Genomic DNA, 136,798 nt, shown 5'->3' on the forward strand with positions numbered 1-136,798 from the left:
TAGTGTGGAGCCAATGGGTTGTTGGCAGGGCGGGGAGGGTGGGGTTAGTCTTTGTTTGTTCGTTGTTATCCTTTCTATTTAACACTTCATTTTTCCTCCCTATTTTTTTTCCTAATTTATTTACCCCTCTTACTGTCTGTCTGTCTCTCTCTCTCTCTTTTTTTTTTTTAATTAAAGAGCAAAACTTTTTATTACTTTGTAATTTAAAAAACGAAAAAAAACCTGAAGAACTTTGGGGGGGATTTTGTACTTTTTTCCTGTGTAAATATTGGACTTTTTTGAGCTTTATCGTGGTTGTTAATTTGAAGTAATAAAGTAGAAAATGATAAAGTGATGCCGGCATCTGTCGTTTCTTCCTTCTCTGGCATCTCGCTTGGAGTGACGTCCCGTCCCACAGGCTGGAAGCGCTGTCTTGTGGCCGAACCTGTTCCCACGTCCCAGGAACGAGTTTGATCGGAATTACCGGGCGGGAAAAAGGCATAGGGCTGGAGCACCTAGAAATAAGTCTGAGCTGATGTCCGAAGTTGTGCTCGGTCTGCACGGCCACCTTGGAGCCGTGAGAGCTATGTGAAATACGATTCAGGATCTCCCGATTCCTGGGTTTGAGCCGCTCGTGTCCTATGCGTCTGGCCTCGAGGAAGAGAGCAACGGGAAGGTTTCCGCACCGCTTGGTTTGCGTGCGCGCTGTGAGCTTGTCAAGAGTTCGATTCCTCTGTGCTGAAGAGGTAGAGGCGATGTTTTGTGGTCGCTTGATTTCTTCCTTTAGCCTCAAAATTGAGGAAAGGGGAGGAGAGGAGGGAGAGCTGCAGCCGTGAGGACCTAAGGGCAGCGCTGTGCCTGGTGCAAGTGGGAGAAGCTCCCTATAACGTGTTACCTGCTGCTCTGGTGTCTGTTTGCAGCCTCTGGAGTTGGGGTTTTTTGTTTGTGGTTGCCTGGCCTGTCTGGCAGTTTGTTTGTAAACTTTAATACTGATCTGTTACCTTTCTAAATCTCTGCTCCAGTAGTTATGCTCCCCTGCATAAACCAGATGAGAGGCTTATTTCTTGAAGGCTGTAAAACTCTTGAATTTTTTTTTTAAACACCTGCTGGGAATAAATGATGAACTCGGTGATTTCACAAATCCTTCCAAGCCTGTTCCTCTGTTAGCTGAGCAGGAAGAGCTACTCCTTCATTCGCTTCCTGAGCGGGGGCTTCCAGCTCTTCAGATGAGAGCAGTAACAGGGAAGGGAAGAAAAGGGCCGTTCATCCATGTGCTGCGTTTGGCAGCTATGAGGTATTGGTCTGTCCCCTCCATCCCGCGCTGCTCATAAGTCCATTTTGAGTACCCATTGCTGCCCATATATATAGTTTTTTGATTTTTTCGTTTTTTTTTAGAGGGAACAGAAATAAGTTAGATTGAGGAAAATCTGGTTTTTGAGGAAGAGGAGTTCCTGACAAGGCGAGTAGCAGTGTTGTAAGGTCTGCAAGCCAGCTGAGTTTGAAGACAAGCTTTTGATCCATCCAGTGAATGACCTCACTGAGATATAGTGGAGGCAGCAAGGCCTGGCTTTAGGAGATGGTGCCACGTTTTGGACAGGAGTCTCATTCCGGGATGGGAGAACAGTATACTAAGGTTTCAGGAGCTGCAGGGTAACAGGTCCACAGGGTGCACCTGTGTCACTCCAGAAGAGGTCAAGTCTCCCTCTAAGCAAGCAGCAGGCGGAAAGCTTTGTCCAAGGCACCTGGGGCTGGCTGACGGCTGCGCTCGCTAAACCTGCCCCAAGCCCAAGAAATTTGCTTGCATATAGTTGTTTTGGAGGCTTAGGGTGTGCGTTGTGGGGAGTGGGATTTTTTTTTTTTGTGTGCGTGTTTCTCTGTTTGTTTGTTTTTGACCGAAAAGCCACTGTTTTGGCTTGAGTGGAGACATTGATGCACGTTTCTTCCCTTGAAGTTGCTTTCTTCCCTCGGTCCCAGGCTGGGAAAGTGCAACCTGAAGCAGAAGTGGAAATCTGCCCACAGAGGCTCTTCCTGTTACACTGGGTGGAAAAAGTTGCTCAAGCGATGGAAACATCTCCCAGAGGAAACCACTTAGGACGATGTCGGTGCGGGCACCGTCCGGCCTCTCCGCGTGAGAGCGGAGGCTGGGCGCCTGCGTGCCGCTGCCAGGCCACAGAGTTTACGTGGGCACCGGCCATGGAGTGAGAAGGGGCTGGAAGCGGTTTGGTCTCTTGGGCCTTAAAAAAAATAAAATCCCCAAGGTAACTCAAAAGCGTTGTGTCAAAGAGGCCTCCTGCGTGGGAGCAAGGTGCTGGTCCCACTCCCGTCCCCCACGGCTGCGGCAGAGGAGGGGCGGTAGGGGTGGGGGTGGGATGTGAGCAGCCGCTTCCCCACGCGCGGGTGGGATGAAACCTTTGGAGCCGCCACGCCAGCAGGCCCTGGCGTGACGCTGCTCTTAGTCACAGAGACACCTCATCCTTTTCTGGAGTCCAGCCAAGCCATGGCTCTGCGACCTTTACTTGCTCAATGCAAGGCCCCGTGGGCAGGTGGGTTGCCGGCCCGTGGGACGCGGACGCGCGTGGGGGGCAGCCGCCCTCCTTCCCCCCCCCGCCCCGCGGTGGCCCTCGTTGGGGGGGGGGGGGGGGGAAAGCGCCGCGCGGCGCCTTTAAGAGACCGCCGGTTACGTCACCCCACTCCCGCCGCCCCGCCCCTCCGCGAGGCGGGGGCGGGGCGAGGGCGGCGCAGGCGCGCGGCAGCGGCGGGGGCAGGGCGGGCTGGGGGCGCGGCGTCGCCATGGGCTCCTGAGGGCCGCGCGCGCCGCCCGCCCCAGCGCCGGTCCCTGCAGGGCCCGCCGGGCCGGGCTGGGTCGGGCTGGGCTGGGCCGGGCCGGGTCGGGTCTTGTCCTGCCCCGCCCCGCCCCGTCCCGTCCCGTCCCGTCCCGCCCGCGGGGAGGCTGCGGGAGGTAAGACGTGGCGGCGGGAGCAGGGTGGCCGCGGGGCCGGGTGGGGGAGGGCTCAGGCTGGGCGCTGGGGTGCCTGCTCGCTTCCCCCCCAGCCCTGGTGAGGCCCCCAGCGCCCCATAGCGTGGCCCCCCACAACGACCGGCCCCCCACAACGACCCAGCCCCACATATCCTAGCCGCTAAGGCCCCCCCTCCCCCTCATAAGGCCCCCCTGCCCACACACCCATCTCCCCTAGTAAGGCGCCTCCCCCCCCCCACACATCCCCCCCTCGGTAAGGCCCTTGCAACCCGCTCCCCTGCACACATATTCCCCCCCTCCCCCCCCCCCCGTAAGGCCTCACTGCACACATTTCCCCCGGTAAGAGCCCCCCCAACTCCCTTGATAAGGCCACACACATCTCCCCCCACGTGCACACGCGTTCCCCCAGTAAGGCCCCCCCCCCCCCAGCTCCCTTGATAAGGCCCCCTGCAGTCACCACATCTCCCTCCACACACACGCATTCCCCTGGTAAGCTCCCCCACCTCACCTCCCACATTGCCCTTGATAAGGCTCCCACAACCCTCTGCATTCCCCCGGTGTGCCCCCCCCCCCCCACGACATTTCCCCTAGTTTGTCCCCTGCAGTCACCCCTACCAAATACACCTTCCCTCAGTGCGCCCCCGCCAACGCACACAAACACACGCTCCTTCCCCCAATGGTGGCCCCCACCACCCCAGGCATGCTGTGCTGCACCGCACAGTGCTGCACAGCAGTCGCTCACTTGCGGGTAGCAGGCTGAGCTGTGCCCTGTTGTGCCCGTCGGCAGTATTAGTTGTGTGTGGTTTTGTGCAAAGGTGGGTTTGGGCCTGGGCCCGGGCTGGGCTGGGGACACAGCTGGTGAGGAGAGCGCAGCGTGGCTCAGCATGGTGGTGGGCACAGAGCACTGCGTGCGCCTTGCCTTCCCTGGCTCAGGCTGCATGCTCTGCCCAGGGGCTGCTGGGCAGCGTGTGTATGTGCTCGTGTGGTGGTATGTAAGGAAAATACTACTAAGCCTGAGCGCTTCCTTACTGCAGGTGAGTTACGATCAGTCTTGTTTGGATGCTCACAGTGGTTTGAGGTTTCAGTTGCTCTGTGAGGGAAAATTCAGTCTTGGTGACTGCAACACGTAGTGGAAGGAGGAATTAGGAATAATGCATATGTTGCTGGGTTTTATGAATTGTAATCCAGGAAAGGGAGCTAAGTGATTTCAGGGACAGCTCTGTGAAAGCTTCTTGGAACACAGTGAAGCTGTCAAAAGAGTGGGAGGAGGAGAAGTGGGAAATCTAGAGGAAATACTGAAGATGGAACCTCCTTGTGCAAAGTCTGAAAATGTTCTCGCCATATAAAGGTCTTGAACAGGACTAATTGTTGAAGCCATAGACTAACTTCCCCAGAGGGAAGACCGTTTACCTCAGCTGAACGAGAAAATAAAAGGTATGCAATCAAGAGAGAGAGAGGGGGTTAACAGGAAGAATAGGCAATAAATAAACATTTCTATCTTATAACAAAAAGAGAGCAATCTGTGAAATTGTAATAAAGCATACATCCTGATAACGGGCTTGGCTTGTTTTAACACAGAATTTCACTGTTCCACAGAATTTGTGTTGCTAGAAATTACCCTTAAGTCCAAGTGCTTAGCAGTTTCTGTAACAGGCATCAGAGATGCCTGTAGGAAGGTTCATGTTATTCAGATTTGTTATGCTAAAGGCTTGTACTTGTGCAGTAGTTTTGGAAAAAAAACCAAAAAACTCCCACTTTTAGAATGTGGGCTAAGTACTAAACAATATGGTTTTAGAGAGAAGTTTTTGCATGGTCAAGATATTGCACAGTGGCCTACTTCAGGCTTTTTTGCCCCGTTGTCCACAAGAAAACGGGGTGCATGTCTGCTCTGGTCTAGTGGGGCAGTTTCTAAGTACTTAATACCATCATTGTGGTTGTGCTGTAAATCTTAAGGGGAGTGTATGCAGCAGGTGGCTATCTCTACATCCGAAGCAGAAGTCATTTGGTCTTGCTGTAAAAGATGGAGAAAGCACTGCTACCGAATTCAGCATTTCTAATCAGTTTGGTGGTGTGGGAAGATGTTGCTCTTTGTATTCTGCTCCGGTCCCTAAGGTCAGTTCAGGGTGCTGAACAGGTTATGTTTAGGAAATGTGGGGCAAGGGGAAGAAAGCACTTCAGTCACCCAGGTGTCTTTTGAATATTTGGATTTGTCGGTCTCTTTGGGACGTGTAAAAGGTGGAAGGGGAAGGTTCGTGGTTTGGCATAATAAAAGCATTCTGAGATGATTCGCTTCTAAAGATTTGATAGAATCCTGCTAGAAAACTGCCTTATTCTCTGTCAGCTTGCTCGCCTGTTAACTGGTAGCAGGCTGGGGGATGGACTTTTGGGGTGTGCAGTTTTGCGATTAGGACTTCCTTTCTTCTCATTGAATAGAGGAAGTTTTTTTTTTTTTGTTCCCCCCAGAATCATATTTAAAATCACTCTCAAAACATTCTTTTTGCCAAATGTCAGTCCCTTTCCATACCCAATTTTACTGCTAAAAGTTGACTAAAACTTTTAGTAATCATATTAAGACAACAGTCCTTTAAATTCTGTGTGATGGATCTTACCCTTCACCCCGCCTCCCTCCTGTTCTGGGGCTGTGTTTAATTGGCTTATGTTTGCAATGATGGAGATAGGCTTTTGCCTCCTCCTCCTCCTAGCAGAAGTGTCTGCTTCAGTTTCTGGCAGCTCAGATGATATATTTGAACTCTTCCAGCAATGGCTGATAGGAGCAGAAAATTGTTTGAGAGCTTTTTATTGTTTGGCCCTGGCTGCTTCGAGACCCCAGTGTTACACCGTACAAAGAGTTGAAGTAAAATGTTAAGTTGAAAATCAGATTTGTCAGTTCTGAAGGCAGCTGCTGTGGCTACTTTTCGCATGCTTTTCAGACAACTACGCTGATGACAAAGCGCTGGTGAATCGACAGGTTGGGCTGTCTCCAGAATGAAGATTGTAGCACTGCCTCAGAGAGAAATTGCACTTAACCTCTGTGCTACAGAGGTTTGTTAGTGCACGACTGCTGCTAGCTATCCTTGTAAAAAGCTGCTGCATATTGAATATCCAGGGCTAGGGCCAGAAGCTTTTCTGCCTTTTAGAGCTTGTAATGCATTACACTTTCTGAGTTCCTGGAAAATTCGGGTGTTTGAGAGAGCAGTGTTCTGTTTTGCTTGTGCATGCTGATTTGCCCACCTGTTTGTTTGAAGTGGTGTGTGTACTGTTCAGACTGCTTCCCAAACTCTTTGGGGTTTGCTTGCTTGTGGTAGAAAAGCAGCTTCCTGCCAAGGTGTTAAACCACACCTAAACACTCAGGTCTCTGACTTGAAACTGTGGTAAGATAGATTAAAATGTTCAGCTAAAGTAATGGGGCTTCCCGTCCAAACGTTATCATATTTTACCCTTTGCAAAAGCATTTTTTTTCTTGTGGACTACTTTTGGGATATATATTTTCAGAGCAGCAATCCCCTGGGAAGGTTTTGGAGGTGAAATTCTGCCAGCTAAAGCAGTCAGCTACCGCTGCCCCCTGGGAGTCTCGCCTCAGAGTGCCTTCCTTTCCTAGGAAGAGGCAGGAGACTGGCGTACAGGTTCTTTGTAGTAGTCTTTAAAATAATCAGCTCGGTGTCCACTGGGTTTTTGTTTGTTGCGGTACAAGTAAAATGGCGGGGAAGGCAACAGAGCAAACTGTGCCCGGGGACAATGCCGCGTATAGGCAAGCTGCCCAAGAACCTTGCTGTAGCTGGGTGTGACATTGGCCTTTATAGCCCCTGAGGGGCGTAATTTACAGGAGACTTGAAGAGGGAAATAACTGCGGTGCTCTACCCGCAGCAGAGTGTCCTTTAACCTGTACAGTGCCTGGATATTTGTCTCCCCACCCTTTCAAGTCTTTGGATATTGCTTTTATTGTTTTATAGTCACAGTGCCTGGGAATCTAATGATACTGAAAGGATCAGCCAATTGAGGGTGCTGTATCATAGGGAGTCACCAGGAGCACAGAGAGATGGTGTCAATGTCTCAGCTTTTTGTTTTCAAGCTAAAGCTGTTCCTCTGCCTGGATGTGTTGTACACCTGGCCTCTGATCAAACCTGTGGCAAAGGGGCGGGGAGAAAAGGTCTCTGTGGTTCAGCAAAGAAAATGACTGCAGGATGCTATCTAGTGCAGCAGTGAAGCTTTGAAAAGGGGATGAGATGAAATAATATCCTCAGAGCTGACTTTGCCTGCCCTTTCTTCCCTCCCAAGGTCTTAAAAACATGACATTGATGCTATTGGAGGTTGCTGAGTTGATTGCTTGGGAGCCTGCAGTTGTTCCTCTCCAGCACAGATAGAGCTCAAGCAGCAGCAATGTAAGCAGCTGCTCCTCTGTCTAGGTTACTTGAAAGGAACCTGGACAAACCAGTCACATAATGAGATTAGAAGAGAGTATATTTCTCTTTGTGGCTCACCACATCTTGCCTACCTGTTTGTGCCAGTTTTGCTAGGAGAGGGTGTTCGATGGTGGTTGAAACTATTTGCAGCTTATTGCCCTATGGGGGCTTGGAGTGACCTCTTTCCCTCTCCAGGCTCTCCTGACTGCAAGGCTTTCAGACAGGCTTTCCCCTGTCCCAGTGTCTTCAGTAGCCTTCAGAAGAGGAGACTGCATAAGGTTTTTCCCAGTGATGTCGTCTACAGTTGCTGTGCTGTAGCCAGCAAGGGTGAGAGTGGTTTCCTTCTCCCAGAGTCGCTTTCTGCCTCCGAGGTTTCAGAGGTAACCTTTATGTAAAGGAAGTGCTGTGCCTGGGTTCACTCTTTAACTAGCAAAAGCGTAATGCTGATGCATCTGAGGCTTGGCGTTTTTTTGTGGGAAGGAACTCTTCCCCTTCCAGGAGTCCAGTACTACAAAGCTCCTAATTCTGCTTCTAGAAGCCTGCATCTGTTAGATCTTTATTTTTCCTGCTGGCGTAACCAGGGACAAGAACAGTATTGGAGGAGGCAGTATTGAACAGGACTAATGAAATTAGGACCCAGTGATTTGGGGAATTAACAAGAGGATGCATGTGTCTTATGTCCTGAGCACAAAACAGGTCAGATATTACTTTAGCAATAACAGAATGGTTTCATGGTGAGTAATAGCTTTTTAGGCTTTGGGTGCTATGTTGCGAATCACTGTTTTTGCTTCTGTGGCGCTTATCCCTGCTGTATATTTGCATCAGAGAATCATTGCTGGGGAAGTCAGATGTGCCGTCTCCCTCGTATGTATCACTGCACGTTTGCCTAGGCTTGTGATGTCTGGCTTCTTCTGACATGTTTGCTTGCTAAATTTATATTTTGGATCTGATCTGATAGAGTCTGCGTGGTGTTGGGTGGAAACGTATGCTCCAATATGAAAAGAACCCAGTGACTGACTTCATGTGTGACCACCACAATCCAATGCCTTTCGATCTTGCTACATGCTTTGACTTCTGCTGCTTCTTAGAGTAACTTTATACCCGTGACAGCTTTTAAACTTTTGTCTCCTCTGTCTCTGCCCTCAGAAATAGGGAAGGATAAATGCGAGTGGTGATGGAATAAGTTCTGCCTTGACTTTGTTCCTGAGAATTTGGAAAGTTAAATACAAACTTCCTCTGTCATGCCTGACACAAGCGTTTACAAGACGCGGCCGCCTTCTTGTTGTCCCTTTCTCCTCTGCCCCTTGCAGAACGTCTTGGTAGCCTTCCTGTGTTTCTCCCCTGGGAGCAGAGGGCTCGCCTGGTTCGTGTGGGGAGGGGCTGCTGGGAATACGGGAAAGGGACACAGTGCATGGCCCAAGTGTGTTTGATCCTCTTCTCAAAGGAGAGGTTGGAAGGCTGGGGGGCATTCCTTCTCCTCTCCTCTCTCCCTTTTCTCTTTTTTTCCTGTCCCCTTCCAAAAAAGGGACTGGATGCTGGATGTTGACCTATTACAATGTGGGTCAGTCCACCAAAAAGAAAAAAGAGGTGGAGGATAGGAGGAGGAGGGCTATGTGAGTACAAAGAGACAACAGAAATTAATAGAGCAGAAAACAACTCTGGAAAGAGGAGTGCACGGCTCAGGGTAAAAGGGTTTTATTGTTGATCATGAGTTTTTAAAAGGATGTGGAAAACATCTCTCTTTTACTATGACTCTGTGTGTTGATTAGCAACAGGGGTGAGGAGAAGTCTGCTACAGGAGTTGGAAGTAGATAAGATTTTTGTGGTATTCTCAGAGTTTAATTTCCTTGAAATGAGAACAGAAGTTGAATGGCCTTGTTGAAGGTTAAATTGTTTGTGTGGACAGTACGCTGTTATGTGTGCGTAGGCGTCAGATCATCACTTGAATGTGGCTTAGTGGGTGTGTGCTTTTACCTGCGGTTTGGTCCTAGAAGCCTTACTCCTCTACATTTCCTCTTCTGAGCGAATAGTCTTCCTGCTCCTCTCATGCTCAAGTCATTGTTTTTATGTCCCAGTGATATTTTTCTCCTGTTTTACCGTGTGTGCTGACAGCTGTTTGGGAAATGTTAACTGGATGAAACCTCTTCAGTATTCAGACTATTTGCTCCTCTGGAGAAATAACATTGTGAAGAACTGCGTTTGGGTCTGAATTTGCTGTGCAGAGAGAAATTATGCAGTAAGTTGATATGAAGTGCAGTGGCTCCAGACAGCTGCTGTTCAGTTGCTTCATGTTTGTGTAAATCTTGTAGTTAAGTGCCCTTCTTCTAGCTGAGCGCAGTATTGCTCACATGTAAATACGCTCACTCATGTTGGTCTTCCATATGGGTGAATGTGTATGACATGTGTGATGTGGGGTGACTTTCACTGACTTGAGGTTAGAAAGGCTTTATCTGTTATGGATTGCAAAAGGTAAATGAGTTGCACTAATGAAAGTTGGGTGCCAGGTCATCCACTTAGCTCACAGATTGTTTTGGATATGTTTTTTTGGAGAGCTTAAAATACACTTTTGGGACCTTTTTATATTGCACAGCTAACTAAACTAGATGCCACCCCTGAGACCAAAGGCAATTTAAGAAGTAATAAATTTAAAAGCATTTGATTTTCTTGTATTGTTATCACTGATTTGAGCTGCACCAATGGCTCTCTTGCACTGTGGCATCCTGTTGTTATTTTGTCCTGACTCTCTTCATCCTTCCTTCCTACCTTTTTCTCGGATCAACTGGTTATGCTGTGTCTTTGGGGGGTTAAAAGAGCTTAAATCAATTATGAATTTGCACTGTATCTAGCACGATGGAGGGAGCTGACCCAGTTGGCAGTTTGAGGCGTTCTTATATTAAAACAGCAGTCTAAAATAAACCTCGAATCATTTTGTATTGTGTGTTTTTGTACTCCTTACAAGTTTAGGAGACATTCTGAAAATCATAAAACTCCTGTTTTCACTAATATGAAGCTCTTGCTTGTATCGTAATAGATGTTGAAGATTCAAACTGTTAATCATCCACCACATACCACTTCCGCATCGGTCCTTTTCAGTTTAGGACCAAGGTGATTTTGTGGAGAAATTCTTGGAGAGAGAAGAAAACTAAGAGGGGAGTGGAAAATGGTTTTGTGGTGTCTTAACTGAAACAAAGTTAAGCATGATGGAGATTTGAAACCAAGTGTGGAGTAGGCCCTAAGGAGGGGAAGTTTCTTGCCGCATAGCTTTCCACGAGAACTATATTGCCAGGTTGCGTGTACTTTCTTAGATCGTATCTTGTACAACAGAAGAGGCTTAGCTGCTAAGACTCTTTCACAGGATAGCTTTGTGTATCGTTCTTTGCTCTCTCAGCAGTTTAGAAATGAAATACTTTAGCCTCAGAGGAGATGATCTATTTTAAAAACACAGATCGCATTTGCAGATGGCAGAGAACTGTTTCAGAATTGTGTCAGTCACTGTTCCTTCCTCCTGACATCAAGGCAGAGTTAGCGCTCTGTCGTGAACAGCATGCAACTGCCTTGTAACAGAGTGAGGCTTCCTCGGAGCAGGCAGCCCACTCCTTTCTTACTGGCGTGGGGATATGACTAGGCTGTGCGATCAAATACGTGCCTCTGACTTCAGGAGTACCCCTAGGGATTGAAGGACCAAGCTTGAACGCTCCTTCCCTCCTCTAACGCTGCTTTTATGGCACCAGGAATGAGTATTATGTGTTTATGCTTGTTTATCTTAATGTAAAAATAACTTCTCCTCAGTGGTAACGTTTTCCATGCGTTCACACAGGCCAGAAATGAAGTTTCTCTTTTTGTTTTTGCTCATGTAGAATCCCTTCTGTTTACAGTTCTGAATGTATTTTTGGTGGAAGAAGCGGCCATGTTAATGTCGGAGACAGAAGGCCACTGTTTGCAAAAGATACGGGAATGACAGTCAGCTCCTGTTAGAGAATTACTGCACTGGTGTTTTCCTGTGATGTCGGCATGTCCCAGTTAGCTCCGCACTGGTATGATGTCTGTAACGGAACTGATCCCTGTGCAGGTAGCTACCCCTTCCCTGTCAAGGATCTCAGTGACAGTGTTATGCATCACTAGGTTTTTGTCAGGATAGCTGTCTTGATATAAATAGCACGTGCCTTTTTTTTTTCCCCCCCTCCTCCTTGCATTTAAAGCAGAGCCTAATACTCCTAAAGTGCATTCAGAAGATCCGTTAGATAATTTTAAGCTGGTACTAGGTTGATGTTTAAGCTAATGCCCTAGCAGCAGTACAATGTCTTGTCTTGCTCTAACGTGTATCCCTTGTAATGGTGTCTAGGCAGGAACGCCTTTACAACTTGTTGGAGGTGCGGGGGTCATCCCTGCCTTCTGCATTTAGAGTTGCCAGGTATATATCCCTAACGCAGACCTAAGCACTGTCTGAAATTTGTATAACCCACGAAGAGGAATTGTAACAGCTGATCCGAGTTTGCTGCAACCATGCTGAAGTACACCTAGGTCTGCGTCCGCAAGCCCGGTTTATTAACGTGGGTGTGCTTTTTTGTGTCTGCGTTCCGTTTCTAAAGCTTAGTGCCTGTGCGCTGGCTATGTACTCCCCGGTCCTGTTTGTGACATGCTATGTTGCAGGTTACCTCCGGGGGGAGCAAGGTAGTAAGTTGGAGATGGGAACGTTAGGAGTGAAATTTGGAAGTGTTGAAATGCTGGGAGACTGCAAGAGCTGGGCCTGTTCAGCCTGGAGAAGAGAAGATTGAGAGGCGATCTCATCAACGTGTACAAGTATCTGAAGGGGGAGTGTCAAGAGGATGAGGCCAGCCTCTTCTCCGTGGTGCCCAGCGACAGGACAAGAGGCAACGGGCAGAAACTGAACCACAGGAAGTTCCATCTGAACCTGAGGAAAAACTTCTTTCCTGGGAGGGTGACAGAGCCCTGGAACAGGTTGCCCAGAGAGGTAGTGGAGTCTCCTTCGCTGGAGATATTCAAAACCCACCTGAATGTGATCCTGGGCAATATGTTCTAGAGGACCCTGCTTGAGCAGGGAGGTTGGACTAGATCATCTCCAGAGGTCCCTTCCAACCTAAACGATTCTGTGATTCTGTGATTTCCTTTGAGACGTTTAGGAGAGCGTTCCAGAGAGCGAGAAGAAGTGCGCATGTAACTTTACTCTCCCTTGAAATGGAAGCAGTGAGGTAGAGGTGAAAGAGATGGACAGAGAAAATGGGATATGACCAGAAGAGTAAGGAGCTCTGCATTAAATTAGTTTATTTTGCATTGCATTAGTAATTTAGATTTCTAAATACCCCTAATTTGCCTTATTGTAATGTGAAATGCCTTCTTCATGGATTGGTATCCCACAGTAGTGGGAATTGTACAGGCAGGGAACAAAAAGATGATTGTCCCAAAGAGCTTAAAATGTGCAAGAAACAAGAGGTAAACATAGACGTCTGGGAGGAGTACATGCTAAGAGAGAGTACAGCCAGCAGCCTAACCGTTGGTAAGCTGTTGCGTAGCTGTAGTAGCAAAGGTGAGGAAAGGAAGATTCAGAGGAGGGCAGGAGATAACTTTTTGGATGTGGGTAAGGAGCTTTTCCCTGGATATGAGAGGAGGTAGGAAGGTATGTATTAGGGGCACTGGCCTGGTGTGATGGAGGTAGGTGGCCAGCTTCTCTTCAGTGCGTGAGTTGGTTAGGAGACCGTAGGTCATAAGGAGTCCTGAAAATGACAAACAGAAATCCCCCACATCTGCTGCATCACGTATGAGGGAAGCTGCTTACACCAGGCTATTCAATTTGTAGCCTCTCAAAGCAGCATGTTTGCTGTTACTTATTCGCAGGCACCACATTTTCTGGGAGCCTGTTTCTGATGGTGTGCTGGACTTGAGTCCCATTGTACAATGGGGAAGATGCATTTGGGAAACGTGGTCTATAAAGAGAGTTACCAAAGCCTATGTTCATGATGCTCTCTTTTTCCAAAGGAAAAAAGGGAGCCAACAGAGTCTGAGCTGGTCATAGTGAATAAGCTGAAATCCACTCGCTCAGTTAAGGCTCCACTGATCTATGCTATTATTTATTTCTTAATAGAAGTAAATATTTAAATAATTATTTCTCTAATATATTTATATTTAAATATTTATTTCTTAATGTATATACAGTGTAGACTTCTTGTTACAACTTCAGATTCTTGCATACAGTAGTCCCTCGTAATAATTTTGTGCACTGCTTGCACTCCTGTCATTTTACTAATGGTGTACGTGGCTTGGGAAATTAGAAGGGATAATTGGTCTGGAAGGTATATGTTAATTTTGAAGAATCGGGAGTACAGTATTCCTTCATGCTTCACTATGAAGGAGAATGAGCTGCAAGTTGATGCTTGCGACTGATAAATGAACTGTATGTTTTGGTGGCCTGTATATTTCTTAGTGTTTTACTGTTACTTAATTTATCATCAGTTTTGTTGGCGCATATTTGTTCCATGCTTTTCATGCAGTCTTTTCTTGACTATTCTGATGTGAAGAGCAGATATTCTCAAACTGGGGACCGGACTGCTCAGACTGTCTTTGTGTGGAAAGTAGCAAGATGGGAGGGTTGCGTGGAAAACCTGTGAAACCCCTGCTCTGACCATGGCTGCACTTTCACACAAGCTTTTCATGCAGGTGGCATTTTCAGAAGAAGCAATCCTGTTCTCCTGTAATCCCAGATCCCCCTCTCTCGAGAGAGATGGGATTGCAGAGTGAATTTGGCTGAAAACTAAACTGAATGTCTCTTCCTTGCTTCCCTCCCCTATTCTTAACCTTTATCCTTCCTAGCTCTGATTCACTCACTGCATGACGCTGCAGACCCTACACCGGCAGAAGGGGAGATTGTTCGGTGGTGAGGCCAAGTGACTAGGTGCGGGAGGGAAGGAAGATACCTGCCCCACCCTATGATACTTTGGCTGAGTGTTCATGCCTTTTGTCTCCCCAGCCTATGTTTCTGTCTGTCCTCCCCTACTCCCACCCCCCAACAAAAAACATTGTCTGCTCTCTAGTAGCAATGTGAGGACTGTAACCCTTACTTTGACCCAACAGGGAGGAGGGGAGCGAGCCTAAAGGCTGGGATATGTTCCATGCAGCCATCTCCTCGTCCCTTCAGCCTTTCCTGGGCCGTGCTGGGCTGGCTCAGGGTGGATGAGCTTGGTGGCTGCACTAGCAGCATGGGCAGGAGGAGGAGAGTCGCTGGAGGAGACCCTGGGGACACCTGGATTAGAAGCACACTGAGGGGGGCTTTGATGAGGGCACTGAAAGCTGGCTAGCCAGTAAGAGGTGCAGAGGGCGGTTAGACTGGATAGCTTAGGGCCAGCTTTGCCAGAGCGAGAGGTTACTGTGAAAGAAGCAGGTGGTGTAGTTGTTCTGGTGAGGAGTGAGGAGCAGAAAGTGGTAGTGCAGGGGCAACCCTGAGGAATATGGGATGCTCACGGGTGAGGTGAGTTGGGGTGATGGGAGACAAGACGACCCCCAGTCAAGAAAGGTTGAATATCTTGGTTCAGAACACAGTGCTGGAAAGAGTTATTAGTTTCAATGACTGTGAATTAAAGGGGATTAGCTGTGAAATGATACATAATCATTTAATTAAAGACAGTTCATGTATAATCACAAGGGGGCAGTATTAAGGTTATGTATACAGCTTGAACTTGTAAATGTCCTTGCTTCTGAATGCTTAACCCTTACCAAATCAAAATGCTTGTGGATTGTTTTTTGCTGTTTCAGTTTCTTCTAAAAGTGAGGGGTGCAGAAAAAAACAGAAGGTTTCACTTTCAGATCATCAATTCTGCTGACGTTATCAATGTTGCATTTGGGTCTGTGCTACTGGTACAGTTTGATTAGCTGGAGAGCAGAGCTCCAGGTCCCGTCCTTCCTGTTACTGGCTGTTGAGATCTGTTCCCCTGTAAACTAAGAAAGGGCTTAGCAGCTTCCTTTCCTGCATAGTTCCCAAAGTGCACTGGGATGTGCATTATCGCAGTTGGCTGGACTTTATTTAGAGCTAGGTTAACCACAGGTGCATCTGCTCTGATTTCATTTTAGATGTGCCCTTTCTGAGCTTAGTGGAAGCACTGTCAGCACTGTGTGTGAGCGTTCAGTCACTTCGGAACTCGCTTGGATAAAAATCCTTTTCTTCCTCAAAATGGCAAAAGTCTCTCACTGCCTTGTGGCATCTTCATCCAGCCTTCATCTCTCCAAACTTCTGTAGACATTACAGTATAGATGGCATCTAGGCTGTGCATGTGTGCTTTGAAACTCAAGACATAGTGGTTATATTTCCTTCACCAATCAGGACTGGAAAGGAATTGCCCTTCAGTACACTAGAAAACCTGTAACTCTCAGCAGGAATATTTTGGAAAGTGAGTGACTGGAAAGAAAAGGGGAAAAAAAGCTAAGTTTTACAATTATTTTTTAAATTAGTCCATAGCACTTGTGCAGCTCCCTCTGTGGTAAGAGAATATCTGCTTAAACAAACTCAGTTATTTCCCAGGACTTGCATTTGTTCTCCTTCCCTGTGGAAGAAAGGAGAAATGAGATGGAACGTGTCATAAGGAACATCAGGGTGCTGCCTGCCACTGGTGCAAGCGTGTGGTTTGGAACAGGGTGTACTGGAGAGAACATTTGCACACTTTACCTTAGCATGCACGTGGAAATGATTTGCTCCTGGTCTTTTGGTTTTACTAGGTGGCTCCTTCTCGTTTTGTGCTCTGACTTCAGGTGAAGCAAGGCTGGGACAGTTCATCTGCAGATTGACGTTCTGTTTCATGTTCTGCCATGACCTGGCAATAAATGACAGGTGTCCTTCCCTGCTGCAGTTATAAATTGAGGGTGATGGTTTGTTGGCCTTTGTAAAGCCCTTTCCATCTAGCGATCTAAAAGGTCTGTGTAAGAACTATGTATTGAGCTTTTACAAAAAGGATATGCCAGAAACTGAGGAGTTTATCAGAAAGGAGCAATATTATGCTGGTCCTCTTGATAGCTGTGTCTTTAGTGTGACCTCCTCAGAAGCAGCTCGTCTAGTTGGTAGAACCACTGAGCATCTGCTTGTGATCTTGAATCAAGTGCATCGTCTTCCTCCAATTCAGAGATCGCGTTGGAGCCTCTTTACAACCAAACTGAAAATAATAGTGGCTTTAAATCTTGGACCTTTAAGGTTTAGTTCCATAGCATGAAAATAGCTTTTCATCTAGGTAAGGACCAAGAGTCACTCTGTATTGAAATCTTGTGTATCTTTGTGTTCTGGGTGTGTTTTCATGGGTCAACTACCTTTTAAAAGCCAAACATGTTTGAATTTCATTAAATTCACCTCATGTAGAGAACAATGCTAAGCTAGTAGAATTAATGAGAGGCTGGCTAAGGGTACCATGTCTTGTGGTGTTTGGGGAAAGCATCGCTTTCCTGATCTCCTTTCTGTCATGCAGAGCTTTCAGCACATATGCTTCCAAAGAAAGCTGGGTACAGTTTTCAAAGTGGCACAAGAGGAGAGGGTAGGGATTGCTTGCTGGAGGAGTAAGAGTGCTTTGCTTTCTCCCTTGCTGCGCAATGGCACTTTGTGATGCATGTCTCTTTTGGTGCTGCCCTACTCTGGTCAGTGCTAACAGTGGGTACTTGGCTCTTGAAGGCTGGTGGATGCTTGGCTCCATGCTTGAACAGGATTTCCTGCTGTCTTTCAGATGAAACTGTAATACTAAGACTCTGGCTTTTCAGGACATAGAGGAGTAGCCAGTGCTTTTGTGGAGAGTTGAGTGGTTAGCTCAGGTGTGCTGGCCATCTTCCAGTATGGTTGATTTAGATACTTCCCCTGATCTCTGGTGCATGCAGTATTCTTCTTGTCCTTAAATGCTTCTATTGCAGAAGGATGGTGACAATGGTGGTGTCAATGTTTCATGATCTCACAGAGGCTATGTTATGAGCAGTGAAGAGGTTCCTGAATAGTGTATGATTAGTTGTACCACAGGGTGTGACAGTGGCAGACATATCCAGGTTCTGAACATAAAGCACTTGAACAGTCAGGTGAAAGGCATGTTAATGTTATGCACTTGAGTCCTTTCAGCTGATTTCTATCCCTTTTTGCTTCTCTTCCTTCACCAGGTCTTGGCTTTTGGGTATTTTTTTAGCAATCCCAGGTGGAATCTCACACCAAAAGGCACCATGATAGTGATGACTGACATCACAGCAGCCCCCAGGCTGGGGTCCACTGCCACCACTCCAGCTGTGGCTCCCAACTTCTCCTGGATGCCGGAGGATGGCAGACCCACAGCTGTGGAGCAGCCAATATTCCTCATGACCACCGCTGCTCAGGCCATCTCAGGTTTCTTCGTGTGGACAGCTTTGCTCATCACCTGCCATCAGGTAAAACCATGTAACTGTATTTCCCATCCTCCCCCTTTCCCCACATGGAAGAACATGTATGATACCCTGGCATATTTCTGCCAGACACAGCAGAGTGAGATGGTGGTTTGCAGACTCTGGAGTGGTACCACAACCTCCTCTCTGGGGTCTCAGATATAATCTCTGCTGATCAGAGTGGCAATGTTTCATTGAAGGCCTTTTTCTGTGTGGATTCAAACTAGTTGCTTAGTCTAACTGGAAAGGAAGCAAAATCTTTAAAGCTAGCAGGCGTAAAACATTTGGCCATCTCTTGAGTGTTTGTGGGAAGGTGCTTTATCTCAAGCCATTCTTTCTCAGGTCTTGCTGTATCGTGTTATTTTGTTATTGTGTCAGCTGTTAGCTAAATGATCCTGGTCATCTGTTGTTTGACATACCTCCTTTGATCTTTTGTGCCAGTGGATTCTACAGGCTGAACTCTGCTGCGGAAAGGAGTAGCAGGAAATGTTTTATTTTAATTTTTCTCCCCTCCCCTCTTTCTGGGGCAGGTGTCCTGGGAGCCAGAACAAGTCAAACCCTGCATCCTGTTCTGTGCCTCTCTCTCTCTCTCTCTCTCTCATGCAGTTGTCATGTGAACTGAAAAATACGGTGGAGAAATGCAAGCCCTGTTATTTATCAACCTGTGTTTTGTACCTGTGGATCAATAGATTCCAGAGTGGTGACTAGGACTGAGAAAACTACAACCTTTTGGTGGAGTACAGGGACCAGTGAAGTTCAAAAATGGATTAGTCACTGATGAGTAAGAGTAACACCTGCAGTTATACCGTCTTGGGTAACAATTACAGGTGTCGTCGATCCTCCGGTTTCAGAGCACAAATTGATCACCTACTGTGGATAGGAAGAAATCCTTCCTCCGCAGTATAGCATTGCACAGTTAGGCATTAATGCCCTTCTCTGAAGAAACCAAGGGGGGTCAGTGCCAGAGAGGCAGTGTCGGCTGAAACATGCTGTAGTCCTGTTAAAAGGCAACAGTTCCTGTCTAAAGTGCTCTCCTAGGCACATAGATTGCAGGGCTCATGTGACATCCTAAAAGCAAAACTTGGAGTCATCTGAACTCTGGTGTCAGCTATCCCTGTGCTGGGTGACGTATTGACTGGGATTGTCACAAGGAACAAATATTGTTAAGGTTTGTTAGTTTATTTTGGACCGTTTTCCTCATGAAATGAGGCTTTCGTGAGTCCCTCTTGTGTTAGGGAGAAGAGACAGAAATGTTTTGAGCCCTTTAGTTGATTTTGAACAGACCTGGCCAAGAGGCTGGGAGAGATGAAGAACAGGGACAGCCCCCTCCTTTAGGAGGAAAAAGCGAGATGCTGGTCTAACCAGCATGTGCTTTGTTAGACCCCAGAGAATCTGCACAGCACTCCAAATGCAGGGTGAAGCTTCAAACAGTGCTTCTGCCACTTCAGACATCAAAATCAGTCAGCCATGAGACACATATATAATACACTAGGTGTTATTAATTCCAGCTTTAATTCCAGGCAAAAGCCTTGATTAGGGTGCTCTCAGGAGGCTTTGCCCCTGAAGAATGTGCCCTCTGCTGGCTCAGTGGCCAATGGAGCGTACCTGCAACTCTAGTCAAAGCTGTCACAGCATCATTAGGCCATTACAGGACTGGTGCTCATCTTCAGGATATGCTTGTGGTAAAGAACTTTCCCAGGAGGTAGATATTCTGTTAAAAAGCATCTTAGGTGTGGGATTTAGTAATGGATAACAAACTCTGAATGGTGAGAGTGGGTAGGGTAGGGACATTGTGCTCCTCCCCTCAGCCAGTGACTTAGGGGAATTGGCATATGTGCGCAGACAGCTGGACAAAACACCCTTTGTGGTGCCATGTTTCCTTTGAGCACAGTCCAGTGCATGTGCCTGGTGCTCTCTGGATGGCTGATGCTTCGTGGCTGGGCTGTCACCAATGTGGAGCATGGCTGTTTCTGTTTTTTTAGCAGGCAGAAGCTTTGGCTTCTCAGCTCTTGGAAATATGGAGGATCTCTTCTAGGTTGTTTCAGGTGAAAGTCTAGAAAGTATCTAAAACTGCCTGGGGAGTGTTTACAGTGAACATGCACTTAAGTGCATGCTCCTTCACCATTAAGAGAAAAAGAGCCTGCAGTGTTGAGGATCTTAGGTACTTGAAACAGCATAGCAGAAATTTGGGACTGATGTTAGGAAAAAGAGTATGAACAAGAGAATATGAGGAAGGTGATGATAATGACAGTAAATTAACTACCTGTGAGAAGCTGGGTTAGAAATGCCTGCGCTTCTTTCTCCTCCACTTTCTCCCTCCCTGCAAACTAAGGAATGCTATATGGATGCCATAAGATAACAGTGGGATTTGATGCTTATCACCTTGAGGCTGTTGGAGGCAATCAAGAGATGATTTAGTGAGGCGTTTGTTTTTCCTAGTCCTGTTGACTTTCCAGTCCCTGGAAAGTCCCTGGTTGACTTTCCAGTCTCTGCTCAATATACCACTGATCTTGGTCTTTCTTTTTCATTCCCCTCAGATCTACATGCACCTCCGCTGCTATAGCTGCCCAAATGAACAGCGCTATATTGTTCGAATCCTCTTCATTGTGCCCATTTACGCCTTCGACTCGTGGCTCAGTCTCCTGTTCTTCACCAATGACCAGTACTATGTTTACTTTGGCACAGTCCGGGACTGCTATGAAGGTAAGAAGGGGTCGAACAGAAGATGGAGGAGGTGGGGAGCTCTCTATCATGAGAGAGAGAAATTTTGCTGCTGGTTGGGAACATGGAGCAAGCCTCTCTGTCATCCGCTGAAAGGAAGCGTTGCTGTGTGCCTGTCTGGTTGACTGTGGCTTTCTCAGTGACTGAAAAATGACCCCATCTCTCTTGCTGACCTCTGAGTACGACAGGATATGTCGAGCCTCCACTTCTGTGTTCTCTAGAAACAAAGCTTATGATTTCCTTGGGTCCTTTGCTTCAAGAAGGTATAAAGCCAAAAAATGGGATTCTACCTGCATGTTGAAAGCAAGGTATTGGTTAGCTCCTGGCTCTTGGAACGGCACTTACTTAGCAACCAGATGCTTGCTCTATCCCATGTTTTCCCAGTGCAGTTTATTAGCGAATAATTCTTCTGATCCCATCCTGTGGCCACTTGCGTGATGGCACAGCATAGCATGGCTGCCGTGTGTTAGTGTTGGTGACGTATAGAGTGCTTTGGAATCCTGCAGGATTGAGGATGCCATGTTCAGGATGAGTCCCCGATTGCTTCTTTTGGTCATCTGCCAGAGATGATACCACTAGCGTTTTGTGTGAGAGAAACAGTTACTCTCCAGTAAACACTATTGAAACTTCACTTCTGATCTCATCCAGAAAGGAGCTTTCGACCCGCTCAGCAGGAGAGATTGCACTCTGGCAAACTGAGGACGGTTTCTAACGCATCCTCGTTAAATTGCCTTGTTTGTGCAGTTGTTTTAGTGAGATCTGCATTGCGCAGAGGTGGCCCTAAGTATGTGAACAAGTTAATCTGCTCAAGGGAGCAGCAGGCCCTTCTTCACATCCATGACAATGCTTTGAGATGTAGCAGCAGATGGCAAGTGCGCGCGTGTGATTCAGAAGGCATCTTTGTTTGGGCCTGTTTTTTTTCCCTCCCTCCCCACCCTGCGCGTGTGTGTAGGTCTAGCAAGAAGCCTGCTGCTCTGTGAAACTCATCTCCTAGCAACAGCTATTATCCCTCTGCCTTGCTCAGGGAGTTGCAAACATCAGCACTTCTGCTCTGGAGGCAGCCCACACTCTGAAGTTCACCAGCTTCCTCGGCATGCATGCTGTGCAAAAAGACTACAGGTGGAGGTGAAAGTACCTTTGATTAGCAGATTGGCTCCTTTGCTTTTTCTGGGGATCATGTTGAAACAGCATCTTTGTTCTTTCCTCGCTTACCAGACAACCCGTTCTTTCTTTTTTGGGGAGGTTGTAGGTTGGGAGGTGGGGGGAGCTCCATTAGAGAGAATGGGGAGAACACCCTTCTGATAACTGGCCTGACACAACTTTCACATTTATGGGCTCTGCTTCATGGTGTGTATTAGGAGGTGCATGTTTGTGTGCTGCTCTTTCACATGACTTTGTTTCTGTACAAACCTGAGTCAGTAACTGACACAAGTAGGTTTTTTTTTTTCTTGTTACAGTGATGTCATGAGCACATCTGATGAATATGGATCAGGAATGGGAGGAGAAGAGCTGTTGTGCTGGTGCAGTTAGCTTTGATAATTTGCACTCTTTTATTTTGGAGAGGTAGGGGCAGATGTGTCCTTCCCCCCCTCCTTTCTTTTTTTTTTGTTTTGTTTGTTTGTTTTCTTCCTCTGATGTCATCTCTTTCCTAGTGCTTGTGGAATGGGCAGCTGGTATTGTAATGACCACATCAGAGGGCAAGGGTCACTGGAGGATAGTAGGAAAAGCTCAACTTTTCTGCCTCTGGGTGCTAGGAGTTGCCAGCTAAGTTAAGAGAGCTTGCAAGAAAACTGCAGGCAAAGGAGGTTACCGCAGTTATTTAAATAAGTTTTCCATGTCTGATGTTTCCTAATTAAAGCTTTCACAGAATCATGCAGTGTGAACATACTTAACTCTGTTCAATAACAAAGATTACAGACAGAAGAACAATATTCCAATTATATAAATAAAAGACTGTAGTATACCTGCTTCTATGTGCTGTAGCATTCTTGCCAGCGAGGCATGTCTAGAAGCCATTAATATGATGTTGCAAGACTGTGAATGTTTTGGGGAGTGTTGAGTACCTCTTTTCCAGGGCATAGTTTGGATGCTTGTGGAGCAAATTAAAGTTGGTGTCTGTCTCTGACTGTGGTGCTTCATCCACGTGGGAAAATTGAGCTCGGGTCTAATAACTAGCTCCTTGGTGAGGTCAGGTTCTCAGTTCTGTACATTAGGCTTTTTTCTTACTTCGAAGTTCCTTGAGACTTATGTTTCCATCCCAAGTTATCATGCCTTTGTATCATGACGATGCCAGGGAGCAAAACCAGGATTTGGGTAGTGACTTTCCAGGGAATGTCCAGCTATGGAATATCATGGAAAATAAAGTTGGAAGAGACCTCAGGGGGGTCACCTAGTCCATCATCTTGCCTCAAGGCTGTATGAGGAAACTTAGGAGTACAGTCCTTGCCCTAGAAACCTCACGGGCTGTATCAGGGTCCAACAGCAAGTTTAACAAGCCAAGAGTGTGGTAGACAAGGCGTATGCACACTAACTCCATGCACAATTACGGGGTTTGGGTCTCTTGAAAAGGAAATGTGTCTATAGTTGTGATAAGGGCCCTCCCCACAGTGTCTTCACCTTACTACATTTGTATCAGCAAAACTGGGCCTTGAATAGAATTGAAATAGGGGAGACTATTAGTGGTCAGTCTGTGAAGGCTCTTCCTCATCTGTACCAAGTTGCTGTGGAAGGCAGAACAGAGGTAGCCCAAGGAGAAGGCTATTCAGTATGCAGGAACTTTCATCTTTCTGAGGAAATGAAACACGGAGCCTTCCCCCCACCCCCCACCCCAAAATCACCACCACACATAAAAACAGAGCTTCCGTGATTTGCAATACCCCTCTGTTTCTCCAGATCTTAAGTCTGCAGACCTATCGCTTCAGAAAGATTCTGTGCTCATTGCCTCAAAGGGGTGCAGGAGGCACTAAGATATGGTTGACAGATCAAAGAGAACTTTTTCATCTAAGTTAGTACCAGTTTAAGGTCCTGGAATAATGTGCAGGAGCTCTATAAAGAATGGCATCTTACGGATGCCAAGTAAAACAGACACGGACCACAGTCATAAATGGTCCTGTGATACTTTTGGCGCGAATAGTGGAATTAGGCTGGGACCTTGGCCAAACTCCACTTCAGATAGTCTTGTAAATGCTGAGGTAGAAAGATAAATGCAGTGAAAACAATCTGGAGTGCTTTGGAAGGAAAGAAGCTGCATAAGCAGGCCCTGCTGATGTTTGGTCTGTTCCCTGCACTCTGGATCCTTCCACCTGTTTTGAAGTTGTTTGTCATTTTGCTCTGATGTCTTTGCAGCCTTTGTAATATACAACTTTCTCAGCCTCTGCTATGAGTACCTGGGAGGGGAGAGCTCCATCATGTCTGAGATCAGAGGGAAACCAATTGAGTGAGTACTTATCCTTCTTACAGCATGACTCTCATCCTTCCATGCCCATTTACCATGTCTCTATCCCTGCCTCTAAAAACTATGTCAGGTGGCAAATGTCTGCTGGAACTCGGCAAGATGGCTAGTGTTGATCTACCAATATCCTGCTCTGAGACAGATCAGACTGATCACATCCTCTTAGGCAAGATGGGCTTGATTCACAGCTTTTCTGGACACCTGCCTTCTCCTTTGTTTTTCTTCTTCCCTTCTCCTCCTCCTTTAAATCTTCTCTGTCTTCAGTGAATGTTAGTTGTGTGTGCTTCCTCCAGGATCAATGTTTCTCCCTATGCTAGTCAGTTTAAAAAAAAAAAAAAAAAAAGCTTGGAGTATGCAGTCCAGATGTTATTTTAAACATGTATCTGAAAATGACTGACTGTAATCATGGCTGGAAGAAGCAAGAATCCTGTGACTTGTTATGGAGGGGTAGGTGAGCTGGGGTAGGAGTCTTGCACTCTAGCCCAAATCTTGTCTCTGAATATGATCGTTTTGCCCTGGCTCTTTCAGGTCCAGCTGTGTATATGGGACTTGCTGCCTGTGGGGAAAGACCTATTCTATTGGATTCCTGAGATTCTGCAAACAGGTATGGGCTGAAGAAACTCTGCTATCCTCCAGAAATGAGGTGCATATGTGTGGGAGGTGGCAATGGTGTCTTTTCCTGCTGAACTCCTGAAAAGAGTGCTGCTTTGAGCAGGTTTATAGTATTGTTTTGATAGCAGCCTGTGGACTGGTGAGAGAAGACTTTTTTTTTTTTTTTTAATGGTCTTAAAATTTTCTACTCACTCCCAAAGCAGAACAGCCTAGCAGTAGGCCCAATTTCTCTCCTGGGTCTGACATTCGCCCTGGGAAGAGATTTTGATTTGCTCTTTCCTTTCAGGAATGTGGAGGTCCCAACTTTAAGAAATTGATGCCTGTATTTGTTGCAGACACCCTAGTTGTGTAACAGCCTCTTGAATTCCCAGTGCTGCTGTTGTGGTTAGGAGTTGAGGAGTGGGTGGAGGGTAAGCATGACACAATGTTTTGTAGGAGGAACCGAGTATTGCTCACCATGCATGTCTGTCTGTGCTTCATTGAGGGGGAGGGAAGGAGAGAGATCTAAACCTTTATGCAGCCCTCATCTTTTAGCCCCTGGAGTTGAGGTGGTTGTGACCTCTGGTTGCCATGAAATGGCAGTTATGAGGCTTTGCTCACTTGCTGAAATAAAAGGTGAGGTTTCTCTGGAGACAGCATGAAGCAGGTTTCGTCCTTTGAAAGGGCTCAGTTCATTGTATTTCCAGTCATTGGGACTACGTATCTGCTCTGGCTTCTCTTCCACATCATGCCCCATCTCCTGTTTTTTGGAATATGCAAGAACATCGAGGATACAGTGCAGCTTCATTGTAATATCCAATGCTAAACTGTGCAGAATAATTGGCCTTTCTCAAAGGACCACATCTTTCTTTCTCTCTTTTATTTGTCTCTGTCCCATGTTGTGGTACTCATGGCTTTCCATTTTTCTTCCCTGATACTTTATTTCTGAAGTGACTCCCAGAATGCTGCTTCTCCTGTTTCTTTTGGGCTTCGTTCATATGCCCTGTATTTGATTCCATTAGCATTAGCTATTCTTTAAGCTCCTAATTTTAATACTGACCTTTTAAACGCATCATAAGTAGACATAACACCCCATCAAGGTGAACAAGTGCTGGAGAAATAATTTGCCTTAGACGTTTTGTTCAGCTGTCCCAGAGCCTCTGGCAATTGTCTCCGTACTGGCTGTGCTTAGCTCTGTTTGCAAAAGTTTTCACAACAATGAGGACTAGAAACCCTTTTTCTAGGGGATTGCGCTGACTTCTGCGCTTCCTCAACTCATGTCGTAGCTCTGGCTTAGGTGGATATTCTGCTTTTGCTTTCCTGGGACCTGACAGCAGTTCTAGTCAGGCCTGCCCTTCACAAACCGCTAATTCTGCTGTGGAGGCTATGAGGGAGATGTTTTGCAAAGGGATGTGTAACTGCTTCTGTCCTTCTTGGCTCAAGATTTCGTGTTGCCTTAGTGAGATCTTTGACACCAGACTCGTTTTCTGGTACTTCTAGGCTTCCAGGATTGGCAAGTGAGAACTTCCAAGGCAAATTCCCAAGCAGTTAGGTGCAAAAGAACAGCAGAGTAGATTTCAGTGCTGATCTGTGCGGTGCCACCATCATGATGATCAGGAAGAGGAAGCTGCTGAAAAGAGCACCTTGCTTATTTCATTCCTGTTCTCAACGTTTCCAGTAGTGCAGCTGCCTTGCAGCACCACTGCCTCTCTCTTTTCTGTCCTTTCCATCCTGAAGGAGTCTGTGTTACAACCATTCCTTCTTTCCATCCTCGCCCCCTCTTCTCCCAACCCTGAGGCATTCTCGGGTAGGTGCCTGCTGTGGGTCAGTCAGTCTGCCTGTGTTGCCTGTGGTCCTCTGGCAGTCAGGTAGTGTGGTGGCTGCTGTGGTGTAAAATCAGGACCATTTGTTTTCTTAAAGATATCTCACTCTGAGGTTCCTTGCTGGGTCTGTGTCTGGTGACCATCACAGATGGGTCACACACCATCCATGTGCTTCCCTTATGCCTTAGCATCTTCTGGGGAAGAGGCTAAAAATAAAACATGGTGGTTTGGCTTGCAGGGAAATGGTTAAGCCATCCCCAGGTTGGAAGGAAAGGAAGCTCAGAGAACAGAGTTGTTTACCAATTAGCTTGACCTTTTCCAGTTCACATCTTTACAGTGACTCACTAACTGGCTTGTGCTGGGGTTTTTAATCTCCTCGAAGTCTTATGACCACTAACAAATTGCATCGTATCCAAAGCAATTACTCCTCTCTGGTTTTGCCTTCTTTCCATACTTGGCCCTCCCCTGTGCATGCAGGTCAGCACCTGGCCAGGCTCTTCCAGCCTACTTCAGGAAGACAAGGGTGACGTTTTGCTCTCTCACAACCTTTTGCTCTCTTAGGATGTTGAAATTTGGCTTTTCTTTTTCCAGGAAGATGGAGCCTGGTGTAGCTTTGAGAGAGAAGGAATCCTGATAGGAGCAGTGATTTATTACCCATAGTACCTACTGGCAGAATGGATAGAGCTGATCTCAAGTTCCGCAGAGCCTTTGGAGAGATTCAGTAAAGATTACACTGTGGACAACAGGATAGCTCTAACTTCTGTCTGGCAGCACACATCACAGTGTTCACGAAATGTCTTAATATGCTGACAGTGGCAGTTGTCAAAGTCCTCCTGAGAGAGCTGGGTTCCTCTCTTATCCAGGGAGCTTTCTTGCCTATCTTTATGGAAAGTATGGACTGGAGTTTGCTTCCCTTCCCTGGTATCGCTTTTGGTTGGGTACATCACAAATAAACTTACTATTTCTGTACCATAGCACAGCGTGGGACTTTTTCATGCAGTTACTAGGTACAAATGTGTTGCAGCACAGTCTGTGAAACAACTCTGGAAGAAAGCAGCTGAGCAGTTGCTTTATATATAGCAATACTACTATATAGCAACCTATAGGCTTTTCTTCCTATCCTGGACAGGTAGATAGCGCACGTGCTTCCTCTGAATCTCTATCTGCTCTTGGGAGCTGCAGTCCTCAAGGACAAATGAGTAGCAAGCGGCAGGGCTAGACTCCCTGGTGGGGCTGGATTACGTTGCGCCACTAAGCTGTCCCAGTGGACATCCTGCTGTGGTGCTTGTTTGGGAGCTTGGCCTTTGTACCGCTTGCCTTCTCATTCCGCCTCTCGTTCCTGTAGGCTACCCTGCAGTTTTGTGTGGTGAAGCCCCTCATGGCGATCAGCACAGTCATCCTTCAGGCCTTTGGCAAGTACCAGGATGGTGACTTTGAGTAAGTTTGTCTAGCATGCAGACCTCAGCTTCCTCTTCTCTGCCTAGCTGTGCTTATGGTCTGTGTGCATGCTGAGCCATGGGAAAAGGTGGGGGGACACACAGGCTGAATATGTATGTGAGAAAAGAGGGCAGGGTAAACCTATTGGTTTCATTTTTTCTCTACCTGAGTTTTGGGGAGGGAGTGGGACTGGGTGGGGGGCAGGTAGGAAGGAAGCGGAGTCTTGTTGCTCCCCAGTGGCAGAGGCAAGGGGAAAGACGGGATCACCCTGAGGTTCCAGGCATTCATCTATCCTCTTGCTTCAGTGTAACCAGCGGCTACCTCTACGTGACGATCATCTACAACATCTCTGTCAGCCTGGCGCTGTATGCCCTCTTCCTTTTCTACTTTGCCACGCGTGAGCTGCTCAGCCCCTATAGCCCAGTCCTCAAGTTCTTCATGGTGAAGTCTGTCATCTTCCTGTCCTTCTGGCAAGGTGAGCTGCTTTCCCCTTCCCCTTGTAGGCACAAAGATCTCTCTGCAGGGGCTCAGACATTAGAGTTGGTGGAGCAGCTGCTAATTAATAGCTAAGATGTCTTTCTGAATTTTTGTTAATTTGGTTGGTTTTATGGTCTTGGGTTGCTTTTCTCTGGGAAAGCTCTATTTTTGCTCATTTTTATCTTTGTTTCTCTGCTCCTCAGTATCCCTTTGCATGCACGTACGTGCACACATCTGCCTGGCAAAATCAGCTGTTTGGCTGAAGAGTCCTTTGCGTTCCTGAAACAATTGTAAAGCATTAAGGTGCCAAGATCTTATCTGCATGCTGCCATTTTATTGACTGAAGTGGCACATCTGAAATTTTTAGGACTTTTTATTTTTAGTGCTCCAAAAAACAAATTTTAATTGCACATCCGTGATTTCATGTGAAGTGTCACACGGGCTGAAAGCATCCTATGCTGTCACAGAACCATCACTGAGCCAAAGCACGTTCAGAGTATGTACATACCAGGGTGCATCCAGAGGCATATTCAGAAAGCCTAAGTTCCCTGTAAGCTTAGTGTTCCTTATTAATAGGCTCTGAGCATTTCCCTGTTCGATGCCCTACTTAGTCTTTGAAGTGCAACTCAGTAAGTCTAATCGAGTCAGAACTTAGGTGGAATTTAGGCTGTTGGAGTATGGCCTGTCCTCCTTACATAGAGGCAAACTAAGAAGCTATCTAGTTTATCATCTTGATCCGTCTGGTCACATGTTCTCTGCCTTCTCTGGAATTCCTCAGCCACCTAGTTATGCACACGGAGAAACATCTTGCAAGTGTATGTCGTAAACTTTATACTTAAAGTGAAAAGCTCCGTTACCTCAGTTTTTGCTCTAGCTCTAATGGAGGTGCTGAGATCGCTCACAGAAATATCTGGCTGCTTTTTACCCTTCTGGACTTGATTGCTTCCTGTAGCAGCTGGTTCCGTAGATCATAGAAAAGAGTCAATAATTGAACATTCTTTGCTTGAGCATACTTGTTTAGTTTATTCCTCCTTTCTCTGTAGTACAGGTTAGTGTGAATGAGAGTTAACACAGGAACTACAAAAAAGGTTTGGCTCGGTAAGTGATTTTGCAGTCAGGAATACTCAGACAGCTGTTTCCATTCCTAGCAGTTGATACGCAAATATGTTTTCTGCACGCTTACATGAACCTCTTGCTCCATTCAGGGATGCTCTTGGCCATCCTGGAAAAATGTGGTGCCATCCCCAAAATCCACTCTGCCAACGTGTCCGTGGGTGAAGGCACCGTAGCTGCTGGGTATCAGGACTTCATCATTTGTGTGGAGATGTTCTTTGCGGCCATCGCCCTGCGCCATGCCTTCACATACAAGGTGTATGCAGACAAGAGACTTGATGCACAAGGTAGGGAATACGCTAGCACAAGATGGCATGTCTGTGTGGTAGTGAGACTGGGTGGAGGTTGGTCCCTCTAGCAGCCAACAAGCTGATACGACTCTCGACCTGGATGCCTGGGAAAACATCTCATCGCCTCCTCCGTGATATCTGAACAGACACGTTGTGCAAGGGCTCTGCAAACCTTGACTGAATTGCATTGTTCCCTTTTCAGTTCCCTAGTATGCCACCCACGACAGCTTGTTGCAGACCTCAGGGCTGCAAGACGTCGCTTCCTTTTGGTAGAATGGGCTTGTCCTTCCTGTCTCCCCAAAGGGGAACTCCATCGCTCCAGATTGTGCAACAGACTGAAGGAAGGAGGGACAGGGCCTGAAGCAGGTCCTGTTTTGACTCCGGGTCAGGGAGATGAGGCTGTGCTTTAGCAATATGTTTGGCTTGGAGGAGAAGGAGGAGGATCTTCCTGTAATGACTGTGTGAGGGCAGAGAGGCCGGAAATCTTATTCTGGGGAAGACGGAGGTGGAAGTTACCTCTGAGAAAAGGAGGTTCTTGTGCCCACTCTGTGCCAATTCATTTGATGTTCTCCAGATAAAGGGTTTCCTTCCTGTTGGTGGGGTGGGGTGTGCTGTGGGAAGACTGCAGCCCCTGAGCAGTATTGTAGATGGTCCCTCCATCCCAGTGAGCCCCAGAGTTTCTGGAAGGACAGTGGCTGCAGCTAGGGGAGGTGACATCTGTATGTTATAGAAGTGTGAACTGCTGGCCAGCACAACTGGGGAACTTTTGGTGGTGGGTCTTGTTCAGTTCTTATTTTCCCCCTCTCTCTCCCTCTCTCTCTCTCTCTCTCTCTCTCAATTTCTCTCTCTCTGTCTCTGCCCTCCCCCTTTTTTCTCTCCTTTGCTTTGGCCACTGGTCCCTGATGCAGCCGTTCCATCATATGGGCCATACGGTAGGTGCAGCATGCTTTGTGTTTGTGTCAGTTGGTTTTAACAGGGATGCTGTTCTGTCCTGGTTCCCAGCCTGCCAACTACCTGCTCTGTCCCTTGTTCCCCCTTTCCATAGGTCTGTAACTTGACTGCTTCACACAGCTGCTTTAGGGTATCTGGATTATAAGTTGTAAAGCAGGCGCTTGGGTAGTGCCATAACCTAGTATTAGAGTGTTTGTGCATTGGGACTGTATGAAACCATCCTCTCTATCCAAAAAATTGCATGAAGTCTCAAAGTAGCCAGTTTGCTCTCTCACCTCACCTCTCCCCACCCCTTTCATAATTGACAAATAAGCAGCGTGCCTTGATGGTTTGGGGAGCTCGTCCTCAGGACTGAGAGCAGAGCCAGAAGTCCATGCTGGAAATGGGAAAAAGCCATAAGGAACAGCAGCTCCCAAAAAGATGCACAACCTTCCTCTGCATGCAACAATTCTGTGTGGGACTGTCTCCAACTGCTGCTTCCTTCACTGTGTCACTGTGATGTCCTCTGACCATTGAGAGGTTCTACCTCTTAATACTGCGTGTTCCCTTTCCCTCTTTTATGCTGCTTTCCCCTTTTGTGATCTCTTCCTGTGGATGCTTTGATACTGCCTGTCAACCTAATTTCCCGTGAGTGGAAATGGTAAATGCCATTTCTCCTGTATTTTTAGAATTTCCTTAGTTTTTGTCTTCTGAAACCCTTTACAGAAGCACTGCCCCTGTCTTCAGGGGCATACCTGTCTTCATTGCATCCCTAAGCCAGACAAGGCAGCGTATAGCGGAGGGTTTTTGCTGTGGGAATATCTCATTCGCGTGACATGTCTCCCATTTGCTGTTGAAGTGGATTCACTTGGCTAGCAGTGGCTGGACCTTAGGAGCATTCCTTGTAAAACTTTGCACCATTTTTGCGATGTTATTTCCTCAGCAACCTCTTAAGGAAGTCTGTGCAATAACTTCTGCAGGACCTAGGAGTGCATGTTCCCTGTTCTCCTTACCTCTACGTTAATGCATGTGGGACATGTCAGCAGTGTTCTTCACTTGTTCCTCCCCATCTTACCTCGGCAGGTCGCTGTGCTCCCATGAAGAGCATCTCCAGCAGCCTCAAGGAGACCATGAACCCTCATGACATTGTTCAAGATGCGATCCACAACTTCTCCCCAGCCTACCAGCAGTACACCCAGCAGTCAACACTGGAGCATGGCCCACCCTGGCGCAATGGTGGTCACGTCATCTCACGCTCCCACAGCTGCTCAGGTGCCCGTGACAATGAGAAGACCCTCCTGCTGAGCTCTGATGATGAGTTCTAGGAGGGGGAACTGCCAGTGCAGGCTGGAATTTTCCCTCTTTTGTTGTTGTTAGGTTTTTTTTTTTTTTTTAATTTATTGAAGCAGAAACACACAAGTCATATCACTTCCTAGAGAATGCAGATTGCAGAAGTGGGCACTTCCCATTAGCTTTTGTGGATATGGACACAATGAGCAGTGTGGAGGTGGGGGAATGGCCAGGAATCCTGTCTCACAGCCCATTTCCTACAGCAGTTGACTGGAATTGGTTGAAGCGAAGGGCTGTGGCCCCCCATACCCGCCCAGCTCAGTGCGGAGCGTGACTGGCCAGAGTCTAGAGTTGTGGCGAAACATTATTTTTTTTTCCAACTGGACATGACTGCTTTGTATTCCTCTTTTTGAATGGCTGATGTAGGCACAGTTTGCTCCCCCAGCTCCCTGGTACTAACTTCACTGTGATCCTTGGGATTAGGATGCAGTGAAAAGAATCCCTGAGGATCAGAGCAGACATTGGTCTCTCTGTAGCCAATGCCTTGAATGCTTACTAAGGAACATCTGTCACCCCTTAAGCACCTAATTGTGCAGTCCTGTACTTGAGTGAGTGAGGGGGCAAAGGACAGGAATTTCCTCCTCTTCCTTTCACCCACATTCCCTGTCTGAAGCTGGTGCTCATTGAAGCTCAGTGGGGGTGGAATTACTGTCTTAGGCTGTGGGGGTTTTCTAATTACCAGGTATCCAAGTTTCCCATCTTCCTTGTGTTCCTACAGTGAGATACCTCTGTGGAGCATCTTTCTCCTGCTAAGGAGGCTGAGGATTGGCCATGATAGGTGGTAGAAGTACAATATGAAGTTTGTACAGCTCTGGCCCTTTGGTCCCTCCTGGGGGAAGGGAGATATGTAAGCGATTAAGACGTTCTCTCTTCTTGTTCCCTGCCCCCTACCAATACATCTGCCCCTCTTGAAAGTTGTGGATTCCACCGCTACTGCCAGAGCATAGCCCCATCTTTCTGCAGACAGCCCTCCTCAGGCTCGTCATCGCTGACTTCCCATGTGAGCTGCACAAGTGTTGCCCTTAGGCTGGAGGATTCAGAAAGGGACGTTGCACACTCCCTCTTGCTTTTTATCTCTGTTGTTGTTCCAGGCCAAACTGGAGCAGATTTGAAACCTGACACAACTTGGCTGGTTAAAATTGTCCCTTATGATTTCGCAAGCAGCAGTTGCTGCTGCTGCACACTTTACAGACCCAGCAACTGTGATGCTATCAAGGTTGGAACCAGCATCCACTGAAGTGAGAAAAGCAGCTTTCCCTTGCTTTTGTTAGGCTTTGAATTGGCCCCTAGATGTTTAGCAGAGCCAAATTAAAAATGATCCCTCTGTAGATCTATCAGAGCACCAAGAAATAACTCTTGCTTGTTTAAAATTGGCTAAAATGGGGTGGGGGGCACACATTCAAGTGTCATAGGTGAGATTGCCCCTACAGGCAGGAAGTGAAATGAAGAGGTTATATCAAGCTACTTTCTTCTTGGCTGTAGTTTTCACTGGTCTTCTCCTGCTTGATGCCCACTCTGCCATCAGCAGACCTGCATGTTTTCAGGTTGCCCTTAGTCCCTCTGCCAGAACTGGGGTCTGATTTACTGTATGGCACTTACCTCTTGTGTCCCAATTTATGTGCATGCTCATTCATTTTCTTCCTAGCTACTGTGAGCAAAGACCACCTCCTTCCTTCAGTACCCCTCCCACGAATGTCTGGTCAGGAGCAGGGGGGAAACAGGCTCGAAGATGGGCAGGTCTGCTCTCTGCTGTGAGGATAAGATAGGGGAAGGTGAGGAGGACTCCGGGCAGCATCTCTTTCCAAACTCAGATGTCTGAGGTGGGCGGTGAAGGGGATGGGAGCAACAATGCCAACTCTGAGAGAGTTGGGGAAAGGATCAATGAATCCAAAAGCTTCTCTGCTCCTGGATTTCCTTGTTTGTACATACCCTGCGATGCCAACAGTTAGTTACTGTTTTCCCTAAATCTGTCACTACTTCAATGGACATGCAAATCCTATCTACTAGGCTTTTTGCAGGCTTGGTGTAAAATTCTTTTTTCTCATCCCACAACCCACCTGGAAAGCAGGTCTGGAGATTGAATGGGCTTTCCTTCCATGTTTTATGCCTTCTGATTAATAGTTCCGTAGTGCTCAGTATTTATTTTAAACTTCCCCTCTCTCTTAGGAAAGTGGGGGACGGGACGCAACCCCTTCCCTTACTCATTGCGTTTGCAGGACTTGATGATGTCCCAGTATCACTTAATTGGTGACTCTCCCTGATGTTTGTCGCATTGGGTAGCTGAGACCTGAGGTCTCTGGGATTGTCCTATTGAGCTTGAAGATGATCCAGGTTTGAGGAAACATTTTTAAAAGTTACTTCAAAATGTTATGCTGCGTATACTGTGCTTATGATCTGGATATTCTTGAAGCTTCTTGAAGCTTTAAAGTATAACCCTTTTGCACTAGCTACTTTCAGAGAAGCCTGGTGAAGATTAGCCCCTGAACAACAGCCAGCTGTCACACATTGTAATTTTATATGAATTTTTTTAACGCTACACAAAAATCATCTCTGAGCTTCCTGCTCTCCCTCAAGACAGGCAAGTGCCAGAACAAGGATTGGCTCTGTAGCCACTCTGGCTTGGAGGAACAAAGATCTAATACTACCAGAGCTTGAGACCAAGGCCAAGGCACCCTGTGGTCTTGCAGATCTGTTAGCGGTAGCCCAGGGCCCTAACAAATATGTCAGTTCCAAGAGTAGGCCCTTGGAGCTGCTCTCCCTCACCTGCTACCCTTCTTCCTTCCTTCCTTTTTGTTTACCATGTAACATACCCATGGGATTTGTTTATTATTTTTCCATATAGAGTAGTTCTTTGTATATAAATGACTGAAAAAAATGTATGATAAATAAGACAGAGTCACCTAGTTTTGTACCTATTGTGTTTAACTGACGTGAGCTCAGCGACAAGCCGCTCTCTCTCTATTTTGGTCTTTGTGACGTTATACTCTGCAGAAATGAGCAAATATGATGACAAATAAAAATATAGAGATAATTTAGATTGTACTTAAACTGCCTCTGTGTGGTGGTGTCTGGATGACTTCTCTGAACTGATTTTGCATTCTCTTCTCGCCCATTGCAGGGGCAAGACTGACTTGCCCCATCAGCCCTCCTCTCGGGAGGATAGTGTCATGCCGTCTGTGTCAGTGGGCACGGGTGCTGACAGGGGAGCAATGCTACAGCAGCCTGAGGGCAGGGCCTGGAGCTGAGAGGTTACTGATGGCCCACGGCAGGAGCAAAACCCATTTTTCAAAAATCTGCAATTGAAATGAGGCCGGAGCTCTTGGGTGGTGCTCGGTGTAAAACACCTCTTGGGGAAAGAGCAGGCTTCTTTCTTTGAAGCTGGCCTCAGCAAATAGCAACTCAGAGCTTTTCTTCCTTGGAGTGGGTGGCTGTGCTGCCTGTGGCCTGAACTGGGGCAGTTTGCAGCAGTGGGTGGCAGACTGGAGCGTGAATGTAAAACCCAGGACTGGCGTTTGTGCTGCGAGCTGCCTGGAGGCTGCAAACTTGCCTGTTTGCGTGTCCAGGGAAGGCACTCATCGCTTCCACCTTGGCCCCGGAGAGTGGCACTCTGCGTGGAGGGACGGCTTTCCCTGGGCGACGGCAGTGGGGAGGAATGCAGAACAGCTGGGGCAGCCGCTGCCAAGAAGCTTCACCTCCAGTTAACATGCCAGCCATGCTTCCTCCTCCTGCCGCCACCGTGAGACTTGAGCTTCCCCGCTTTCTTCCTCAGAAGAGGCAGCCTTTCCTCCTCAGGCCTGAGTAAGGCAGTGAGGTCACTCGGCCGGGAAGTTTTTGCATAGACCACAGTGACTGTAGAACTGCAGTGATTTTTGGGGTGCTGCGGGAAAAGACGTGCAGCAGTCTGAGTACCTGCTCACGTCAGATCTGGCTCCCTTCTGAGTGCAGTCTGGCAGGAATTTTCCAGTGAAAAGCTTTTATCTGTTTTGGGGAAAGCTGACTCAGCACAGCTGAAGCACTCCCAAAAGAATGTGCTATTGGGGGATGGAAGGAAAGCACATAATGATCTCAATTCTGGCAGCTTCTGGGGAGACACACGCAAAAGCGAAACTCAGCAACTCTGGATTAGCCGATGCTTTGGCATGGGACCACTCAGCCGACAGAGAAAGACATCTGAGCTTTCTGTTTGTACCTAGCTCTAAAGCAGGGACCTGGTGTTTGCCTGCTCCTGGGGATCAGTGCCCGGAGAAGTGGCATCCTTCCTTTGGAGCACTCGTGGCAGGGAGTGGGGACCTGATGCTGTGTTGCCTCTTCTAGTTATTCTCCAGTGGAGTTGGTCACTGTTTCCCCACCTGGTTTGGCCACAGTAGGGAAGGGAAACCTCTTTCTAAACTTGCCGTGAAAAGAAAAAAGTTTGTGGGAGAGAAAACTGGCTCCTGCTCAGTTCTGATCCCTGCTCGCTTCTGGCAGCTGTGTAGTATCAGCAAACCTACAGCAATGCATGAACCTGCCTGGGTCAGCCCCTGGGGGTGCTCTTCCTGTGAGAGAAGAGGAGGAGGGATGCTGAGGAGGCAACAGCCTGGGCAGGGAGCTCCCAGGTGGAGCAGACAACTGGGGCAGTGAGCAACACGTAGCTCCGCAGCCACCACTGCAATCTGCCTAGCTGAGCCTGCTGCTGTGTTTAGCTCTGTGATGTGGGATTTGCCAGGGAGGCCATGGCTTTTTTGCCCTTTGAATTAAGGGCTGGTCCAGGTCAGAGCTGGCCGGTTTATCCTGGAGTTGTCTTGGCTAGCTGCCGATGCCTCAAAGGACATGTTCAGTGTTAAACCTACTTTCTAAGCCCTCTTCTTCTAAAGAATATAAATCAGTGCTGGTTTAAAGAAATCATGAGCTGTCCTCCATCCTGAATCTTTTTTATGCACATTCTCTTCTTAACCACGTGCCCTGTAGCAAAGCTAGAGGGAAGCTAGGAAATCTTTCTAGCTGAATGCTCTCATTTTCATGCATGTTGGACATTGGAGAAAAAAAAACAGACCAACCCAAACACCAAAAGTCAGCTATAGGTGTGAACAGGTGCTGGTTTTACAGAGACACAGCTCTATCCTCCGTTCAAGAATGATCAAACACTCTCTCCGTGGAAAAAAAAAAAAAGAACTTGCTTTATTTGTAAAGTCTACAAAATACAGAGGAGTCAGGTAGGACACATACTGTAAGTCAGAAAATAAATAAGTATTTTTTGCTCTATATAAGTATAAGATAAAATGTGATTTGCATATATAAAATATAAAGTACAGCTCTGTACCAACATCCTGGCTGTGCCGAGAGGCGGAATGGCAAAGAGGACGTGAAAATAACTTATGTTCGTGCAATAAATAAACCCAAGAGGAGTTGGGGATGAGGTGGGGGGATACTAACCATAGTGCCCTCTCGGCAGCGCAGTGGGCACCTCTCTTCAGGGAGGGATGGAGGCTGCAGCCTAGTGGGGCTGGCGTGGCAATATCCAGGCAGGGGCAGAAAGGGGCCATCGGGTACTTGGCAGATGCCAAGAAGGGGCTGCCTCCTGTTACCTCCCCAAGTCTCCATGTTGCTGCCTGCATTTGTAAAACCCAACTCTTCTCCAGCACTTGATCCTCTGGAGAGAGAGTTGTCCCAGGCTTGCGTCCAAGCTAGAGGAAAATCAAAGGGAGGAGCAACACTGCGCGAGGCAGGTCCTGCAGCCCCCAGGAGCAGAGGCGCTCTCTGTCCCTCCGTCCCTAGCCGAGTGCTGCCCGCCTTCAACACCCCCACCCCTCTCTCTGCCTCTCCTTTTTAGCTGGCCTCAACTCTCACTCCCCGAGCCCAGGACCACCTTTCTGCATCCTTTGTAGTCTCCCTGCAGCAGAGCGGAGGGAAACGCGCGCCTGGCTTTGTGGGGCCATCCAAGCTGGCCTGTACTGAACAAAATAGTGTTTATCTCTGCTCCAGCTGCTTTCCTTTCCTTCCTGCCGGTGCCTTTCTGTTTCAGAGCCACCCGGCCTGGCCGGGCTGCCACATCCCCATGGGCAGGAAGAGGTGTGAAGGATGTGCGTGATGGAGAGAGATAAAAGAGCACCTCTTGCTTCTCCCCTTGGCCCTCACCAGCAACAGCCCAGGCTACAGCGGAAGAAACAACGCCGGGACTGACCAGCTCACTGTCCCCCAGCTCTCCCTCCATTAAGGTCCTCTCTTCCCTCGTCACTGCTCCCCATCACCTCCAGACTCCCCCAACCTCCGGTATCACAGGCTGCCACGATGCTTTTCCACCTCCACTTACACTTACTCAGGCACTGACCCGCAGCCACTTTCTCTCCCCCTCTGACCTGCCACCTGCCCTCACTGTCCCTGATCTCTTCTGCGCCAGAAAGCTTGAGGCTTCAGCCAGAGGAAAGCCAAGCCAAGCGGCCTCTGCACAGCCGCAGCCACACTGACGCCTCTCCCAGGTGCTGACAGCGGCAGTGGCCAACACAGGTCCAAGCCATGGGGCTGACACCGAGCCAGACTCTGGCACTGGTTTACCTCTCTCCGTCTTGTCCCTTCTGCAAAACTCCCTCGTTTCTCTCCCTGGCGCGCTCCTGAGGGTGCCTGGCTTGCGCTCAGCTCTCCCGCACCCTCTCCAAAAAAGAGGTGCACAGGGTTTTCCTGCCAGTTTGGAGACATGGGACGCTTCCCCACCTCCGCCTGCACGAGCCTCCCCCTCTTCCACACACACCTGCCTGGGCGAGAGGTGCCTGGCGGGGCGAGGGGAGGCTACAGTAGGAGACAGGGAGGGTGCTGGGGCTGGAGTCGGAGGCAAGGGAGGCCGCGGGGCACTGCCAGGCTTCAGGAGCTGCTGCTTCCTCGAGGGGGTCCCCGGCAAAGTCCTGTCCTCCCTTCCCAGTGCCCCTGCCGGGGCAGCCTTCCCTATGCGGGATGGCTGGCCCCGGGCGGCGAGAGGGCGCTGGGGAGAGGAGAGGCTGCGAATCCAAGGGAGACCGCCCTGTGGAGCAGGAAGGGATTTCAGGCCTTGGATCACGGGTCCCGACAGCCATGGCAAGGGGTTGGGGAGGGGGGAAGGAGGCAACCTTCAAGTCGATTGGTGGGGGAAGGCGCCCTGGGGGGGGGCCGCACGTGGCCGGGGGATGGGGGCCGGCACTAGGAGTAGGCAGCCTGGTTGGTGCCGGACTTGACGATGGTGATGACGCTGGCGGTGGCCACCTTGGCGGGGGGCCCGTGGGCAGCCACGGTGCGGGCGAAGCCCTGCAGGGCCTCGTACTTGCCACGGAGGGTGTCGAGCTCCAGGCGCATGGCGGCGTTCTCCCGGGCCAGCTTGTCCACCTCCCACTCCAGCTCCATCTTCTGCTTCTGCAGCTCTTCCTTCTGGCAGACCCGCTTCACCCGGCAGCTGGCCGCGTAGCCCCGGTTCTTCAGCGTCCGCCGGCGCTGCTTCAGCCGCGCCACCTCCTCCTTGGAGAGGCCCCGCAGGTGGTGGTTGAGCTCCCGCACCGACAGCCCCATCAGCTCCTCGTCCGACAGCAGCGGCGTGTTCTCCCCCAGCTCCCGCTTCACCTGCCGGAGAGAGGGGTGGCCACCTGAGACTCCTGCCACGGCACCCCCGCCGCCGCGGGGAGGGGAGCCGGCCCCCCCCGGGGACGCCCCCAGGCTCACCTTCAAGGCCTTGCTAGAGAGTCCGTCCGTGGCCATCGTGTCCCCCCGGGCCGGCCCTGCCAAGGAACGAGGAGAAAAGCTTGTTACTCGCAGCAAGTGTCCGTCACCCTGGGGTGGAGGGCACTGGCCTCCACTAGCACACGATAGCAAGGAGATGCCGGCCCCTCCGGCCCGGCACCCATTTTTCCCTGGACTGCCACAGGGTTGGGCATTTGGAAGCCAAATGACTCATTGTTATTCCTTTTAAAAATTAAAAAAAAAATTGAGAGAGAGAGAAGAAATAATAATGCTAAACCTCCCGCACCTCCCTCGTCCTGCCCCGAGGTTGCCAGGTTGCCCTGCTCAGAGGCCTCGGAGGACCCGAAACGGCCCTCCTCTGCTGCAGGGACACGGCAGCCAGGCCAAGCTTCCTCCTCGGGGAGGAAACACAGGCCAGAGTCCGCCTGGTGCTAAAAGGAAAGTAAAAGCAGCAACTCCATGGCTCTGGCTGCTGGAGCGAAACCAGCCGCCAGCTCCGCCAGGCCTCGGCTGCCTTGCGCTGCCCGGGGCAGCCCTCTCTGCCATGCACGTGCGCCCGGTGTGCTGGCACGCGCCCGCCTCGGCACGGGCACCTGCCTTGCCTGCGAAGTGGGAGCCCAGTAGCACCCGAGCCTCTGCCGAGCCCAGCCTCCAGCGAGCGCACCCAAGGCTGCCGGGGGCTGAGGTCGAGTGAATCAAGTGTCTGGAGAGGTCCCGGGAAGGGAGCAAAGGGTCTGGGCTCAGCAGCGTCGCGGGGGCGGGAGAAAAGTCATCTCACCATGATTCAGCACTGCAGGAGGAGAAGTCACCAAATCTGTGCCTTTCCCCTTGCCAGTGAATTACCCCCCCCAACCCCCATCACTAGGTTATGAGGAGAGGGGTGGCAAGGGCTGGGAGCCTGAAATGCAGCCAAGCAACATTTCCACCTAACTCAGACAGTCCCCCAGCAAGCAAACTCCTCGCAGAGGAGCAATCAAACCAAGCGAGAGCAAAAATGGGCAGAGGTGACGGCTGGCGAGAGGGAGGAGACGAGTTTGAAGTTGGGGAGAAAAAGAGATGAGGCTCCACGCACAGGAAAAGGACTCGGGGACAGGCACCCGCCGAGCACGCTCCAAGCAGCAATAAGGTGAAGAGTTGGGAGGAGAGCGGAGAGGAAAGGTGGAGCTGGGAAGGCAGCGGGCTGAAATCTGATGCAATAAGAGCTGGGAAGCACGGGGAGGAGGTGCACACGGAGGCGAGGGAACACGGTCTGCACAGCGGGAGTGGCCGTGGCCTCTTCCATCGGCTGCCGGGCAGGCAGGCGAGGTTCGGGAGGGGGAGAGATTTCGAGAACTTACACAAGAGGTGGACAAGATTTAGGAAAGAAACAAACACAACCCAAAGCCTCCCGAGCCTAACTCAGTTCCAGATGGGAGCAGAGCCACCTTTCCCCCAGGTCCTTGCATCCTTGGTGCAGCTGCAGGCCTTTCGCTTCGGACCAGACCCCCCAGAGGTGTGCCCTGCGAGGGAGGCAGGGAGAGGAGACCCTCCCGGATCTGCATCGCTGCTGGACGTGGCAAAGGACCCCCCTGATTTGGGCTCAGCCTCGGAGACGGGGCTCAGAGACCATTCTGCAGGCCCCAGAGCCTTCAGCTGGCTTTTGGAGGAGAGATCCCTCAGCAAAGTCAAAGCTTGGTGTTGTATCAGGACCACTAGCATAGCTACGCTGTGTCGAGCCACTGGGGCAGGCTATTTCACCTCCCTTTCCACTGCCTGCTAGTTCGGGAATTTGTCCCTAATTCTGAATGGCTACAAATGACTTTTAGGATGGGACAACCCGCGAGCGCTCAGGAAGTCACCAGCAGCAGGTCTAATAGCACCTCCACAGGGCAGGACCCCATTGCCACCTGGTTTGTGGGCAAAAGCTTTCTCCAGCTCACAGGGCCCTCCTTATGGATGCTCAGCCATTATCATGCACCTGGATGCAGCTTCAAATAGGGAAGGGAAAGGACCTGCCGGGAAGAAGTAGACCCTCTACACAAGCAGGTCATTACCTACTGCTGTTCTTGGGATGGGAGCGGCTGTGCCACCAACACTAACACAGGTGCCAGGCCATGGGGACACTTGGGCACCAGGGACAGCCTCTGGCACGTCTGCACCAGTGCCCCACTGGGATGGGGCACCCCACGGCCCCGCCAGCCCTGAGTAAATCCAGCCTCCAAGCAACACAGCAAGCCTTGCTGACTTAAGCCACCCGACCCAACCGCAGGAGAAGGATGTATGCACGGCCACAGTGGCACGACGGACTTGATCCACGATCCCACAGAGCACTCGGGGCACCGCTAGCAGCCTTCAGCGCTTAAGTGTGCCAGCGCGAGATGCTGACAGTACCTCTGCAGGGCTCAGGCACCTCAGCAGGACCTTTCCCCGCAGCTTATATTTCTGATTGAAATGTGGGGCAGAAACGGCCAGCAGCATCCTGCTGAGCGGTGAGAAGTGCCCCTGCAGCCACCTCCAGCGCTGTTAGGAAGCAGAGGACTTCCCAGCTCGGCTCCTGGGCCAGGAGATGTTATTTAGCCTGGAGCACCCCCGTGGGGCCTGGCTCGTGAGCCAGGGCTAGCAAAGGGGACCGCTGAAGCTGAAGAGGGGAACGTGGACACGTATAACACCAGCCAGGGAACGCCTGCGCTCCCGCTGGTCCCTGGCTTCATTTTTGCCTCGGTGAAACGGGACCTGCAGCCTCCCAACCTTTGCTCCCCGTGTTGGTGTGGGCATACGCCGCAACGACCGTCATGTGACGGCGAGTCGCTTTCTGCTGAGCAGGAAAGAAAAAAAACATAGCATTAACCCTAAAGCTATTTTCTGCCTTGCAGCGTAGGGCTGCTGCCTAGATGCCTTCCCGGCCCGACTTCCTGCTAGGGGTTTAAAGAAACAGCACTCGGCTCCCTACGGTACGGCTGACACTTGCTATCGGTGCCGCAGGAACTACTAAAAATAATCCAGCTTTGGCCACCAAGCTGTCACCTCGTGGGAGGTGAGACACCACGGTATTTTCTATTTCTATCCCCCTGGGACGGGAAAGAAGCGTGAGAACCATAGGGCACCCCTGGGCAAGCGTCCGCCCCGCTGTTGCTGGCGCCTTTTGGAAGCAAAAACACGCAGTGCCACAAGCGGATTTCCAAACTGCGCTATTTCCGGACAGAAGCCATCACCTGCCCTGGAAACGCAGCTACCTCGGGCGAGCTGCTGAGCAGGGGGGCAGGCAAGAAAAACCACAAAAAAACCAACCAAACAAACAAAAAAAAAAAACCGCGAGGCGAGAGAGGAGGTAAAAGCCGAGCCTGGAGCTCTCCCCGGCGCAGCGCGGAGAGGTCCCCGTCTCTCAACCCGAAACTCCCGCTGAAGTTACACCGGAGCTGAGAAAACAAAAACTCGCGGGAGGCGACATCCGCCCCGGGAGTGGAAAACCCTGTGACGCTCGCTCTCGCCGGCCGCCGCCGCCTCTCCGGCAGGGCGGCTGCCCGCCGCGCCGTGGACCCGGGCCCGCAGCAGCTCGCCCGCCGCCGCCACCCTCCTCCGAAACCCGACGCCGGGCCCCCGAAGCCGCCTCGAGCCGGGGCGCTGGGCCCGTCGCGGCGGTAGGGGGGAAGCGCGAAGGCCGCGGGCGGGCGGCAGGGCAGGAGGGCCAGCGGCCACGCGGCCCGGCGTCGGCGAGGCCGGCGGGCGCGGGCGGCGTTTCCGCACTTACCGCGGGCGCGTGGGGCTCCTCGGCGGGAAGCTTTGTGCCGGCTTACCCCGGGGCGAACCCGGCCCGGCTCGGCTGCGCGGGGTCCCGGGACGGCGGGGGAGCGAGAGCGGGCCGAGGAGGGGAAGGGGAAGGGGCGGGGGGGGGGGGTTCGGCCGGCGAAGGCGGCCGGAGAGAGGCGCGGGGCCGAGCGGGATCTGCTGAGTTGTAACGCGAGTTTCCTGGAATTACTCACTCGCAGGATTCTTTTCATTCATAAAAACACAGTCATGCGGTGACATCATTTTTTCCCCTCCCCTCGTCCCCTCCCCGCCGTGGAGGAGGTGACGCGCCGCCGAGGGGTAGGGGGGGAGGGCCCCCTCCCCGCTGCCATCTTAGTGCCGGGCGGTGATTTTAAAGGGCTTCCCTCCTTCCCCGGGCGCGGGGACCTGCTGCGGGGGATTTCGGGATTCACTTAGCCCAGGAGTTGGTGGTGGTGGTGGTGGGGGAGGCCGGGTGCCCCCATTTTTGCCCCCCCCTCGGGGATTGCGGGGCGCCCGCCGCGGCGGCAGAGGCGTGTGGAGAAGCCCGGTGATTACCGTTAACCGTCCCGCCGCAGCAGCTGGCGGAGCTGTTTACGGCTTTCCAACAGAGGCAGGAAGAGCCGCTGTTAAAAATGTTTTCCAGCTACTTTTTTTTTTTTTTTTTAACTTTGGGAAAGGGAAAGGGCCGGCTTTTTTTTCTCTAGGTGGCTACCTGTAGTCGTAACCGGCACTAAAAGAGCGCTTGGGGGGAGCATCTTCCCCCCGTGCCAGGCCTTTCCCTGCCCGGGGCGAGGGGGTTTGGGCCCTTTGGGGTTTTTTGGGGCGGGGGGGAAGAAACATCCCTGCTGGAGCTGCAGCGTGGGGGGCAGCTCCCTGCCCCGAGACCCCCGGGCATGCACACAGACAGGTGTACGGGCACGTATGTGCATATGGCTATGCGTGTGGACTTGCAAGTTTGTACGTGTCTATGTATGTGTGTGCATGTGCACGTGTATGCATTTATGCATGCGTACGTGTGCACAGATGGATGCATATATATAAGCGCATGCATGTTAAGTGCACACAAAACAGGCACCACTCGGGGGAAACTTGCCGCAACGTTTATTTACACACTCTTTCTGGAACCAGGGTAAAGGAAGAAATGCAGCCCCCAACGCTAGAAATTTAGAAATTGCCCAAAATTTAGGGGAAAGAAAACCGCGAGTCTGGGAAAAGGGCCGTTCCCGCGATGCAGGCGGACCCCTCACCCAGCCCTGTGGCGCCCTTGCCCCTTTAAGAAGGGGAGGGCGAGTCCCCGCCCCTCAGCGAAATGGCGGCCGCGCCGGGCGCATCGCGCGCCCTTCCGCCCTTCGTCAAGATGGCCGCCGACGGGCCAGCCGTCACGTCACGTCACGTCACGTCGCGGCTCTGCCCTCCATCCATCACGCAGCCGCGAGCCCTCTTCCCCGCCCCCGGCCCCTCCTCGCGCTCGGCCGCCTCCGATTGGCCCGCTCTCGGGGCGGGGCGGCGTGGCCGTCGGCGGAAGCGGCGGTGCGGTAAGCGCGCTGGAATGCGAGTCCGTTCCTCCTTCCCCCTCCCCCCCCCGCTCCCCGCCTTGCCCTGTCCTGTCCCGCCCCGCCCCTTCCGGCGGCCGCGCGCTGAGGATTGTGGGGGCCCGCGGCCCTCGGCGGCGGGTGTGAGGCGGGAGGCGTCGCCCCGGCGTCGAGGACTTGCCAGCGCCGAGCAGCGCCCCGGGCCCGGCCCCGCCAGGACCCCCTTCTCCACCACCTCCGCTCCTCGGGGGGCACTTGGGCCCCCTTCAGCCCCCCCTCCCATCCCCGGCGGCTGGTGGCTCTCCCAGGTGCAGGGCGAAGGAGGGAGGGAGGGAGGGAGGGAGGCGGCGCGGCATCCTCCCTGCCGCCGTGAGGAGAGGGGGCTGGCCGGCTCTGGAGGGGGATTTCCGTCGCCGGCCGAGGTTGCTGTGTAAGCCTGTAAGTAGGAGGTTAAGGATGAGGCATAGTTGCGGGGTGCAGAGGAGAACCTCGTGCGCCCTTCCAGGAAGAGCTAATAAACAAAAGCTCCTATTCATGCTGGATTTTCCTTCTGGTGGTTATTTGTTCTTTCAGTTCTCCTTTCCTTGCACTGGGTTATTAAGTTCAAGGAAGGGGCAGTCTGGCTCAGGCTAAGTTTGCAATTGGATTTCCCTCAGGACTGACTCTCCAGAAAGATGCAGTTTCTTGGCCGGCTTGTGAACACCATCAACAGCGTCACCCAAATATTTACAAACCCTTACCGGGTAAAGGAGGTGACTGTTGGGGAATATGCTACTCATACCTGCTTGAGGGAAGAAGGCAGGGTGACCCTGTATAAAAATGGTTTTGCGCGCTCCTGGGATTGCCTGCTGGTGAATCCCCAGAGCCCACAGGTTGCTTTCCGGTAAGTGACAGGCCATCCTTTCCTGATTGATGCTCAAGTGGGAAATTAAAGATGTGAAATGTTCCAATCTCAGGACCGTGGTTCTTCGGGTCTGTGGGTGTGGGGTGAAGTGTTTGACCAGCAGTGGGCTCATGGGGAATGGGAGGTCCTTGTGTGTGCTGTTGAAAGAGCTGTCAAAACAGCCTGCAGCATGGAAGGTATTGCCTGACTGAGTTCAAATGCTGCGGAGAACAGGCAACCACATAATAAGCGCTGAATGTCCACAAACACATGCACTTTTACTCATATGCTTTGCTATTTTGGGATCAGGAGCACAGGATACTTGAGCACAAAAGTTAACATTCCTCAGGAAGAATAAGGCTGCTGTGCTTCCGTAGCAGGCTCTCTCCTTCCCTTGGAACGAATCTGCCACATGACAAGGAGGAAGAGGAAAAGCCTCCAGCACTAATGTTTGGAGAACTGTGTCTCTCTTTGAGCAGGACTTACACTGCATTTGCCTTTGCCTTTCTTTCCTCTTGCCTTTCCCCTAGGCTCTTCCAGCTTGACAACGAAACAGATGCCATTGTGTGTTTTGAACAGTATGCCAGGCAGCTGCGTCCTTTCTACGAGAGCTCTCATCAGCCCTTGTCTTTGGAGGTTCTCCAGCAGCTCAGTGACTGCTTCCGCAACCACCCCAGCTGGTCCTCAGCACATGTTGCGGTGGAGATTGGTCATCGCGAGAGCTTCCGGCACAACCATGTTCTGAGGCAAGAGGCAGGGAGGGATCTCCTGTGGGCCTAGTGCTGGGATCAAGCTCAGGAGGCAAGGCTAGGCAAGACTTGGGTATCTCAGCTTGCTGTACCAAAACAAAGTGAGCTGCTGCGTGGAGAAGCTTGACACCTGCAGTTACTGCGGTGGTTGAGTTTGCAACTGCTGACCTTGGTATCTGTCTTGTGTGAATAACAGATATGATAGCGAAGGGTGTCTGTTGGTCTCTCTGTAAGTTTATTTGCAGTCTTTGGACCTATTGACATTAAAGCCCAGACTGCTGGTGTTTGAGCTAAAAGGGTGAACTGCTTTGCTGGAAGCACTAACAAAACTCTTACAGCCCTCGTGGAGCTGCTCTTCAGAGGGTGTTGTGGCACTGTAACCCATAAGAGAGCAGGTAGGTTAGGACTGTCTTTCTGGAAGTGCACAAGAAGGGTACAAGCCTGCCTTCTCTTTCCATGGGGAAATCCATGTAGGAAAGGGCAGATCTGTGAGGAGTTAGTGGACTGAAAGATGTGTCACAGTTGCTGACTGTAATCTTGTGTTCCCATTTCGTAAGGGCAGTGGGAGCTGCCTGGTGTCTCCCTGCTGGGCAGGACAGGGGGCTGAGTGGCAGGAAGAGAGCTTGCAGCAAGGCTGGGGCTACTTGGTAGCGCTTCCCTGTGCTCCTTCCCTGGCAAAGGAGTAGGCTTTTGTGAACCTCAGTGATTTGTACCATTTGGGCCCATTGCAGATGTTGAAGGTTCCTTTTGAAGTGGCCACCAAGGGGGCTGCATGTCCTCATCTTTGCAGCCCTTCCTTGGTGTCACATTGACTCCTCTCCTCTTGCAGCTGTGTGAACAACACAGACAGCGAAGAGGGCTGCACCCCGCTGCACCTGGCATGCCGCAAGGGGGACATAGCTTGCCTGCAGGAGCTACTGGAGTGCCATGCACGGGTGGACATTACCGACAGGAACGGGGAGACGGTTTTCCACTACGCTGTGCGAGGGAGCAGCCCCCAGATCATCGAGGTGGGAGTGATTTCAAAACTGAGAGGAGTGGGAGTGAAATGGGTCCCCTCTATGCTGTGAGGGGAGAGAGAGGAAAATAGCTTAGGGCTGCACACTGGGGAGAAGAAAGCTAAACTGGTTCACTCTGCTGCAGCATCATGTGAGTGCTTGAGGCTGGCTTCAGCTCTTTTCTGCCCCCTTTCTTGCTGCAGCTCCCCATGAGTGGACCCCAAATTCCAGCCTGCAATAGGACGAGGATATAAAGCAATAGGTTCTTCAGAAAGTGTCCTTTATTTGGCATTAGCCTCAGGTCTTAGTCATACCTTTCCTCAGGCCCTTGGCTGTCCCCTCTCTGTGCCCTCCTAACAGGGCTTTCAGCTCTGGGTCAAGTGCCTCAAAAGGGACCTTTTGGCCCCCGTAGGGTAGCAGATATTGCCTGCCAGCTAGTTTGGAGCCTTTCTTAGCTCTCCTGATCCTGCAGAACTTGTTGATTGAACTGAATGGCCTTGCGCTGGGGACAGCCTACAGAGCCTTGAGGCAGAGACAGTCTGAAGCCAGAGGCTTTCTCGATTGCTGTGAGGTGTTGGGCAGAGTGACAGGGTTCACAAGGGTGTGGGTGGCCTTTCATGTTGGTTCCTCGCCTCTGTCAGTTCCTGAGCGCTGAATGCGAGACAAGCTATTGCCTACACCCGCATCCCCCGCGTTTGCCCAATACGTGTTGTGACAGCTCTCCCTCTGCCTACCAGACTGTGATGGGGTTTCCTAATGTGTGATTGGGGAGGGATGATGATCGGGGCTTGCCATGCTATAGAGTAGGACAATTAGGACCTTTGTATTAACAAGATATCCTCTTCCTGTATTTCACTTTGACAGCAACTTGGCTTGTTTGTTCAGAGATGCTTTTCGTTCGGATGAGTCTCTTGCCTGTTGCGCGCTCTCTCAATTCTTCGCTAAACCAGAGAAAAACTCTAAATTCCTGCTTCTCTTGTGTACAGCAGGGCCTCAAGAGTTTCTTCAGTATGGCTGCGGGGTATTTTTGTGTAACAAACCAGTGAGCCGGTAACAAGCCTGAAATGTACAGGGAGGGGAAGAAAATTCCTTCACGCATCTCTCCACGTGTATATTTTAAACAGACTCGTGTTTGGGGCTGCAAGCAATGATGGGATTGCATGAGAGGCTAAGCTCCTGCTGCTGACTGGTCATGGTAATTGATGGAGCTGCAGCAGCAGAGGAAGCTTCTGCTTTCAGTTAGTGCTCGCATTCAGTTTGGCCACCTTGGCTCCTGCAGCGGGACTGTTTTGCAGCTGGTGGGTGGGAGTTTGCTGGGCTGTGGTAACGCAGTTCTGGGTCGAGCGAGCCCTTTCTGGCTGAGGGGTGTTTGGGAAGCACACGGGCCAGAGGAAGAGAGCGCAAAGTGCAGCAATCAACCTTTCAGAAGAGAGAACAAGGAGCGCTTTAGTAATTATCATGTTGGAAGTAGGAGTAAAGAGGACAGGCTGTGGTGTTGTCAGGAGCCCAGCGTTCCAGAGTCCGTCCTCAGAGTTCAGGAAGAGAGACGGTGCCTTCGGTGTCTTTATTTTGGTGGGTGGATGGGTGATTTTTCCCCTCCCCCACCCCTCTTTCTTTTTCTCAGCTCCTGGGAAAAACCCCAACTGTTGGCTTGGACCACCTGAGCCACGAAGGGCTGACCCCTCTGCATCTCGCTTGCCAGCTGGGCAAAGAGGATGTGGTTCGCTCTCTGCTGAAATGCCGTGCCAGCTGCAGCGTCATGGGGACACTGGGCTACCCCATTCATGCAGCTCTGAAGTACTCCCAGAAGGGGTAAGTAACCTCTGGGCCTGCTAGAACAGTGCTTTTCCGCTTCTCCGGGGACCTGCCTGCCTACTCTGGGTTGCATCCTGCTCAAGGATGGGCTCCTTCTGGGGCAGTGCTTAGTAGGCTGGTGTCCTGTGCTGTCCTTTGCTGCATCACTGGACTGGCGGAAGAATAGAGATATGCTGGTATGGGAGAAAAAGACACCCTTTCAGAAGAAAGTTTTTTTTCCATGCAGTCTTCTATTTTTTTTGGTCTTTTTTTTTTTTTTTTTGGTCTGATATTAAAAAATATATAAACTTGGGGGAAAACTAAAAATAATGTTTTTGGAAAAACTTTTTGCAAGATGAGCTGTGAGGGGATGGTTTAGCAATGCTTAAACGATATTGGTACTGCTCTACGTCAGTCTTTCGGAAGTCTTTGGTAAGCTTTCATTCCAAAGCCTATGATTATTCTTCTCTCTTGTGGGCCAGAGTTACTGCTGACCCTTAAAAATACACTCTGGAACTGAATCAAAAGACATATGTTGTTCACATCCTGCATGCTTTTTTCCTGGAGAAATTAGAGTCTCTTTGGATGCGCTTTATAGCCCTTATTTTCATATAGAGTTTCAGCCCTGCAGATGTTGCCCTTGTCTTGTTTGCAAGTCAGCAATAACTGCTGCTAGCTATTATTTCAGCATTTTAAAAAGTGCTTTCCTACAACAGAGATACAGTCACAAGCCAAAAATAGGCTCAAGGCCCTTATTTTGCAGTGGGGCTTGATCTTTGATACGTGATTTATTTTGTGAGTGGGTACTTGTTCCTTAAGTCTACCTAGCCATGCTTTCTAGGCGCTAGACACTAGTCTGTCACCATATGTGTGATTTCTCCCTCTTAGGGAAATACACAGACTTTTAATTTGAGCAAGTATTTAAGTATTGTAGTTTTCTCCACAAGTTTTCAGGGGAGCGGAGAGGAGAATTTCCTCCCAGGCCTTCAGAACTTCCAGAAACACCACAGACCTGCATGGGAGAAATACTCAGATGTTCCCCCACAACTCGGAACTAGGAAGGGATTCTTCTGTTTTCTCTACATGCTGTGCTGCTTGAATGCTTCCTGTCGCTCTCTTCCTTTTTTGAAGAGAGTAAAACGTGACTGCTTTGCTGCTGAGGACCTTAGTGTCGCAGAGTAGTCCGCTGCTGCTGAAGGGTTATCTGAAATGCTCTGGATGGGAGGCAGGTGCTGATGTGAACAGAGGTCTTGAATTGAGATGACTGCCACCGATCTCTTCATCTCATTCTCTTTGCCAGGTGTGCCCAGGCCATCCTTGAGGCAGATGCCAGCCAGGTTCACTCCAAGGACCCGCGGTATGAAGCTGTTCCGCTGCACTGGGCAAAGAAGGCAGAGGTAAACAGAGCCAACTCCACGGCAAGAGCCTGTGTTGCCATCCAGCACCTTGGCAGCTGGTTAATTCTTTCTGCCGCTGGCCTGTTCCTTTCCTGCATGTGTGTGCAGAGTGCCAAATTCCAGCAAACTGCCCAAAAGGCAGCCCTGCCGTGGAGGTGATTGAAACTGTATTTGACTCTCCTTGCTGAATCAGTGCCGTTTGCTGTGGGGGATGCAGTGGTGGAACCTTACAGTGAAATGAACTGGCTGGCTCATCCTAGTACTTTTTCCTTGGCTATAAAACTGTCAGCTTGTCCCTTTTTTCTCCTTGCTGGGGTAATTGTAGCGCTGTTGCTAGACCATAGTTACTTCTGGGGTCGCTACCTGCTGATTTCAAGGCAGGCTACTGCAGACTGATGTCTTGGCAAGTGTGAGGTAGTCGGAGTGGTGGCACGTGGGTTATTGTGCGTCTTTTGCCAGAGGTGGCCTGAGGAGTGATGTGATATGCTGTGCTGGAGCACTGGCATGGTACTCCTTTCAAGCAGAGAACGTTCCTATGGAAGGACCATTTCCCTCCTGCAGTATCAAATCCTTCACAGAAGCCTCTGGTAGAGGGACTGAGCAGGCATAAGTCTGCTTGGCCTATAAAGAGGACAAGATCAAAAAGCAAACGTTTCTCTCCAATCTGCAAGGATTTTGGCCCAGGTAGGGATGGTTTGCTGCTCCTCCCCGCCCACCTTGAGCTCTGCTGATTGTTATACTTGCATATAAGATCCAAAATATCCAGAAGCTTCAGGCAGCTTGCAAAAACTAACAGGTAGTTCTCTGCTAAATGACAGAGGAAACCCTGTCTCCAGTGTCTGGCATGATGCAGCTGGCTCCTGCCATCAGTTGTGTCCAGGCTGAGGTTTGCTCCTCTTCACCTGCTTTGCTTGCCCCTGAGATCCTCGATTGTTTGAGCTTCCAGGCGATTGTCCTCATGATTGCTGTTTCCCTTCTCAACCTGGCGTGTTCATGCCTGGGCACAGATGACGCAGCTGCTGCTCGAGTATGGCTCTAATGTGAATTTGACCAGCCGGACAGCTGACATGGCTCTGCACATTGCAGTCAAGAGGGGCCGCTTTGACTGTGCCATGGTACTGCTCACAAATGGGGCCCGCACCAATGCCAAAGGTCAGGATGGCAACACTCCACTACATCTGGCCATGAAAGTGAGTGTTTTGCAGAGGCTGCTGGGGAGGAGAGGGTTTTTTACTGAAGGGCAGACTTCTTTGAAGTCCTGGCTGTTAAGGGGGGGGATGTGTTTCATGGGATGATCCCCTGTGAGTGCTTTAGCTAATGAAAAGAGGAGGGATGGAACAGTATAGCTGAGGGGAGCATGGCCTTTGACTGAGCTTTCTCTTGTCCCCCAGCATGACCATCTGGACATGATCAAAGCCCTCGTTGTGTTTGGAGGGGATGTTGAGATCCCAAATGACTTTGGCGAGACTCCAGGGCTGTTGGCAGCCAGGAGCAGCAAAGGTGAGAGAGCATATCAGCAGCCCTACAGAGTGAGCCTTGCGTCCTGTCTCCCTTGTTGGCCAGAACAGTGTCTTGGGAGAGTGAAAACAGGCAAGCGTGGGCAGTGTTTCTCCAAGATGCTCTTCCAGCTTCCAGTCGCTTGTAGGGTAGGCACTTCCTGAGCTAGAGGCATAGGCTTTGTGTTAATTCCTTGATGAATTTCTCCTCTGTGAGGCAGAGATGCAAGAAGAAAGGCTGGCACACATTCCTCCTCTTCAAGCTGTGCTGTGGTATTGGGCACTGCAGGCTCACAACAGGATGATGCAGTGCTGCTGAACTCCCAAGCATAAGCAGGCATGGGCTGTTCTTCTACAGCAAGTGTGTAGCACACGCCCCTGAGGCTGCACAGCGCTGGGTACCCCTGCTGTGCGCAAGTCTTGCTGCCTGCGGATAGGGGAGGGATATCCAGGGCATACTTTTCCCCTTCCCCAAGTCATTCCAGAGGTTTTGTGAGGGTCAGGGCTGCTGTGGATCTGGCAGCACACCCTCCCTCCCTCCCCGCAATGTGTGCATATGCTGATTCTCTTTCTGATCTCTGTGACTCCCCCTTCATCACCTAAGGTGCAAACCGGAAAGTGCTCTTAGACCTGCTGCAAACTGTAGGGACTGAACGCTGCCACCCACCCAACCCTGACTCCCCATGCCTGGCACCATCTGCTGCCTCCTTCTTCCTGGAAGGGCAACCTGCCCCGCGGAGCAGCTTCAACAGCTTAGGTAATGCCTTCCCTGGCCCTCCCTTGCTCTCCTCCCTTCTTGCTTCACAGTCCTCTCTCAGATTTCTTCCCCAGACTGCCTACACTCTGGGGGCTGTCTCCTAGCTCTCAGTTTCTTATGACTGTCCTCATTCAGCTGTGGCAGGATCCAGGCTCTTCTCTCTGCTTTTCCCCTGTCTGAGCTCTGTAAACTCTCCTCTTGTTTTACAGACCTGACACAATGCAGCTGCGTAAAGAGGAAAGGGAAAAGTGATTCCCCCACTCCATTGGAAGCAGTGTAGCCCTTATTTGCCTGTATGCACTTTGTCCACTGGGTCATGTACAGAAGGGGAAGTACTTGCTGATCTTCCTTGAGGACAATCCCAGTGTCATGTCAGCTGGCACCAAGAAATTAGAAGTGTCTCTCATTCAGATCTTGGAGATCAGCAGCTAGGAGAGGGACGGGATGAAGCCTAAGGAGCAATGATCCTGAGCACTGCGTTTACATTATGCATAGAAAGAGCCAAGCTCAGGACATAAGGTTGTGTTCCTAGCTTGTACTCTGTACTGCCCATCCAGTCTGTGTGAATAAGCCCATGGGTCTATACTAGGTGTTCGGGCTTTCTTCCTCCAGGGAGCTCTGCAGCTCAGGCTGAGGCAGCGTAAGCAGTTATGGAGTAGGTGGTGAGTGAATTGAGATGGGACACATGAGGAGGTAACAGCTGCTTCTGGTCCAGTTTCTCTCTCTCAGCTTGGTGCTCTCTGGTGCAAAGGGCCCTCCCTCGGGGCTAGAAGAGAATGTCCCTCTTGGCCCTGGAGTGTGTCTGTGTCTCCACAAGTCTTTATGACGTGGTGACACCGGGACTGTCCTCTGGCTGAGGCTCTGTGAAGGTGTCCCCCCCGCTAATTTCAGCTCTGGTGCACTGACAAGAGTAATGCGCTCTTCAGCATGGACCCTGGAAAAAACTCCTCACCATGTTCCTCTACTACTCATGGCCACCTTCTGGGCCTGGGCACTGGCAGCGGTATTTTGACTTCTCTTCCCCTGTTCTTTTTTCTTTTTGGTTTCACAGGCTGGCTTCTCACCTAGGCCGGATTGGTGCCCCGTACCCAGGGTGGCCTGGGCTTACATCAACAGAGGGGTAATGACAAGCCACCCTGTTCCCGGAGCTCTCCTGCCTAGGTTACTTTGCAGGAGTAGATTTAGGTTTTATTTCATGGCTTGCAGTAAACTGCATAGTGGGCATGCTGCTAGGCTCTGCCTTCTCTCTCACCTATTTTGTTCATCATCTGCTTCTACAAATCCTTCCTCTTTGCTAGCGCACCTCCAGCTGTCTGCTCTCAAGGATGGGTTTTCTTCTCTTTGGTGTGGGGTTTAATTGAGGGATTAACTATCTGGTGGCTGTAGGTGAAACAGCTCATGTCTCCTGCAGGGAGTCTTATTTGATGGCGAAGGGAGTTGGATGTTCTCTGTGTGATTATGGTGGAAGTTGTTTACTGTAGGGGGTGGGAAGTTCAGGTACCGCAGCCAGCTTTCTGGGGGCAAAGGAGAGAAAGTAAGAAAAATAATTGAGGATTTCCCAATTGATTATAACTTGGAGTAGTACCTCTTGGAGGCATTTGTCAGAGGGTTGAGGTAGCAAAGCAGTATCACTAAGATAAAACAGATTCTTATGTCAGCAGCTGGGGAGTATTATGTCACAGTCTACCTGGTGGTGGAATGGATTACCAAGGAGAGCAGCTGAGGTCTGGTGTTTGTAGCAATGACTCTGTTTTGACACATCTTAGGGGGGGCTTTCCCACTGCTGATGGCTCCTATGACAGGGATGGGAATCTGGAACATAGGAAAGAAAGTAGGAGAGGTCAGGAAGAGGCCCTCTTCTGTTCTTTGCAGTCCTGCTGCTGCAGACAAAGTGAAAACCACTTTTGGGTCCCTTTTCTCTGTAGCTGCTGTAAAGATGCCTGCATCTCTCTTTATTTTTTTTAATTTTTATTTATTTTAATGTTTCCTGCTGCACGCTTATGGCCCTCTAGGGTACAAGGACCTTCTCTATGCTTCTGCGGCAATTGGACAGTTGTTGAAGACGCCAGATGTTGTGGACTCACCTAGAGAGGGTGGGAGAAAGTAAGTCACACAGCTTGTTGTCTGGACTTCTGTGCAGCTTGAAGGTGAAAGCTATGTATGTGAATTCCTCCCCACCCACACCTCCCAGAAGGCTCAGCATCCTCAGAGCTAGCATTATTTAGTGCCCTTCAATGCTACCTTTTTTGCCAGAAATCCACCCCCCCCCCCTTCTCCCTGTTGTGGTAAAGCTCTGTTTCTGTAAGCAAACATCTCCTGCTCCTGCTCACAGCTCTGGAACTGCAGTGAAGCCTAAATTCAGCAGGTGAAACCCCTGCTCCATCCCTCCCCTGCACTACTGGTCGCCGAACACTGTTTTGGCTTAGTGATACCCCATCTCCCTGTGCTGTCCTGAAGCTCGTCCAGCTCCTTTGCAGCTCGTGCGCTGCCTTGGCAGTATCTGCACCTCACCTTGCATGGAACAGAGGGAGGGTTGGCACTGAGGTGGTCAGAGGCCAGACATGCTGCTAGCATGGATTTAGGGTTCTCTCTCTCTTTTTTTTTTTTTTTTTTTTTGTTCACAAGGCAATATTCATTACTGTGCAATAAGGGACTTGCGCACGTTTCTAGCTTGTGAATGTTCCTCTAATGCAAGGGAAAGTTAAAGATGGCTAAAAAGAGCAAACAGTGTTGCACCAGGTCTGATGTGGCTTATTTGGCCTTGGTCAGGATGAGACAAAACCGTCTTATTTTTATCTGAGAAAGCACCACTGGGTTTATTAATGAGCTGATCATATTGTCCGCAGCAGCGTTCTTGTTACTGGTCTAGTGTCCCATCCCCATAGGTCATGTTCCCATGTGGTGTACTGTGATTTGCACGCTGTGCCACAGTTCCCTGTCAGCCTTGTCTGTCTCTCTCTAGTCAAGACCGCCTCCTGTGTCTGGATGGAGGAGGCATCCGGGGCCTGGTGCTCATCCAGCTCCTCCTGGCTATTGAAAAGGCTGCAGGCCGTCCCATTCGTGAGATTTTTGACTGGATTGCAGGGACTAGCACTGGGGGAATCTTGGCCCTGGCTATTGTACACGGTGAGGACAGTGCAAATAATGGGTCCCTTCTCATTCCTGTGGGTCCAAGTTTTCCTCTGCATGTGGGGAGCAGAAGATGTGGGTTGGGAGCTGCCCCAAGAATGCAGACTGAGGCTCCTTGCCCTGCCTAAGAAAGGAAGGGACGTTCACTAGTGAATGAAAGCCTGAGACCTGTTTTTGTACTTGCTTCTCATGTTAGCTGGTCTTGAGCAGCTTTCTGGATTTCAGGAATGCACATGGTGGAGGAGTGCAATGTTCTGTTCTTCCCCCTCTCTCCAAGGTGGCTTTACAGCAGGGTCACTGGCACTTCCTGGTAGTGGGAAACTAAGTTTCAAACGTGCCTTTTTGTTTAATCTTCCCCATTTCTGCTGAAGTCCAGGAATGTGAGGGGCAGCCTGGGGAGGGGATGGGACTTAGGATAACACCTCCCATTGCCTGCTGGTCCCGGGAAGCTCAAGCTCTGATGCTCTGTTTGTTCTGCCTGCCCTTCCTTCTACCCTGTGCTCCTGCTGACGCTGTTGCCTGTCTCAGGGAAGTCCATGGACTACATGCGCTGCCTGTACTTCCGCATGAAGGACATGGTGTTCCGGGGGTCTCGGCCCTACGAGTCAGAGCCACTGGACGAGTTCTTGAAGAAGGAATTTGGGGAAAACACCAAAATGACAGATGTCCAAAAACCCAAGTAAGCCCTACCTGGAGTGGCACTGATTGATTGCTCTCCCAAGAGTGATGTGGACCAGATGTTCAGCCTCTTCTTAGAGCAGATCTGGAGAAGTGTGATGTGCAGGCTATTGGAGCCGTAAGTATATTGTTTTCTATTTAACCCTTGTTCTGTCATGTCTTGTTCCCCAGGGTCATGGTGACAGGAACGCTGTGTGACCGGCAGCCAGCTGAGCTACACCTCTTCCGAAATTACCCTGTACCAGAGACAAAAACCTCCACAGAATACAAGACAACTGCATCTTTCAAACCACTGACTCAACCAGAAGGTAAATGCTGACATACTGCAGTTAGCTTATTGGGTTGGGGTCCTTTCCTCAAAAACAGGAGATTGCTGGTTTCTCTTCCCCTTGCTCTGAAAATTAGGATCTCTCAGGAATGGCTCATCCTTGATCTTGACTTAGTAGCTTAGTCCTAGGGGTGATTCCCTCTTCTCCCCTTCTCTCCTCCCGTGGCTTCTCTTGTGTCGTGAACAGGGGCAGGCTGTTGAGGTTCGCAGAGGATGGGGTCTGCTAGAGGAGGCCTCAGTACAGTCAGTACATTTTCTTGGGTCCTCAGGAGCTGGGTAACATGAAGAGGCTACATAACTCAAAATCATGCAGCATGCTGCTTTCTTTGTTTAGCAAACATAACTGGTTCACCTTACTAGTAGCAGCAATGAAGCAGGTAGAGAGTAAATTTGGCCCAGGATACATAGGAAGTGATGAGAATATCTTTTTAAACAAAAACAACAACAAAAAAAACACTCGGACCAGTGTTAGAAGGAAGAGGCACAACTATCTGGGGCAGAGTCTTCTGGGACTGCAAGAATCTCCCTCCTGACTGGTTTGCCTTGTGCAAGTGAAGAGGGGATGCTCTTTGCCCTAAGTGTCACAGGAAGGAGGCTGAAAGAGGCCCATCTGCTCCTTTCTCTCTGCAGACCAACTGGTGTGGCGTGCTGCCCGCTGCAGTGGTGCAGCTCCCACTTATTTCCGGCCAATAGGGCGCTTTCTGGATGGTGGGCTGCTAGCGAACAACCCAACCCTCGATGCCATGACGGAGATCCATGAGTACAACAAGACACTGATCAAGAAGGTGAGGGAAATTCTTGGCCCTGTCTGGTATCTGAGGCTTTACTGGCTCTGCTGAGCCTTCCTTGAAGGAGGAGAGAGTTTGGGAATGGATGCTTCTCTAGTGGAAAAAACAATGTTTACCGCATTACCGCAGCCTGGAGGGGTGTGTGGAAGGGGATCTTTGGGAATGGTGTCTTGAAGGTGAAGTACCTCTTGTGGAAAGGTGTGTGAGATGGGGGAGGCAGGAATCATGGGAGGGAAGTCTTTGTCTGTCTGTGCTACTTTAACCAAGGATGATTCAGCTGATGGTTCCTGTGGCTCATGAGACAGCTCTATGGGTCCTTTTTCTGCTCCAAAATAGATGGAGAAGGAGATGTTAGGGCACTCTGCATTGCTACAGATTGGATGCCTCCTGTGATTTGGGCAAGATGGTCAGAAAGATAGCTAAGTACAGGCAGTAAATGCTCCCTGTAGCTGGGAGGGGAGGTTTTTCTCAAAACAGATACTGAGCCCTTAGCACTGAAAGAATTGGACCATTTCATGGCCATCTACTCCCAGGATTTATCTGTGGGGTGATCCCATGGGGTTGGATGTAGCAAGAGGTGTAAGGGCCAGAAAGGTGCAACTGTTACCTTGTGAAGCTGCCTGGATTATGCCTTCTTACCAGGCAGTGCCAAAGGGAGGAGATTAGGGTGGGGGAAGGGGAGAGAAAAGGGTTTTGAGCCTTTTGCTGCATCTTACAGAGCCTCCCCAAGACTTAATTATTGGTCCTTACAAACAAACCTTTCATTCCTCTACAGGGGCAGAGGCAGAAAGTAAGAAAACTAGGACTGGTGGTTTCCCTGGGGACGGGGAAGCCTCCGCAGGTCCCGGTGAGCTCTGTGGATGTCTTCCGCCCCTCCAACCCCTGGGAGCTGGCAAAGACTGTCTTTGGGGCCAGGGAGCTCGGCAAGATGGTGGTGGATTGTGTGAGTACTGGGAGGCAGGGGATGGTGGGAAGGAGCCCTGGGCTTGCTTGTGAGAAGGGAGCAAAGGTTTACCACGTTCAACTCCTTCCTTTTGGAAGGAAACTATTTCCCTGGAACTGCTCTGACCATGACCAGTTCAAGAACCAGATGTAGTAGTGGGTGACCTGAGAAGTGTTGGAGCAGAGCAGGTCTGAAGCCATGCCTGCCTGTTCAGTGTTTCAAGTGCCAAGGAAGGATGCAGTTCTTGCAGCAGCTCGCGTGCGGGAAGGGCTGTGGTCAGTGACCCCTAGGAAAAGGAATTCATGAAACTCTTGAGTACTGATTCCTGGAGGTGTTGAATATCATCTGAGCAACCTGGACAAAAAAAAAAAATCAAGCGTCAGAAAACAAAATCATGTGCTTTAAGGAAAGTTTTGTTACTGCCATTGTGAGAATTAGCAAATGCTAGAAAAGTGGGAAGATCACTAATAAAAAGCAGTAGTTCAGAGCTGTGGTTAGGAGCATAATAGGCATGTGTTCTCGCATGCTTCAGAAAGAAGCTCATTAAGATGTTATGCATGAAAACAATTCAAGTGAATGAAAGCTAGAAAGATCAGAATTCTGGCCGTAGTCTTAATTCTGTTGCTTTATCTTCTTTCAGCTTCCTAAAGCCAGAGAATACCTGGGATGATCCCTCTGCCTCCTCTGTCTTTTATGTCAGGCCTTCCTGGGAAATTGTCCCAGGATAACCCAGATGGCCTGCAGTTGTTGCAGACTCTACTAGTATTGAGCTTGTGGGACATAAATGGATAGAGACAGTATCAAGGAGGTTGTGATTTGGTGCCTCCCAGAGGTTTCTTTAGGGGAATTCACTCTCTGCTGTGACGGAGGGCATCTTTACCATCCAGGAGGCACTTGCTCTTGGTTCTCCCTCTCCCTCTGTGGCTTGTACAGTTCAATTTGGTGCCAGGGGAGCCACTTGCAGGCAGAGGGAGAGCAGCGTGACAATCGGGATCTAACTGTGGGCCTATTCTCCTGCAGTGCACTGACGCAGATGGCCCAGCTGTGGATCGTGCCAGGGCCTGGTGTGAGATGACAGATGTCCCATATTTCCGGTAAGAGCTTCCTTTCCCACTTCTTGCATAGAGCTTTTTTTAGCCCTTTCCCTTCAGACTTTGCTGTGGTATGCGTCATCTCAAATTGTGTCCCCTCCAGAGGATTGCCTGCCCAGACCTGTCTCCCTACCCCATCGCCTCATGCCTCTGACATATTGGAGAGCGCTGTGGCCCACTGTGTGACCTGAGGCGTTGGGCATGCTTTGTCCGGGATCGCTCACAGGGGGCTGCAGGCATGCTTTGAGACTCCTGTCTTCGATGCTATCAGTTGCTGAATCATGGCTCAGCCGTGAGCAGCATCTCAGGTCTTGAAGGAGGGGCAAGGCAACGGCTCTGCTCTGCAAGCCCCCTGGATAAAGGGGAAGTGAATGCCTGGGAGAGCAGGAGCCAGTTTGCACAAGTCTCGTGCTGAGCATGTTGGTTGCCTTGTCGCGTTGGTGTCTGTGCCCAGCTGGTGATGCTGTTCTGGTATACGCAGGCTGAGTCCTCAGCTGCATACAGATGTGATGTTGGACGAGGTGAACGACACGGTGCTGGTGAACACCCTCTGGGACACCCAGCTTTACATCTACCAGCAGCGGGAGCAGTTTGAGCAGCTGGTGCAGCACCTTCTTGCCCGATGACTCACCTGGAGTTGCCTGTTCTGCAGCCCAATGGCAATGAGCGGCAGTCACTGAAATGGCTGTGATTTGCCCTTGACCCAAGATGCTGGGGTGAGGGAAGGGACTAATAATAATGAATAGGAATTAATGATATTTAATAGACAACTGCACACATACACATGTATTCCAGGACAGCTGTGAAATGCTGATGTGTGGATGACTGTTCTCTCTGTACCGTAGCCCAGTCTCTGGTATTTGTGCTTGAAGTCCCCCTCGGTGTTGCTGCCCTGATACGTTACTGTACAGCCCTTCCTGGCAGCCAGAGCCCCCACCTATCTTGTGCTTTAGCAGTTGGAGACTCTTCTGTTTGTGCAGCGCCTCTAATGGCGCAGCACCTCTAAGGGCACAGCACCGTGCCCTTTCCCACATCACCAAACAGGCCAATGCCAGGTAAAGCTTATAGGATTAGCTTCCCTGCTTGGGCCAAAGTGTTTCGATGTGTGTAGTGTGGGGAAAGGGATTCTTCTTCCCTCAACACGCCCTGTCTGAAGGGGTGTAGGAACTTTGCAGCCTTCTCCAGTAGATCTGGACACAGAATAGTGCAATTGGCCTTGGGAGAAGGGGGAAACTTTTGTGAATCGGTTGTATTCTGTAGCCCCTTCCCCTTTTCCCTCAGAAATGGGTTGGCAACCCAGGTTCTGACTGTGCCTGGCGGGGAGCAGACCCCAACAGGTGATGAGGCTGGGGGTGCATTCTGATGACTGTTTTGTGCCCTCTAACTTGCTGTGATACTCTTTGCACAGGCTTACGATGAGGGATGATATCCTTGGCTTGGTAGAGAGATTAGACTAAGTTAACTGGGGGAAATAATCAATTAGTTGATTATTTGTCGTTATTCTTAATGTGCAATTGAAATGCTCGGAGAGCAACTCCCACCAAAGAAAGCTGACACTGTGAAAAGTTGGATTTCTTTTACTTTTTTTTTTTTTTCTGCTGAAAATCCCATCATGACTTCTACGCTACTCAAAGTTTCTGCAGTATGTTTTGCAGTATTTATAAATGACGTATGCATCTGTTTAGAGGAGTTTTGAGGAATGAACTGGAAAAAACTGAATTCTTAATATTTTTGTCTTTAACTGGAGGGACTACTGTTGTAAACTGTGCTTCTATGCAAAACTAACGTGACCTGAAATAAAGAGAGGTTTGGATTCAGTTCCACTCTAACGCAGCCCATGGTTGTCTTGTCTCTCTCCATCCTGCAAGGTCCCAAAGGGAGGGACTCTGAGCTTGCAGTCTCTGCATTTCTTACAGATAGAGAATAAGAAATTGGGGACCTTGAGACATGGAATTATGCCCTTTATGTGGATTGGAGAGATGAATGGCCTGTCCCTGAAGCCAGGCCTGGAGGTGTTTGTGTGGTGTGGGTGCATTGGCTGTCCTACAAAATACAGCATTGCAAAGCTTTGCTTATCAATTGCAGCCAGTGGAGATGCTTTGGGCCAGCTCCGATATAAGGATCCACCTGGACTTTGGCCAGCCATAAGAAGAAACACTGAAATCCCTCGGGATACAAATGACTGGGCTTTACCTTTGTGTTATCCCCAAAATGTTACTGAAAGAGGTAACCTCTGCAAGACTGATTGGCCTGGTGCCCACTGATACCTAGAGACGTGGCTGACAGGAGTATGGGTGCTGATCGAGCCATGAATAGGGTTTAAAAACTGATTACCTGCCTTCTGATCATTAGTTTCACAAATGAGATTGTGGACTAAAGTGGTTATTAACATGGAGCAAAGGTTTTATTTTCCTCAGATGATGGAGGGTCTCACCTTCCTGAGGAAGGCGTCTTGGCTGGATTATTGAGTACAAAACCCCACACCTCAGGATGTTGAGAACAAATGTTCCCTTCTGCTCTTTGCCTGTGGCTCGCACTCTCCCCTTCTCTTTGTAGGCCTGCACTATCCTGCAAGGGCTTCCCAGAGTGATGCCGCGCTCGGCATCCTGGCAGGCAGGGAGAGCAGGACTTTTCAGGCTCGGGCTTGTGCCTCAGACTGACGAGCCTCAGTGACACCAGGAGCGGGAGGGAGGAGGGTTGAGACCTGGGGTCGGGGAAAATAGTGCACAGGGAAGGAGTTAAACCTATTTTGCGCTTTACCTTCCCTGTCCCCCATTACTGTCTGCGATTACTGGCTGACAGGCATCTTCTGACTGGCGATACCTGTGGGGTGAGGGACCTGAAGATGCTCCACTAGCAGAGCAAAGCTGAGCAAGCTGTCCCCTAGCGGTGGAGAGCTGGAGGCAGCAAGCTGTAAGGAGGTTATTCTGGCAGGTGGCTGGCTCCACAGGTGTCGGGATGAGGGGGAGCTGGGTACTGAACCAGCAATCAATAATTAAAGGAAGTGGTCACATGCCCTTGCTGGCTGTTGCAGGATTCCTCTCTCCATAGAGTCTAGTTACAGCCAGAGATCAAGTTCCAACCTCCTGGCTGGTGAATTATTAAACTCCAGCAGTGCTCTGTTCCCTTTATATCACGTATGTGTCTTCCTGCCGTCCTGCCTTGCCAGTGACGGACTCTTTCCATCCATCCGGCACTGTGGAAGCAGGGTCCTCTGTGCTGGTATAACACCTCGTGCTCTCCTTCACTCTACCCCCTCCCTCCCCACCACCACCTCTGTACAGGAGAGGAAAAAGGCTCAGGAGATGGAGCTGTCTTACAGATCCACCATCTCCATCTATAAGGTGAGTTCTGGCACCAAAAGCTGCTCCTGGCTGCCACGGGGAGACACGCAGTTGGGAGGAGGAGAGCCGTTTTCTGCAGAAGGCTCCTATGGCTGCATGACTGAGGGCTGGTTGCCTCCCTGGGCAGAACTGGAGCAACTCCTGTGGGCTGTGGGTTGCATTTGAGAGCAGATGGCTGGCAGGAGGGGAGTGTGGTGTAGGTCTTAGGGCAGATCCAGGAAGGAGCTGGGCAACCTGAGTGGTTTGGACATGGAGCATGTTTTGAAAGGGTAATGTGCCTTAACTCCTGCTTAGCACAGGCAATGAAGTTGGCTGTTTTCTCCTGTGCTGGAAGGAGCGGTTGGATCTCACTGATGCTCCCCTGTGCACATTTGTGCTCCAGCAAGGTGGTGAGGGCTGGGAGAAGGGGGAATTCCTTATTTCAGCCTCTAATCTCTGTTTCGTGCAGCAAATAGCTGCTCTGCTGTAGGCAATAAACACCTTTGATAAATAACGGCAGATAAAAGCTGAGAGGCTGATTTAAAACAGTGCATTACTTGTGTTATCAAGCTCATGAATCCGGTGGTTCAGCAAACCCTGGCCAGGAAGAAGGCACTTTCATCTCTGGATAACAAGTGTCCATGCAGGTCCGGGGGGGACAGTTGCTCTCCCAGGTTCCCTTGCAGTTAACCCCCATCTGCAGTGAGTGTGGGGAGATGGAGTGGGCCTTGGAAGAAAGGCATCTTGAGGAGATGATTTGGCTCTCCAGCAGGTTACCTTGCCCTCTGGCATTGCTTTGCTTCTGGCTGGCTGGAGAGGACTTGGGGCAGCCAAAGGTCTCAGCTATTTCCAGCACAGTGGTTGAATTTGCATGTGGCCATCCATCGTCGTGGCTGGGGAAGCTCCCTGGGTTCCTGCTGGACCCAGCGGAACGACAGCAGGAGGGCATCAGCCTGCTGAGGTCTCTGGAACATGGGGAAGACTGGTATTAACTTGCTTCTGCTTGGCCAGAATATCCTGGACCAGTTCAATCCTGCGCTGGAAAACCTGGTATACCTGGGGAACAATTACCTGCGTGCCTTCCACGGTGAGTGTCGTCCTGCGTGGCCCAGGCCCCAGACCATGCTGCTGTGTCTCTTCTGGGCATGTCCTATGTATCAGGAGGGACCACTGTCACCTGGGGCAAGGCCAGCAGTCTCCCCTTGCAGCATATCCTGAACTGCTCTGATGCACTTTTCTCCTGCTCCAGGACCTATTAACTGTTGTTTGGTGCAGAGGGGGAGAGATGGGGTGGCCCCTGTGCACTGCTTGTTGGGGCTGGTGATGCTGGGAGGCAGGCCATATCCTTACCTCCCTGCTCCTCTCCTTGCAGTGTTATCTGAAGCAGCTGAAGTCTATTTTAAGGCAATTGAGAAGATCGGGGAGCAAGCGCTGCAGAGCTCCACCTCGCACGTGCTGGGTAAGGCTTTCCCGCCATCCTCTGCAGTGTAATGGGCCACAGTTAAATTCTTTGGCATTGCCCCTTAGCTTCTCCCTTTCTAGGTGTGTGGTGGGGGAGGAAGGCAGCTCCTCTAAATGGTGGCCCGCAGTGCCAGGCCCTGTCCGCGCAGTGAGAGTCAGGTTTATTGTGTGGCTTTGAAAAGCCCCCTGAAGCCCAGCACTCCCCCCATAAGATCAATGACTGGGCCCAGCTCCTGGGAAAGGACCTCAGTGACGGACCTGCTGCAGAAACCAGTCTTTGCCAAAGCAGCCTGCCCTGAGAGCTGAAGTTTTCATCTCAGAGGAACCATTTTCCTCCTCCTTGCACCTGTGAGGGAAAATCTTGAGAGCATGGACTGGCAATAGCTGATAGAGTACTGTCTTCCTGAGCCTGTAGCCAGCTGAATTGGCAACTCACATTTGAGGCACTTACATTCAGTGGTGCCATCTCATTCTGAAGCCTAATGATGGCTGCTAAAAAAATGTTTGGGGAACTGTTTACTGCTAAGCATTTTAGTAAAAAGCTTCCAGCAAGATGTGTTCCCTCTGTAATCTCCTACATCATCTACACACTCCATGTTGTTCCTCTCTTTCCTGTCATCAGTCTCTTCCTTTCACAGTTTCAAATACTAGCACTGGTGAATCGGGGCCAAGCCCAGCATCAGCAATGAGGGGAAGCACAGGCAGGTGTGGTGCTGCACCCACTCTCTGTAGTGTGGCGAGAACTGTGCATTGCATCTGAGGTACCAGTGGGGGCAGAAAGTGGGTCCATGGAGGCTGTGGCAGAGGAGAAACACAGCGCAGCATGCCCAAGGTGTCCAGAGCCCACGGCAGATCATGGTTTGCCTGTTGGCACCTTGTCCTGCAGCACAGCACTGGTCTGGGAGCTCCTTGGGCTGTGGTATTCCCGTGTTGGCAGTAACCCCAAGCCTGGAGACCAGTGCCAGAGCCGAGCCCCAGGAAGGATGACTACAAGCCTCTCTTAGGGTGCAGAGAGCAGTGCACTGCGCTATCTATTGGACTTTCACACCCGTATATCAATCTGCTGAATCTCATGCTGCTGATAGGGCTCCGTAACGGCCATTTTGCTCTTCTTCTGTGGGAGCACAAGGAAGTGGCTGTGGTATTTTTTCATCCTTTCCTCTCTTTCCCTGAAGGTGAAATTCTGATGCAAATGTCCAACACGCAGAGACTCCTGAACTCTGATTTGGAAGTTGTGGTGAGTGTCTTTCCTGGGGGCTGATGCAGGTGCGGAAGAAAAGGATGTTCTGTCCCACAGGTTGCCAATGTTTGCCCAGCTTGCCCTGTCTCCTGCCCTCTCATGTGTCTGCTGGCAGGTGCCTGCCTCCTCACCATCCCTGATGTGCATGACAGAGATGTGCTATGGAGGTGGCATGCCCAGAGCCTGGCTGTTCAATTTTGGGACTGTCTAGGGACTGTCACCACTCTCCACGGGCAAGAGGTGGTGGATGCGCAGCAGACAGAGCAATGCCTGGCTCTGAGGATGAAGCATGGCTGTCTGCTCTTTCCTTTGGTGGCACTGGTGGGACAGGAGAGGAGGGCATGCTAACCTTTCCTGACAGCTGCTGTTTGCTCCTTGCGTTGAAACTTGGGGATTAGTGGTCTGGTGGGTACCTGAAATGGCATTGCTTGGCAGGCCGTGCAACCTCAGGCTGCAGGGCTGCTCCACTGGAGCCATAATGGCAGGAGATGCACATGTATGGCCTCTACATGGGAGCCGAGAGAGTCACTGGCTCTGTTGGATTTGCGGAGCCATCCCACACTGCAGTGCATGCAAGACTCCATACGCAAAGGGATAAGCATGACGGCTCCTTTGCCTCTTCCAGGCTCAGACCTTCCATGTGGACTTGCTGCAGCACATGGAGAAGAACACCAAAATGGATGTGCAGTTCATTAGTGTGAGTGGTGAACTCTCCTCCCCTGCCCTCCCCTCCCCAACCCTGCTCAATTCCCTCTCCCCTCAGCGCAACGGCTCTCACTTGAGCGCCTGAGGTGTTTCCCCAACTTTTTAGGGCAGGAGTTAAGGGGGCTTCTCCCCATCTCCTCTCATGGGCCAAACACCACTTGTCTAGCTGAGGATGGAGGGCTAAAGAGGGCAGACGACTGTTCTTCGTGCAGTGGGACTTGTCCAGCGGGACTTGCCCATGCATTTGGGTCCTGTATGTTGGCCTGTGCCACTGTGGCCAGGCTGGCCAGGCTGGCGATGCTGGCATGTAGTATCAGGGACAGAGAGAGAGGCCTGGGGACTTGCTCCCAGTGTGGCAGGAGCTGGGAGCCAGTTCTTGCTCCTTCGTCTTGAGGTTCATCGGCACTGTAAGGCCCTTCAAAATAAAAAGGAAGGAAAAGAAAGGAAGGGGGCTGGACACTTTCAAGAGGTGCAGGTCATGTCTGCTTTTGGAGGGGCACCAAATGCTCCATCACCCATCAGAGTGGGCCCATGCTGTATCACAGCGTGCCTGGGGCTCTGGTTCCTCACTGTGCCTGGTTTCTCCCTGGCAGGAGAGCCAAAAGCAGTATGAGCTGGACTACCGGCGCAGAGCCACCAACCTGGATAAGTGCATGGCAGAGCTGTGGAGAATGGAGAGGGCCCGTGATAAAAACGCACGGGAGATGAAGGTGAGCAGGTGAAGGTGACTGCAGGAAGGGGAGTGGAAAATCAATCTGATAATTCCTCTGGAGTTAGGGCTGATTTCTAAGCAGCCTCGTCCTTCCTTTGGAAGCCAACGGATTGTGTCCTGAAGTTCAAAATTCAGAGGGTTTATCTGGAAAGGAGGTCACGCCTTTTCTGCAGCATGCTGCTGACCTGTGGAACTCATTTGTGCAGAATCTGCCAAGCCTTTACCTCATTCAGCAAACTTAAATGTGCAAGGGCCTGGGCCCTGAGACTCTGCACTGGCCCCTCTGTGCTTCTCCAGCACTGCAAGTAGACTGGGAAGGTGGTAGATGTGATCACTCTTTTCAGTCCTTCCCCTCACACGTGCCTAGGTGAGCTCACTCTGCTGGATTTATGCTGACCCCTCCCTCTCTCTTTCCCCCATGGCCCAGGAGAACGTGATGCGATTGCGCTCAGAGATGCAGGCGTTCATCTCTGAGAGCCAGAGAGCCGCTGAGTTGGAGGAGAAACGCCGATACCGCTTCCTGGCTGAAAAGCACCAGCTGCTCTCCAACACCCTCCTCCAGTTCTACAGCAGGGTATGGCCCTGGCGTGTGAGGGGCCAGAGGGGGCATGCAGGCAGGAGGGCCCCAGGGCTGGGCAGCCCTGTGAGTGAAGGCAGTGTCTGAGCATGGACTGGGCAGAAAACTCCCATTTCAATCACTGCCTTTTTTTTCCCTTTCTCTCCCTAGGCCCGGGGCATGATCCAGAGCAAGGCGCCGCGGTGGAAAGAGCAGCTGGAGGCCAGCCGCAACCCCTCGAGCAGCCACGCTCAGGGCCTCCTCACTGCCTCCCATGGCCAGGGCTATTCATCTGGCCGACTCACACCCACCCACCTCGAGATGGTGAGGAGCATGCAGACAGCCCCCACCTTAGGGGTGGTGAGGCTGGAGCTCCCCCTTCCTACCTGCAGGGCAGAAGCCAGGCCCAGTCCTTGGGACAGTGGGTGGTGAGGCTGGAGCTCCCCCTTCCTACCTGCAGGGCAGAAGCCAGGCCCAGTCCTTGGGACAGTGGGTACTTGGTGCTTGTGGCCTTTCCTGGATAAGAGTAAGGGAAGTGTATATATGGGCTGCAATGGTGGAATGTGCTGGGTTTTGTTTTCTGAGAAGGACTAGGTATCTCAGAGCATCTCCCACATGACACATCCTCTGTGGAGTTTGCATTTGACCTTCTCTCCTTCCAACAGCCCCAGAGACCCCTTGAGGATTTTGTTTCTCCCACGGCTGGGAGTAGGTCCAGTGTCTTCTCTCAGGAGCCTCCAGAAATGAGACTGTCTCCTCAACCAGAGCCCCCCAGGCAGCCCCTGCAAAGGACACCGTCGGCTGGTATGAGCCATGTTCAGCAGGAGCAGCACTGGGGGGAAACAGTGCTTGGGCCTCTCTGGGAACAGCCTGGGTTGGGTTTGGGAGATATCACAACTCTCCATCAGACTACTGAGAGGCTGACCAAAGTAGGGGGTGCTGAGCTTAACCTTTCAGAGCAGAGTCCATCCAGGATAAGGCTGGGTTCCCTGGCGGGGTGTGTGAGAGGTGGAGAACCCACAGATGTGCAGTCTTCAAGGCTCCCTGGATGAGGATGGTTGGTTCTCAGTGGAGTTTCCTTTTGGCAGTGTGCATCACCCCAGTGCTGCTAGATTAAATGTTATTCTGCCCTACAAAACCCATCCAGTTACCTCATGTCTTATCATGAATAAGAAGCAGGTAAATTTCAGTTTGAAGTGTTAAAAGCCGGGGGGGGGGGGGAGGGGGGGGGGGAAAGGGAGAGGAGGAGAGGAAAAACATGACCTAGCTGCTCTAGCAGGGCCAGGAAGCAGGCCATCAGCCAGTCACTGTAGCAGGCAGTGCCTGTGCCCTGGATGTTTGGCTAAAGAGGACATAATGCAAAGCAAGTGGTTTCAGCATTAGTTGATTTTCTTCTGCAAGATGAATGTTTAACCCTGTCCTATGCTGTGCGCTGCTCTCTCCCCCAAGAGAAGACCTATAGAATACCCTGTAGATTAATTACTAGATTAGGGAAGTGCTGGTCCCTTCCAGGCAGCGTGAGTCTTGCAGGAGGATGCTGGACTTCAGCCAGACCCTTCTGATGCTTCCCTGCAGGTTTCCTGCCTACTGGCCGTACTTCCCGTTCTGGTTCCTTTGGTGAAGGCAGCAGCAGTGAAGGTAGGAGAAGCACCATGGTGAGAGTACGGGCTATCGTGCCTCATGCAACGGGAACCAACCGGACCCTGCTACAGTTTGACCTTGGGGATGTCATCATGGTGCTGATCCCAGAAGCGCAGAATGGCTGGCTGTATGGCAAGCTGGAGGGCTCATCCACGTAGGTGACTTCTGTGCTGTATGTTGGTGCAGCAGGCTGATTCAGACTTGTCAGGTCCAGAGCCTGGAGACTGAAACATGAAATGGTCTCCTTTCTCCCCTCCCAGCAAGGCCTGTGTTGGTGCGTCACACTCAGCATCTCTGCTGTGCCATGACTAGCTTGAGGTGGTTGTACCTAGCATGGGGGCTCTCTGAGCTGAGGAGAGGTGGTGGGGCAGGGTGAGTGCAGGATGTGCTGCCTGAGCAGCCCCTATGAAGGCTAGGTAGAAGAGCCAGGGACCCAATGACCCCCTTCAAGTCTTGCATGACTGAGTGACTCCTGCCATGGGACCCAGCTCAAGGCTGTGTCCTATTGGAGTTACCTGAGAGGCCTGCTGTTTCTCAGTTCACATGGCAGCTGCTGCTGCACCCTCCAGCACAGTGTATGGAAACTGGTGCACCTAGCACTTACTGAATTACTCCACAGTTGCACTGCTGGCCTGCACCTCTTTGCCAATCCTGCTATTTCACATGGGATCTGTGCGTCATGCTCTGCAGTGAAGTTCACACTTGGACGCAAGATGAGCAAGAACAGCTTGTGTTTCTGGGGTGAAGCTGCTTTGCCCTCTGCAGAAGGGGATTTTCCCAATCTTCCTTGTGTTCTGGGCTTGGATCCCTTGTAATTGCTTACAGTCAGAATGTTTCTCCCTAGACTCTGCTAATGTTGCTTGCAGAAACAGTGATCTTGCCCAACCCTTGAGATAAGCAAGACCTGCTCCAAGCACGGGTGGAAACACCTCAAAGGAGGCTAGAGGAAGGCCAGGGTGTCAGTCAGCAGGGCATTTTCCTTATCTGCCTTGGTAAGCAAATATCTCTGTATTTAGTTATTGGGGTTCCAAGTGTTGAAGGAAATGCCACCTGCTAGATGAGACACAGGACAAAGGTCTTGATGGCTTCTCAAGGACTGTTTTGCAATTTCCCTGTGCCCTATCTAGGGGTGAAATCTGCGCTGAAACGCTATCACATGTTGTAGCTGCAGCAGCAGCTCAGTTGATGTGTGGGATGGATATAGATCAGTTCTGCTGTGCAGCTGGATCTGAAGAACCACAAACTGTGGTTGCCTGGAGCTCATTATCTTCTCTGTTTCTATGGCCTAGATGTGGCTGGTTCCCCGAAGCTTATGTCAAGCCTCTGGAAGATGTGAGGGACTCAGAGGAGCCAGCCACCAGGTAATAGGAGAGCAATTGTCCAGGCAGGAACTGAAATGCCTCCTTGTCAGTCTGTCATATCAGTGGGGTGCCTCTGTAGGGTGTGCCTGGTGGAGAGCTCCAAGCTCCATGCTGGAGCGTTTGCTGATGGCCTTGCAGGCCATGGCCTAGAGATCTCACAGGCTCACCCTAAATGACTTCACCAATGTGGGCATTATCCTCTCAAAGGTTTTTGCAGCTGGGTCAGTCTAAGCCGTGTGTATTTTCTTCAGAGGTCCCATGGAGACAAGCTGTGGTTAGCACCTGTGCTGACCCTCATTTCTTGCTCTGCTTTAACTCTCACCCTGCTGTCTTCTCTTCTTGTACAGGTCCTTCCCACTCCGAAGCAGTCACAGTATGGATGACATCCTAGACCATCCCAGCACTCCTTCCTCTGGAAATTACTGGCCTGCCACTGCCCAGGCCCATTTGCCGAGCCCACCTCCCACCTCAGTGGGTAGCAGCAGTCACCAGAGCAGGGTGGCAACCCCAGTTGGTTCAGACTCGAAGGTGAGTGTGGGAAGGGTGACCAGTGTGTATGGAGGCAGACGCATCTTTCCATCAGTGCTGGCTTTCATCCTCCAATGTACACCTCTTCTTCTTCTGTACAGGCCTATTGAGAAAGAAGAATGTCTTCTAAATGTTGCTGTGTACCCTCCTCCCTTCTTGAGGCAAGGGGTTCTGTTAGCGCTGCTCTCGCTGGCCTCTCTCACCCAATCTGTGCCCATGCCTTGTTCTGGTGGCTCCTGACAATCAGCGTTATGTTGGCAGATCCTCAGTGCCCAGCTATCCTCCCCTGAGGACTGCTTTTGTGGCTGTGCCCCTCTTATTTCTCTCTCTTTTTGCTCACCAGGGGCCCTTCAGTTCACTCCTTTTCTCCATGACCTCCCAGCCTGATTTCTGGTGGCTCCGAGGCAGCAGCACTTTCTGCTAATAGTAGGACCATGGAGTGATCAGGCTGGACTGGGGGAGGGTGACCAGCTAACAGAGATGCCATCCTTCTCCCCTCAGAGAATGGAGAGAGGCCTTGAAGGGCACCTCTTCCAGGTTTAAACAAGGGTTAGGTTGGGTGAGGGCAACCAAGGATGGGAAGGACTGACTCTGAGCTATGCCAGTAGGTGAACCTCTAAGAGAGGAGGAATTATTATCAAAGCTGTTTTGAGGTCACAGGTGGGATAGAGAAAGAGCTAGGGGCAAAGACTAAGAGTACAGCCATACTGGAGAGCCTTGGAACAGGGAGTCTCCCATCCATGACTTACTGATGACATATTGGGTAGGAAACCCTCCATCTATCACTGCTCCCAGCCATAGAGAATTTACTGGTTAAAGCTGAGGACGTGAGGGAAAGCAAAGATGGTGCTGCCCACAGGTTGTTACTTGCTCAGTCTCGTAGAAGGCTGGGAACCCTCCATCCCTGGTCCTTGTTTCCAAGTCAGTGCGAGGTTGGAAGCAACTGAATGTGTCAAAGGAGTAAGAAATGCAACATTTAATTATTCTCTTATTTCCCTTGATGTCTTGCACTGTGGCTTCAGGAGGCCTTGGGCTGTACAACATGGAGGCCCTCTGGGTCACTGATTGCTGTCTGGCCCCAGGACTAGGGTGTAAGGATAGACCTGGGGTTGAGCAATGAGGTGTGTGGCGCCTGCAAAATACAGTGGCAGAGCAATTTAGAGGTTTGGAAAGTCTGAGCCTTGCTCTGTACTTCTGCCCAAAACATCCTGCAGTTGAGCCAGGAGCAAATAGGTCTGTGTTTGACTTCCCAGATGGAACAAAGGTAGCCACAAATGGAGTGGCAGCCTTGTGTGCTGCCAGCTACAGAAACTGGTATGCTTTAACAGGCCACCACAATTGTCAGTGATCCCTCACTGCATACTGGCCAAGGATAAGGGCCACAGGGCTCAGCTCTGTCTTTCTCCATCAGGATGGGCCACGTTTGAGCAACGTGTGGTGTAGAGTAGGGTGTTTGCGCAGTGTACCACTACAGTTCTTACATCTCTGTGGATGCAGGAAGCCTGTGAGGGCACTGAAGATAAACTCGTTATCAGAGTGTGCGTGCAGTGTGAGGGGGGCATCTCTGGCTATGCTGGCAGGGTGAAATGTAGATCAGACTGCCTTTGTTTGCTGTGCTCTTCAGACATGACACTTTGGTGATCTGGAGCATCATCCTTCTTCCCCAAGACAGAGGGGGGGTGTCCTATGGGAAGCTGTGGTGTAGGGACCATCCCCCACCACAGAACTCAAGGTATTTGTTATCTACGGCTGCGAATTGTGGGCTTATGCAAAATGTGAGTGAATAAGGAGTCAGAGCCCTGCTAACAGGACTTGGGCTCCTAAGTCACTTAGGTGTTTTGTGAAATCTTCCTCCATGTTTGCTGTGTCTCCTCCCCAATTTTTGTCTCTCCATTCTCTTCCCCGCCCCAGATTGCTCACTGTTGCCTTTCTTTTCACTGCAGAAATCAGGAGTGTGGGACCAGCCCCCTGAACTCTTCCCACGGTAAGTCAGGCATGGAGTTGAGCTCTGGGATCAGCAGATAGGGTGGCATTAGTACTATTACTATTTAATCTGTTGGGTTAACAAATGTAGGAGGAGCAGGGAAGTCTTTGGAGGAAAGCCAGCTCTCGTCCTCCAGGACAGAGGGAAAAGTGGGTAGTTCTAGCCACTGCTGGCTGATAAGGCATTCTCCCACCTCTAGTACTAAGAGGTAGGAAAATCCTGAGATGGACAGACCTGCATGATCCTTCCCGTCCATTCTGGAAGAGCCAGAATAGCAGCTCACAGCCTGAGCATAGACCAAATTGACTTATGCAGCTCTGCTTGCTTGGAAAGAGCTGAGGAGGACCTGAGGCTTTTAGCCTTGATGTGTCAGGTCTGTGGATATGAGACTTGTCATAAACTTCTGCTTTCCTTTCCCCCCTGCAGCCGGGTTGGTGTCTCCATATGTTTCTAAAATGGTACTGTTGCCTCTTTCTGCTCCCTGACTCCTCGCTTGGAGGATCAGGGGCCAGAAGTGTAGAGAATGCTACTGGCAAGGGACAGCCTTATGCTGTTGTCCCTTCTTCATGATATGGCCACCCCAGAGGAAGGGCAAGGAGCCCTGAGGAGAGCCCAAGGAACAACCCTGGAACTTGCATCAGGGCGTGTTAATGATGAAGAAACACACTCAGTAACTAGCTTTACCTCACCTCCTTGGCATGGAGGTGGCAGGCTGGCAGGACTAAATAGCCTTTGCTTGGTTAGCAGGACCCCCGCATGGTCTTTCCAGATTTTCTGATGGTTGCCTATTTCCTTTCCCCTTTCAGAGGCACCAACCCATTTGCCACAGTCAAGCTGCGCCCCACAGTCACCAATGACCGCTCGGCACCCATCATCCGATGAAGCGAGGCTGCAGACAGCAGAGAACTTGAGCAGGGAAGGGGAAGGTGTAGAAGTGACCTTCTGTGAACCCAGCTGGGCAGCAGCTTAGTGCTACCACTCACGGAGTAACCTCTCTCTTTGCCTCCCTTCACTCTTGGCCACGGGGATCCGTCACGCCTGACTGTCTGGCAATAGGCCCTTGCTGCTCTCTCTGGCTTGCCCTCCCCTGTGTGATATTATTCTACCTGAGTGGAAGAAATCTGGTGTTACTGATGCTGGTGGCCTGGGAGAGGGGATGCTGGAGGTCTGGGAGCTGGAGGGATAGATGAGTAAGATCACCTGTTGCATGGGGCAGCACTAGCAGAAAGACAGAGATAAAAGTTTGCTAGCCCTGCTGTGGCCAGAGAAGGGTACTCGTAGGATAGTCCTTTTGCTATTAGAAAATAAACCCTGAGGTGGGGTGACTGCTAGAAAGGAGCCAGAGCTTGAGTCCAGCTGAATGGATTTGCAACGCCCATCTCTTTGCTCTTGGCACATTTGGTGGCTGAGTCTGTTTATGAAGGCATCTATCCCCTTCTTGCCTCTTGCTTGACCCTATCTCTGGCTGGGCAGACCGGGAGCGAGGGGGTGGGCAGTGACAGAGAGCCCAGCTTCCTGGCCTTCGTCTGATGGCTGTAAAGAAGGCCTTCTTGAAATAAAATGAAGGATCCTGCTTCTGTAAGTGTCCCAGCGCCTGCAGCCCTGACCTTGGCCACCGTAGCAGGGAGGAGGAAGCCCGGGCTCGTGGCTACTGTCAGGGCAACCCCAGGGTGTGACTGTAGCCCCTTTGGTTCAGCCCCTCGGCTGAACTTCAGCCGAGATGCATGCGGCTATCATGCAGCCCAGCCCTGAGGGCAGGCGACCACCTGAAGGACCATGCTTTTATTTCAGCGAGCCCAGGCCCTTCGTCCCTCTGCTCCCTAATGTGGGGACTGTGAGCCTGCACCAGCCCCTGCCATGGCGGCCGGAGGGTTTTGTCTTCCGTAGGGGCTGCGGCGTGGACAGGGTAGGCACTGGGGGGCTACGTGTCCCACAGCTGGCCACCACCCTGGCTGTCCTGCCACTGGAGGGCAGCAGAAGCTCATTTCTTGGCCCACATGGGGGGGACGCGCCATGCCTGGGCGGAGGGTAGGCCTGAGGCAGGAGGGCAAGGCCTGGCGGCCATCTTCTCCTCCTCTCTCCACGGGGCTGCGTGCCTCAAGGGGGGCCCCAAGCCGGCCCCTGGTGCCGTGGGGAGGTAACCGGCAGGGAGGAAGACGGTTTCCCCTCCCCGCCATAGAGTACCCATGGGGTCCCCTCTGGTGCGGCCCCACGTCGTGGCGGTGGGAGCCCTCCTGGGAGAGGAGGTGTGGGAGGCCGAGGAGCGTGCGAGAGCTGCGGGGCCTGCCTTGGCCGATTAGCCTTATTAATAGAAACTAAAGCCCGGCTGCCTGCTCTCCAAAGCCCCCGCGTGCTCCCCTCCCTGCACCGCGTGCGCCCCTTCCCCGCCGCCAGGAATGCGCGGCGGACGGGGCAACGTGGGGGCTGCCGGCGCTAAGAGGCTTAGGCGATTAAAGCAGGGGGGCCTTTCACTTCTGGGACGGGCGCGTGGTTAAATCCTACCTGTGGGCACAGCTGGGAGGAGTCCTGACCCGTCCGCTTCCTGAAGCGAAAGGGCTTTCTGCATGTGCGCGGCGCCTGCCCAGCTCGTCCCTGGCACCTGCCAAACCCGGACCGGGGGCTGTCCCGTGGCAGCTGCCAAGGATTATTATTATTTTTATTTTTAAATGTGGAGGGTTTAGTGAGCGTGTTGAACCCTGGCCGTGGGGCAGGCTGGATGCCCAAAGGGCTCTGTCGGGGGAAGGATGGCCGTGACCTGACTGACGGTCCTGAAGGCAGCGAGGGAGCGACCGTGCTGCCTGCCCCCAAAGCAGGGCAGCTGGGTCTAACCCCTTTGCCGGCCCTACAAGCCACCCGTGATGGCGCTTCCTCAGGTGCTCCTGCCTTGCATCTCGGCACGCGTCCCGCAGCCTTGACCGAGCTGCCTGCCGTAAAACCGGGCCAGCTCTTCTCTGGCCTTCTGGGGGAAAGGGCTTGGGAATTTCGGGTGTGCCTTAAAAAAGGAGAGCGTGGGGAGACTGTTTTTAAAAAAAAAAAAAAAAAAAAAGAAGCCGCCTTCCTCCTTTTTTTCCTCTGATTAACACGGGAGTCCGTTTCGTGCTCAGGGCTGTGATATTAAGGCAGCGATTCCCTGCTGCAGGTGCAGCTCTTTGCTGCGTGCCGCCGCGCGTCCTCTGCTGCAGCTCCCCCTCGTCGTGCCCTCGTCTGCTGCTACTCCCGCCCCGTCGCCTCCTTCCCTGAGCCCCTCGCTGCCAGCTGCGCCGTCCATCGCTGACATTCCCCCCCCCCCCAAACCCCTTCCCTCCTCTGCCCCCCTGGCGAATCCGCCGGATCGCTCTGCTCAGGCAAACAGTGAGGAGCCCATAGGCAGGCTCCGGGCTGCCTCTCGGAGCTGGGCAGTGGGATTACCGGGGGATTCGGGCTGAGGCAGGCAGCCACCTCCTTCCCATTGGCTGGAAAAGCCTCTTAAAAGTAGAGAAGCGCTGTCTGCCCGCTCAGCACCTGCCAGGCTTTGCCGACTTTGAAAGCGTAAAGCGGCTGCTGACCCGCATCGGCCCTGGGAAAGCCGTGGGGCGCTACCTGCCGGCTGGGCTGCAGCTGCGGCAGGCGGGGGGTTCCCCAGAGTGGGGTGTCCCCCAGCAGGGGACAGCATCGGAGTCTGAGCCTAGCAGGTTGCAAGGGGGATTAGCTCTCCGAGTGCCCTGCAGGGAAGGAGCGGGGCCACAAGAAACCTTTTGAAGGGCGACGGATTCCTGCAGGCATCAGCCTGTGCCTGGCGGACAGTGTGTCCACCATGGAGCAAAGAGCCAGCGGTGCCGTCTAACCAGGTGCACTCATCCAGAGCTGGGAAGCGCCGCCTGGACCAGTGTGCCGGGAGGGTGAAGGGAGAGCTGCTGACGGGTCCGCTTGGCCCTCGGGCGCTTGGCCTGTGCCAGGCAGTCGTCGCTTCATCGCGCAGGTCAGTGGTACGGAGGCAGGCTTGCACCAGAGCGCTGCTGGCATCACGGCTTGTCAACAGGACAGCTCACTCCAGGCCCGTGTTGATTTAATTCTGCAACGAATACTTTCTCAGGTTATTGCTTCTGGGCTGGGAGGTTGGTGGTGTGCATCCCGACCCTAGCATTTAATGAACACCCTTGTCCCCATCCCTACCGGGCTGGGGTGCCCGGAGCCATCCTAGTGCTCACATGGACCCTCCTGGATGCTGGTACTAGTGCAGCTTGCTGGGCAGAGCTTGACTTTGCTGGGCATCATCAAGTATCAGCTCCTCTGCGGTGGGAGCATGCTCTGTGCGCATCGGGGGGCTGGCAGCCGTGGCTGAATTTGTTGGGGTCTTTGGCCTCCTGGTCTGATTTGGTGACTTCTTCTGTGTCGGTGCACATCCTCTTTAGGGATGCATGAACTTAGATGCCGTGTTTTTACCTATGAATAAAACTTCTTAGCTGAGGAGGAAATAACAGCAAGCCGTAGAGTATGCAAAGGCAGGTGCAGGGTACACTGGTGCGATCACCGTGTGCAGCTGTGAGCAGACAAGCCAGCATATGCACTGATGTTACTGAGCGAGGCGGCTCCAAACTGCCTTGCTCAGAGCTCGGATAAATCACTGACAGTGCTGTAGGGTATTTGCCTTAGCGCGATCACCACAGGTGAGCTAGTCTGGTGCAGCTCATCTATTTCAGGCAACATCTAGCTGCAGTCAGGCAGATGCCCTGTCATGTGGTGCTGTACAGTTATGGAGCACTATGCAAGTGGATCCTGCAGGTACCCATCCAGCCCTAGACTCAACCAGTTCTGATGGATGTTCGTCTAATGCGCTCCTCAAAATCAGGTGGTGTTGATTCACCATTGATGGGTGATGCTACAGAAATCTCTGAAGGGCACGTCACAGAAATATTTTCTTGCTAGGACCCTGGGATGTTTATGGGAAAAGTGGGATGAAACAGAATGGCTTGACTGATACAATTCGATTTGTGGTACAGGAATAGAACAAGAAGAGCTGGGAGAGGGGCTTAGAACAAGAAGAGCTGGGAGAGGGGCTTAGATAAAAAGATCTGGGTATGTTTGGTGGCAGACATGCTTTTATTTGAGGTAGCAGTGTGCATCAGATGGTGCAGTGACTGAGGACTAGCACTAATGTAGAAATCTTTGCACTTTTGCAGCAGGTCACAGATGTAACTAGCTTGTCGGTCAAGGGGAGCTGGGAGAGGAGCAGCAGGCAGGCAATGGCAGATGCTGAGTGAGACTGTTCAGTCAGGCTGTACTGGTGCTGGTGACCAGGATGACACTAGTACGGAGGGGAAAGTGCGGGTGTTTGGAGCATGTATAATGAATCCTTTTGTCCTTGCAACGATTCTTTGGCTTGCAAATATCTTTCCAGCAGCCTATTCTCAGCTGATGTCTCTGCCACTTGTCAGTCCCTGAGACTTGGGTTGGGAGGGAGAGACTGAAAACAACCTGTCTGATTTGTGCTTGTGGCTGGTAGGGGAATATGGATGGATAAAGACAACTTCAAGACAACAATCAAGTTGGAAGCCTGCTGCGCAACCCCAGCTCTGCCACTGATTCACTGCATGGTCCTGAATGTGTCACTGAATTTGCCTTGGGTCTCTCCCATGAGAAAACACGCGCGTGCCTGTGTGAGTGTGTGTTTGCCAGAGTACTGTGTGTGTACATATATGGCTGGGAGGAGGGAAAATGCTGTGTGAATGCTCTGTTAGTTAGGCTATTTGTTAGTGCTTCTGGTTTTGCTCCTCTTAGCTCTGTCAGCAAGATCTGACTGCATGGGCTGAAATGCAGAGCAGCTCCTGCTGTGCCTTGGCTCCTGTGGTTCAGCCCAAGAGGATAGGGTCGTCCAGAAGAACGGCCTTAACCCGCTCTCAGAGCCAGATCCTGCTCTCCTTTTTTGTGGTTGTCAGGTTCCTAGAGGCTTAGGGAGCTCCGCTGCGGTGATGTGTGAAAGTGGCAGGCACCTGGGTGCTAGGATGAACAACTCCTCCTGCGTTTTCAGGAGCTAGGGTCCTCCAGGGAGAGGAAGGAGGGAGACCACTGAGGGTGGCTGGTGACTCCCATCCTACCCTTCCCTCTACAAGTTGATCTTGGCTCAGGAGCCCGATTAAAACCAACTGGCCCAAAAACACTTCCTGCCTTCTCATGCCAATGCACTGTGGGTGCAGATGGCCACGTCCCTCGCTGTGCAGTCCAGAACTGGCCTTGTTATCTTGTCTTGTCTTGCAAGTCCCTCCTCCTGCAACCCCAAAACCCCAATGTTTTTAGACCCTCTCAGAGCATTTCCTGGCCTTATTTCCAGTCTTGGTTCTGCATGCTGACCCTCCCACAGCCTCGGAAACACCAGTTGCTCTCCCTTCCATCAAGCTTCTGAGGTGTCACAGGGTAGGACCCCTCTTTGCATGCAGTAGCCCTTTATGGGGCTGACCCAACTTTTCCCACCTGTGCCTTTGCCTGAGGTTTTGCACTTGTTTAATGCTAAAGTAGCAGCAGGGCCACGAGACTTGGAGAAGATGTTCCCATTGCTTGTAGGGCACAGAGAAGAGGGACCTGCACGAGATACCCAGACCCAGACCCAAAGACATGAAGTTAGCTCTGTGTGCCCCATCCATAGGAGTGTCCTTGCCTGCTTGGCAGTCTCCAGTCAGCATGCGACTGCTGGCATTTTTCATGACTCCTGCACTAAGTGATGGGGACATTGCTGCCATCTCGTAGTCCTTCAGCCAAGGGAGCTGGGAGGAAACCCATGCTAAGGGTGTACAGCCAGCAGGAGAGTGCTAGGACAAACTGAACCAGGCAAAGCAGTGTGGCAAACTCCCAGCTTAGACATGCAAAGAGCCCCCTGCTTTCTAACACCTCTCAGATGCTACTTGGGAGCATCTATAATCCAAGGCAGTGACACTTTTGCATACATGCATGAAAATAAGCCTGGCTGACCAAGAAACTGAGGCCAGTGGTAGTGCTCAGTGCCGGAAGGGGTATGGCAGTGACCTGATACCTAGCAGAGAAATGAAAAAAACAAACCCACACCAGCCAGTTGGAGCAAAATTCTTGGGCAGCTTAAGAGTCCTGAGAGCAACTCACAAGACATCCCCTCTAATTCCCTCCTTCTCCCCCCCTTAGGCTTTCTTCCGGCCCCTCTGTGTAGGTACGGAGCCCTAATCTCTCTGGCATGCAAGTAACCACCACCACTGGTTTGCGTGCTCTCCCCCTTCACCCATTTCCCAAATGCGCTCCCTTGCAGCAGGGAGGGGAAGGCAAGGGAGAGGGTTGTGTGCAGAGGCCTCCCAGAGGAAAGCCGATGGGCTAATGCATCTCCTCTGCCCTGCTGCGGGAGGCTTTGCAGCCAGGCAGCTCCTGGCAAGCTCCCAGATGGAGCAGGTGAGGTGGGGAGAGGCTCGAAGACTGATCTTGGGAACCAAGGGAGGTTCACACGCCCGGCTCTGACCTTGCACAGGCCTGCAGGTGTGGCTGGATATCACACAAGGGTGTTGCTGCAGCCTCTCTCCCACCCCTGATGCTTCACCACATCAGACACAGCTGACTGCTGTCAGCTGAGACTGTGACCCTGCTTGGCTATGTCTGGCCAGGGGTTATGGAGCTGTGGGCTGCCCTGTGCTCGGTGGGGGTTTCCCACCTCTGCCCGCCCATGGCTTGACCCAGCACCCTAATGCAGCCCTGTCTTGCCTGGCAGGATGAAGGCGCAAAGAGATGATGTAGGTCCCTGATGAGGCACTTGGAGCCAGGAGGCAATAGGGAACGGAGAGAAACCTCCTTGCAGTAAACATTTGTGCTCTGTGCTCTTCTCTTCTTGCAGGGCCTGGAGATCCCTCTCTGTGTTGCCCTTCCTCTTCCCAGCTTGTCTTTCCCCTCTCAGACTAGACGATGGGGAGAGCTGACTCAGAGGAAGGGCAGCTCCCAGCTCCCGTGAAGCCTCCGGATGGTGGCTGGGGCTGGATTGTGCTTCTTGGCTGCTTTGTGATCACTGGCTTCTCCTACGCCTTCCCGAAAGCAGTCAGTGTCTACTTCAAGGAGCTCATGAAAGATTTCCATGTGGGCTACAGTGACACAGCCTGGATCTCCTCCATCATGCTGGCAATGCTCTATGGGACAGGTGATGCTTAGATAGGTTTCCCTCTCCCCAGAAGGTGCCTTCCCCTGCTCCGCTACAGGCCCAGACCATGTCCTGTGGTCTCTTTTCATACTTGCTGGCCCCAATCATGAACCAACATGCAGAAGACAATGGTCCCACCACTCCTCCTCTAGAAGCGTGCTGCGTTTCATGTGACCATCATCTCCCCTGCTTCAGGAGACCTCAGGAGTCACACCCCACCTCTCAACCAGCTAACACAGGGCTTTCGCCCTTTGCTGAAGCACTGCCTCTCTCACGCCAAGCCCATTCTTGTTATCAGGGGACGGGGACTGAAGGCTGGGTAGAGCAGTGGTCTCCATGCCAAGGCCTCTCTCACTTGGCCAGGCCCAAGGGCTGTGTATCTAATCAGCCAAGCAGTGATCTCTCTCATTAGTGTCTCATCTTCCCTGTGTGCCCCACTTGGGTGGGCTGCCCTTTTCCAGATGTCCTGTCCCCTTCTGGTCTCCTACTCTGGCTCCTCTGCTTCCCCCCAGGACCAGTATGCAGCATCATGGTGAACCAGTTTGGCTGCCGTCCTGTGATGCTCATCGGTGGGCTGCTGGCTTCCTCTGGGATGATCCTGGCATCTTTTACGACCAATATCATTGAGCTTTATTTGACAGCTGGTGTGCTGACAGGTGAGAGCGCCAGGGAGGTGGGGGAACAGATTTACCTGGGGAAAGGCTAAGGGCCTATCCTATCCTCCCTTAGCACTGCCTTGTCTAGCATCCACTCTCCCCTTACCCGTTTCCACTCACACAGAGGAGGCATCTGGTCCTGAATGTTGCACCTACAGGAAATGCATCCACTGGATTTAAACAGGCAGGGCCTGGCAGGTGAGGGGAGAGAGCCAGAAGAAACACAGATGAGGCCCAGTGCCATTCTGGCAACTGAGGGGGCATCAGTATATAGTGGCAGGGAAGGGAGGCAAAGGTAAGGCACAGGTCCTGCCTAAACATGGCCACAGCTATTAGATTCAAATACAGTTCAGGTAGGCTGTTAGCCCATCTTCTCTGGGGGCAACCCAACAAGGTGAAGGAGAAGAGGCTTGTGAGGAACACATGAATCCCACAATGGGACTTCTGGGCTAGAACAGTTTCAGGGGAGGTTTCAGCTTGTTGCAATGCACATGTCTCCTGTCCTTGCACTTCCTGTCTCTCTCCCGGCTCTCCTTCCCATATAGGTCTGGGTATGGCGTTGAACTTCCAGCCCTCCCTGATCATGCTGGGCACCTACTTTGACAAACGTCGGCCTCTTGCCAATGGACTGGCTGCTGCTGGAAGCCCTGTCTTTCTCTCCTGCCTCTCTCCACTGGGGCAAGTGCTGCTGGAGAAATTTGGTTGGCGAGGAGGGTTCCTCATCATGGGAGGCCTGCTGCTTAACTGCTGCACCTGTGGGGCAGTCATGAGACCCCTGGAGATGGGCCTGAAGCGGAAGATGGAGAAGGTCCAGGACAAATACGAAGCCAAGGAGATGCTGCCTATGGGAGGGAAGTCAGAGGAGGGCATCAGCACCACCGATGGAACCAAGAAAGCCAAGAAAGCCAAGAAGAAGTCCAAGAAAGGAAAGAAGCTGCTAGATTTTAGCATCTTTTCCAACCGGGGGTTTGTTATTTACACCATCTCGAAGTTCATCCTGGTCTTGGGTCTCTTTGTGCCTCCCATATTGCTGGTCAACTATGCCAAGGACACGGGAGTACCAGATACAGAGGCTGCATTCTTGCTTTCCATCATTGGTTTCATAGACATCTTTGCCCGTCCGGCCTGTGGCATGGTGGCAGGATTGAAGTGGGTCCGCCCTCATGTGGCCTACTTGTTCAGCTTTGCTATGCTTTTCAATGGCTTGACAGACATCTGCAGTGCCAGGGCTAGCAATTACACAGGGCTCGTCATCTTCTGTGTCTTTTTCGGCATCTCTTATGGCATGGTGGGGGCACTGCAGTTCGAAGTGCTCATGGCCATTGTTGGCTCCCAGAAGTTCTCCAGCGCCATTGGGTTGGTCCTACTTATTGAAGCTGTTGCAGTGCTCATTGGTCCGCCCTCCGCAGGTAGGTCTCTTGCTGCAAAACACAGGTGATTAATTTGGCTGCCGTTCCATTGTATTGTAGGTATTAGGCATAGGCACAGTGCTTGAATAAAGAGCCTGTTTCTCAATTTCAAATTTCCTCTGGAAAATGAAATCGGAAGTGAAAAGTCACAGTCTCACTCCATGCACCACAACACTTGATTCTGAGCAGGGGCAGAAGATGAGGAGTGATATTTTTCTCTCAGCTTCACTCAGAGACCTGAGCAATGACAGGCATACAGAGCTATCCAGAGTGGCATAACTTCCAGTGTCCCTTAGTCCTAACTTGGAAGGCACTTCTATTTTGTGCTGGGATCCAGGTCTCTGACTTTGCTTGTGAATGTTGTATCAAACTGTGTTATAGGCAGGGTCAGGCATATGCTGCAGGCAAACCTTTGAGGGACAAGACCGGGAAATTTCAAGTTCTCCTTGGTGTCTATGGCCTTTTGACTGATGCTGTGAATAATGAATGTAATTTGTGTTGACTCCAGCCCCAAGGCACAGGCATGTTTGTGGTGATCAAGCTTGCCAAAATAGTCTGTAGAGCCACCTCAGGCATTTGCTGTCCCTTTTTTTTTTTTTTTTTTCCTCATGGAAACTCATGGCTTCTTAGCCAACCTGGGCTAGGCCAGAGTCCCTGTTAAGGTCCATGCCCCACAAGCAGCCTGTTAATAGGTTGTTCAGTGGAGAGAAAGCCTTCACCCAAGAGGCTGATGTAGGTTCCTGTTAACTGTCTGATCAGGTCTGTTGAAGTCAAATCACGCCAGAGGACCTCTTCCAAATGAAGAAGCACAGTTCCCTGAATGCATGATTTGCTAGGAAGGGTCGGTGACAGACTATGAGCAAATCCCCAGGCAGGGATTGATCCATTGCTTCCTGCACTCCCTTCCTTCCGCTGCGACACGTGGGTTAAAGCCCATCAGTGAAAACCTCTGTGTGAATGAGCCCTCCCCCCCCCCAAACCCAGCATATATTACCCCTAGCAACTCCACCCAGCTCTCAGGTTAAAAGCTGTAACAAGGAGAAGACTCTCTTGATGATGATGATAGCAGTAATTCCCGTCCCATCTTGTCATCTGCAGGGTAGGTAAAAGTCACAGGCCAGAGGTAGTGGGGGGTGGGGGGGCTCCAGAAATTGGTGACTTGGAGGTAACTGCAGAGAGGCTGTGGCAGGGGGAAGTGGATTTAATGCTGCCTTGCTCCCATGACCTGGAGTCCACAGCTCTTCGTCAGATGACTGATGAGAAAGCAAAAAGATACTAGGAAGCAGAAAAGGTGTTTATCAAATATTGTGTCCTGTGTGGCAGTGGGCCAGCTCCTTCCAAGAACAGGACCTGGGAGTTACTGAAAGAGAAAGGAAAGGGAAATAAGAACTGAAAGACGTGGATGAGTTTTTACATGCAGGCCTGTGCTTGGCATGCACTATTTTTCACATAAGGCCAGCTGGTGTTTTGTACGGGACAGGACATAAAAGATGACTCAGTGTTTGGAGATAAATTTTTCTGGGCCAGGGCACTTCACAAGAGAGGAGGAAGGGGGATTGAAGACTGAGGCAGTGAAGCCAGGACACACAGAGCAGAGGTGGATAGCACCCATATCTTCATAGCCCCAATGCTGTACATGGCACTGAGCGCATCACCCTGGGCAATTTGAGGACAATATCCCTTAGCTCTCCTGCCTCAGTTCAGCTGTGCCTTGGTGGTGTGTAAGCGAAAAACAGGACACAGACGGTGCAATGTCACCTAAGCTGGCCAGAGCGGAGGCCAGGAGGGCCAATTCGTGACTCCCACCGTCGCTCCAGGGCAGCCAGCTACTGCAGGACCCTGCTAGCACAGGGAGCTTGGGCTTGCTGGCAAACCCAGCAGCTTGGACTTGGGGGGAGCAGCGCTTGTCTGGAGGAAGGGGTTGAACAATGTCGCTTTGTTTGGTGTAATCCTCCTTTGCTGCTCTCTCTCTGCAGGGTTGAGGGGGCTGAGGAAGTTTGGTGTAGGATAAGCCACACACACGCACGCACGCACGCACACACACACACACACACACGCTTTTGGCTCTGCACAGCTTGGGTGAACAGGGACGCATTCACCCGCTGAGGAATTCGCTGCGTGTCTCTCATGACCACCCCGGGAGGCAGCTCAGCGTGCCCCGAGGCTGTGCTTGCGCCTCACACCATCGCACAGAAGGCACCAGAGGTCACATGCAAAGTCAGGAGAGCACGGGCCTGGGCAGAAGCATCTGATCATCACGGCCCTGTCCCAGCTCAGTGGGTGCTGTGCCGGCTGCACCAGGGTGGTCGTTCAGGCTCTGGGGAACCTGCATGCCTTTGCCAACCTCAGTGCATTCAGGCCCCAGTCCATACCTGATGATTTCTGTGCCAAAGGGCTGCTGCTTCTCCTCCTCTGAATGTTTTCTCCCCATGATAGATTAAGAAATAGCAATGCCTTTTCACCTTTTCTTTCTTTTCTAAGACTGGAAAAGCCAAGTCCTTGGAGGCTGGTCCCAGGTCAGTGAGAATATGGCCTGCCATATCACAATGACATGACATCAGTGTGTCACAAAGATTTAACCCTGCCAGAACAAAGGCAAAACACCAAACTCACGCTCTTTTACAGTACTTTCCTGGTGGCACAGAATACCTTTCAGTTTTCCAGATCCTTGCCTAGGATTATTTTACATATTCAGGCTTCCTGCTCTTCCCTTGAGAAATGGTTCCTCAGCCAGACACAAGTGCTGGAGGTGTGCTGGGGTGTCCGTGCAGGAGTGCTCAGGCTAACTGGCTTGTTTCTTGCCCTTCCATCAGGCCGCTTGGTCGATGCTCTCAAGAACTACGAGGTGATCTTCTACCTGGCAGGCTCTGAGGTGGTGCTCTCGGCTCTCTTTCTGGCCATGGCCTCTTACTGCTGCCTTAACAGGGGTAAGAAGAAGGCACCTCCCCCGGAGAAGTCCCCCTCAGCAGGTGGCGGGAGTGACACCGAGGAAGCCGAATCTGACGTACAGGAAGCTGAGGAGCACAGCAGTGGCAACCACCAGCCGGCCCACAGCACTGATGATGCTGTAGCAATAGCCAGCGAGGAGGCGAACCATGTGGCTGCAGAAGAGCAGAGTGGGGAGGGAGGCGGGTGTCCCGAGGGGGATAGGGAGGTGTTGCCACGAGCCAGCTGCACTGCTGACCAGATGGTGGAGCGGGACAGCTTTTAGCCAAGACAGAGGAATCAAGATGATGCAAATGGATGTAACTGGCCTGGTTTGCATGTAAATTGGCATGGGAGGGTAGGTGGGCTGTGGGGTGGAGGAAGGTGAGGCAGAAGCGGATGTAAGAAGTAAGAGGGAGAGAGAGTCTAATTAATAGCTGGTCTTTATGTATATATGGCCACATACCTACTCAGTGATATATCTACTTGCATACTGCACCCATGCTGGTACAACACCGCCTCAGCGCAGCCTGAACACCAGAAAACAAAACAAACAAAAAAAACCCTGCAACAACAACAAAAACCTTTCTCCTCTCCCTCTGAACCAGCCCTGGAAAAAGTATTTTGAAGAGACTGCACAGGACTTTCCTTTCCGTCTGCATTGTCACAATACAAAACACAAACACCTAGAGACTCTTTGTATCAGATCGCGTACTCTTTGGTCTGGTGGCTTCTAACCCACTTGCAGTGTCAGGACAGAGCGAAGAAGCCCAGTGTTCCAGTTCTCGGAAAGACCGAGGGCAGCCGCCATGCAGCAGGCCTGGCCTGAGCTTGTCTCCCCCCTCGGGAAATGCAAATTGGGAGCTAACACATGAGGGGCCAGGTCAGGCTATCTGGAAGTTGGTTTGGGAGGTGTAATTCAGAGTCGTCATAGGGCTGCCTCCAGCTGCACCCAGCATCAGGGTAGATCCTGCCCCACACCCCCTGCAATACCGCTCTCCGGCACTGGAAGCCAGTGGGAGCACTGGCTCCTGCCACCTCCATCTGGAGCTGCTTTTTTTTTTTTTTTTTTTTTTGGGTGGTGAAGTTGGAGCAATAGCACACGATACTGCTTTTCCAAGTAGGGAAGCGCGGGGTAAAAGGCTGCTGTTAAGGGTGTGAAAGGAAGATGAACTCTAAGAAAAGCGAATGTCATTAAGCAAGCAGCGTGACATGGAGCCTCACTGACAGGAATAGCAGCAAGCCACTTCTCTTAGGCTAAAAGTCTGCCAGATTTAACTAGGCTAAAATGAGTTGTGTTGACATGTGAAGGGAACAACTTTGCCTGTGGCAGGGGTGGCATCTTCAGTGCAGGTAGAGACACACTATGGTGTCCTAAGCGATTATCTACTTAGCAGGAATGGTACAAGAAAAAGAGTGCGAGTGTGCATGAGACATTGGGGGGGGGGAGAGAGGTGGGGTGGGTGTGGGTGTGGGTGTGTGTGTGTGTGTGTGTGTGTGTGTGTGTGTGTGTGTGTGTGTGTGTGTGTGTGTTTTCCTTTTAACTAGAGAAAACTCCCTTACATCCCTTACATAAAGGAGTCAAAGGTAAGGCTGCTGCCTGTGAGTGCAGCAAATGAGGGTGTTTGAGCACGTGGTAGGCCAGGCGTGACCCCCCACCCGCCCAACCTCCCCCAGGCTGCAGCGGTGGCTTTCTGGATTCAGAGAGGACAACCTTCCCTGGCGTGTTTAAACCGCTCTTAATCTACTTTAGACCTGGATCTTTTATAAACACCCCTGGCCAAAGCTCTTTCTTCCGGTTTCCTGAACTGCTTCACCTCAAAGGCCCTGGGAGAACCTATTACTCCATCAAGGGATCAGAAACTCAGCAGAGTGCTACAGTGAAGGCAGCTCATGAAACCATCAGACAAGGTGCTTCGTTCCATTCTGGCCTGGTTACAAAGTAATGGGTAATAGGGGAAGCTTGCAGGACCTGTAAAGCCATTTAAACCCAGGTGGGGTGTGAGGACAGGAAGGAAAGTTTCAGTCTAGACGCTCTCAGAGAGCAGTAAAGGATGAGCAAAATGAAGCTGCTGTAAGAATGTCAGTTTTAGAATAGACATGAGAACCAGGAATTGGGGGCGGGGGGCGGGGGGGGGAAGAAAGTAAATCCCATGGGGCTGTGCCTGGTCCCACCATGGCTGTCAACACCTTTCTTAGTTCTGACTGTGAGCCAGTCACGTCAGTGACTTTTGACTGGGTTTAAATTCCTATTCAAACCCATTTAGAAACCTCCCAAATCAGACTAAGCATCACAACGAATCCGGAATGCTAAGCTCCAGAATGAGAAGCAGCAGCAAAGGTCATGGAGCCCTGCGGTCATTACATCACCTGTTGGCCAACTTCTTTTTTCCCCCTAAAGGTAAGATCACTATTCCTGCTCCACTCAACCAAGCAGAGCACAGCTCCTTCCCAAGCCACCTGAACACTGCTCTCCCCCAGGCCAGCTTTTCCTTAGTTACCAGCCCCCCGCTTCAAGAAGCGGCCTGCAACTTCCCAGAGGTCCAAGGCCCACAGATTGAACATGACTGACCTTGTTAGTGCCAGGCAGGTCACTAGAACAACATCCCCTCTCTTTCCTTGTCACCACACAACATTTCCCACCAAGCCTCCCGCTCCTTTATCTTAAATCTTGTCACAAAAACGCATGAAAGCCATTGGGGTACAAAAGTTCACTGCAGACTGTGCTGGAAGATACTCAGCCCTCTTCCTTCCCACCCCCATAATTGCAACATCACACTTTGCTCAGGGTAGAGCCCTGCCTGGGACAAAGCATACCACCTCAGGGAGAAGAGTTTTACCCCTGAAATGAGACCATCTCCTGCCGCCCCAGGATCCAGGGTTCACACAGGCCATACACCCACCATTCAAAGTGTGCTGACCCAGGCCTTGTGCTCCTTTCAACACTGCTCTTTCCTCCGTTTCCAAGATATTTCGGTGTTGTGCAGCACCTGCTTCTGGTTGAGTACCACTCCTGGTGGGGTGCTAAGGCAGCTGGTTTGTCAACCTCTGCCAGTCAGGCTGCAAAAAAAGTCTGGCTATGCTGCCTTCTGCTTTGCTCTGTTGGCTTCCAGGCAGGCTCCACTAAGGCATTTTTTCTGCTCCTCTTAGCTACTCCGTATTGTGGCACAACAAACAGCTCTGAAAGAGGATTAGGGACTTAAGTATCAGCTCAAGCTTGTGATGCAACAGCTGAGCTCTGTGGAGAAGCTGGCCCTGGAGCAGTGTAAGGATGGCACAGGACACAGCTGAGGTAACTACCTGGTTTACAGAGCTGATGCTCCCCTAGGAGACTAAGCTGCAGAGCAGTAGAGAAACTGGTATTACGTGGATAGATGGCCTTGCTGCAGCATTTGTAATCTTCCCCTTTAGAAATGGGTACCCATGCAGTAACCACCATGTCTTGGCAGAGAGAAAGCCACCAGTATGAGCATGAAAAAACTGGCCATCACATGACACTCTCCATCATTATATTTTAAGATTAATATCAGTGGATGAGGAACAAACATCTCACTAAAGAAAACTCCAGAGAACAGGAAACAAAATGTCACATTTTTCTTTATTAGAGACAACAGTAAGTACAGTAAAGTCCATTTAAGTCTTCCAGAGCAGCTAGACCATGGATGACTTTCTTCCAGGCACCCACAGAAATGGCAAGGCTCCAGAAACAAATCAAAAAGAAAAATAAAACAAAAATCTCACTCATCAATGAATGTCCTTAAATAGCTTCTCTCACTACCACTAGAACGTAATGACAGAAGTCAAAACCCTTGCATCTAAGAAGCACACCACTGCTGGCAGTTATGCTGCCTGCTAAAAGAGAAAGCTGCCGTCCAGATCTGGGATCAGCCCACAAAGATGGAGGGAGCAGAGAAAAGGAAGGAGGAAAGACAAAGCCTCACTTACCTTGGTTTTCCTTTCCCTCGTGCTGGGGAATGGGACGTTACTGGTTCTGGCTGGCCCAAAGGCAGCACAAAATGGTTGTGTAGAGAGGAGAGCAGAGCGTGGTATGCAGTTCAATGCTTTGCACTCATAATCTCAAAGTCCCTGCCCGCAGACAACATCTTCCTTTCTCCACAAGGCTTCTGTCTCTCCTCTCTAGTTTAAGGCTAAAACATCTCCTTTGCAGTTCTAGGGTTGTTCCTCTTGGCCCTTGCACAAGAAGAGTGTGCAAGACTGGCTGCAGCACATCTTGTTACTGTCCATTGCAAGCAGCCAGAGGAGAGGAGAATAATTGAAAGGAAGCATATGCAGCTTTGCTGTGATTTTCAGGAACCCGTTTGCCTCAGACCCTGCATGTTTGCTTGAGCATCTCAGCTGACTGCGAGGGCTCCTTCCTGAACCAGTTCCCTCTTTTCTGTAGGGGAGGGCACAGCCATAACTTGGAGGACTCTAGCCCGGGGATGTACCTACAGAATGTGCCTACAGACAGGGCAGCGATGCAGGAACTCGAGGACTATGAAGAGGACGGTAGCCAGGGAAACAGCTGGACAGAGAAGGACTTCTAAATCCTTGCAGTAGGACTGCAGCAGCTCAGCATGCCAGGTAGCCACTAACCTTTACTTTGACAGCTTCCCCCTAGCCCCTTGGAGGAGGAGGAGGAGGAGCTGATCATACGTACAACCACTAGTTCTAGACACCACTTTGGACTTGCTCCTCCTTCTTAAAGGACAGTGGTTCAGAGAGCTGGGATTGGTGGGAGTGATCATCCTACAAGAATATGCCCTGGACCCCCATGGGGACAGATGGACAAGACAGAGGAAAATCAATACAGGCCAGAGAATGGGAAGCTCCAGAATAGTCAGCAATGTGGTGAAGAAAACGATGCTGGTGCTAACACTTTCCCATAGCACAAGAGGAGGCCAGTAGGGGGCTGTTCTTGCCATTCGTAGCCATCTCTCTCCGGATTTTTTAAAACTGGCTTTGACTTGCTGAAGGGGAGTGGTGCATCCCGCACACTCAGCAGTGTCCTGTCTGCACACGGAGTCACATGGGGTAGGAGATTCTCCTCCCCACACCTCAGCATCCGAGTTGGGCAACAGAAGGTCTGTGGGGGGAAAAAAAGAAACATCCAGGCAACAAGCAAGGGAAGAGAGAGGACAGCAGAGGCTGGTCCCAATCCAACCAGCAACCCCCACCCAAAGCAGAGGAGGAATCCCAGGCTGGACATACACAGAAAGTCACGGAGGATGAATCGCCATGTGAAATACACGTTTTTATATCAGTCTGCAAAGATTTTTCCTCTAGTCAAACTGGCACATTCAGGCATCATCAATCAGCTTTTCACCATTTGTGTCCTCCTTCCTGCTACTCTCTCCCTCGCCACCTCCTCCTTCTTCTTCTTCTGCCCCATCTGTGTACATGTCCTTCTGCCCATAGTTGAGGGTAGTGCGGGCAAGGTCCACCTCAATGGGAAAGACATCCGCATCTCGGAGCACGGCATAGCAGTCATCGTAGTACTTGGACATGGTGGAGACAAAACGCTGGAGCTGAAACACGATGTCCTGCACTGTAGTGGAGACACGTTGGGAACAAATTAGGTGAAGATCCCCTCCCCAAACACAGTGCGAAGGCTGTGACCAAGCCTCCCTTGCCAGCATTAGTTACAGACTCCTATGTATCAGTTGCATTTGGCCCCTGAGGGTGGATGTCCCAGGCAAACCCACAAAAGGGTTCTTCAGAAAAGACTTCTGACCTGAGACAAAGGGGGAGCACGAGGGCAGAAGTCCTGCTTGCCTGACCCCTTCAGGTGCTGGACACCGCAGTGGTACTCACCATGTTTCTGGTCCAGGAGTTCAATTTTCTCTAGCACGTCCTTCCTCATCTTGGCAAAGCGTGTGCGAGCCTCCTGGCGGCAACGTAGGATAAGGCGATATTCATAATTCCCAGTGCTGACCCTGTAGAGGGGTTCACCCAGAGCCTGCCAAAAAACACAGTGCCATTTTGGAAACTCCCAAAACAGACAGTGCTAGATGGTTTTTACACACAGTTTCCCTATTGTTGTGAATCACACGGCCCTTGAGTTATTACAATCCTGTCAGGCCCCCTGAAATTACACTCAGGATCCAGGAAACACTAGAAATGCTGAGGCATATCAACAAACTGGCAATGTGGCTGTTTTGAAGGAGGAACACGTTCCAGCAAGGGTAAAGAAAGGTGCCACTATAAAGTAAAGACAACAGAACAGACATCTTCCAACCCAGCAGGGAGGAGTGGAATGGCCTCTTAGCTGAACGATTAAGACAGGCACCAATAACAAACAAGCCCAAGGATCTGAGGGATATATGGACTTATATCAATCAGATGACAAACTCTGCCTTCCTCTGCAAACGTCACCCTACATTGATTGCGTAACGTAGTATAAGTTTACATAGGTAGCCTTGTGGTATCTACAACCATCCAGACACAATGCTAAAAACCTGTAAGGATGGAACTATGGATTGCTCCACAAAATTGTTTTGAGAGAAAGGGGTTAGATCTGTCAGCAAAACATAGCATCCTTCTCTTGCACCTGCAAATACAGCATACACAAAAATCCACGTTAACGATTGTGGCTTGCTAATGCACATTGTGTGCGCCAAAACCCAGAGATGTGACTTTGCTGGGTATGACTGTGACACTCTTCTTCCCATTTAGCATGAAAGATTCATAACTGAAAGTTACGTTAGGAAAGTTTTATTCATTCCTGGCACTGGGAACTGGGAATACCAAAATTCAAATCCCTACTCTGAGATCACCACCTAGGATAAAACAGACATTGCTTTTATGCAGGGAAACTGGGCATAACCATTAGTTACCTTAAACAGAGTTGTTACAGACTAAAGATATAAAACTCTTCAAAGATTCAAACAGTAAAATGTTACTGAAGAACATCATCAGGTTTTTTTTTTTTTTTTGAAGTCCTCTGATTTTCAATTACTTACTTTTAGAACTAAGTTATTGTTAGGAGAGATCTAATCAATTTGCTTTAACTATAAATGCAGCTTTGACATTCGCTTTACTGCACAGAAGCCAAACCTCCATTCTCAGAAGCAAGTTCAGAATTAATGATAAGCTGTACACTACACACAGATAGAAATCGGTGAAGATAACACTTTAATCCTCCTTACACAAGCTAATATTACTTAAACATTGAGACATGCAACCAGTGAGCAAGCAGGCTATAGAAGACATGACTGGTCCCTCCACTATTCCACAGCACCAGTCATTCATGACAGTTATTTCTACGTAGCGTTTAAGGACCTCCAGGCTCTAACATGTCAAGAATAAACGTGCATTATTCTTAGGATGTATTCACTAGTTTGACTACACATAGGCACAGGAGTGCTTTTGCAATCGCAGGTAGCTTTTGCACAGAGCTACAGAAACACAGTCTGCAGTTCTCATTGCCACAGTATTGGTACTCACAATGCAGCTGTATTCTTCATCATCCATCTCTTTGACTTTCAGGCAGTAAGACTTGTCAGGATTTAAAAAAAAAAAAAAAAAAGGAAATATTAAGTATAAGGAAGCATTTCCACCATCACACACAGCCACAGGGTTGTCCCATCTCAAGCCTTTCTTCAGTCTGCAGCTAGTGGCACTGGAGAAAGCACAGTGGGACCAGAGCAGACTACACATCCTAGGTGGAAAAGGATGTGCATATTTAGAGAAGGATGAGGACAGGAAAGAGTAGGGGAGGAAGAAAGGGTTTATTATTTATATTATAGGAGCAATTACTTTAGATAAGGATTACCCAGTAAGAGAAAAATCTTGCATTCATGTACTGATGGGAAAACAGCAACAGAAGAGTATCATGAATGAATAAATAACAAGAAAAAAAAAAAGATGAATTGCTGGAAGGACTGCTATGGAAAGAAAAATTGCCATATTGACATGCCTAAGGGTTGCAGTGTCAAATACCTCCACCAACTGGTGAAAGGAAATAGATTACTACAGTTCTACAAAAGATACACATAACAGCCCTACCCTAATCTTCTGGTGTAGAAAATAAGGGTTGAGTGAATGGGAAGAGGAAAAAAAAAATGGATAAAACGCAAGCAAATATGGTATCTCAGCTGTTTAATCTAGCTGAACGAAGACTATCCACAACTATCCTGAAAAACTACGGCGTCTGAGACTGGAAAGCTATTTAGAGGAGTTCAAGAGCGTTCAAGTTATATAGGAACTCTTTACAAATAAGAAAATGAATTGAGTGAGATAGAAAAAGTCATTCAGGTTCTGGGAAATCTCTCTTACTAGTGAGAACTGTTAGGTCAAAAGGAGATGTTTTGGCAACAGACAAAGAACTGGAAAAAATGATGTATTCTTGCAAGGATTGCAGAAGGAGGGACATTTGATTGTACAGGCTATGAGAGATCCTGAGATCCAACCAGTACAAAAAGACCAGAGCAGCTCACCAAATATTCAAACTTGACATCCAGGTATTTTTTGATAGTCAGCCTTGTATCAGGAATGGCTTTATTCAGATAGGTGTTCAAATCAGTCAGCATCTGCAAGGGAAACATTCAATTTGTGAATATTAGATCAAAAAGCATGACTACAATTCATAAAGTCCAACCTTTTAACCAGCACAGGTCATGAGACTGTCTCGAGTTAACTCTTCTCTGAACTAGAGCATATCTGAAAGAAAACGTTTGATCTCCATTCAAAATTGTCATGGTTAGAGCATACATTTCAGTCACTGGCAAGCGGTTCTTCCAGTGCTGGAAATACACGCCTCAATTCTAGTCTGAATTTGTCTCCTTTCAACTTATCTGGTTTTATTTTCAGTTAGTCCTGGAAATTGTTCTCCCTAGATTCAGAGGTTCAATATCCAACACTGTTCATCTAACACTGCACTTAATATGGCATTCAAATCAACATTCAACATTCTCTTTGCTAAACTAAACAGACCCCCTGCAGCCCCACACTCAAAACATACTCATTAAAATCCTTTAATCTGGGGCTGCTTATCTAAACTTTTAAATTTAATGACGTCTTCTAAAAATGGGCAACAACGTCAGGAAAAGGACAGTAAGGGCTACGTTGATCCAACTACCCTCTCAGCCCCAAAGGAAAAGAACAGGAATATATTCATGTGCAATAGTCTGAGGAACGAGTCTCTATGTCAGGCTCAAATAACACGGTAGATTGAGATATTCACTCTTTAAGCTCTAAGGTTCTTCATGAGGCATCTGAAGAAAAGCAGACAAGGACAGTTTTTCCTACAATGAGTTTTAAGACTACACCTGCAAAGTCAGGTTTCTGTCTTTCTAGAGCCCCCTCTTCTCCAGACCCCTTCTCCTAGGGTTAAGTTCTTTACCGGTTTAATTGTTTTCAGAAGGCGAATCCCAAACTTCTCAATGTTGCGATGGGCATCAGCAAATTTCACAAAGGCTTCACTAGCAGCTGGCTGTGGCTCCCGTACACCAATGACAGAGAAAACATCTCCAAATGCTGGATGAGGGCAATAAATACAAACAGACGGAAGAAGGGTTTGGCCCTGGAGAAGAATCTTGCTTCCAACATTATAACTCCTTCCGATAACCTTGCACTTGACCAGGGGGATGATGCTAGATAGTCCCTAAAGACAAGAGGTTGGCAGGGCATTCCTTCAATATCTCACACGAAACACAGGGCCTGTGTTAGCACAGCGGCCACTAATGTCTCCAGGGCAGCCCTTCCCAGCTTATTCCTGCAATATTTACTTTTGCTCAGGTGAGGAAATCACACATCTAAGTAGTGACTAAAACTCCTGAAACTGGAGGTCAAAGATTTCTGCTCCCTTCACTCAGACTCTTTACCTCTGTGTGTCTGAGATAGTTCAAAGAAAGCTCTAAGAAGACTCTTGGTGTGTTCTGTCAAGCCTGTGATGGAGGAGAGAAAAAAACATTCCAGTCATTTTACTGAAACATAACAGAGGCATCCTCTCCTCCTATCTGGGATAGGATGGAAGACACAGTTTACCTTTGTATAACTCTGCAGTCCTTTCCAGCTCCTCCAATCTCTTTACCAGTCCATCTAAAAGGAAAGAGAATTAAAATACTCAAATCCAGACCTGACTGACTGGAAACATACAGATTTCATAACTTTGGTTCAATTTTTCCTCACCTCCAAAGCCTCTCCTCTGGTCCAACATGGGAGGCTTTTGAAATAACTGCCAACTGGTTTGATAGTGTGGGGCTATCAGCTATCAACATTCACTAAGTGGGTCCCCACTTGAAATTAATTTGACCTTAGCTAACATTTAAATGGTCCCAGTGACATGATATATCCCCCAGGAAGAGGTGGAGGCAATCACAACAATTAAGCATGGCAAAAGGAAAGAATCCTAAAGGAATAACGTGGAACATGTAAGAAACTATAAAAAGTCAGCAAACGCAAGATGGTAAGTGTTCTCTTAAGAAAAAGGTCTTTCTGCATGATACTTACCATTGCAAAGTATGGCTCGGCTTAATCCCAGGGCATCTGCTGTCCCTGAGCTCATGTTCTCTACCAGTCGGTGCTTTACTTTCTTCAGTACTAAGGGCCAAAAGAGAGATCCAGGATCACAGTCATTTCTATGGGCATGATGAACTTACTTCACCAATTTCTTAGGCATCCAACAGGCTGGTTAGCCTGAGTTTAACTCAATATTGAAGTAGTGAGCGGAAAAAGGGTACCATATAAACTAGATGTTAGGCCCAGCTATGCACAGAACATTTCTATCCCACCTATCTGTTCTGCTCTCGTGTGTTATGTACTTCAGTCAGCAGGGCCTTACCATTTCCTTTGGAAGACTATTCCACTAAATCTCTTCATTATAAGCTACCTACTGTGATATCTGAAACTAAACTTTGCTTATGATATATTCTGTACTACTTCATCTAAAGTCAGGAGACCAGGTTGAAAGCAAGACAAGCAGGACTTAACACTCAAAGGTATTTCTTCGCTTAATTTCGTTTTACGGTGTTTTTGTCAAAACCCTTTTGTCATGCCTAAGGATTCACTTCTGTCTTTGGTGGTCACACCCTACAAATTACTAAAGACAATCAATTGCTCTTTTTGGAATCAGATGACTCAGCTATATGCATTTAGAGGCAAACTTGCAGGGGTACCAAGCGCCTGCAGCTCTCAGGAACGTCAACTGAAGCCACAGCTATTCAGCACCTCTGGAAAATATTCCACATGCTCCCTGCACTTCTCTTTCCCCAGAAATCCATCCCAGTCCTCAGCATTTTCCTGAATCCCTTTCAGTTCATTAGCACCTTAATCACTGAAAAGGAATGAAAGCAAAAAGAACAGCAGACAGATCTTTTCAGAAGGTGAGGAAGGTAGACCACATGAAGGAGACGGCTGTGTAGGCTTAGTTCAAAGCACATGCTTTATTTTAAACATAAAGCCTCCCCTCTGCCCTATAAAAATCAATGGTTGTATAAAACTCAACCTTTCACTTTAACCCTCCAGGGAGAAAGAAACCAGCAAGTCTTACCAATATCCAAGGACTTGCCCTGCTTAGGGTCAGCCTGAAGCTTGTTGTAGTGAATCGTCACTTCACCCTGCAGGAAGAGCAAATCCAAAAACTGCTGTTATCGGAAGCAAGCAGCAACAGCTTCCTTTACTGAAGGACAACCACCTGTAAATTGTGACCCAGCAGCTTCAGCAGCCCCCTCCTACCTCTCACCTTTACCATCTGTATCATCTTGGCCACCTCCACCTTGGTCTTCCCTTTGACGGACTTCCCATTCACTCCTGTGATTTCATCACCAGCTGCTACTGTCCCATCTAAGGCTGCTGGCGTGTTATCAAATACCTAGCAGAGAAGAGAAAGAGCACAGGTAGCCTGGAATCAGGAGGAAGAGATAAATGAATAGAGGGCCGAAGGAAGAAACAGGGAGGGCAGCAGAAGAGACATTTCTATTCCTCTTGTTTAACTCAATTGTATTTAGTACTGTTCACGGTGAAGCTTTGTTTTTTCCTCCTCTCCTAACTCAGAGGTGGGTTGATCATCTTGTTTTCTCAGGAACTTGTAGTCTCCATGACATGTCTCCTCAAGTGCTGGATTTCTCGAAACTGAGGAAGTCACACCACTCCTCTGAATTCTAACATGCTCTCCGAGGAGAAGAATAATTTCAGAAGTCTTAGTTTAATTCTTCCATGCCTATTAGATACCAGGGTAATGAGTTCTTATTTATTTTGAAGTGAGATGTTTCACACTTTGAACAAAATCCAAAATCATAAGACTCTCCACGCCATCCATCTCTCAGGCCAGCACTTTTACCAACATGGTTTATTCTTCTTCCCTGAGCACCCACCTGGACGATATAGAGACAGGGGCAGTACTGTGCTCCTCCCCCAATGCTGATCCCGATCAGATTCTGAGAATCCTTCTTCAAGGTTACTGTCCCAGGAACAGTGGGGATACCACTAGAATGAGAGAGAGGGAATGAATAGCTGGCATGGCAAGCACAGCTGTATTTGTATGAAAGAATAATGGTATTTGAGTCAATACAAACTGAAAACATAGTGGGTACTGCACATTTGAATTAATCACATTATTTCTGCTAGAGAGTCTATCAGCACAGATCAGCAGAAAAACCTTCAGCGCTATCTTTATTGTGATTGCATGCAAGAAGAGGTGATAGAGATACCTTCATCCACTGCTAGACAGAGAGGAAATGCTTGCATGTTTTAGGGAGTACTTCATCTGATCTTTGTGCTACAGTGAGAGGAAAACATTCACAAACGAGACGTAAGACAAGTGCTCCATCTCAAATTCTCTGCTAATCTCATAAAACCTTTCACTTGCTAAGAAAATTCTAGTGTTATCCTCCTTACAGATCTAAGGATTCCAGAGTTTCTCTCTATTTCTTCCCGCTTCTTATTTCCTTTCCTCCATTATAAGTCATTTCTTCTCTAGCTGAAGTCACTATTTACTGAAGACTTGCCAGCACTGCTTTGTGATCAGAAACTCATGGTAGTTACTGTAGAGGAACAGAAATCATTCGTCTCTGTTCACCAGCACAGCAACGCCTCATCCTCAATCTCCAGAGGAAGCAAGAAATCAGGACCGCGGTCTGACTCTTTAGCCTACGTCATCAGGAGAAGGTAAATCTCTCTGTTCCCATTAGATCTTGGCTGTTAGAGCTGTGTCTACTGTTAGCAAAAAATAGTAAAAGACGAGTGAAATACTCACAGTTTATCTTCTTCAATATCATAGTCCAAGTCTGCAAACATTGTTTTGGCTAAATGGAATCTGTTGGTCTGAAACGCTGCTTATTCCAAACTGCCTGAAAAGAAAGAAAAAACCCAATAAACCAGTGATCTCAATAGATAATTGCAGAGTTAACCTGTGACCCTTGTTAACCCTTCTCTCTCTCTCTCTTTTTTTTTTTTTTATTTCAAATGGTGCTCTCCATTTCTTTCTTGTACTGAAGAGGAAAAATATTTCAAGCGTCTCTCATTCTCTGCTCTGAGTGAGAGACCAGAGAAAATCCTCAAGTTCAAACATTGCTTGTTTCAAAACCCATATACATACAGTATTTCCAATGCAGAGAACAAAATACAGTCCATTCTGGAAACTGATTCTTTACATGCTCCACCTGTCTATCACCGTAACTTCTAAAGGTATCTGTGGTTTTATCCTTTAAGTGCATTGAATATTTGTTTCTTTCTTGATTTCATAGCAAGTTTCTAACTTTGTTGATGTTCATCTCCTACCTTGGGAGGCTACGTAAAGCTTTTCCTAACTCATTTTCAGAAGAGGTCTCATTACATTTCCCGTACGCAAACCCCCCTGTGCATCTTTTTTTTTTTTTTTAATTTCAGACATGAGTTAGCAAACGTTATTTTGGTTCCGCTCATTCTCTGCTTGTACCAAACGCACAGTCACACATCGCTTATGTCCGCACCGCGCCCAAAGCCAGCGGTGACCTTTGGAGGCAGTTACAGACACATCCTCCCCACACGCCACCTACGCACGACCGCTTCGCGCACAGTTTGCCTCCGCGCTCCCGGCCATGCCCTCGCGCCTCAGACACGCTCGGCCCGACGCGGTCCGTTACCCGCCGCGCCCGCGCCCCCTCCCGCAGCCTCGCGGCCCTGCGAAACGCACGGCCACGCTCGGGGGGGGGGGGGGCGGAGGAGGGCAAAGTTAGGGCGGGGGGGTTGGGGGGCGGAAGGAGCTGCGCTTGTGGCGCTACTCGGGATTTTTGGGGAGGGGGCGGACGCTGACAGGGCCGGGGGGGAGGGGCGGAGCACGACCGCACAGCCCCTCCCCCCGCGGAGCGCGTTGCCGGGGCAACCCCAGGGGGCGCCCCCGCTGGCCCTGAGGGGAGCGCGCGGGGGGGGGGTGTCCCGTGGCTCACCGGAAGTGCCCGTCCCGCGCGCGGCCCCCGCCGCCACCTGCCGCCCGGCGCACTCCGACCGCCGACACGTCACTGCTGGGGCCAACCCGGAAGCGCCCGGAGCTCCTCCCCCCCGCCCGCCCCGCTTGGCGACGGGCGTTGCCATGGCGACAGCGCACGGCGATCGGGGGCAGCCAATCGCACGGGCGACGCGGCGGGCGCCGGCCCCGCTCCCGCCGCCATCTTGAGAGCGGCATGGTGGCGCTCCGGGGGGAAGTGGGGCGTCGCCCCCTCCCACCCCACCCCACCCCACCCCGGCCCGGCCCGGCCCAGCGCTCTGGCGCCCCCCCGTGGGCCCCCGGGCGCGCTGCAGCCCCAGGGGCGCGACCCGCCTCGGGGTGGGAGAGCCCCACAAAATGGCCGCCCCCCATGGGAACCGCGTGGTCTCCTCTGCGCAGTCTGCGTGGCTCCGGAGATCGCCACAGAGCCCAGGCGCATCCTCCCTCCCGCCCGCCCGCCCCTCCTGTGGGGCCAGCTCGGGGAGCTGGGCTGGCAGAGAGCTGCCCTTGGGGGACGTGCCCTCCAGGCTCTACCTGGAGAGGCCTTCGGGCCTCACAGGGTTACCTCAGCATGGAAGGGACCAGGAAGGGAGTGGCGTGTGGTGGTGTGGGGCCTGCAATGCCCACTCCGGTTTTAGGCTGCATCCCAGCTCTGGTTTAGATTCACTAGGTATCACAGTCGCCTCACTACAAAAACCTTGATTTATGAGCACTGAGAAAGCAGACTGTTTAGTCTCAGTAAAATAACCAAGACAGAAAGACAAGGAGTTGGTGACAGCTGAGGAAGAGGATGGAAACTACTGAGCTAAAGGGGGTGTAGGTGTTTCATGGTGTAGTACAAAACACTAACACTATGACTTTTCCTATTACAGTTAAGGTATCATGGCAAACTATCTCAGCTGTTCACTCAGCAGGGAAACCCATGAGGGGCACCCAATGTGTGCCAGCACTGAGGAAAACACAATTTTTTGTACTTCCCTCTTGGAAAAATACAGACTGCCATTGCCTATTGCAGATGATGCACACTATAAAAATATGTATATACAATGCTTGCATGTATCAAAGGAACATTTCGGAAAGATGTTTGTGAATGGGAAAGCATTCTGGACTGATTCAGATGAAAGCAGGGGTACAAAGAGCTTCCAAACTGGTTTGTACAATTGCTTTTACTGCTGACAGGCCAGTGGTGACCTATGGAAGCTGTGTTTTGAAAGCCAGTCAGCACAGCTGTATGCAAAAGTGCCACACTGTCATGTATAAAGCAGTATTGCCAAGCTTTCATGCATTTTGCTCCTCTGTGATGTGGAGGGGGTAGTTGTTAGATGTTCAAATGAGCTTTCTGCCTCCATCAAGAGAGCACTGTCACTGGGAGAATGCTTTGATTTCCCAGAAGAATATAGTCTCCTGTTGCATTATGTATCATCTCTTCCAGCCACTGCTGACTTCTGAGGAATTACCAAGCTGCCAAACCTGACTTATTGACACAGATCAAAACAATACAAGAAAATCACACTCTTTGAACAGAAAACTCCTTCCTAACCAGCCACAAGGACTGGCTGAAGACAATGAACCTCTCTTGCTGTCTTAGAGGATGGTTAGTGTTTGCAGTGTGCAGCATCATGAACCTAGGAACTACATACATCAAAACACCGACTGAAGCCTCTCACAATGATGGAGTACAAGAGCAAGAGTAGGCTGTTAAGAATCATTTTGAAGTCCTGCATCTAAAAGATGATTTATTTATGAAGGGAAGCTGAATGAGAAATGCAAGTCCTGCAGAAGGGAGCTCTCTGAAGAGAACAGACTGATATCCTGACCCTGGAAGCTGACAGGAGTTTTACATCTGTGATCTGTGAAGCCCTGGAATTGATGAGCCAGTCCTTGATCTCTACAACTGAGGAAGTCTCTGTGGCCCAGCAGTGCAATGGCCCTTTACTGTGGCCAAGGAGGATGCAGAGAAGACAGAGTCAGACTCTTTCCAGAGCTTTTGCACAGCAAAAGACAAGAGGCAATAGTCCCAAGTGGCAGCATGGACATTCTGATTAGATAAAAGGAAAAAACTTCACTATGAGGGTGGGTAAGCACTGAGATGGTGGCCCACAGCAGCTGTGGAATAGCTATCCTTTAGAGAGAGTCAATACTTGACTGGACTGATTCTGCAGTGCTATGATCCTGAGAGAAACTCTGCAACATTTGGAAACATTTTCCTTTATAATTCTATGAAATTCTTTCAGATTCTTGGATCAAAACAGCTGATCCTAATTTTCTTCCTCTTAAACACTTACTTTGAAATACATTTGCATATTTAAAAAACCTGTCCCTCCATCCTCCTCGACACGTATAACTTCACTATTGGCAACTGTTAAAGGGGGAGTTAACTATAGCATTATAATGTATTTACGATAAAGTTACATTGCAGCTTCAGCTGAACTCCAGTCCCTGGCTAGCTGGGTACTGCAAAACACATAGGAAACACTCCTTAACCCTGCAGAAGTTGACAGTTAATACAGACACGAGATTATAAAGCAAATGAGCAAAGGTCACGTGGTAATCAGCAAGCAGAGACAGGAGTAGAAGTCAGACCTGCTCTCTGTCATGCAATGGCAGGATTGCTTCATGCAATGCGTTAGGGGCCTGTTAGTCCTACACTGTCCTGTTGCTGAGTGGTCTAACCTCCCGTTTCGTGAACCTAGGCTACCCGGTCCCAGGGTGGTAGCGACCACTGGGCAGCCAGCGGTGCTTAATTTCTAAGGGGGCAGCTCCACCGTGTGGGCACTGCTGAGAATTTCTGCTGTCAGGAAGGGGGCCTAGAGTCAGACGTACTGACTCTGGGTTTGAAATGGTGGGGTATTTCTCCTATTTTCTTGCCAAGAAAAAAAAAATTTCCAAACATAGGAGAACACCTGCATAACACGAACCATTTGGTTTTGCCCAAGGGGGACTGCTCAGAGCCTTGTGCGTAGCAGGGCACCAGACTGGTTAAAAGAAATAGCAGGATCTCATTTTTTCTGGGTCCATTTTTGCTGCTAGAACTGCAAGGGAAAAGAACAGGCAGTGAATTTCTCATTTCCCATCAGCTCCTGCTGTTAGAAAAAAAGACGAGAGGCAGAACTGGCCTGGGGTAAAAAAACAGACCTGCTGACACTGACAGGACCAAAATCTGTAGGTAGGTCTTGTGTGTCCTGCTTTTGTGCTGTTCCACTGATGTGTGCATATGCAGCCCAGTATGTCATGGAAGCAAGAGCCTATGCATGCATGCACTGACTGACCCTGCCCTATGTGCACAGTAAGCCTTGATTTGTCCAGGATCAATTGGACTCTCTGTACATGAGATGGAGAATTAAGCTACATGTGCCCTAAAGTCATGTCTGTCCCATCATTAGAAATCCAGGAAATCACCATCTCCATAGAGAAAGGGTGATGAATTATTGCCGGAAGTGGTAATCTCAAATCCGAAAAAAAAAAAAAAAAGCCTGGCTGGCCTGTAAAAACTCCCAGGAAGCTATTTGTTCTCAAGAGTAGGTCTGACTGATTATCACATCACAAATATGAAATGCAGCTGTACCCTGAAAAGTGGGCTTCATTCCTACTGTTTACCTGTACTGCTTAGATCAAGAAGGCTCTGTCTGCAAATACATTTTCCCACCCTTAAGCAGACAACCCAGCAAACTCAGCCCAGGCTCTGAGAGTCGAGCTCTCTTCTGCTTGTCTTTCATCATGTGTAATAAGGAGTCTGCAAGCAAATCACACGTTGCATGACTAGTCAGCTTCTTGGCACTCGGATGTATTTCTCTGTACTTGGTCTGTGCTGAATCTCATGTTTCTGGCTGCTTTTCTGCTACTGTTGTCAGCTTAGAGTCGACATGACTAAAACTGAGCTAACACCCTCCTCAATTGTTGTCCCTCAGGCTGTGTTTTCTGTTTTGGAGGAAATCGTCAATAGGTAACTGATTCTGTGGGAATTATATTCCCCTTCTCTGGCCCTGCCCTGCCCACCACTCCACAGGGCCCGCCCCATCTCTGCCCCACTTCTGCTGGATGCTCCAGACCTTTGCAGATGCCTCTACATGGTGCAGGTGTGAAGGAGATGTTGGCTCCACTGAGGTGGAATAAGGGATAGTCATTCATAAGGCTTATTTTTTGTGTACTGAGGTGAGCGTATGCTATTATCACACACACCCTGGGCTACCAACTCAGAGAGGAAGGGGTAAGAAACACATTGAAAACATGTCTACAAATGACCTAACTGCTTATTATTTTATCACTGTCATATTCAAACTCTCAAGACCTCCTGGGATGAGAAGTGCTTTCCATTTATTCCATTGACAAGTTGGAAGACCCCTCCCTACGGGAGCATTGAGCTCCTATCGCTTGCCCCATAGAGTTTTGAGATCATTGCTGTCCTTTGAGTTTCAGGCTCACTGAGTTCAGGTGATGAAACTTCCCATTTGTGGGAAAAGCCATCTCTTAGTGCATTGATTGATTTATTTTTTCTCTACAGTTTTTTTTTTTTTCCACACAGAAGAATCCTGATGAAACAGACAAAGCTTCATGGTAGATGCAATGATGTATTGTATTTCCATGTGTACTGGACATGTTTCATTCCCCCTTGACTTCTTCTCCATGGATTTCCCCTCCTAAACGAGGAGAGAGGCCTCAGGTGCATCTGTTCTCAACTACCACTAATTTACTGTTTGATGCTGATCCCCCAGAAGGCCCAGCTGCTATCTGTATGCAAGCATTAGCCATGCCAAGGCATGTATTTGCAACTTGAGAAACCAGAGACTCGGTGCCAAGTGTGGTTTCTGAGAGCCTGCAGGTGGAAAGCATGGTCCCTGGCTTGGCTGATCTTTCTTAATTTATAAGGCAACTTTCAACCTTTCCACACTGGGGCTGTGATCACATGCTGTTGCACTGGGCAGTAGATTTTGCAGACTACAGCTGAGAGACACTAGCAAAGCCGTGTGGGGCTGTGAGGGTACAGTCTGGAAGAGCAGGCTCTCTGGGCTCTTGGGTTGAGCCCTTGGTGTGTGGAGCCCCTTCTGCAATAGCAATGGGTGTATGGGGGACCACATCTCGCGAACGGTGGCAGAGCAGAGGGTGGGAAACAGGCAGAGACTTGCCCTAATTATGCATGGGTCTAACATGCCCAATTACCCCATCCTTTCCTCACCTCCTCAATGTAAAAGACTCTTGTTGAGAGCGATCATAATTCACGGCGAACACCCCCCTCTCCTTACTCCCTCACACCCGCTGCTTTCCATTTTCCTTCCAGAAAAAAAATGTCTCTTTGATGAAATGAAATGTCTCAGTCAAAGAACCCCTCAAATGGTTGGGGACCCCTGCACTTGGCCACCCTTGCCCACTTCCCAGCTCTATTTCTGGTGGAGTTTGGAGTTTAAGTGGGCTGACCTTGTGCCCTGGCTGCCCTGAGGGTCAATGATGAAAGCGGATGGAGGCTTCACAGTCAGGTCTCTTGTGTGTGACTCTTTTGTTCCCAGGACAGGGGTGTGCAGTGCCTGGGACAGTGCTTAATTGTTCAGGGGCACTGCTCTACCCGTCATGCCCTTCCTCGGGTGGCCCCAGCCCTTCTTGCTCATGCGTGGGAGGGAGGCAGCTTCTCCACTCGGGGTTGGGAGGAGGAAACAGAGTCTGGGTTGCTCGGCATCATTTCAGGCTGTTTTATCAATCTGTGTAATACGTTTCGCAGAGTGTCAGGAAGCAAAAAAAAAAAAAAAAAAAAAAAAAGGATTTCCTGCCATTTCAAGAGTCCTGTCTGTCACTGGGTACATCCTCTCTTGTCCTGGTCTCCAGGCGATTGCAACATCACCTTGTCCTGGCCAGCTCCTGGGTCAATCTGCCATGCTTCATGGAACGTGCCCTGCCATCCAATGCTCCCTCTGCCCCTCTCCAGGTGTTTAATGAGAAAGGCTCGAGGGGTCAGGCCTGAAGCATGGGGAAAAATGCCTGGGGTTAGCTCGAGAGGAGGCTATGGGTTTGTGCCAGGAAGTGCAGAGGCTTTCTGTTGGGGTATATCAGCAAAGCCGTGTGATGGTGTGAGGGTGCAAGCACAGGGCTGGAGGTGTTGGGGCTCCTGAAAGGCTTTGCTAGACCTGAGCTGAGCACCCACGCCTGGCACAGCACTGAGGACATGCAGAGGAGTGGTGGGTTTGCTGTCAGTATGGGTAGTCAGGAGAGGGGTGCTGGAAAACTTGTTGGGGTGATAATAAAGACCTGAAGGTTTGCAAATGTCCGTGATGGACCTAGATCAGCAGAGCTCTGCATGAGTGCGTGGAGAACCTTGTACCATTCAATACGTCTTGGCTGCCCCCTTCAGCATCTTTCATTTTGCAGTGAATCCTTCCTGTGCTTTACATCTTCATTACAGCTGGAGGCTGGGGCAAGAGCCTCTACATCAGGCCCTCCACTCTGCAGTTTCAGGGAGTGACTGCGCAGAGGAAATGGATAAAAGGAGCAGAGGGTCAGGGTTTAATTACTCCATTGTGCATGGAGCTGAGTAATGGACAGAGACTGTCAGTGGGTCACCGATTAGCTGCCACGGAGCAGGCAGAGGAGGGGGGAAACATGACGAGCCCCCAGGACAGGCCAGCATTGGGGGGAGCCATGAGGCATAGAGATTGCAGCCCATAATGGGAGACACTTTTTCATTTAGCTGTTCCCCCAATTTTACACCTCTTCTTTTAATGGATGTGAAGTTACTCTTAAATAGGGTTTCTGTTTCAGAACAGATCAGTTGCCTATTTGGCCTTCCCAGGCTGGGAATCGAGTAGAGATTGGGTGTCCTGGGGCTCAAAAGACCCCATTTTCTGCCATCCCTCACAGCCTTGCTTCTCCCCTGGCTTTTTCTTGGGCCACTTCCTGTGCATGGTGAATCTCAGATCTGGAGACAGAGAAACAATTGTTTGTTAGGGCCAGTGCTGTGAAGTTCTCCCACCTGGATGCTGCCCCATGGGATGAAACACCTGAGCTGGGCTGTGACCACCTTGCTGGCCAGGGGCAAGGGCTGCTGGGGTGGCAGGTTCCCAGGGGACTGGAGAAGAAAAGGGGGTGTACTGGGGTTGAGATTTCCCCTGCCAACTGTGCTGAGCTCTGGTCTCCTGAGGGGGGTAAAAGGAAGGGAAGAGGGAAGGAGAGAAGGAAGGAGGGAGGGGAGAGAGGGAAGGAAGGCACACGAGAAAGGAGGAAGGAAGTGGCTGCTGGCAGGTGAGATGTAACGCACACAGTGCTCCTCTGTGAAGGTGTAGAGAGGTCTCCAGCAGAGACATCAGTCCAGCCAAAGTGGAAAATAGGCTGCCTGTCTCCAGCCCCACTACCTCACCACTGCCTCCCTTGGACACATGGCTAAATGCCTCAGCATAATCTCTCTCCCCATCATATTCCTGGCATCTGTCAGCTCTGGGGCTGTGAGAGACCAGGGTTATTCTCTCGCAGATTTGCTGATCTGGTTTTGTGCAAGGAGATGGTGGAAATAGCAAGCTTCAGTAAGGCTTACCCCTTCTACTCCCAACCCTTTAGGTATTTCCCCCTCTTCCCCCTCTTTTCCTTCCCACACTCGTATCAAATCTTTGTTCCTCATCCCACCACATTCTCTCTGAGTCCAGCCTCCCTTTCCTCCATCCTTGACAACTCAGTCCACTCTTATCACTGACCCAGCCCTCAGTCCTGCCATAGGTGGGATGTTTCACACCTAACCCTCTCCCACCAGTCCTGTTACCCTCTGACTCAAGGCTCCTCTTTCTTTTTTTCCCTACAATCCTTCTACACATCCTTTTTTGGATTCTGACCTTCAGTTTCTAACTCCATCCACAGCTGTCGTGCAAGGTCCTCCTTTTTGTGTTCCCCACTTGTCCCTCTCCCTATCACTTCTACACTTTCCCCTTTCTCTCTCCCCTCTTTCTCCTCACTCATCCTTTACTCCTCATTCCCTGGGCCCCTCTTTCCTGTCCTCTTCACTCCTCATCTCCCAGGGTTGTTTGCATAAATTGTCTCTGGAATCATGAGATCACTGTTTTTTTTTCTGTCTCCCTGTCAGTGGGAACATTACATTAAGGAGCATGGAGAAGTGACCGGGGGCCATTGGGGTGACTCTGGCACCCCTCTCCCCACCCTCCCTACCCCCCTCTTCTTCTGTATCAAAGGAAGCCTTGTTATCCAAAAGCAGAAAGAGAAAAGCAGATAAAAAGGCGGAACATGTGATCTCATTGGCTTTATATAGCCATCCAGCCATCCCTCCTCTCCTTTCTTGATTCATCTAAAATTATCTAAATAAGAATTCATAATCCTTCCTTAGGCTTCTCATCTGTGAAAGAGATCATGGTAGATTCTTTCCTTCAAAGAGACTTCAGCAGTCCACCTCTTGGTTTCCACAAGGAGCAGAGATGTCCCTGACAGGGGTCGCTGACAGCAGCGTAATCCTTTTGACCTCACTAGCCTCCACTGCAAGACAGTGAGATCCCACCTTGTGAAGGGGAATTGGAACCAGGGAGAAATAAATCCTTCTCCTGGTTTACTTGTTTCACCATTGCGTTTCACCACATGGATAGGCTTGATGCTTTACGATGAAAGCTGCTCTGCACACAGTTTAGAAACAGGAACGGTTGCCTTGGTGCAATTCATTATTGTGGGCACAGTCATACATATATGTATAAGGAGTTGGTCAGTGCACCATTTCTCATGGTGTTCTAACCAGCTTGGTTTAGAGATTCACCAACAAGAAGATCTTCTAATGTGGGAATATAATGGCACTTGTATCTATGTAGTCCATTCCCCCTTCTCTGCAAGAATAAAAATTCTGTGTATAGCCCCTTACACCCACCACTATGTATGTGTATGTGTGGGGCACCATCTTCTGTGTCATTAAGGTTGAAGTTCAGTCATCATTTCAAGGACCTTCCAAAGTAATTTAGGCACTGAAAGGGAGAAGAGTGCAAAAGGCTTGGCAGATGGAGCCAGCGAGTGTATGCCTTGTTCACCTGAAGCACAACATGGACTGAGATGGAGTCAGGGCAAAGGGTAGTTAGAGGACTGAAGAGGGTCGGTAGAAAAAGAGGAGAGGAACAGAAAGGCAGAAGGAGCAACATTTGCTTCAGGTGAGACTGAAGAATTTGATTTTCCTGCAGAAGGCAGAATCAGTGAAGGATATAACAAAACGCTTCCAGTCTAGAAGGTAGGCAGGTGGGAATCTAACTGGGGAATTGTTTGTGATGCAAGAGAAGGGTCATTGTGAAAGTTGCAGTGACTTTAACATCATGTGAATATTTACATATCTTTATACGTACATGCAAAATGACCTAAAGAAGCAATATGTGCAAGGAAAAGAGATTATTGCCAGAGGGACATCTTTGGGTGGTATGCCTGAGGTATAATTCCCATGGGATGTGGAAAGATACGATGTTCATGGGGATTTGCCACAGCTTTACTATGGTGGGAGGTAGAAGGATATCTGTGAGGCATGTGCCGGGGGTTTATCGTTACAGGAGGTGGAGTGGTTTCTCTGAGAAAACAGAGGCATTGTTAAATTGAGATATTCTCGATGTAGAAAGTAATATTTGTCTGTGGGAAGCACTGAAGGGTTACCCTGGTGAGAAGAGGAAAATTTTCTTGTAGGATACCCTCATGCACAATAGGATTTACAGCAATGGTGCAGAGAAACTATATATGACATTTCAGCCCATCCAACAAAGAGTGTCAGCTCCAGCTTCCAAACAGCTGAATCAGTAAATGTGGAGGCAAGAAAGTGACTATTCTATGCCTCCCATGTGTTTTTTAATAAATGCAGAGTTCCTATAAAAATCTAGATCCATTGTAGCCGCCACTGGACTCCTGCCAGTTCTGGGTCCCTATCATTTGATTTTCCTGCAACAGGCACCATGACTCCATTCACAAGACATTTCTATTAGCATGTTGGACTGATTCAACCTATATCCTGCCTTGTTGTGTTTGACTCATTTTCTCCCATCTCTAGGAGAAGCCTGAAGGAAGGCAGAGGGCCCTTCACAGAGATGCTCAAGGTCTCAATCAGATAATAGCTGAAGAAATATTTGCCATGACCGCGCTATGGTCATTTTTTGCCATTCCTTAGTCACTTGGCAGCCAATGGAGGGAAGAGGCGAGAGCAGGGTGGGGGAGAGTAAATGAGACAGAGGGACAAGAACAAAAGATTCCTTTGTGGTGCAGAGAGAGAGAAAAGGGAAAGCATCACCAAATGCCCAGAAGCCATGTTTTTAACAAGAGAACTATTCTCTCAGCTTCTTGGAAAACAACTTGGAGTAAAAGGCTCTGGTTGAATTAACCCTTCATACAGGCAACTTACTGAGCATGCAGGAAAGAGGCATGGGGATGGGAGGCGTAATCTTTATGGTGAGGTAGTGGTACTGGCTCTGTAGCATCTCAAAGCAAGGATTGGTTGTCTGGGAAGGGGAGGTGGGGATGATGTTGGATGGTTCGACTGTACCAAAGATGGTAAATGTCAGATATCCTTTCCTAATAGGAGCTTTGGTTCTGGCAAAGATCTCTCGAGAGGTCTTTGCAGCGTGCAAGAGGATGACTCTTTTCTTGGAACCATTCTTCTGGGGTCCTGGCACCTAGGGCTTTGCAGAGAGAAAGAAAAGGAAGCCACTCCCTTCGCCAAATAGATGTTTTACTGCAGCATAATAGTGTCCCATGACAGCCTCTGCTAATTCAGTTCCAACTGTAGGCCTTCAAAACTCTGTAAGGTACCTCATTCTCACCCATTGCATTTCTCTTGCTAATGTCTTAGGTCTCTTCTTAGCTGAGAAGAACAATTTTAGCAGAATTACGGGTTTGCTGTACAATGAATTGAAGATAGGCCAAGCCCCCCATCCCCAAAGAAACAACTATATTTTGCCATGAACTCCCTCCTTTAGCCCCCCACCTTCTGCTTTCTGAGAAGGCTGACTTATTGAGTGGATCTTTAGGTGAAATGGGGCTTTAGTGATAGAATGGGAAAAATAACTGTTCAAGGAAAGAGAATCTGCACCTCTTTGAAGAGCAGATAGGGGATATTGGCATGTGCTAGTTCAGTTTGTACCTGAGCCTAGTTCCTGGTGCTCTGCAAATTGAAGGAAGTAAGACAACAAAATATGAAATAAAAGCTTCTTTCTCCCATGACAGTACAGAAGGGATAGCATCCTGCCTCTGGAGCCTCCTCACATAGTGTCAGGTGAAGGGAAGCAAAAGGCAGGTTGGAAGTAGAAAGAGGATCCTTCCTCTCCTCTTCACCACCTCGCCATGCCAGGAGCAGCATTCACCCATGGGTCACCCATCCCGGCGGCTTGATGACGTGGGTGGGGAGGATGCGGTGGGTGCCTCCGGAGCACGCAGTCAGGTGGGCTGCCGAGCAGATGTGAGATGCACACAACATTACGACTGTGCTTTCGTAAATAAGCGATCACATGGGACTTGCGTGCGTGTGTTAGAGCAGCGCTTTGAAAACAAGGAGGAAAATCATGTGGCCGCAGAAGTCTGCAGGCTCCCGGCCCTCCCCCACTCCCTAACCTTCTCCTTCCCTTTCATCTGCTTTCTCTCTCTCTCTCGCTGTCTTACTGGGGTAGTAACCACAAAGGCTAGAGCTGAATTTTGCTCCTGCTAACTTCATCCTAGGCCTTGGGGTGTTTGTGCTGGCACCTGGTCTTGGCATCCAGTCTACCTGTGCCACTCAGACCACCTGTGCTGTGTGACATCTTGCACAGCTCTGCCAGGGAAATCCTCAAATCCCAAAGGTCTCCAAGAGGTACTGAAGACCATTAACTCAGAGAGGATGCTAAGTATGATTAAACCCATTGCTTGATGGGATTTTCACTATTTCAGCTCTGAGTCCTATAGAGATTGGCTTTCTCTTGCTACTACCCTTTCAATACCTTCCTGGCACTTAGTGGAGTCACTTGTAAGGTCAGAAGAGTGAGTTCTGTAAAATGAAGTCTGAAATTCAGGTTGGAAACTAAGAAACTGGAAGGTCTCACCTCTCCAGTCTCCGGAACTCCTTAATATAACCCATTCACAGTAGCGGACCGAGGCTGGAATCTTAGAGCACTCAGACCCTAGCCAAGCTAAGAGCAGGTGATCTCTGTAAAACAAGTGCCACTACAATATCAGCAATATCAATCTTTTCTCTGAGCCTTGTCTCCACTAAGCAATTCCTATTGTATAACTTCCTAGATGCTTATGGTTACCCAACCTTGCTGAGCTCAAAAGAGCTCAGAGTCAGGAAGGAATTGAGGGATTTAGCAGGCTGTGCCGGGTAGGGCTCGACTTACCTCACCATCCTATCATTTGTGCTGTGTTGCCATTTACACCATTTTCTACTGTACATTTATCCAGCTATCATTTTTTCTAGGCTGACCTTTGCTATCTTAGAAGCTTGGGGTCTTTGGTCTCCAGCCCATGAGGCCTTTACCTTTTCCTGCATCAGATGGTCCCCCAGATGCATTTCTGCTGACTGCAGTCTCTCAGTTTTTGATATCTGGCCCAACACAGACTGAATCTTTCCAACTCCTCTCTTCTTCCCCAACCCAAACCTTTTAAAGCTTTGCCAAGCTGGAAAACTTGGCATGTGTGCTCTCCTCTCTCCTTCCCCTGCCACTTTGCCTCCCCCTTCCCCTCATTTTCATCTGTTCTTAAGATAGATGGAAGCCCAGAGTTTCTGGGCCTGTTTAGCCTGGAGAAGAGAAGACTGAGAGGCGATCTGATCAACGTGTACAAGTATCTGAAGGGAGGCTGTCAAGAGGATGGGGCCAGACTCTTCTCAGTAGCGCCCAGCGACAGGACAAGAGGCGACGGGCACAAATGAAACACAGGAAGTTCCATCTGAACATGAGGAAAAACTTCTTTCCTGGGAGGGTGACTGAGCACTGGAACAGGTTGTCCAGAGAGGTAGTGGAGTCTCCTTCGCTGGAGATATTCAAAACCTGCCCGGATGCGATCCTGGGCACTGTGCTCTAGAGGACCCTGCTTGAGCAGGGGGGTTGGACTAGGTGATCTCCAGAGGTCCCTTCCAACCTTGGCCATTCTGGGATTCTGTGATTTTGGAACAAAGTGCCTATCTTTCTGTATATTTGCAAGAGCCCCATCTGTATTTGAGTCAAGAGAAAGTACTGGAAGAAATAAAGTAGCTGACAGTGTGTTGGAGAGGACTGACAAGTGAATTGGTCTGTATCAGTGTGGTGTGAAGGGGGCTTCCGGAGGACCAGAGCTGTTATCCTATTTGAGACTAAGATAAAGGGCCATAATTTGGTGTTCTTAAAACCATGGTGACCTCTGTATTCCAGGTAAGATTCAGACATTTCTATTTGATATACCATTTCAAGCATCTCAGAACTGAGCTTCTGTTACCTTGTATCCTTCAAAACTGGCACATCCTGGTTCCTCATCTTAGTGGGTTAGACTTTGAGTGCAGTCGAACTGGCTAGACTATACTGGTATCTGAACTGAGCTGTGGCTTGAATTTGGTCAGAGTGGCCTATGTATGGTTGGCTTGGGCTGACTCACTTTGGCCTTGATCCAGCTGAGTTATATCTATATGGACTGAGCACAATTTGATCTCGGTGGAGTTGGAATTCGGCTCTGAGTTGGCACCTTGTGATAGGCATGTTCTGGTTAGGCTAGACTTGGCTGGGTTAGCTGCCTCAGATAGGATTGAATTTGGAACGGAAAACAAGACTGGTTTGGACTTAATTACGAATATTTCAGGTGGATTGCAGTAGGATGATGAGAAGAACTGGACTGGAAACAGTGCTGCTGAAATACGGTGAGCGGCCTGGCAGTGGCTTGTTAAAAAACTTTATTTAGCTTATATCAGAACCAGTCTGGCCCATCTGGGAAGCTGTTTGCTGGAGTGGCTTTCCATGGGCTGGAAAAAGAGTATTCAGCAAGTGATGAAATGGGATCCCCAAAAGACTGACAAAAACCTTTAGTTCTTCAGTGTCTAGCCGCTCCAGGCCAACACCTTCTCCCCACAGCCTGCATGCTTGTGGGCTCCTCTTGCCAGAACGTCTGCAGTTCCTTCCCAGGCTGTTCTACCAGGTCAAATCTGTTCATCACTCAACATCCTAATCTTAAAAAGAAAAATTCTGCTGTTTGGCCAATTCCCCAACCAGGGATGACTTCTAGTGTTTAAAGTGAGAAAAGAGGACCTGAAAACCCAGCACATGACTTATTTTTTAAAGGCTAGTGTTGCTTAATGGTACAACACCCTGTGCAGTTTAATATGGGTATGTGTAATATATTACCACAGTGTTGTTCATTGATGGGGATAAATGCGCCTCTAATGTTAACCTTGGAGAGAGGATTAGTCCCCAAACAAAGGAAAATACAGAGTCTCTCCAAATCAATGATTTCTCTTAACATAAAAGACTGTACCTGAGTGATCTGGCAAGTCAGGCTAGGTGGGGTGACAGTGCTGTCGAATCCCTTCCCTCTCCACCTGTTCTGGCTTGGCTTTTAAAAAAACAGGAAGAAATGTGTAGCAATGGGTAGGAAATGGTGCGGTCTTAGGGAAAAGCAGAGCCTCATCTCCTTACACAGCTTGCAGAGAGTGGAGCAGGAGAGCGGAGGATAGCACAGCGCTGTACAGCTGCAGGGCTGCTCACAACAGGGCAGAGCTCTTGGAGAATGTGCTCTTTGTTCCCTGCCTTTAAAGGGTAAGAGAAACACTTATGCATGGCAAATTAGCCCAAAAATGTATTTCTCTAAAACACCCGATTGTCTGGCCAGCTCTGCAGCTGCAGGGAAGTTCCAAGGAGAGAAGGGGGAGGCAGCGGGAAGGAGGAGAAGGAGGGAGGCAGGGAAGGAGGATTTTGATTGCTGGTGGGGGGGAAGGCAAGAGGGCTGTGTAAATGAGGGAGAAATTCTCATGCCTTGATTCAAACGGAGCAGATGAGTGAGTGAGAGGACCCCTGATGGAGGGGCCACATGGTGGCCAGGGGACCACGGATGCCTTGTGGTCCCACCGGGGTGGGGAGAACAGGGCACATGAAATAGCTCTGTCCTGAAGAACAGAGGGGGAGGACAGTGCAGGACCAGGCTCTCCCCCCGCCACCCCCATGCAGCCGGTGGCGCCGGGGCGTCCTGCCCCCTGGCAGGTTCAGCTGTGCCATCTGGGCTGGGATGCTCAGTGAGCAGTGCCATGCTCCTCTAGTCACTGTGCCAGGGAGCTGGGCACGCATCCTCAGGGGCGATGGGTGATTCCTCTTCTCCTGCTTTGGAGTAAACTGCTTAGGGTGTAACTCTGTCAGTCATGAGCGGTGTTTATTCCTGCTGCTGATACTGGGCCAGCTAAGAAGTGTGGGGCCTGCACTATGCCCAAGAATGTTTCAAGGCTGGCATTTAGGTTTAAAATGTCCAGAATGGATTTGTTGACTGGGAACTCAGTCTGGGCTTCTTATGAATTTCCAACCTAATGCTAATGCTCATTTTAAAACTCCCAGACCATAGCTGGCAGGCAAGTTATTCCTTGAACTTCCCTGGAATACAGAGGGCAAAACCTAGTGGTAAGATTTTTGACAACTGCTCAAATCATGCTAGTGCTATGGACTGAGCACTTAGAGCAAGGAGATTTTCTCCAGGCAGTATCTGCCAGTGACTGTACTTTAGAGCTGTTAGACCTGTTCATATGGGTGCCCAGATTCCCTGGAGAATTTCTGAACCCTCAAGGGAGCCTGAAGTCTATTTTCTCTTTTGAGAATAGTAGGAGACTTGAGAATGGGATAAACTTTGAAAAGCAGTGGAAACATCAGCATGATACAAATGAACTGGACTGAGCTCAGACTGTGAAGTTCATGGAGACTGCCACAGTCCTGTTCCTGCCTCAAAGGGTGCTGCTGAAACCAGAGCCAGGCCCACCATGAGCAAAACTGAGAGCCTGGGCATCCAGGAAGGGTCTCCCAAGCTGTATCTGGGTAGGGGAAAGCAGCTCAGTCTAGCCTTTGCCTTTGAGGGCACGTAGTGGTGAACTTGCCTGCTCTGGATCCAGGCTCCCAGTGCGCAGTCCTTTCTGTTATATGATGTGACCAGTTCTGGGCAAACAAGAGCATCTCAGAGCCTTCCTTCGAAGCCACTACTGTTGCCTCCTGGGAGGACTGATGAGTTTGGTAGGCAGCCTTAGGTTAGGTTGACCTTAGACTGTCCATGAAAAAATTAAGAGACATGAGAGACTCAGAAGCAGCTTTGGCTTTGAGATGTTTCTTTGACTGCCCAGCTCAGGTGCAGAGTAGAATACCACTGGTTCAAGCAGGCATAGTAAAACTGTACTCTATCTCCAAGCTGCTGCTAAATTCATTGTCTGACAAGATTCTTCCATGAAAAACCCTGTAACTCTTCAGGTTCATAATCCAGAAGTCCTATGAAGTCTTCTGTCACTGGACCAGAGGAGAGGAAGGGCAGGTGGCCTTGGATTTTTAATCTGAGTGAGTAAGGATATAGGCCATTGATGGGACTTGTTCATTCTCTCTTGTCAGAGATTAGATGCAGATGGTTCAGATGAAACTGGTACGGATGTACCTGCTGGATATGCAGCAGTATTTGACTGGGAGAAGTCAGCACTAAATCTGAGCAGAATTTCCTATAAGGGAAAAGCAGATCAGACTTATACTGGCCGCGAAGTAGCCAGGAGGAGGTGGGAAGCTGAATCACACCACTGAAATGAGCAATTGGGAAGCTGTAGATAACTGGGCGGTCCTGTTGTCACTACCTGGCCTATCTCTATGTGGCCTTTGGAGTGATTCACTGTCTCATGGTATGTTTACACAGGAGAATAAGGGAGGAAAAATGTTAACTTCAGTCAAGTCAGCAATATTTCTCAGCTGTGACATACTTAATTTTCCACTCAGGTGGAAAGGAGCCACTTTTGTGTGTGTTGCCATGCACCCCTGTGATAAGGGACAGCCCGTCCTGTCCCCTCCTCCTCTCCACCTCTCCCACAGCTTTAGACCTTTACAGCCCTGCAATCAAACTCCTCATGTATCCCTTGAGAAAAAGCCTCAGCAGCAACTGCGTGAATGTGTGTGACAGAATTACACAGGCTTAAGCCTCAGTTCTTAAGATCACAAAGCTACAAGCTATGCCAGTGTTGAGTTTTATACCTGACTTTCAGGGTATGGGAGGCACAGAACGACAGCTGACCTGACCGACATCTGTGGTGCCCAAGATCACTCATGGTAGGGTGGGATTTGGGGAAACCCAGAGTCTGGACACACTGCAGTATTTTGTGGAGACAGGATTTCAGGGGAATCAAAAAGGTCGCAGAGCCAGGTCTAATTCAACAGGCAGTTTTGGCTGGAAAGCAAGTGTGGGAGGGGGATTTTTAAAATATTGAAATATTTCTTTTCAGGACAATCTTCCTGAATTATTCTGTTTTCTAAATGCCAAAATGTTGTGAATGGGCATTTTCAAGGGGAATTTCTGACATTTCATTTCAAACTAGCACTTTGCATTTGAAACTTGACCCAAGTTAAAAGATAAGAGGGCAAACACAAGAGCCTAATAACCACAGAATAAAGCATGCCATTTCATTTCAAGTTCAGCAGAAAGTTTTAATCCCTGTGTTAGGCCATTAAAAAAAAAAGTCTCTTTTGGTGCAACTACAATGATTTCCTCCTCAATTTTTTAGCTTGGCTTCTGAACGAGAACTTCCATTATTTACCCAGTCTTCCTGGTAGAAGTTTTCATTAGTAGTAAGTGTGCTGCGGCAGGCAGAGTAAGAAGAACCTGATTCTTCATTAAGTGTCAGCTCGCTGCAGGGACAGTGTTCAGGATTGGGGTGCTAGCAATGAGCGTTAGTGATCTGAGCTCCTCTCGCTCCTCCCTGAGCTCCCCAGACCCCCCCAGTCAACAGAGCTGCTGCGCATATCCAGATCAATGTACCCATATATGATACCTCTGAAATGCTGGAGCAGAAATGGCCAGTGTGGCTGGGATAACACCAGCCAGGTAGCGGCCTTAAGTTAACTAAAAATGCCCTTGAACATCCCAGACAGAATTTCACTCTTATCTCAATAAGGCTGTTGATGGTGGGGTTTTGGCTGCAGATTTTCTAGTGATGTTTGCATTGGTTCAGCTCCACTAGTAGCAACAGGCAGAGCAACGACTAGCAAAGCCCCTGTGACTGGCTTTTTTACCCATGCTGTGGTCTAGCTTTAGGCAAGATGGTGACCAAGTGCCATCATCTTCCAGCACTTTCCCGCTGGTCCGTATGAATGTGAGTGGAGCTCTCTGAGGGCATGTGCCAGTAGGTGGTTGCAGGGTGAAAAATCCGAGCCCAGGCAAGACCTGGGTGCAAGAAAATGTGTGCTGATTTGGGAAGGGACCTTGTTAATTCTCATAAAGGGTGAGTAGGTTGGAGGGGGACAGGCTGAATGAAAGACACTGCCAACGCTTTGAGATGCTCTACTTCCCACCACCCCGAACCACCTCTTCTGTACAAAGGCAGGTTCAGGCTCAAGGAATGTGAAGGATAGCCCTCCTCCCCTTTTCCCGCCAGCCCCAGCCCCTCGCGCCCACCACCCCATGCTCTCCAGCGCATGCACATGGTCCCTGCTGGCCATGAATAGAGTTGGCACGGGTGGGCCCAGCCCGAGTCACTGGGGCTAACAACTCCCAACCTGAATAAGCAGCATAAAGGCACAGAGCAGCCCCGTCACGGCTCTGTCCCGACCCATCCTCCCCAGCTGCGACAGCATCCGCTGCAGGCCCAGACCAGCCATTCTTACTAAGTCCTTCTGTGCAGTTTGTCTTTCTCTCTGTCTCTCTTCTCCCCCCCCCCCTTTTTTATTTAATCCCCTTTTTCGAACATATCATTACAGGAGCAACAAAAAAGATGGGACAATACAGCTATTGATGAACTGCTCTCGTCCTCCCGTCCCGGTCTCCCCCACTCCCTCCCTCCCCTCCTCTGGTGCGTGCCAACACTCTTTCCACCCGCCCAGGGCTGGAGCCAGCGCCAAACAACCTCTGCTAATAAACAAGAGGAACCAGATAAACCAGGAACACAATAGAGGGATTTGTTGCACTTTTGTGATGGTGGGAACAATGTCAACTCCGTGGCGCAGCTGCATGGACCCCCTCCCATCCTCTCCCCCCACTGCCTTGCGCCCCCCGCACACTCACAGCCCAATAGTGTGATTTATGAAAGGCCAAAGGTCACTGTGCATTAAAGGGCTCCTTTCTTGCATCATTTATTAACCCCTCTACGACAAGGGGGGCTCATTGTGGTGGTGGTATGGGGAGTGGGGAGGGGGTGGAGGAGTCTGTCCTGGAGGCACTGCATGTCCCTTGCAGGATGCTGAGATGCAGAGCTAATGCTTAAACCTGGTTTCACACTGATCTGGTGCATTCAGGAAGGAGGGGAGCTCCCGAGAAGCTTTGGTGAGATGCGTTTTGGCCGCTGACTGTGGGCCAGCAAAAGCACTCCAGCACAGCTACGGTCTATGGCTTCATGGAGCCCTTTAGTGGGTGAGAGCAAGAGTTTCCACCCCTCCTCACACCCCCAGCCAGCTAGACACTTGCTGCTGAGACAGTCAATGTGAAGTCACATTAACATCACTTTTGGTCTGTATTTCTGTGAAAGGTATATTTTGGGGGACAGGATTAGATGGAATGTTGGTTACCAGGACTCAGATATACCACAGTTTGGCATCCTTAGCACAGGGCTGGGAGAGTACTTGATGCAGAATTTTCTGTGGGCTGTCACGCAGCAGGTCAGACTAGGGGATGGAAAGCTCTGAATCAAGAAAGCCCAGGCAAACTGACAGGATAATTACATTTCACACAGGTCACCATCTACCAGTTGGTATCCTGTGCTCACTAGCAGTGTGGTGGTGCTGAGCTCACTGTGGTCAGTGCTGTGGCAGTGTGCACACCTAAGGTTGACTTGAAGAGTTGCCCTGAAGACCCCATAGTCCATAATGGTGACCCTGCAAGAAGGCATCACCAGAGCCCTAGGACACTTGTGCCATCAGGCATGGTCACATAGACCACCTGCAGTGCAGCCAGGTAGAGAGGAGGCAGGTCGGCGGCAGAGCAGGACATACCACTCTAAGGTCCTCTTTTCAGGACAGCAGAGATGTGGCCAGAATCTCTCCTTGTCTCATCAGTGTGGATTGCCACTACAGGCAACACTGTAGTGTTACCACGCAGCACTATAAAGCCACATTGTGAGGTTGTGAAGCAATGTCATGAAGCACTCATATGCTAATTTGCTGGCCTGAACTTTTGTTCGAATGACCAAAGCCAGTTTGGGACAGATGATATAGCAGCAAGGGCTTGGCAGTGAACTTTGCAGTCCCCTGAGCTACCCCATTTCCCTGGATGTCCTTATAGATTCCCAGAGACTCTCTCCATGTGTGAGCTTGCTTGAGAGGAAAATAACCCAATCCTTCCCCCTGCCATTTCAGGTTCGGAGTGACAAGTGAGCCATGGAGAGGGGTCTGTTGAAGTTCAAGTCCAGCATGGAGACAGGGGGGTTGTGCTGGTGTCTGGCAGCCTGGCCCAGGCTTCTCAGCATGGAGGAGAGAGGGCTGTGGTGTGTACAGGTTGGGACATCTTTCCCTCTCAAGATGAGGCAGATGAATATTGAGGGACAAAAGGTCTAAAAAATGCCCCTCCACTTATGAGCTGGTGGGAGCGCTCTGAGTAGAAGTATCGGGGCGAGCTCCTGCATGGGGCAGAGGGGGCACAGAGGTTGGGGGTTAAGGGGAAGACTGTCCCACAGCCTGAATGCCGGTTGGTAACTCTGGTTACCAGCTGAACTGTTTCTGCCCTGGCTTTGGTGTCTCAGCCTCAGGCCGTGCTCGCTCGCTTGCTCTCCCTTACATTCCTCCGGGAGCTGATCAGGGCTTGAATGACACCCCAGATGACTCTTTGCTATTAATTCTTGTGAACAGAATGGGCTCCTTGTTCTCCCATTCCTACTCTCTGGAGGAATTACAGGGGCCAAGGCAGCAGACTGAAGCCTTCCCGACTTAACCCTTCCCCTGACTTCCCGGGAGTTGCCCTGAAGCCAGAGGGCTGGTGGAGAGGAAGATCAGCCCAGAGCCACATCAGCTTTGTTGAACAAGCCCACCGTATTCACCCAGTGCTACTACCACCTAAGGATCCATTGAGAGGGTCCTCTTTTATGGTCATTCTGCCCAGTCTTATGTAATTTCCTTCCTCTCCCTTCCTAGCATCTCTCCTCTGTTGTGCAGACTAGAGAACTGAAGCACAGCCAGTTCTCTTATACTACATGTGATATGGGAAACTCCATCCACGAGAGTGCAAAACCAGTCCCTTTTTGCCCCAGCTCCCCAGCCCTTCAATACTTGCTTTTAGGGGTTTGTTTTTTGGAATTGGCCCTGGCCTCTGCACCTCTCTGGCAGGAGACGAGGGGGTTAACAGCCAGGGAGGCTCTGTGCCACCCGCCACCCATCAAAGCAGGTAGCAGACAGACATGCTCTGCCCCATTCCTCTTTGATCTTCCCAGACCCTAGTAATGCAAGAAAATTGTCCTGTTTAGTCCTTGCAAGCCCTCCCCATGCCCATAAAGTATTAGGAGGGCCAAGATGATCATCAGGGAGCCACCTGGGGTCTTTGTGATGCTCAGAGGCATTTGTCTCTCTCCTTTCCGTGAGAATTCCCTGCACCTCCTCCCTGAGGCAGCTGGCACTGTAACCCAGGTCAGATTAAAAAACACTGCTGAACAAAGTCTCCTGTTTGTCCACAGCAAAGCACATACACTACCAAGAGAAGCAGAACAGTTTCCTGCACATTCTGCCCTCTCAGTAGCCTGCAGTCTTGCCTTGGAGAGTGAATGGGTTTCTCTTGGAGGCCCATTCCAGCTCTGGTATCTCAGATGAGGCAGATAAGTATGCGGCAAGGATGCTTTTTTTCTGCAGGAGCAGGGGAAAGGGGCTGTTACCCCAAGCAGAGATAGCCTAGCTTCCCCTCTTGCTCTGCGCCCTCCAGCACACAGACAGCCCCCCATTTGGTACATGGCACTTATCTCCACTGACCTGGAGCTGGGTGGGAATCTGCAACCGTGTCCCACCCTCAGAACCCAAGAGGCAACGTGGGAAAAACTTCTCAAGGACTTCCAGCCCATCCCGTCTCAGGGTAATGGGAGCACAGGGCAGAGATTCCCCGGCAGTGCCAAGTGCTGATTAGCATCACCTAGGCTTGTGGTTCCATGGGAAATGATAACCCTGGCAGAGGGCATCCAGCACTAAATTTCTCTTGCTCCTGTGAAGGAAAATTGGTCTGACAAAGGGGAAAAATAATCCTGTCATATGGTAAACAACTCTGGGCTTTATGTGCCTTTCATTTTTCCCGAATACCCCATGACAAATATTACTGCAAATACACTGAGGGAAAAACACAGCTAACAGTCATGTAACCGCACAAACATGCTTCCTGTTGTGATGCTGCCAGAGCCAAAATCTAGAAATGGTTGCAGGCAGCTCTTTGCTGTTTCTGAGTGATCCACATAAGTTTCTCCTTGGTCTGTCTTGCTTGCCTTGCTTGCAGCGAGCTCACCGAGGCTTCTGATAGTAGGCCCATGACTGAAAGTAAAGAACGAAGACTTGAGTTGATCTGGAAAGATCTAAGACCAGTATTGGGAGCTTCAGCCAAAAGCGATGATGGATAATGTAGACCAGAGTCTGGCAGTGGTTCCCATGCCCAGCTCCCTGTTTTCAGGATGCCTGCGGCACAAGGCAAACTGAAGGTATCCTTGAGTCTGCTGGCAACTGTAGCTGATCACATTCTAGGGTGGCTTTCACCCTTGTTTATCTGCTGGAAAACAAGACTGCAGCATCATGGAGCTCAACATAAACATGGGCTTCAGGTGTCCTTTGATTCTCCCATTCGTGGAAAGGCCTGTGAAAGCTACCAGCATGCTGGGAAGGGGAGTTGTGACATTGGATCAGGAAGGAATTTGGAGAGAAAGATGCGAGGAAGTGGTGAAGATGGGGCTGAGCCTGGGTGTGCCAATGAGGAACTCTTGCACAGCATAAGACCTGGTCCTGATCTCACTCAGACGGCTGTAAATCAAAGTCTCATGATGTCTCATGAGTGAGGCCAGACACAGACCCATAGATTTTCCAAGTGTTATGGTGAGATGGTGGCCTTTCCCTTTGCTCCTCCCTCTCTTCCTTTGAGTACCACACTCAGGCGACCTTCAGATAAACAGAATAATCTGCTGAGACCTTGTTATTTTTTTCCTGATTCCTTCATAACTTCCTCTTTGGATGGTTCAGATGAACACCTGGCCATCTGCACATTGCCAAAATCTTTCTTTCACTAGCCTCCATTTTCCCTCAGGATAATTGGAGGGCAGTGCAACTGCTTTCCAAGCCATTTCATGGCCATGGTGATGAGGTCTGATGCAGCCCCTGGCACATCTTCACACCAAAGGGGACCTGCAGTCCTCACTTAGGATATTGGGTGTACTACTTCTGACCAGGGCAGTGGGATTTCAAGCAAGTGCTAACTGTCCCTGCCATCCACAGTCTTCCCAACGACGGTCTGGTCCTCTTCCTTCTCCCTCCTGGGCCACAGGACTGAGTAAATCTAACCATTTAGCGCTCCCACACCACAGCTGGGGGCTCACGTCCCCTTTTTCCGACAGGAAGGCTGCTCCCTCTTCCTGGATGGCTGGATCTCGTGGGGCCTGACCCTTCCACTTCAACCATGGCAGGACAAGCAAGACTCACCCTGGTGAGGATGAAAATCCCATGTGTTGAGCGGAAGCCATGGTAGGCTGAGGGCTTGGCTTCAGCTGTGAGCGGCAATGTGGGAAACCTGTCTCCTGCCTCCTTGTTAACTGTGCAAGGAGAAAGCAAAACTTCAGCTGAGCTCGGCAGCTCCCACCCCAGTATGGTGTTGGGAGGGTCACCCCTCATGGTTCCAACGTGTCACCAGGGTCTGCAGGGGGACAGGGACACATAGCTAGCCTGCCAAGCCTGCCAAGGAGGAGGTGGGCAAGAAGGGAGCAGGGGCAGGAGACCTCCCCACCCCACCAAAATCCAAAGCCTTGCCTCCCTCCACCCCCCATCCCTTGTTTTCCTGCATGCCCACCTCCTTGGGAAGGGGTTTCGCAGCAAGATGGCGTGCCTGTTCGTCCGTGCTGGAGGGAAAGGGCCGGTGAGGCAGGATGGGGTCTTGCTGATGTCCCATCCTGGCCCTGCTGCCCAGCCGCTGCCGCTTCTGCTCCTCCTAACCCGGGTCTCCTCTCCCGTCTTCGGGTCTGAGGCAAGCTGGACGCTCTTAAAAAGCTTTTTATGTGTGTGTGTGTGTGTGTGTGTGTGTGTGTGTGAGAGAGAGAGAGAGAGAGTGTGTGTTAATCACATGATTGTCGTTCACCTGTATCGTGAACAAAGACAGCGCACTGTTAAAGGCCCAAACAAGAAAGCAGGCAAGGGAAGGAGGGGGGTGTTGGGAAAACTGAAGGGGTTGTTGAGAGAGCTAGTGAGCGCGAGAGAAAATCCTTATCAAACTTCCAATTCATGGGTCTCCCTTTCCCTCAGCACACTGGAGGTATTGTTTGGCTGTTTTGTGTGTATTTTTTTGAATGTCTGCCCCCCCCTTCCCTCCCCCCAACTCTGACGCGGTTTTACTGTATGGAAAGATTTCATGGGGAACCCCTCCCATTTTCCCAGGCGCTTCTGGGACAATACCAGTGCTGTGCCCCTGAGCCAGGCCTGGGACAAAAGCTGTCCCTGTCTCTTGCGCTTGGGAGCTTGTTGGGGTGCAGCCACTTGAGGTATTTGGGGTGGTACACAGGGGATGCTGCACACACCCTTGCCCACTGGAGACTAACAGCGGATGTGACCTGAGGGTCACCAAGTGCTCCCAGCAGGCTTCTTCAGAGCTTTTTTTTTGCTCTCAGGTATTATCTGTGCTTTTTCTTGTTCCTCTCCTGCAGGCAGACTTTCCCCTCTTCACATTCCCCATCTTAATCAAGTCTTCACTTTTTCCTTCCCATCACCACAGCGGATGGGTGTTATCTAACCAAATACATCCCCAGCAACCTCAGTGGATCCACCCTGGCAGTGCTCGTGGACCTTGGTATCCCAGCGGCTTGTTCCTGTGTTGAAACCTCGCTGAGCAGGGAACCCGCATTCTCCTGCAGGCTGCCTCTGTGATGAGGCACCCAACCTGCTGAACGTGCAGCCCAGAGCAGGGCACCTTCCCCTTAGTCCTTGGAGCAGTGTAGGAGAAGATGGCAACTGGAGAACTAGACAGGTTTCCCAGGGAGTTTCCTGCTGCATGGGTGATTTGAGAAGCTAAGACTAGGGCAACTGGGGCCACTGTAATAGACAGGCCGAGAAGGTCTTTGGCTCCCACCAGACCATTTCCTCTTGCACAGCCAGCAACCCTTAGCGTGACTCTCCCAAGTGCAGCCTGCAGATTGCACTCCCAGGTGCATCATTGGCACCTACAGGGCTGGGACATTTCCCCTTCCCGCTGCAGTTTTACCTGTTGCCCTCCCACATGCTTTTAATGGGTGGAGAGGTGGTATCTTTTTGCCTCTGCAAATTGGGGATTGAGGCACAACAAAAATGTTTCGCCAGAGTAACACAGGAAAGTTGTAGCTTAGCAAGGTCTCCAGCTAGTGAACCATCTTGCTTGTTAGACCCTTTTTCTGTAGATGAAGAGCTATCCCTTTTCATTTATGACCAAATCCTTGCACCTGAGGAACATCACCTATAGATAAAGATATATTGAAAAGGAGGGATTGAAACCTGCTATATGAAAACTTCTCCAGGTCCCAATCATAAAGAAATCTTGAATTTAGAAGGATCACTTCTGAATGCAAACTAATGTACATCTAATGTACACGTAATTGGATGCTGTGGCTAGTAGTGGCTCTTGGAAGGCCCTTGTCTCTCAGAAGGGCTCCTAGAGGACACTGGAGGAAGAGACATGCCACCCACAGTGATTCCTGGGACAGAGATGGTCTCTTCTCTGTCATTTCTCTTTCTATCTTCTCATCTGAACTGAAGAGAAAGTGTCACACTTTTCCTCATTGCAGTAGAGGCATATTCTTCCATGGCTCTCCTGTCCTTACCTCTTCATAGCACAAGAAAAATGACAAAACACGGACAGAAAAGACTTGGAAAAGGGTATACAGGCATTGGCCTGCAGTCAGCCCTACAAGGGGGGTTGGAAACGAGAAAAAAAGGGCTACAAGGAAAGAGAATTCATAGAGAAGGAGAAGGAGATGAAAAGAAGAAAGAGAGGGAACTGGAAAAAGGCAGAATGAAGGAAAAAACCTTTCTCTGCCATTCAAATATGAGGAGACCCCGAGATTGCATATTGGCAGAAACTATGTAGAAGGTATGCACTCCTTTGAGTCATGCCCAACTTTTTCAGTATGTCCCTGTAAAATTGAGGCACCCACACCTCTTCCAGCAGCAGGCACGACAGGGACCTGGCTCATGTCTGGCGGGTGGTAGCTGCCTCAGTGGGGATGGTGGACAATGGGTCAAACAATAGTCCAGAGCCCCATGGGTTACTGAAATCACTTCTTGGTTTGCTCCCTTTCTTCTCATGTTTGGGAGGGGAGTCAGACACCCTTCTTCTCACCCAGCTCCCTGGGACACACTGAGGAAACATGAATGAGCTCCACCTCTCACTGTCCCATTGGGATCAAGGAGGGTCTTTCTTTCCCTACAGGGCCTGCCAAGACCCTGCTGTGTTTTAGGGTATGAGCTAAGCGGGTGGTGAAGCTCCCTCCGGGTGCCCTGAGGGGCTTCCTGTTCACCTTATTTGGGTTGTTGTCCACTGAAGTGCTAGCAAGACCTCCAGCCCCTGGCATCTCGCTCCCTACAGCCTGGCCACTGGCATCCTGTATTCTCACTCTGGAGGAAAGTGAGAAATCCCTCCCCTATCACCTCTTTCCCCTGGGGTCAGTAAGAACCAGCCACCTGGAGGCAGGGCAAATAAACACCCTTTTCTGGCTGTTTTCTGTGGTACCCTTCCCCCGCCTCAGGTTGGACGTTGGCTGCAGCCAGTGGAACAATTGGGGCAGTGTTTCTCGGTGGTGGCTATTTCCCTGTGGGACAGGAGATGAACCCTCCCCCTCCCTCCAGCTCTTCCGCTCCTCCGTGGCAATGCTCGCACCCCACACAGGCTCCTGCCAGCTTAAGGATGACCCTTGCTGGCTATGGGAAGGTGCAAAGAGCTCGGCAGCATCGGTGACTCTGCATCCAGTGGGCTGTAGACAACATTGTATGGCCCCAGCAAAGGAGCAGCCTTGTCCCATTCATTTGCCATGTTTTTCTTTCTGCTGGACAGGGGTTTAGCTACCAAGCTGCTCCTGTCTGTGCTGTGATAACCCTTCTTGTGACAACCACAACCCCTATCTGGAGCTGGGATCTCCTCTTGGTGAGATAACTTGTCTCCTACTACAAAACCTGAGATTAACCAGCTGCTGCTTTGGCTGAGGAAGCAGGGCCTTGATTTTGCTTTGCTAGGATCTCTCTTGGATTTTCTCAGTGTATATGAGAAAGGCACCCACATTCTTCTCTTCCAAAGGGAAAAAGACATGATGTGAAGAGGAGTATCTGAGCCTCTTTTCTTCTGGGATGGGATGAAAAGTGAGAGATGATCCCTTGAGAGAGGGAACCTTGAGAGGTTTCTTTTGGGTGTGCAAAATTGTTGCACAACCTCACCTTTAAGCATCTCTGTCTGCCACCTGTTTGATGCCAATGACATGCAGCAGTTCTCACTCTGAACTCAGTTCAGTAAAGACTTCTCACTGGGCTCTAGTGAGCTTTTTCTTGTAGCCACACTACAGTTTCAGAGCTATATTTGCACCAGACAGCGGTGCACATGTAGGGAAAATGGTCCTACACTGTCAATCAGGTCTGCAATGATAGCAGCCAGCCCCAGGTTTGCTCTGAGTGCTTTAGCTCAGATGCTCGGCACCATCCTTGGGACTGGTTTCCTTATGCTTCATATGTTGCCAGACAGTATTTGCTGGATCTTTCTAACACGAGGCTTCTGGAGAGTGAAGAACTGCTACGGAAGTTGAGTATATTCTTGAAATCTCTTGAAACTATTTGCCTGGGTCCCATCCATTCATCTCTTCTGATGCAGTACTGAATCATCTTCAAAAGGGCTCTCCAGTGAAGACTCAGTGGCAGAAACTAAGTCTATCTCAATGCTAACTCTGGAGGATCAGTCTCAGATTTTTCACAGGTGACCTTTCATGGTTAAAGGACTGGCATTGTTCTTTGCCAGCCCCAGTGAGAAAGGAAACAATGGGAAGAAGGCAACTGTCAGAGGCACTTGGGAAGGAAAACAAGCTAGAAAGTGAAAGACATGATGGAAAGCATCCTAAACCATCAACTGCTGAGATCCTGTACGTGTCCCAGTGCATGAGCAGCAAGGGGTGAACGGGAGCGAGCATGTGTGAGAGTCTTTCTCATCACAAGAACCTCCCTTTCATTGTAAAAGACTCACCCCATATTTGTTTTCAGGAGCAGTTCAGCTTGTCAAAGGAGCAGAGCCTGGTTGTCTTAGACACAGAGATGAATGTGTTGTGATAAACTCGTCTTTAGGGTGCAAAAGTCCTCAGAAGGATTCAAACTGATACCCGTTGTCCAGTGGTGCAGTATTTTCCCTTGATCTAGTGTCCTCCGTACTCAAGATACTCCTGAACTCCTCCATCCCCTTCCTATCCCTCAGGATCAGGTCTTCAAATCAGGAAGCCTTTTTTGGCAGCATATTGACCTTGGGGACCCTGGCCAGCTTGTTGCAGTTCACTTGGGTTCTCGTTGGACTCTGTGACTGGGACCAATGACTTATTGGGAGCATCCAGCGCAACAGGCCCCATATGAGGAACTGAGCTGGCTGAAGGAAGGAGAGAGCACCTGGTCCCGGAGCACATGCTTGTCTCCCTGACTCACCCTGGATGGGCTCCCTTCCTGCACCCAGCAGCCCCCAAATCCCCGGGTTTAACCCTCTAGCATGATCACAACTGCGGCCATGATGCCGAGAGCAGCACAGTAAGTTGGCTGCAGTTTTCATGAAGAAGCTGGCGCCAGGGAAAGTGAGGAACGCGTGTACACCCGAGGTGGGGTGGGGGGCGGCCTGCGTCCCCTCCCCGCCAGCACCGACTGACCGTATTCTGGCTCTGAGGAGTGCTTAGCTCCACCTTCCGCCCTTCCCTCCCCCGGTGCTAAGCAGCAAAGCCAGCTAGAGACATCCAGCCAGGGTATTAGTAAAAACCAAGCCTCCCTCTAGGAATGGCACTCGCCTGAGAGCTTCCCCGCGCAGAGCTCCTGTAAGCCGCCAGGGCTCAGAGGAGAGAACAGAGGGGCTATTGGGATACAAATTACAGCCCTCGCAGGATTTGCCAGGCACACCAGCCAGCAACGTAAGTTTTCCTACCTGAGCTCACTCGCACGCACGCACACCCATTCACTCACTCACTCACTCACTCTTTTTCTCCTACTTTCTGTTACTTTTTCAATTTCTTCAGCAAGGATCCTTGTCTTCCTCTATAAGTGGAGGGGTAATAGCCCTCCTTGCTCCATGTTAGCAATTTTTCAGCAAAACCAGAAGCATGCTTTTCTATGACTTTTTTTTCTTTCTTTCTTCTTCTTTTTTATTTCTGGATGGGGGGATAGAGAGGTCTTTATTCTCAGAGTGTGTCTTTCCTGAAGTGGGGAACTGCTGCGTCGCGGCAGGGACTTTTAGAGGTGACTGCAAACAGAGTGAGAGAGGAATGAGTATATGGGGCAGGCAACTCAAATCCTTGGCTTTTCTCAAAGGAAGTTAAACTTTGTGTGTATGTATGTGTGTGTGTGTATATATATATATATTATATATGTATGTGTGTGTGCGTGTATATATATATACACGCACACACACACACGCACACACACATGCACGCATACACATACATGCCTGTGGTGGGGGGATGTAATGTGGATGTATTTTAAGTGTTTGGTTCATGAGCTGCAAGAGGTGGGTGAGGGATGGGAGTCTCTGCAAGGGCACTTTGCTCCAGCCGGGCTCGGGGTTGCTGTATGCCGATTCATGGCACACACTGGCTTCCCTGCCTCGCAGTGCCTCCTGCTCAGCTTCCCCTGTGGCTGGAGATAGATTTGTTCTGATTTATCAATAGGGCTGCTGGTGCTCCCTCTCCCACGACTGCCCTGCACACTGTGCTAGCATTTCAAGGCAAGTCTTAAAAAGAAAGGGTCATTTCCTGACACAAGTTTTGCAGCCGTTCCCTCCATCCTGCTTCCCATCTATGCCTCTCTCCTTTCAGGTCCCGAAACCGTCTTATTCCTTCTGTTTTCAGCATACTCGGGCAGCTGCCACAGGCCTCTCTATACATGTTAGGTTTGGACTATTGCAGAGATAGGGAGCTTCCAATTAATCAGTGGCCCTGACCCATCCCCACCCCCATTGATCACGGGTTTTGTACTGTGAATGGCAGTTGCTTTGCTTGCACTTCTATCAAGTGGCCCCTGTCTCATGGTCAGCTCTTTGGAGAGTTTGGAGTCCCTTCTAGATTTGGTTTTTGCTCTTCCATTTCTCTTTTTTTTTTCTTCTTTCCTTTCTTTCCTTTGTTTTTGTCTTCCTCCCTCCTCTGCCCAGTGAGAAGAAGGATATTGAGAAGGAAGAGAGACAGGGCTCAAGAGCAATAATGGCTGATGACCAAGACCTTTCAGAGGTGGAAATGAGCCCGGTAGGCTCTGAAGACCACCACTGTCTGTCGCCGGGACCCTCCATGGCATCAGACAACTCTCCTCACCTTGCTGGCTCTGGAAATGGAGAAATGGGCAAGGTCAAGAAGGAACAACAAGACTCAGAGGCGGATGATGACAAATTCCCTGTGTGCATCCGGGAGGCGGTCAGCCAGGTGCTGAGCGGCTATGACTGGACCCTGGTACCCATGCCCGTTCGGGTCAATGGAAGTAACAAGAGCAAACCCCATGTCAAGCGGCCCATGAACGCCTTCATGGTATGGGCACAAGCTGCCCGGAGGAAATTGGCTGACCAGTACCCGCACCTCCACAACGCAGAGCTCAGTAAGACCTTGGGGAAGCTGTGGAGGTAAGAGCAGGCAGGGAGATGGGGAACGTGAGGCTGAGGTGTTGCAGAGAGGACTGTGTAGTCACATGGAAGGATGGAGATTTAATGGGATTAAGGGGGTGTCCCTTGAAGAGATTTTCTTACCTGCAGGGAGACCCCTTGCAGGAGGCACTTCAGTGATTGGGGGGTGGGGCGAGAACGGTTGTTGGATATGATGAAAGCTTCCTCAGCAGAGCTCACCTCCATCCCACACAACAGCCCTTACCTTGCTCTTTTCCCCCTCTAACTTTCCCTTTTGTCCGTCCTTCCTGACCCAGTATACTCTAGTCCTGGTCCTTGCCCGGAAATAACTGTCTGGCTGTCAGGGGAGATCTGATTTTCTTAGCTCGCCTTTGTTGGGTGAAGTTGCTCACTAATGGAAACTGGGCTGAGCCCCATCAAACTTAAGTTACTTGAAAGCCCCATCAAACTTAAGTTACCTGAAATTGCCTCAAGCCTGTTTGAACTCAAGTCCCAGCACTAACAGAGATTATGTTCTGCACAGTGCCATAGAGCAAGGGGGAAATGAAGTTATGGCAGAGGAGAAAGGTCAGGGGAAGGGAACAATGGTTGGAAGCATGCACACGTCCTTCCCACTGTCCGGCCGCAGACCTGGCTGGCTGGTAATCCCAGCTTTGGCAGCCATGCAGGGGCAGCAAGTGGGGACATCTGGGCAAGGAGAGACCCTGCTAGAAAGGGAGGCTTAAACCTGCCATAAAGGAAGAGAGGGAAGAAAGATACGAAAGAGAGAAAGCAGTCTCTCTCTGGGTATATATCTGGGACATGGACTGTGGTCCTTTACGGCTGAGCAGCGTTATCAGTAGCACCAATTGTCTGTAGGCCTACAGCACTCAACAAACCTGCAATAGTCCCAGCCTTAGCGGGCTCTCTTGTGACACGTTGGCTCACACTGGCCCTGATCTCCCTTTGCCTCTGGAGAGACATCCTTGCCTTCTTGCCAGCGCACACACGCGCTCTTCCCCCTGGTCCCACCATCTTTTTAGCACCTGTTTCGATTTTATCTTTGTGCAGCTCTTCATGTCCTTTCCATACCCTCCCTCTCCAACCCACTCCTCCTTTCTCTGGAGGAGTCAGTGCTGGAAGGACTGATGGGCTACCCAGAGAGATTGCAGGAGGCCTGCAGGTCTACATGGGTGCATGCATGCACAGAGAGCTGTCACACCTGAGCAATGAACACGGGGTGGCCACTCCACTTCTTTCCTGTCTGATGGGCTCCACAAATAACCCAACAACCAGCTATAAACACTTTCTGCTGCAAGGCCAGGGTTACCGAGCACCCTCACCCCCTTTGCTTTGCACCAACCAACACAAGTCAAATCCATCAGTCTCATGTGAACAGGCCCTCTCATTCAGCCCCAATGGCACTTCTCCAGCCCCAATGGCACTTCTCAGGAGGGAGCCCTCAAGCCTGGACGGGGCAAGAGATATTTCTTCTAAGAAGATGCAAAATGCACCCTGTTCAGCAATCAATGCGCAGGTCTCCTCCTGACTTCAAACCTCTTTGCCCACGAGGGAGAAACAGGCCCTTGGGCATTAGTTTCTCCCTCTATTGTGTCCGCCTATTTACCCCAAGCCGTCAGGGTTTAGTGCAGCTCAAGCAAGGGATTTCTTTGGAAAGTTGAAGGCAGAGAATAATAACAGTCCTCTGTGCTAATGGCCTTTCCTGCCTTCCTGTTTCATTCTCTGCTGCCTTCCCTTTGCTTTATCACAGCAGTTATTCCAACCTCAGGCTCTGCTATCAGTCCCTGGACCACAGGCGAAACGATGATCCTTAGTTCTCATCCTACTGATCAGCGTTTTACCTCCATCTTGCTTGTGGTAAAACAAGAGCTGGTTTGCTCTGGCTTTCCCAGTACTTGTTGCCCCCACCTGGTAGAGCCATCACCTCCCAGTGTCACCTTACCATCCTCTTCCATTTGTGTCTTTATTAACCATCATCTCCTTTAAATTTTGCCCCTTGCTCCTCCACTTCCCAGCTCCCCCTGGTTCCCCTTTCCCACGTCTCCATGTCTCAATCTGTGGCAGAAGGGTGTGTGTTGTGGGGGAGGAATCCCACCTTTCTGTTCCCAAAGTATTATTTTAAGGTATTGTTCCTTTGTTGCAAAATATTTCTAGATTTTATGGCACTGGCTGCCCTTCAAACATTGCATTTCCTGTAAAAATATAGCAGAGCAGTATAATTCTCTACAGCTATTACAGTAATGGCGCACAGAGACACAACACTCTGCCCGTGGCGACATTTGAATACCCGACTAGCTCCCTATTCCCATGACATGTCTCCCATGGCAATGCGAATTCACCCCCAGCCTAACGAGACTGAAAGCAGTAATTCATAGTAGGAGGACGCTCCTGCCAGTAGGCAGCAGAGGTCCCGCAAAGACCCCCCAGCATTTCTTAGGGCGTTGTGCGGCCAGAAAGTGCGTGTCATGCGGAGAAGCTTTTAGGATCAGATCTGGGGTTGTGACTATTGCATGCTGCTGGGTTTTTAACCCAGCTGCTTTTCTTGAACACGTCACCATTCGGAGTCACCGTTGTTAGTGCACATTGCGGCTTTCAGTGCTGCGTTGGCCTGTATGGGACAGCATGGCTGAATATGCTGGGGTTAGGGTGCAGGGGCTGGGTTGCCATCCGACTTGCGTAGGACTGCGTGCAAGTGCCTTTCTGTGAGCGCAGGGGGAAAAACTGAACCCCCCAAAAGGCCAGGGGAGGTGGCCTGAAGGCTACTAGGATTGTAGCCCTGAGTCAACCTAACACAGCCTGCAGCCAAGTCGCTGCTAGGTCTTCTTCCTTTGGGTTCCCGCTGCCCCTTGTCCTACGTGCTGTTTTGTCTATGCTGTCCCCAGGTTATAGCTCGTATGTGTTGGCACAAACTGAGAGCAGTCAGGTCGAGCTCTAGACAGCTTAGTCTCAGATGTTTGATCAAGGTTCCTACAAAGGGCTCTGGCAGTTCACACATCGCCACCCTTCTAAGGTGGTCACACAAACCTCACAGTCCAAATGGCTAGTCGCTTCGGGAAGTGTGGGCTGTCTAGATTATATTTTCATGTAGGCTGGGTAAAGAGTGCATTAGCAATATCTGAGGCAGAGAAACGGGAATTGGAGCTGGTGATCACGGACACTGCCTGGAAACAACCCTTAAACCAAGCATGTGTCCAGCACTTGGTGCTGGGTGGGGATGGCAGAGGCTGGAAAGGGGACTGAAAAAATCTTCTTGAAAGGCATCTAGTAGACTGAGCCATAACGCAGTGCTGTCCCACACGCTGCTGTGCAAACTGAACTCAAGCGCCACAGGCAGCTGGGAGTGGGCGACTGCTGTGTGCAGACCTGAAGCAGTGTTTGCTCATGGGGTTCGCGGGCTCCAGCCCCGCGCCGCAAAAAGCGCTGGGGAGCTGCAGCATATGAAAGGTGCCATTCTGCAGGAGACAGAAGGCAGCAAACAGGGAGCTGGAGGGAGCCACTGCAGCAGACGGCGCTGCCACATTGCATCAGTGTTATGTAGACAAATGTCCCCTGGGGTGGTTGCGGGGGGGGAAGCAGCTAGGAGAGGAGGGGGATTTCGCTTCAAGCCTCTCTCCTCATCCTCTCCCCACTTCACACACGCTCCCACGCTGGACTCAGAGCACGTTTGGGAGAAAAGAGCTGCCAGGAGCTGGGAGATTAAGGGCGAGGGGGCTGTCTCCAACCCCTGGCAAAGCAAGGAGCACACAGTCATGGCAGCAAGCATCACTGTGGTGCATTAGGGAAGGTGAAAGGTTTGCCAGATGCATGGTCGAGACAGCTGGCAGCCCCTCCGGCTCCACGCCACTGCCACATTCTCCATGGGCCCAAGTGCTAGATGGGAAGGGCTGTGAGACATATCCTGATGGTCATGGTACCTGCCTGGTCCCAAGTGTTAGACCAGTGGTGCTGGGAGGCCTCACGGTCCTGTCTGCTTCCCCCAATTTGTACCCACTTTGTGCATGAGGCGAACATTCAAGGAGCTGACCAAACTGAAATGGGGGTGGACGATGAGGGAAAAGGGAGGAGAAGAGGAAGAAGGAGAATGGAGGGCTTCTGTGCTTGATGGTCACTAAAGCCCGCCTTGGCCGCTTGCCTTCCCCAGGATGGGACAGGGAGCAGTTCTCAAATGGAGGCCGGCTGCTGAAAATGTCGGCATGACTTGAAGCCAAAATGCCAACCAGCACATCTCCGGGGCTGAAAACAAAGGGGACATGGGAAGAAGGGGGCAGCGACGAGCCAAAGTCAGCATTGGGAGGGGCGAGGGGACCCGATGAAGGGATCTTTGTATCTGGGTGGCAGCACACGCTGTCGTTTCCTGCACCCCACCTCACCTAGGCAAAGTGCCCAGGGAATAGGGTCATGCCCGCAAAATCAGGGGCTGTGGACGTGCCGGAGAGCCCGCCCGGCTGTTTTTCCTCCTAGCCAGCCCTCGCCTTGCATCAGCCATGCCGGGAGATGACCAACCCCTGCACTGCCGCACTGACTCATCGGCAGCTGAGGCCCAGGGAAGGGCCAGGCCTTGGGCCGCCATACCAGCTGCCTGGCACGCAAAGCGGTAGCCTCCCAGTGCAGCGCTGGGCCGTAAGAGGAGCTGAAAGAGGCAGATGAAAAGATTTTAGTCCTTCTTTCTCCTCCCAAAGCAAGGTGCCCGCAGGTTCCCCCTTTCTCCTCGGCTCAGGGTTGAGCTTTCGGTGCTGGGCAGGGTGGAGAGGGCTCGGTTAAGCCCTGTCAGAGCTTTGCTCT

The 136,798-nt window shown here is 50.2% G+C and overlaps 8 protein-coding genes across 33 annotated transcripts in view; 6 read left to right on the forward strand and 2 right to left on the reverse strand.

The window, feature by feature from the left end:
- Positions 1 to 334, forward strand: part of CSNK1E (casein kinase 1 epsilon) — a 24,688-nt gene extending 24,354 nt beyond the window's left edge. For all 6 annotated transcript variants that reach the window (XM_068942108.1, XM_068942128.1, XM_068942123.1 and 3 more), the window contains one exon: positions 1 to 334. This exon is cut by the window's left edge. The gene's annotated coding sequence lies outside the window, so the exon portion shown is untranslated.
- Positions 335 to 2,750: 2,416 nt separating this feature from the next.
- On the forward strand, positions 2,751 to 34,964 carry TMEM184B (transmembrane protein 184B). 5 transcript variants are annotated; one of them, XM_068942178.1, is made up of 10 exons: positions 2,786 to 2,938; positions 17,485 to 17,745; positions 20,277 to 20,442; positions 23,806 to 23,896; positions 24,440 to 24,515; positions 27,671 to 27,762; positions 28,068 to 28,237; positions 29,445 to 29,639; positions 30,551 to 30,574; positions 31,656 to 34,964. In XM_068942178.1, the coding sequence occupies exons 2-10, from the start codon at positions 17,545 to 17,547 to the stop codon at positions 31,895 to 31,897; spliced, it is 1,257 nt and encodes a 418-aa protein (XP_068798279.1). In that variant the 5' UTR covers positions 2,786 to 2,938; positions 17,485 to 17,544; the 3' UTR covers positions 31,898 to 34,964. The 5 variants fall into 5 exon arrangements, with proteins under 5 accessions (XP_068798268.1, XP_068798279.1, XP_068798241.1 ...); XM_068942140.1 differs by lacking the exon at positions 2,786 to 2,938 and adding an exon at positions 7,780 to 8,052; XM_068942157.1 differs by lacking the exon at positions 2,786 to 2,938 and adding an exon at positions 9,378 to 9,592.
- Positions 34,965 to 37,050: 2,086 nt separating this feature from the next.
- Positions 37,051 to 43,551, reverse strand: MAFF (MAF bZIP transcription factor F). Of its 4 annotated transcripts, none has more exons than XM_068942194.1 (3): positions 43,327 to 43,551; positions 39,582 to 39,637; positions 37,051 to 39,482 (listed from the first exon to the last, which is right to left on the reverse strand). In XM_068942194.1, exons 2-3 carry the CDS (start codon positions 39,615 to 39,617, stop codon positions 39,069 to 39,071), a joined length of 450 nt encoding a protein of 149 aa, XP_068798295.1. In that variant the 5' UTR covers positions 39,618 to 39,637; positions 43,327 to 43,551; the 3' UTR covers positions 37,051 to 39,068. The 4 variants fall into 4 exon arrangements, with proteins under 4 accessions (XP_068798295.1, XP_068798308.1, XP_068798304.1 ...); XM_068942207.1 differs by lacking the exon at positions 43,327 to 43,551 and adding an exon at positions 40,202 to 43,135; XM_068942203.1 differs by lacking the exon at positions 43,327 to 43,551 and adding an exon at positions 40,197 to 43,134.
- A 1,221-nt stretch (positions 43,552 to 44,772) lies between these two features.
- PLA2G6 (phospholipase A2 group VI) lies at positions 44,773 to 61,742 on the forward strand. 5 transcript variants are annotated; one of them, XM_068942231.1, is made up of 17 exons: positions 44,773 to 44,881; positions 45,535 to 45,761; positions 46,292 to 46,507; positions 47,340 to 47,520; positions 49,133 to 49,320; positions 50,603 to 50,699; positions 51,707 to 51,889; positions 52,091 to 52,199; positions 52,800 to 52,952; positions 54,965 to 55,055; positions 55,915 to 56,078; positions 56,610 to 56,760; positions 56,931 to 57,067; positions 57,718 to 57,872; positions 58,651 to 58,818; positions 59,839 to 59,912; positions 60,391 to 61,742. In XM_068942231.1, exons 2-17 carry the CDS (start codon positions 45,553 to 45,555, stop codon positions 60,533 to 60,535), a joined length of 2,421 nt encoding a protein of 806 aa, XP_068798332.1. In that variant the 5' UTR covers positions 44,773 to 44,881; positions 45,535 to 45,552; the 3' UTR covers positions 60,536 to 61,742. The 5 variants fall into 5 exon arrangements, with proteins under 5 accessions (XP_068798332.1, XP_009663512.1, XP_068798353.1 ...); XM_009665217.2 differs by having other exon boundaries at positions 44,876 to 45,316; XM_068942252.1 differs by lacking the exon at positions 44,773 to 44,881 and adding an exon at positions 44,969 to 45,186.
- Positions 61,743 to 62,997: 1,255 nt separating this feature from the next.
- Positions 62,998 to 76,445, forward strand: BAIAP2L2 (BAR/IMD domain containing adaptor protein 2 like 2). 3 transcript variants are annotated; one of them, XM_009665215.2, is made up of 14 exons: positions 62,998 to 63,253; positions 64,244 to 64,319; positions 64,605 to 64,691; positions 65,869 to 65,930; positions 66,559 to 66,630; positions 67,232 to 67,348; positions 67,778 to 67,924; positions 68,078 to 68,230; positions 68,572 to 68,710; positions 69,482 to 69,701; positions 70,837 to 70,908; positions 71,256 to 71,436; positions 73,380 to 73,420; positions 74,227 to 76,445. In XM_009665215.2, the coding sequence occupies exons 1-14, from the start codon at positions 63,215 to 63,217 to the stop codon at positions 74,300 to 74,302; spliced, it is 1,482 nt and encodes a 493-aa protein (XP_009663510.1). In that variant the 5' UTR covers positions 62,998 to 63,214; the 3' UTR covers positions 74,303 to 76,445. The 3 variants fall into 3 exon arrangements, with proteins under 3 accessions (XP_009663510.1, XP_068798384.1, XP_068798394.1); XM_068942283.1 differs by having other exon boundaries at positions 63,023 to 63,253; positions 64,002 to 64,319; XM_068942293.1 differs by having other exon boundaries at positions 63,040 to 63,253; positions 64,005 to 64,319.
- A 2,473-nt stretch (positions 76,446 to 78,918) lies between these two features.
- SLC16A8 (solute carrier family 16 member 8) lies at positions 78,919 to 87,068 on the forward strand. The gene is made up of 5 exons (XM_009665214.2): positions 78,919 to 79,056; positions 81,243 to 81,539; positions 82,052 to 82,195; positions 82,741 to 83,604; positions 86,418 to 87,068. Exons 2-5 carry the CDS (start codon positions 81,311 to 81,313, stop codon positions 86,813 to 86,815), a joined length of 1,635 nt encoding a protein of 544 aa, XP_009663509.2. The 5' UTR covers positions 78,919 to 79,056; positions 81,243 to 81,310; the 3' UTR covers positions 86,816 to 87,068.
- A 3,040-nt stretch (positions 87,069 to 90,108) lies between these two features.
- On the reverse strand, positions 90,109 to 101,028 carry PICK1 (protein interacting with PRKCA 1). 7 transcript variants are annotated; one of them, XR_011140992.1, is made up of 14 exons: positions 100,896 to 101,028; positions 99,725 to 99,818; positions 98,844 to 98,955; positions 98,213 to 98,341; positions 98,021 to 98,087; positions 96,982 to 97,071; positions 96,517 to 96,570; positions 96,354 to 96,416; positions 95,873 to 96,006; positions 94,968 to 95,060; positions 93,976 to 94,026; positions 92,344 to 92,488; positions 91,741 to 92,077; positions 90,109 to 91,615 (listed from the first exon to the last, which is right to left on the reverse strand). XR_011140992.1 is itself a non-coding variant. In XM_068942298.1 (13 exons), the coding sequence occupies exons 2-13, from the start codon at positions 99,763 to 99,765 to the stop codon at positions 91,830 to 91,832; spliced, it is 1,227 nt and encodes a 408-aa protein (XP_068798399.1). In that variant the 5' UTR covers positions 99,766 to 99,818; positions 100,896 to 101,028; the 3' UTR covers positions 90,109 to 91,829. The 7 variants fall into 7 exon arrangements, 5 of the variants coding, with proteins under 5 accessions (XP_068798399.1, XP_068798414.1, XP_009663508.1 ...); XR_011140993.1 differs by lacking the exon at positions 100,896 to 101,028 and adding an exon at positions 100,525 to 100,663; XM_068942298.1 differs by having other exon boundaries at positions 90,109 to 92,077.
- A 28,890-nt stretch (positions 101,029 to 129,918) lies between these two features.
- The window catches only part of SOX10 (SRY-box transcription factor 10), a 12,601-nt gene continuing 5,721 nt past the window's right edge, over positions 129,919 to 136,798 (forward strand). The window contains exons 1-2 of one of the 2 annotated variants that reach the window (XM_009665211.2): positions 129,919 to 130,325; positions 131,558 to 132,016. In XM_009665211.2, the coding sequence (XP_009663506.1) occupies positions 131,607 to 132,016 (410 nt within the window). In that variant the 5' untranslated portion in view covers positions 129,919 to 130,325; positions 131,558 to 131,606. Of the gene's footprint in view, positions 130,326 to 131,501; positions 132,017 to 136,798 lie in introns of those variants that run through there. The other variant, XM_068942359.1, reaches the window with a different exon arrangement.

This window comes from Struthio camelus, chromosome 1, assembly GCF_040807025.1.
Source record: "Struthio camelus isolate bStrCam1 chromosome 1, bStrCam1.hap1, whole genome shotgun sequence".
Classification (NCBI taxonomy): Eukaryota; Metazoa; Chordata; class Aves; order Struthioniformes; family Struthionidae; genus Struthio; species Struthio camelus.

Excerpts from the sequence above, each read along its gene's own strand:
- TMEM184B (XM_068942140.1), top strand. The coding sequence starts at position 8,020 with ATGCATGTGTCTTATGTCCTGAGCACAAAACAG. Across the intron at positions 8,053-17,484 it reads ATGTCCTGAGCACAAAACAG|GTCTTGGCTTTTGGGTATTT; the intron begins GTCAGATATTAC and ends TTCCTTCACCAG. Across the intron at positions 23,897-24,439 it reads ATCAGAGGGAAACCAATTGA|GTCCAGCTGTGTATATGGGA; the intron begins GTGAGTACTTAT and ends TGGCTCTTTCAG.
- MAFF (XM_068942194.1), bottom strand. The coding sequence starts at position 39,617 with ATGGCCACGGACGGACTCTCTAGCAAGGCCTTGAAG. Across the intron at positions 39,483-39,581 it reads TCTCTAGCAAGGCCTTGAAG|GTGAAGCGGGAGCTGGGGGA; the intron begins GTGAGCCTGGGG and ends TCTCTCCGGCAG.
- PLA2G6 (XM_068942231.1), top strand. The coding sequence starts at position 45,553 with ATGCAGTTTCTTGGCCGGCTTGTGAACACCATCAACAGCGTCACCCAA. Across the intron at positions 55,056-55,914 it reads CCTAGAGAGGGTGGGAGAAA|TCAAGACCGCCTCCTGTGTC; the intron begins GTAAGTCACACA and ends GTCTCTCTCTAG. Across the intron at positions 57,873-58,650 it reads ACAAGACACTGATCAAGAAG|GGGCAGAGGCAGAAAGTAAG; the intron begins GTGAGGGAAATT and ends ATTCCTCTACAG.
- BAIAP2L2 (XM_009665215.2), top strand. The coding sequence starts at position 63,215 with ATGGAGCTGTCTTACAGATCCACCATCTCCATCTATAAG. Across the intron at positions 63,254-64,243 it reads CCACCATCTCCATCTATAAG|AATATCCTGGACCAGTTCAA; the intron begins GTGAGTTCTGGC and ends CTGCTTGGCCAG. Across the intron at positions 66,631-67,231 it reads TGGATGTGCAGTTCATTAGT|GAGAGCCAAAAGCAGTATGA; the intron begins GTGAGTGGTGAA and ends TCTCCCTGGCAG.
- SLC16A8 (XM_009665214.2), top strand. The coding sequence starts at position 81,311 with ATGGGGAGAGCTGACTCAGAGGAAGGGCAGCTCCCAGCTCCCGTGAAG. Across the intron at positions 81,540-82,051 it reads GGCAATGCTCTATGGGACAG|GACCAGTATGCAGCATCATG; the intron begins GTGATGCTTAGA and ends GCTTCCCCCCAG. Across the intron at positions 82,196-82,740 it reads GACAGCTGGTGTGCTGACAG|GTCTGGGTATGGCGTTGAAC; the intron begins GTGAGAGCGCCA and ends CTTCCCATATAG.
- PICK1 (XM_068942298.1), bottom strand. The coding sequence starts at position 99,765 with ATGTTTGCAGACTTGGACTATGATATTGAAGAAGATAAACT. Across the intron at positions 98,342-98,843 it reads CCTGTCTCTATATCGTCCAG|GTATTTGATAACACGCCAGC; the intron begins GTGGGTGCTCAG and ends CTTCTCTGCTAG. Across the intron at positions 96,007-96,353 it reads ACTATCTCAGACACACAGAG|CATTTGGAGATGTTTTCTCT; the intron begins GTAAAGAGTCTG and ends GCCCTCATCCAG.